The sequence below is a fragment of the Arvicola amphibius genome, chromosome 10 (genome assembly GCF_903992535.2).
Source record: "Arvicola amphibius chromosome 10, mArvAmp1.2, whole genome shotgun sequence".
In the NCBI taxonomy this organism is placed as follows: domain Eukaryota; kingdom Metazoa; phylum Chordata; class Mammalia; order Rodentia; family Cricetidae; genus Arvicola; species Arvicola amphibius.
In genome coordinates, this window is record NC_052056.1 from 74,265,669 (window position 1) to 74,409,847 (window position 144,179).

Here is a 144,179-nt window from a genome sequence, read left to right on the forward strand (position 1 = left end):
GGAATTGAAGATTAAAGTTTTAAACCAGAATTTTAAATGTAACAGTTTGTTGGCTCTGAGGGTAAATCGCAGTCACAACAGGCTGGAATTAATCCCCAGTACCACTTTAGGGAAGGGGAGGATGACCTTTTTCCGTTTTTGTACAGAAACAAAATAGGGCATTTCTCAATAATAGTTTGCTAATTATGTTAAGAAAAATTGGACACGCCCATTCCAACAAGAGTCAAACAAACTCTTTCCATAACACTGTCTCTCACATTACTAAAACTGTATGAATTATTTGGGTCAAAACTATTTTAAATGATTAGTATATGCAGAATTATTGGAGCAGAGTCATTTAAAACTATTTGAATCATCATGATTGTATTTCCTTAGGCAAATCTGAGTAGCTGTTCTGACAGTGATGTGGTGAGAATACGTGAGACCCTTGAAATTTTAAAAACATATAATCTGTATGATACAAAGAAGTAGCTCACATCTTACATCTTAACAAAGAACTATGTGCAAGCCTTACGAGGGAAAAAAACTAGTAACAACATGCACTGCCTGTTTTAGGACTGACACCCTACAAAGGTTAAGAATGTAACATTAAGCAAAAAATGAAAACTATTGTCATTTTACCAAAGTAATAAAACAGAGAACGGAAGAAACGAGTTTGGTATGGATCCCAAAGATTCCATTGATTCTGAACCAAATTTTAATACAAAGGCATCTACATACAACTTCCATGACTGTTTATACTATAAAGATTCAATCTTTCTTGTAAAAGGACCTAAAAGTGAAATAAATTGCCATATGACATAGGAAAAGAGAAAAATAGGAAGTGGCTTGTTGTGAATGCTGGCATTGAATTGTTCATCCTCCGGCATTGTCTTTCCATTGTACTTGTTTTGAAATCCCAACTGAATATTACTTTCTCCTTACTTCTGGCCACAGTTTCAATTCAAAGGTAGTGGCCACATGAATAAGATAGCTAACATATTTTGTATTAGTAACTCCACATGAGCCTGTTGAACAACATATTTGAGTATAGACTCTGTTTCCCCAATGTCTTCTTATATCCTATCCTCTGGAAGACTGTCATTACTGGCCATGCTTCCTCAACTGGTCCTATACTATACATATACCATGTTTCAAAAATAAAACAAGCAAAGAGTAGTTTGAGGCAATTAGTCACATACAGTAACAAATGCATGGCATTTTATGTGCCTATGCTGAGCACAAATACAATTGAAAAGGAGATCTTGTTAAAGAAAAATGGGAGTGAGCTTTTATAGTCATCTAATCAAGAAATACTGATAATGAGAGATACATAGGCAGGAACATGGTGGGTAAACAGGACTACTACTAGTTACACAGGAAAAAAATGAGAAGACAAGCATCCTGTGTATTCTTACTATTTCTTAAATATTTGTGCCTTGACAGATAAATATAAAGCATAAATAGAAATCATCACCACTATAATAACCTCATGCATTCAAAACATATTCCCTGTTTCTAGATTCTTCTATAGATATGATGTAAACAGGTTTTTTGAAGTTCCTTACTCTTAGGTCATTTCTCAGTGGTTCATAAACAGACTGTGAAGACAGTAATATTAGTAATTATTTTGTATCCAAGGTTAGAAACTGTCATTTTGATAGATAATATTATGAAATTGCTATTTTTAAGCAGCCAGGTACCTGGGTCTTAAAGATTTACAATTTCAGAATATGAGTCAAAGCCAAAAATCTTTCATTTATTTCCAGACATCTTCTTTACTGGATTTGTACCTTATTTATCACACCAGAGATATGGGAAGAACCACATTCTTGGGTACATTTCAACTATAAAATCTACCAGTGACTTTACACAGATAGTATGCCCCTAGATTATTCAAAAAGACATAAGGAGTGTAGAGTTGTTTCAAATTTGTCATGAAGAACCCAATTATGCAGGAGTAGAACAAATTCAGAATGCTAGATTAATTTTGCCAAAATTACAGATGTATATACACACAACAGAAATATATTGTTATGAAGAAATCTACAGAGCAGAAGACCAAAGAGGAAATTGTCCATCAGTACCTCTACTTTAAAAACAACCCAGGATACCCACAAACATGAACCTCAATGAGTTGTCTGCATTCAACATACATCAGGCCCTCAAGAAGTGTCAATCTCTTTGTTCCATTTCACATTTTAGCTTTTGAAAAACCTAAATTTCATAAAAATTCACCCAGTTATTTATTATCAAAACTTTCAGAAACAGTACATTGTAGAACTCAAACTCATTTATTTTGTAACCCCTGCATTTTAAGCTCACTTTTTCTTTTCTAATTGATTATGAAAATTCATATTCTCCATTTAGGAGAAAAGAATTCCCCATGACAAGAAAACTATACTAGAACCTCTCATCTGGACTCACCTGGTCCAAAGGCCTTGTATTTGTGTTTGTGAGAGAAAGTTTACATTTACAATGACATTGTTGTCTGATGACAGTCTGTTGTTCCTAAGAAGGCTTCAACACACCTCTCTACTCACATAGACAATCATATATACCACAACATCATCTTTCAGCATAACAGTCCTACCTCAGTCTACAACTTGCTTCTTCTTTTTAGTGTCTACCAAAATCCCTGGAAATAAATTTCCCCAAATTATTTAGTATTCATCTAATTTATGATGAAATCAGAGAGAATTTTATTTCCTTTCCTAGAATAGTCGCACTGCTTGTTACAAATACCTTTATTTAATAATGGTTGGAGTGAAACTCAAGGAAAATGTCACTTACATTTCTCACTTATAATGATGAAAGAGAGAATGGAAAATTCTGTATTTTATATGCAGAATCTTGAATCACCAAACCTTAGATAGTCATCTTTTTCTTCTAATTGATCCCTGATGTGTAAGTCTACAGAGACAATGAATGGCCTTGGCCATTTTCCTTGGCTTAACTGGTCTGAGGTAGCTCAGTTCTGAACTTGAAAACATAAGTAAATGATAGTCACCCTTCCTGCAATAACAAGATGACTAAAGTAGACTAAGGAGAAGTGTGTGTACAGAATTATTTCAGAATATGACTTGTGAGTTGTAGGGATGTTAGGCAATATGTATCATACTCTATCTTTTAAAAAATTTGGACACAAAAGGGTTATGCAATTGATATACTGAAACATTCTTGCAGACAGAAATTGTGTAGTAAATGTCACAGGTTGATGTGAAGGTCTTGTAATTATATGGATATTCAGATTCAATTCAGATTGTCAGATTCATTGCCTAAGAAACCAAGTTTGGCAAATTTCATTACAAATGAAAACTTGTGGACAAATATTTAAATATTCTATTATTTGAGGAACAGCCTCAGAATAAACTAGAACATATGCCCACTGCTTGCATGTGTGTATACAGAAACAGAAATCAGTAGAAGTGAGGATTTTATTATGCTGATCAATCTACATATTGGTAAAATAGATTAGTGAACATTTAAAGCTGTTTGAGATAATTACGTTCAAGTTCATATAGTACTTAAATAGGTGAGAGAATATTATCTAATAGCAATGTACTCAATACATATCACTAACTAATATGACTAAAATATGATATATAATCCTTTACTAATTGGTTTCATATCTAAAGATGTAGTAGGAGGAAAGTTATAAATGCATGTAGGCATTTATTTTTGTTCCTCCATCTGCACTGCATGCTTAGTTTTGGATGTAGTAACAGTATACAACATGATCTGTGGCTGAATCTACCGATTGTACTTTTGCATGGGTCTCTTTCACCCTTGCCTTTTCATTTCTTCTCAATTAGGCCACCCTCCAAACATAAACATTTTTCTTAACTACAATTGTGGAATGAAAGAAAGAGTATCTGGCTTGTGACTATACAGCCTTTTCTATGTATAGAAGTAGAAGCTAACATGTTAAGTTCTAACGGTGGTGGGAGAATTATGAATAAAGAGTTTTGACAGCTGTGATCAACAAGATAATGAAAAAAAATAATTTTCTCTAGCATGGTTTATTTATTATACAACAAACATGGAGTGAGAAAGAAATCCTTTGCAGTGTCTTAGGGACAACTGGATTTTGGTGTTCAGGGTAAAGTGGTCCTTCTGGGAAGACTTTATCAGCACAAGGAGTCTGCACATGTCATATCCTAGTTAAGAGATAAAACTGAGGATATTGGGGTTTAGGGAGAGGGGCAGAGAATTGATGTTGCATAAATGTATAAACAAGATATTTATTTTGAACAGTGACTAGATGATTGTGAATAATATGAAAAAAAACAGAACTAATAATGGTGAGGTTTTGAAATAAGCAAATACATATGAGCTCATTTTAGAATGTGATTGTTTTGCTCCATATTTTCATCATGTAAAATAATTTTTCTTTATTGATACTTACTTTTCTTTTTGTGTATTACTGACTGTTATTTAATTCAGTGAAAGTTTTATTTTTATGTAACCCAGGCTGGTCTTCAATTCTGTGCCTTCTTGTTTCTTCCTCCTAATTGCTCAGGTCCTCAACTTAGATTTATACCTTGGATAATGTTGAAATTATTTGTGATGGTCACGAACAATCAAGTGAAGATTTCTTTTTAGAGAGGTAAAGGCTGAAAAGTTTGACATATTCCCACTAAGATCAAGAACAAAATAAGAAGTGACACTCTCTTCTATCATATTCAACATAGTGCTTAAAATTCTAAATACAGAAAAAGTCCAAACACCCTTATTAGCAGACAACATGATTCTATACAAAGAGACCCTACAGACTCCACCAAAATCTCCTACAACCATAAGCACTTACTTCAAAGTATACCTATACAAAATCAACACACAGAAACCAGTAGTAGTCTTGTGTACTAAATAGTAAATAACAAAAAAGAAAACAGGAAAACAATCCTAAGGTAATAAGTAGACTTACAAAAAAAATTAAAAACATTCACAGTACATCTAACCAAGGAAATGAAAGATCTCTGAACTTAAAATTCTAAGATAGTAAGTAAAGATCTGTGGAGATAACAGAAGGTGGAAATACATCCCATGCTCAAAGATTTGGATAATTAATCTTATAATAATGGCTACCACAACAAAATCAATTTACATATTCAAATGCAATATAAAAATCCTAAAGACTATTCTTCACAAACATATATAAAAATAATTTCAAAATTTACATGGCAACACAAAAAAACAAAGATATGCAAAGCAATATTGAACAAAAAGAATACTTTTAGAACTGCCACACAACCTCACAAAATGTGAAACAGAATCATACTAACAAAACCAGAAAAGTACTCTCTCTCACACACACACACATACACACAAAAAGAGACACAGGAAGTAATGGAGTAGAATAGGAACTTAGACATGAATCATAGTAACTACAGCTATCCAAGTTTTGATAGAGATACACAAAGATATACACCCCAGAATACACCAGAGATATATACCAAAGATATACATCAGAGAAAATATGCTATATTTATTAATGTTTCTGGGAAACCTGGACTTTAATATACAGAAAAGTGAAACTGAACTCTATTTCTCACCCTGCATGGAACAAATTCAAATGTTCTGAATCTGAGCATAAGACATGTTACTGGGAAATTGCTAGAGGCAAAAGTAGGGAGTAGGCTTCAGCTCAAAGGAACAGATAATGATTTCTTTTATTTAAGTAGACATTTTTTACTTAGAGGAGAGAGAGAGAGAGAGAGAGAGAGAGAGAGAGAGAGAGAGAGAGAGAGAGAGAGAGAGAGAGAGAGAACGAGGAGGAGAAGAGAAAGGGGAGAGGGGAGAAGCAGAGAAGTGGGGAGAGAGGCAGAAGCGAAGCTGCCTCTCTGAGAGGAAGATGGGAAAGAGAGCCAGATAATGATTTCGTAAGTAGATTCTTCTAGCACAGGAAGAAAGACAAATAATTGATATATATGATCTCATAAAATTTAAGATTTTATGCATCAGAGAAAACAGTAATGAAGAATGAAGAGATTCACATAGATAGTACAAAATCAACTAGCAATGTTTCAAATATACTATATATAATATAAAGTACTTAATAAAACTAAACTTCAAAGAATCAACTCAATCCAGTTTTAAAATGGGCCATAAAATTGAAAAATTCTCAAAACAAGAAATATAAATGACTTAAAAATATTTTTTGAAAAAAGTTGTAAAAATCCATAATTGCAAGGGAAATATTGACTAAAAAACTTCAAAATACCATAACAGTTTGACAGGGGTGGCACACACCTTTAATTCTAGCACTAAGAAGGCAGAGGCAGGTGGATCTCTGAGTTCGAGAACATTCTGTTTCACAGAATATATTTTAGTACAGCTGGGATTATTACACAGTGAAATCTTGTCTTGAAAAACCAAAAAAAGGTGATGCCATCTCACACTAGCCAAAATGTCATCCATCAGGAAGATGGATGGAACACTAATGGCATGGTCATGAGTGTGGGGGAGGATGAACCATTGTACACTGATGGAAGAAGTACAAACTCTTACAACCCCTCTGAAATTCAGAGTTTTCTTAGACAAAACAAAACAAAAACCTAGAAATAAAACTACCTTGTAACATAGTTATGTCATTCTTAGCTTATACCCAAAAAACTTTATATCTGACTATAGAGATATTTGCACATATAAGTTCATTCACAAATTCTAGGAAATATAAAAAGCATAAATGACCATGAAATCATGTGTGGATAATAAAAACATGGCAAACATACACAATACAATATTACTCAGCTGTGAAGAAAAATAAAATCATGAAAATTTCAGAAGCATTGTATTTGAATGAGTATATATTACTGAATTATGTAAATAATATATATGAAAAATATATGAATATACATATATGACAGAAAAACATCACATTAACTGTCTCAACAGATACTCTAGTTTCAAATATTTTGTTTTGTATGTTTGAATTGTAGCATGTAAGGAAATTAGAAATGGGACAAGGTTGTTGGAGTTATTAAAGAAGGGTAGATAATAAGATATAGGTAAAATGAAAATAGAGAAGGATAAGACTTGGAGCAGAATCATTCAAGCATGAAGGGAGTTGGCAGATGGGAAAATGAGGGGGTAACAGAAGACTTTTCCAATATCAAGTATGCATTAAAAATTTATGAAAAACTGTTTTCTAACTCAAGGGGAAAATTAAGTTTAATATTAAACTAAGTTGATAACAAAAGAGAAGAGAGCACATTCTCAGAGTTAAAGTGAAACTGGAAAATTGTGGAGAGAAGAGTAGACTAATCAAAACTGGATGAATGAAATTTCACAGAAAAACACTACTTTGTAAGGTACTGGCAGTCACTTTAAATAAAAGGAACCAAGTTTGAACTAACAAAGAAACTTTGTCCCTGATGGATATCTTAATTCTGTAAATTTCCATGCAGACTGATGCAGAAGAAAACATATCAGCAGTTTCATCAAACAAAGGGTTCTGCATGCTAAAATACTGACCGGGCATAGAAGACATGTCAACTGTGACCCAGAATTTATGGGGTAGCAACACTTTCTGATTGAATATGAGGCCTATGACAAAGGAGAGATTTCATGCCTGATACTATAAGCCTGGTCAAAATCTCTATACATGACAACAGATTATTGTTTTTCTAAATGGTCTTGTTTTCAATTGGCCTTCTAAATATTTATTCTTAACACATAGTGTTGTTTTGCACCCAACTTGGACAGAGAAATTTCTTCTTTGCAATACATGCAGATACAGCTGGTAAAAATGCAATGTATTACTCTGAGTGCTTAACAGAGGATGGTTCAACAACATCAACTTCACTCATCCCAGGATCAGAGAACATTGTAGAAGAGGTTGCAATTGATGATGGGAACTATGAAATATGAGGTTCTGAAAACGTCATAATAGTTGCATACTTCATCTCATACCAGCTGAATTTACCTGCACAAGACACAGACTAGCACGAGATCAAGCCTGTAAAAATTCTATCATGGTTCAGGAAGTTCCACCAATGCTTCATTGTCCTGGGTAGATTTTATGAATTTGACTCAAGCTAGGGACATTTGAAAAGAGGGAATGTTAATTGAGAAATTCCACCACATTATCAGCCTGTGGACAATCCAGTAGAGCATTTTCTTAGAGATTAATGTAGGAAGACTGCCCAGCCATAGTAGATGGTGACATTCCTTGTTAAGTTGTCCTGGGGTGCATAAGAAAGCAGGCAGGGGGATCTCTGTGAGTTCGAGGCCAGCCTGGTCTACAAGAGCTAGTTCCAGGACAGGCTCTAAAAAAAAAGCTGCAGAGAAACTCTGTCTTGAAAAACCAAATAAAGAAAGAAAGAAAGAAAGAAAGAAAGAAAGAAAGAAAGAAAGAAAGAAAGAAAGAAAGAAAGAAAGCCGAGCAAGCCATGAAGAGCAAGTCAGTAAACAACACTCCTCCATTGACTCTGTGTCAGCTCTTATTTTCAGGTTCTTGGCGTGGGTTCCTGCATTGACTTCCTTTCATGACATGAAATGAAACAAAGCCTTTCCCTCTCAAGGTTTTGTTTTTGGTCATGGTGTTTCACCACAGAAACAAACGTTATCAATATATTCATCACTGGTAAAAGAAATGGTAGTTGGTCAATTCCAGAAATTTGCTCTCTTTTTGGAAACAGGTTCTAGTGGCTTGCCACCTCCCAGGTGGATGATCTTACACAAATACACATATGGGGTTTCATCGCAGTAGTTAATATAGTATGTATCTTTGTCATTCCATGTTACGTTACAATTCTGCCTTAAAATCTGCATGCTTCAGTAATAATTTGAAAACATGCTTAATCTTCTTGAAGACATAAAAAGACATCTTAATCTTTCCAAGTAATCCTAATTAGTTACATTATATCATAATTTCCTTTCACACAATATATTTGGCATAATAACTTGTGTCTGTGTCTCTAGATTTTAATATCTCTCATGTGTTTTGTGACTGTTGAGTATTTGTCATACAATGTGAAAGTTTTCTGTGTTTTAAATATGAGTTCCTAGCTTTTATTTAAAATAAACTTGTTTTATTAGAAATTTGTTTACCAGATTTTATAAATAAAATAAGAAGGGAGGAAACCATCAAGTAGAGAACAATATTATAAAGTAATTTGTACTGTTTGTCTGTGAGATCCGTGGAACCCTGCAATACAACTTTCTCCAATACTGAGGAGACCTAAGAGGTGAGTCAGTGGCCATAGGGCTGGATAGCCAGATGTCCCACTGTCCGAGACCTCCCCAGTGGGGCAAAGCCCAGGGGCCCCTGCCCAATTCCCTCTGATATTCTATACAGCCAGCAGGGAGGTTTCCTGCCTCTGGGCTATCCTCCAACCCATCCCATCCCCAAAACTACCTGTACTCCTAAAATCCGTGGAACCCTGCAACACAGCTTGCTCCAATACTGAGGGAACCTAAAATAAAGCCACAGCAAGGATTGGACTAAGATGCCAAGACACTGTCAGCCTCATCTGAAGAAAGAGATGGGTAGGCACCAATGCAAAAATTCCTCCAACATCCTAAATAGCTACATGATAACACTAGAAGCCAGCGAACACACAATAGGAAGACTTGATCATCCTAACCCAGAAAAAAGTAGAAGAAAATGACTTTAAACATAACTTTTTAAAAATGATGGAAACTTTTAAAGAGAATGTGAAGAAACTTCCTTAAAGAAACGGAAGAGAAGACAAACAAAAAGTTGGAAGAAATTAATAAATCCCCCAAAGAATTCCAAGAAAAAACAATCAAACAGGTGAAGGAAACAGATAAAGACTTGAAGACTGAAATAGAATAATAAAGAAAACACAAACCAAGGGAATTCTGGATATGGAAAATCTGAGTAAATAAATAGGAACTACAGAGACAAGTATAACCAACAGAATACAAGAGATAGAAGAATCTCAGGTGCTGAAGATACTATAGAGAAAATAAATTAATTGGTCAAAGAAATCATTAAATCCAACAAATTCTTAACAAAAAACATTAAGGAAATCAGGGACACCATGAAAAGACCAAACCTAATAATAATAAAGGTAGAAGAAGGTGAAGAACTCCAGCTCAAGGGCACAGAAAATATTCAACAAAATTATAGATAAAAACTTTCCCAATCTAAAGAAGGATATCCCTATGAAGGTACAAGAAGCTTACAGAATACCAGATAGACTGTATAAAAATAATCCCCTTGCAATATAATACTCAAAACACAAAACATACAGAATAAAGAAAGAATATTAAAAACTGCAAAGGAAAAAGTTCAAGTAACATATAAAGGTAAATCTATTAGACTTAAATTTGACTTCTCAATGTAAACCATGAAAGTAAGAAGGTCCCGGATAGATGTGCTGCAGACACTAAGAGTCCATGAATGAAAGCCCAGAGTACTATATCCAGCAAAGCTTTCATTCACCATTTATGGAGAAAACAAGATATTCTATGTAGGTTAAATGATACATATCCACAAACCCAGCCTTACAGAAAGTACTATATGGAAAAACTCAACCTAAATAGGCTACCTACACCCACAATAATACTGATCCACCAGCATAACCCAAAGAAAGGAAACACACAAACACTCCTATCAAAAAATAACCATAGTTAACAACCACTGGTCATTAATATCACTTAATATCAATGGACTCAAGTCACCTATAAAAAGGCACAGGCTAAGAGAATGGATATGAAAACAGGATCCAGACTTCTGCTGCTTACAAAAAACACACCTCAAACTCAAAGATAGACACTACCTCAGAGTAAGGGGTTGGAAAAGGGTTTTCAATCAAATGGACCTAAGAAACAAGTGGGTGTGACTATCCTAATATCTAACAAAATTGATTTCAACCAAACTCAATCAGAAGAAATAAAGAAGGACACTTTATACTCATAGCAGGAACAATTCATCAAGAAGGAGTCTCAATCCTTAATATCTATGCCCCTAATACAAGAGCACCTACATATGTAAAAGAAGCATTACTAAAACTTAAATCTGCTCATTTGTCATAGGGTTGTTTAGGTTACTAATCTCATTTTGGTTTATTTTTTATAGCTTGGGTAAATCTTGGAATTCATCTATTTCTTTTAGATTTTCCAGGTTAATAGAACAGCTGTTTAGAAGTATTCCCTTATAATGCTATACATTTATTTGGTGTTTGTTATTAAGTTGTTCTGTTCATTTCTGATTCAATTGTTTTGGGGTCATATTTTTATTTTCTATTTTTTGCTTAGTTTGACAAAAGGTCTTGTGCTTCTATTTTAATTCTTCTGCCTTAATTCTAATTTCTCCTTGGTTCTTCCTCTCTAGCCTAAAAACTCTAAAAACACTCTTTCTTACAGGAGATTTGAAGAAATAAAAAAAATAACAAGACTTACTTATAGTTGGTCAAAAGAGGTAAACAATAAGGAGATGAGCCATTTACCTTGGCAATACAAAGTTTTCAAGGTTTCAGGAGTAAACTATGATCAGAGTCCAGTAGATCTTTTTATCAGTTAGATTATCAGTTAGATTATCAGTTAGATAACAAGTGTCCATAGATCTTTTTATCAGTTATATTATCAGATTTTTCAATCAAAGAGTTTGCATGCTTTTCTTAGGGTGCTTTGTATAGCAAGTTTGGTAGGACACCTGTGACTCTGACCTTGTGAATACCAGTATAGTCTTAAATTTATGATCTTTTAAAAAGCCTTTAGTCTCGTTTGAACATGCTCTGAGGTAAAAGTGAGCTAATTTTGTTCAGTTAGTCTCAGCAAGAGGGAAAAAAGCAGGTTTTAAAGCATCTACAGTCCTAGTGGGACAAATAGACCTAGTTATGAAGCATGCCTTAGTATATATTTTAGACAATCAATATTATACAGACACATGAAGAGTCATCTTCCTGACCATTCACAGATATATGTGCCCATAAAATTGAAATGTAATCGTGAGATTGCATATACACATCACATGAGATTACATACTACAATGAAGGTTTTGGGGAAACACCAAGCCACTTTAGCAAAAGTCAGCAACAGTTTGCAGAGTCATTGATCATGCTGCCCTCTTATGGACAGGCTTAACCTCCATCAGAGAATCACTACTCTGTTAAGTGGACATCATAATTATTAATTCCCATGTGCTGCATATTTACATGGCCTCTAAAAGAACTCCCACCTCCTCTTTGCTCTTAGAATTAAAACTAAGGTATTTGCTGCTGCTTCTGTCCAGTTAAGATCCAGCCACCTTATCTCTTTGCCTTGCTTAATAAAGGATCTCTTTGTGCTTGGAAATTGGTCTTCAAATGTGGTCTGTTGCAAACCTAGGGTCTATAGGAGAGCACCCTGTAGTACACAGATACCTTACCTCCTTGCTCACCAGTGTGGAAGGTAATTCGACTGTGGTCACAAATTAATCAGTCCCACTTTCTTATATAGTGTCTTTGTGGCTCTTGTCACATAGTGTGACTCACAGCACAGGTCTCATGTTTAGCTTTTTCCCTTATGGTCCAGGGTCTTCTCTACCATATCTTATAGTGATATTTCAAATGTGCTTTAGTAAATAAAACATGCCTGAAGTTCCGAGAGTCAAACAGCAGCATTGATGAGTCAGTCTTACACGCCACATGGTGAAACACCTTTAACCCCAGTGGCCACACTAGTTTGCCATAGAAACCAGGAGGTAGTATTACACACCTTGAATACCAGCACTAGAGAGGAATATGAAGTGAGAGGAGATAGCTCTTAAACACAGTCGGATTCTGTGATTCCTGGAGGCAAGATCACTATATAGGCCTGAGGTAGAGCTATGAGTTAGTGGCTGGCTATTTTGCTTTTCTGACTTTCAGGTTGAACCCCAATTTCTCCTTCAGGGTTTTGATTAATCATGCTACATTAGTCACTTAAAAGTAGTTACCTTGGGTTGTCTGGCTGAAACAATTTCTTTTTCTTCTGACTTTTGATATTCTGCCTGCTGCATTAAGACTTTTACATAGAAGAACAATTTAATTCAATGCCTGTCTCCCAAAGTCCACCTATCACTCCTTCCATAAAAATTTACCATTGTGGCAGATAGATTTACAAAGTAGAGACTTGCTGTTTTTATTTAAAAATCAGCTTCAGACTTAACCTGTGTCCCATTGAAAACACAAATTTTGAAAATAAAAAAAACTATGACAGACAAATGAGGGAGGAAATATCAAAAATGCATCTTCTAAAAAATAAAACAACATATGTAAGGTTATGTTGTTATAGATTAAAGAAAATAGAGTAAGGTGTAGGTAATAAAGTTTATTTATATCTCATACCTATATTTTTGTTAGAGAAGAGTTAGGTGCCCACACCACATGATCTTATGCATAAGTCTGGCATGTACTGCTTGTAAACATCCTCTACTAGGAATGAGACCCATGCTTGTCTTCACTACATATGTCTTGATACATAACATCCTCCTGTATCAGGAGCACCTTTATTCACCTAGAATATTTAAGACATCAGTCTATATAACATCCTATGCCACACAAAAGAATCTGTCTTTCCTTACTGAGACTCAGCTATGATACCTTTTGTGCCAAGATTTCAGAGTTCCCCCCCAAAAAATCAGCAAGAAAACTTCATCCCATATGTAAAAGCAAAAGGTATTTATTCAAACTTGGACTCTCTGTGTGTCCACTTCATTGGCATGATCAGAGGACCTCAAGATAAGTTGGGGTGGGTTTTTTATTACAGTACAGGATGGGTGAAAGATTTCTAAGGTTCAGGACCCCTGATTGACTGACATTTTTCTACAAGTGACCTGGTGAAGAGGAAGGGTGTGTGTTGGGCTAAGGGACATCAGGTGATCCTACCTACAATGGTTAGAATGTTAGGTATCTCCTTTGGAATATTAGATATTTGTCCCTTGGATGGTCCATTCCTAGGTGGTGCACTGGTGGTCTGTATTCAGCCTGTCATAGCTGGGTCCTATATTTCCACTTTCACAAGTACCATGACAGGATATAATCATGGGTCTTGCTTGCCCAGGGGGTTAAGGAGATGGTACTGGGACCTAAGAACCATTTGCTAACATATTTTTCTAGACACACTCTGCGATCAGGCCCTGTTTTATCCCAATAGTAGGCCATAGATGGAAAATGTCTCTTATTAATCTTTGGAAGTTATTGAGAGTGTGTAATTTATGTCCCCTAATTTGCATCTTTGGGGATCTAATATTTGTAAACATACTATCTATCCTAAATAATTAAGAGAATCTTCTCTTTGTATTTTTTCAGGAGCATTTTTTAATACCCAACAAGGCAAATTTTTCTTTACTTCATCAAAAATTTTTCATATAAATATGAAATCAGCTGGAGAATAAGATGTTGTCCATGTAATGATAAACTATGGATTCAGAAAATTGCCTGTGTATCATCTCCAATGGCTACTGTACAAAATATTGGCAGAGGGTGTGACTATTCTATATTGCTGTGGAAGAACCTTCCATTCATATCTCTTAGCAGGCTGAGAATCTTTAAAACTAGGCACTGTGAAGGCAAATTTTCTATCTTTTTCTTGTAAAGATATAATGAATAAGCAATCCTTTAAATGAATAACTACATGAGGCCATCCTTTAGGCAATACAGAAGGCAAAGGAATCCCATGCTGTTGAGAACCCATTGACTAAATCACTGTATTAACAGTTCTTTTTTTAAAAAATATTTATTTATTTATTATGTATACAATATTCTGTCTGTGTGTATGTCTGCGGCCAGAAGAGGGCACCAGAACTCATTACAGATGGTTGTGAGCCACCATGTGGTTGCTGGGAATTGAACTCAGGATCTTTGGAAGAGCAAACAATGCTCTTAACCTCTGAGCCATCTCTCCAGCCCCAACAGTTCTTAAATCTGCTATCATTCTACATTGTCCAGATTTCTTTTTTAAACAAACACAGGAGAATTCCAAGGAGTGGTTGATTTTTCAATATGCTGAGCTTTTATTGGCTCCTGTAGCAGTTGTTCTTTTTTCTTTTTTCTTGTTTTATTGTATTACACATCTTTCTCTGCTCCCCTTCCTTCCTCTCCTCTACGATTCTACACTTTCCCATAATCCCCAAACTCTCAATTTACTCAGGAAATATTTTTCTCCATCCTATGTAGAACCATGCATGTCTCTCTTAGGGTCCTATTTGTTATCTAGGTTCATTGGGGTTGTGAATTGCAGGCTGGTTTTCCTTGCTTATTCTCTAAAAGCCACTTATGAGTGAGTATATATTATATTTGTCTTTCTTAGTCTTGATTACCACACTCAAAATGGATTTTCCTAGATCCATCCATTTACCTTCAAAGTTCAAGGTGTCATTATTTTATATCACTGAGTAGTACTCCATTGTGTAGATGTACCACATTTTCTTTATCTACTTTTTAGTTCAGGAGCATCTAAGTTGTTTCCAGGTTCTGGCTATTATGAATAATGCTGCTATGAACATAGTTCAGCACATGTACTTATGGTATGATTGAACTTCCTTTGGGTATATACCCAAAAGTTGTATTGCTGGGTCTTGAGTTAGTTTGCTTTCCTAATTTTCTGAGAAACTGTCATACTGATTTCTAAACTGACTGTACAAGTTTGCACTTCCACCAGCAGTAGGAGTCTTCCCCTTCCCCCAACATCCTCTCCAGCATAACCTCTCATTAGTGTTTTTGATTTTGTCCATTCTGACAGGTATAAAATAAAATCTCAGAGTTGTTTTAAATTGCATTTCTCTGATGGCTAATGATGTTGAGCATTTTCTTAGGTGTCTTTCAGCTATTTGAGACTCATCTGTTGGGAGGTCTCTGTTTAGTCTGTACCCCATTTTTATTATATTATTTGCTCTTTTGATGTCAAGTTTCTTGATTTCTTTGTATATTTTGGAGATCAGTCCTCTATCCTACATTGGGTTGATGAAGACCTTTTCCCATTCTGTAGGCTGCTGTCTTGTCTTGTTGACCATATCCTTTGTTTTACAAAAGTTTCTCAGTTTCAAAAGGTCCCATTAATTAATTGTTACTTTCAGTGTCTGTGCTAATGGTGTTATATTTAGGAAGTAGTTTCCTGTGGCCATGTATTGAATGCTACTTGCCACTTTCTCTTCTATTAGGTTCAGTGAAGTTGGTTTTATGTTGAGGTCTTTGATCCATTTGGATTTGAGTTTTATGCATGGGGATAGATATGGATCTATTTTCATTTTCTATATGATGACATTCATTTATGCCAGCACTATTTGTTGAAGATACTTTCTTTTTCTCCATTGTATATTTTTAGCATCTTTGTCAAAAATCAGGTATACATAGATGTGTGGATTAAAATTTGGGATTTAATTTTATTGGTCAGCCTCTCTGTTTTTATGCCCATACCCAACTGTTTTCCTTACTGTAGCTCTATAATAAAGCTTGAAGTTAGGGATGGTGATACCTCCAGAAGTTCCTTTATTGTATAGGATTACTTTGTGTGTCTTATTTTGTTTTTGTTTCCATTTTTCTCTTTCCTTGTGAAGTTGAGTATTCTTTCAATGTCTGTGAAGAGTTTTGCTAGATTTTGATGGGTATTTCACTGAATTTGTAGACTGCTTTTGGTAAGATTGCCATTTGTACTATGTTTATTCTACCTACCCAAGACTATAGGAGTTTTTTTCCATTTTCTCATGTCTTCTTCAATTTCTTTCTTTAAAAACTTAAAGTTTTTGTCATACAATTTTCACTTCTTTGGTTAGAGCTACCCCAAGATATTTTATGTTATTTGTGGCTTTTTGTGAAGGGTGATATTTCTCTGATTTCTTTCTCAGCCCATTTATCATCTATATAAAGGAGGGCTACTGATTCTTTTGAGTTAATCTTATATCCTGCTATAATACTGAAGGTGCTTATGTGTTGTTGGCATTCTCTGGTATAATTTTTGGGGTGACATGTGTATGCTATAATAAAATCAGCAAATAGTGAGAGTTTGACTTCTCTGACTTGTGTCCCCTTGATCTCCTATTTTTGTATTATTGTTCTAATTAGAACTTCAAGTACAAAATTAAATAGATATGGAGAGATTGCACAACTTTGTCTTGTTCCTGATTTCAGTGGGATAACTTTGAGTTTCTCTCAGTTTAGTTTGATGTTGGCTGTTGACTTGCTGTATATTGTCTTTATGATGTTCAGGCATGTTCCTTGTATCCCTGATAACTCATAGACTTTTATCATAAAGGGGTGTTGAATATTGTCAAAGGCTATTTCAGCATCTAATGAGATGATCATATTTATTTTTTCTTTCAGTTGGGTGGGTTACATTGACAGATTTTCATACAATCGGGATGTAACCCGATTGGTCATGGTGGGTGATTTTTCTGATTAGTTCTTGGATTGATTTTGCAACTATTATATAGAATATTTTGCATCACTGTTAATGAGTGAGATTGGTCTGTAATTCTCTTTATGTGGTTTGGAAATCAGGATAATACTTGTCTCATAAAAAGAGTTTAGCAATGTTCCTTCTGTTTCTATTGAATAGAAAAATTTGAAGAGTATTGGTATTATTTTTTTCTTCGAAAATCTTGTAGAATTCTGCATGGAAACCATCTTTTCCTGGGCTTTTTGGGGGGAGACTATTGATGACTATTACTATTTCCTTTAGCAGTTATAGGTCTATTTGATTTGTTTATGTGTCCTTGATTTAATTTTGTTAAGGGATTATTTATCCAGAAAATTTTCCATTTCCTTTAGATTTTCCAGTTTTCTGGAGTTCAGATTTTTAAAGTATTGCCTGATGAGCCTCTGGATTTCCTCTATGTCTGTTGCTATGTGCCTCTTTTCATTTCTGATTTTATTATTTTTTATATTCTCTTTCTGCCTTTCGGCTAGTGTGGATGAAGATTTGTCTAATTTGTTGATTTTCTCAAAGAACCAACTTTTTGTCTCATTGATTCTTTGTATTTTTTGTTTCTATTTTGTTGATTTTAGTTCTCAATTTGGCTACTTCCTGTTGTCTAGTCCTCTTGGGTGAGTTTGCTTCTTTTTGTTCTAGAGCTTTCTTGTGTTCGGTTAACTCACTAGTGTAGGATTTTTCCAGCTTCTTTATGTAGGCATTGAGTGCTATGAACTTTCCTCCTAACACTGCTTTCATAGTGTCCCATAAGTTTGTGTATGATGTGCCATCATTTTCATTGAATTTTAGGAAGTCTTTAATTTCTTTATTTCTTCTTTGATCCAGTGGTGATTCTGGTGAGCACTGTTTAATTTCCTTGTATTTGTGAGCTTTCTGAAATTAGTGTTGCTGTTGAATTCTAACTTTAAGTCACGGTGATCTGATAAGATACATGGGATTATTCCAAATTATTTGTCTGTTGAGGTTTGCTTTTTTACTGAGCATGTGTTCAATTTTTGAGAAGGTTTTATGAGGTGCTAAGAAGAAGGTATATTCTTTTATATTTGGAAGGAATGCTTAATAAATGTTTATTACTTTTAAGTCACTATATCTATTAGTTCCCATTTTCTCTATTAATTTTCTGTCTTGTAGATCAGTGGTGAGACTGAAGTGTTGAAGTCTCTCACTTTTAATGTGTATGGTTTAATATGTGATTTAAGCTTTAGCAATGCTTTTTTACATATGTGTGTAACCTTCTATTGTGTTCATAGATGATCAGAATTGAGATTTCCTCTTGATGAATTTTTTCCTGAGACCAATATAAAATGTCCTTCTTTGTCTCTTTTGATTGATTTTAGTTTATTTTTTTTTTTTTCATGATGCAGTGTGGTGTTTTATTTTTTTTTTTTTTGTTTTTTTTTTTTGTTTTGTTTTTTTCTTTTTTTCTCATGGTTTATTTTTTTTTTATATTTAAAAATTTCCATCTCCTTCCCTCCTCCTCCCCCCTCCCTCCCCTCCTTCTCCCCTTTCTCTCCCCTCCTTCTCCCCCTTCCCTCCCCTCCCCTCCACCCATACCTCCCCTCCCTCCCTCTCAAGGCCAAGGAGCCATCAGGGTTCCCCACTCTATGCTAAGACCAAGGTCCTCCCAACTCCCCCCAGGTCCAGGAAGGTGATCGACCAAGCTGAGAAGGCTCCCACAGAGCCCGTCCATGAAGAAGAATCAGAGCCCAGAGCCATTTTCCTTTGTTTCTCAGTCAGCCCCCGCTGTTGGCCACACTCAGAGAGACGGGTTTGGTCGCATGATCCATCAGTCCCATTCCAACTGGAGTTGGTGATCTCCCATTAGTTCTGTCCCACCGTCTCCATGAGTGAACGCACCCCTCTCGTTCCTGACTTTCTCCCTCATGTTCTCGCTCCTTCTGCTCCTCATCGGGACCTTGGGAGCTCAGTCCAGTGCTCCAATGTGGGGCTCAGTCACCTTCCCCATCTGTCGCCAGCTGGAGGTTCCCTCACGGTCCTGACTTTCTTTCTCATGTTCTCTCTCCTTCTGCTCCTCATCAGGACCTTGGGAGCTCAGTCCGGTGCTCCAAGGTGGGGCTCTGTCATTTTCTTCATCTATCGTCAGGTGGAGGTTCTATGGTGATATGCAAGAAATTCATCAGTATGGCTATAGGAACTGGCCTTTTCAGGCTCCCTCTCCTCAGCTGCCCAAGGAACTAACTGGGGGCGTCTCCCTGGAAACCTGGGAACCCCTCTAGGGTCAAGTCTCTTGACAACCCTCAGGTAGCTCCTTAAATTCAGATATATGCTTCACTGCTCTCATATCCACCCTTCCTATATCCCAAGCACCCCATTCCTCCGAGCTCCCCCCGCTCTCCCCTTCACACTTTTCTCTCCCCATCTTCCCTTGGCCCAGTCTTGCCCAACCCTCAAGTTCCCAATTTTGCCTGGCGATCGTGTCTACTTCCAATATCCAGTCTATTTTGTTAGATTTTAGGATACTATACTTGTTTGTTTCTTAGGTCCATTGGATTGAAAAATCTTTTCTGAAACCGTTACTCTGAAGTGATATCTGTCTTTGAGTTTGAGGTGTGTTTTTTGTATGCAGCAGAAGGATAGATTCTGTTTTTATGTCCAATCTGTTCCCCTGTGTCTTTTTATAGCTGAGTTGGATCCATTTATGTTAAGGGATATTAATGTCTGGTAATTGCTAGTTCCTGTAATTGTATTTTTTGTTGTTTGTAATGTTATTGTGTGAGTGTTTCCCTTCTTTGGTGTTTGCTATTGTGAGATCATCTATTATCTATGTTTTTGTGGTGGGTAGATGACTTCATTAGGTTGGAGTTTTTCTTTTAGTACTTTGTGTAGGGGTGAATTTGTGGCTAGGAATTGTTTAAATCTGGTTCTGTTATGAATATCTTATTTTCTCCATCTACAGTGATTGAAACTTTTGCTGTATAGTAGTAGCCTGGGGTGGCATCAGTGGTCTCTTAATATCTGCATAATTCTTGACCAAGGACATCTTGCTTTCATTGTTTCCATTGAGAAGTCTGGTAATTCTGACAAATCTGCCTTTTTATGTTACTTGGCCTTTTTCCTTTGCATCTCTTAATATTCATTCTTTATTTTGTATGTTTAGTATTTTGATTATTGTGTAGTGAGAGGACATTTTTGGATCCAGTCTATTTGGTGTTCTGCAAGCTTCTTGTATTTTCACGGACATATCATTTTTTATGTTGTGAATGTTTTCTTCTACAATTTCGTTGAGTATATTTTTCTATGCCTTTGAGTTAAATTACTTCTCTTTTTTCGATCTCTATTATTCCAAGGTTTGGTTTTTGCATGGTGTCCCAGATTTCCTGGATATTTTATGTTAAACTTTTATTAGATTTTACATTTTCGTTGACTGATGTTTCTAGTTCCTCTATTGTATCTCCAATTCCTGAGATTATCTCTTCAATCTTTTGTTTTCTATTGTTTATGTTTGAATTGTGGTTTTTGGTTATTTACCCATATTTTCCATTTCCAGAATTCCCTCAGTTTGTGTTTTCTTTATTGCCTGTATTTCTGTTTTCAAGTCTTGAATCATTTATTTTACCTGTTTGATTATTTTTTCTTCATTTTTTTAAGGGTTTTGTTGATTTCTTCCAATTTTTTTGTTTGTCTTTTTCTCTACTTCTTTGAGGGACTTTTTCTTTTCCTCTTTAAGGGCCTTAAATATTTTCCTAAAGTTATTTTTAAAGTTTTTTCTCCTCCATCTGTGTTGGGGTTTTTAAGTCTTGCTGTTGTAGAACCTTTATTTTTATTGATACTGTATTGCCTTTTGTGTTGTTGAGTGTATTCTTACATTGTCTACCCATCTTTTCTTCAACTGGTGTAATTGAGGCTGTTTCTGCAGTGATCACTCCTCCCCATGTCAATGGTTCCAAAGGCTCAGATGGTCACTCTTGAGGTGGAGTTGGAGCCACGGTTCCAGTCACTTGGCACTCCTGGAGTTCACACGGGCCTTCCTACAGCTCCTGGAGGTCACTTGGGCCTTCCCGATACTCCTGGCAGTTGCTTGGGCCTTGCTTGCCTGCTCCTGGAAGTCACTCAGGTTGTCCTCTGTATGAGTTGTTTGAAAGCCTCAGTTTCTCTGTTGTTAAAGGCCATTACACAAGCCATACATGTTTGTCTATCAACCATTTTAAAGGTAGGGTTGTTGGTGACTTTAAAAGATCAAAAACTGTTTTGCCCTGTTCTTTTGCAACCTGAAGGGTCAGTGACTGTTCTTTGTAATACATTGTAATGTATGTTTCTATGAAACATACATTAATTTATGGTTAGTTTCTAAGATGAAAAAATGTTAATCTAAGTAGTCCACTGCTCTAACAAATCATAACACCCACAAATTCATTGTTATATTAGCCCCATATGGCTTTAATTTTCCTCTCTGTTCTCCTGGCACTGTACATTTGACCCATTATCTGCCCTGTTTTACCTGAAATAAATTTCCAATCCCCAAAAGCTAAACATTTGCATCCCGAAGAGACCAATTTAGATGCCAGGATTCTAGATAAATTATTGTTACATCTGTACTTGTGGCTACTAGACCTTCAATGACAACATCATATATTCATATTTTTAATTTTGATCTTTGTTCACTTATAGAAGTTTGTCAAAATATTCCTTTTATGGTAATAATAAACACAAAAAGTTACTGGCACAAAAACAGACATACAGATCAGGTGAAAACAGAACCTAGATCTAAATCTACAAAAGTACACCCATTTTATTTTTTAATACTAATTACCACCACTGTATACCTTTTGGTAAAATGGTCTTTTCATGGTATTAATTCTCCCAGGCCATGAGCATCAGTTATCTTTCCCTATTTTTGTATCTTTCTGTAACTTTACTTAATGCTTTAAGTAAAGAGGTCTTTACCTCCTTGTTTCAATTTGTTTTAAGAAATTTATATTTTCCATGTTATTATGAAAGAACATGTCTATAATCTCTTTATCTGAATGTTTGTCCTTAGTATGTAGAAGAACTAATGAATATAGCAAGTTGATTATCTTGTCTCATGGCTAAAATTGTTGATCATTGCTTCAAGCTTTCTTGTAGAATTTTTGGATCCCTTCAGATAAATAAAATTTAGTAGGATATCATCCATATAATGGTAAATTATCAACTGAGGAAACTTTATTTCTAATGGCTGTTATAGAAAATATTGGCACAAGGTGGCACTGTTTAACATCCCCTGTGGAAAAATTTTCCACTAATGTCTTTTAACAGACTGGGAGTTATTATAAACACATACTGTGAAGGCAAATTTTTCTCTATCCTTATCTTTGAAGGTCTAGTAAAAAATAGAATTTAAATCAACTGCTATAATAGGTTACCCTTTAGGTAGGGGAAAAGGGAAGAGAATTTCAGGCTGTAAAGATCCCATTGTATGAGTCACCTTATTTATGACTCTTAAATCTGTTATCATTCCCAATTTCCAAATTTCTTTTTAATGACAAATATAGGAGAATTCTAAAGGCTGGTTGATTCTTCAATATGTTGAACATCTAGCTCCTCCTGTATCCACTGTTCTAGTTGTTATATTTATAAAGACATGTGAGTGACCCAAGGGCAATCTCACGAGAAGCAGTGGCAGCAGGCCACCCAAGGCATCAGTGGGTCCTCTTGGTGGTGGGAGACTGAAGAGGGTGAGAGACAGAGAGATAAGCCATGTAGAGAAAGTTTGATTATAGAGTTTATTTAGTGGGTTCTAGAGGGGAAAGGGAAGGGAAAAGGAAGGAGAGGGAGAAGGGGGAGAAGAGAGAGAGGCAGAGAAAGATGGGGGAAGAAAGAGGGAAAAAGAGAGAGGCAGTAGTTACCCCTTCACCTGTCCTTTGTTGATCTGCATTCATTAGTCTAATGCCAACCTTTGCCATACCTGCATACTCTGGAAGGTTGGGGCTTTCTATTTGGATTATCTCTAGAAAAAAACATTGTTTTGGGGAACATCTTACCTGCAATTCCTTTTCAAATTACTTTCTTACTTCAATTTAAACACCTGACATTTTGATTTTTCTTAAACTTTCTAGGAATTACTTTTTCTATCACAGTACCATCATAAGTATGAGATACAATATTACCTACATTTCTAATCCTTTCGTCTATTGGATCTGATCGTGCCTTTAAAGACCTAAATCATTCTTTTATATTCTGAATTAGCATTTTCAAAAGCCAAAGATTTGATTAATATTTGTTTAACTTCTGGATCTAATATCATTCTACTTACAGCTGAAATCAAAGCTAAAGGCTTTGTAAAAAAATTAGTGAAGGTATCTTTTGGGCCTTGTACAATTTTAATAAATGACTCAGTCCTAATTCTTCAACCCTCCCCCAAGCATTCAAAGCTGCTATAAGGTATAGCTCCAAGGTATGTTCTTAAAATCAGCACACTGGCCTTCACTGAGAAGCTGATCTTGTGGAATTTCCATATCTCTAACCCTCCCTTGTTTTTCTATAACTATACCTTTCTTTTTCTACCATGTTTTTCATTGTTAACTGAGAATAAGCTTCCAATATCACTGTAGCTAAATTTTTCCAGTCTTGTGGCATAATTCTGTTTGAGTTGCCCATGAATTTAATAACTGCTTCACTTAGGGTCAATGTATACCATATGAAATAATTATTTCTTTAAGTCTCTTCAAATCTTAAACTTCTATAGGATTTAAGTCAACCTCTGCATAGCCTTGGGATGCCTATCATTTGCTGATTGTTTTTGCATGGTAGCTGGACAAACTAAAGTTGGTTTCCTAACAAACTTGGGCTGCTCCTCTTCAATTTCATAATGCAATGATGCATTCATTTCTTCTCTAAATTCCTCTGTCTGTGTCTGAATATTTTTCTTTCTTTAGTATGTCTTTCTAAAACTTGTATCTTATCAGTCAAATTTTCATATTTGGCACAATTATCCAACCACTTTTTCTAGTTTAAAATATGAATTAACAATCTGATAGGAATTACAATTGCTATTATGTCAATCCCATCTAAGTGGTTTATCCCCTCATTTGAAAGCCATCAATAGTGGCACTAACATTGGAAAAGTTTCCTCCATTTAAAAATAAAACCTAATTCTACTTTTAAAATTTTCTAGGTATGCAGGACAGTGATAGTACCCACAGTTAGTCCCAGCACTCATGAGGCAGAGGAAGGTAGATCTCTGTGAGTTTCTAGGCCAGCCTGGTCTAAAGAGGTAGTTACACAGAGAAACCATCTTGAAAAACAAACAATGGATGAGTGTTCCCCTTACTCCACATCCTCTCCAGCATAGGGTATCATTGGTGTTTTTGATTTTAGCCATTGTGAGAGGTGTAAGATGGTATCTTAGAGTTGTTTTGATTTGCATTTCCCTAATCGCTAAGGAGGTTGAGCATGACCTTAAGTGTCTTTTGGCCATTTGAACTTCTTCTGTTGAGAATTCTCTGTTCAGTTCAGCGCCCCATTTTTTAATTGGGTTAATTAGCATATTAAAGTCTAGTTTCTTGAGTTCTTTATGTATTTTAGAGATCTGACCTTTGTCTGATGTGGGGTTGGTGAAGATTGTCTCCCAGTCAGTAGGTTGCCTTTTTGTCTTAATGATAGTGTCCTTTGCTTTACAGAAATTTCTCAGTTTCAGGAGGTCCCATTTATTCATTGTTGCTCTTATTGTCTGTGCTACTGGGGTTCTACATAGGAAGTGGTATCCTGTGCCTATGTGTTGTAGACTACTTCCACATTCTCTTCTATCAGATTCAGTGTGGTCAGATTAATATTGAGGTCTTTTGATGGAAGACTCTCATTGGTTAATAAAGAAACCAATAATAAATTTTTTTAATAAATAAAAAAGCCTTGGCTTTTTGATAGGGCAGGATTTATATAGGTGGAGTAGACAGAACAGAATGCTGGGAAGAAGGGAAGTGAGGCAGTCGCCATGCCTCTCCTCTTTGAGAAAGACGCCATAGAGCCAGTTTCCAGGTCATACATGCTGAATCTTTCCTGGTAAGCCACCACCTTGTGGTGCTACACACATTACTAAATATGGGTTAAAGCAAGATGTGAGAATTAGCTAATAAGAGGCTGAAACTAATGGACCAGGCAGTGTTTAAAAGAATACAATTTGTGTGTTGTTATTTTGGGTATAAAGCTAGCCATGCTGGAGCCAGGCAGGATGAAAAGCAGGCCTTCCCACAGCTCCGTCTACAGTCTTTAATCCATTTGGACTTGAGTTTTGGCATGGTAATATAAATGGATCTACTTTCATTCTTCTACAGGTTGGCATCCAGTTATGCCAGCACCATTTTTTAAAGATGTTTTCTTTCTTCCATTGTATACTTTTAGCTTCTTTGTTGAAAATCAGGTGTTCATAGGTTTGTGGATTAATACCTGCATCTTTGATTTGATTCCATTGGTCAACATTCCTGTTTTTGTGCCAATACCAAGCTGTTTTCATTACTGTAGCTCTGTAATAGAGTTTGAAGACAGGGATGGTAATGCCTCCAGAAGTACTTTTATTGTATAGGATTGTTTTGGGTATCCTGGGTTTTTTTTCTATATAAAGTTGATTACTGTTCTCTCAAGGTCTGTGAAGAATTTTGTTGGGATTTTGATGGGGATTGCATTGAATCTAAAGATCTATATATTGCTATTTGTAGAATTGCAATTTTTCCTATATTGATCCTCCCAATCCAAGAGCAAGGGAGATCCTTCCATTTTCTGGTATCCTCTTCAATTTCTTTCTTCAAAGACTTAAAGTTCTTGTCAAATAGATCTTTCACTCCCTTTGTTAGAGTTACCCAAAGATACTTAATACTATTTGTGGCTATCATGAAAGGTGATGTTTCTCTGATTTCTCTCTCTGCTTCTTTATCCTTTGGGTATAGGAGAGCAACTGATTTTTTGGAGTTCATCTTGTATCCTGTCACATTGCTAAAGGTGTTTATCAGCTGTAGGAGCTCTTTGGTAGAGTTTTTGGGGTCGGTTATTAACACTATCATGTCATCTGCAAATAATGAAAGTTTGACTTCTTCCCTTCCAATTCGAATCCCCTTGATCCCCTTTTGCTGTCTTATTGCTATTGGTAGAACTTCAAGCACTATATTGAAGAGGTATGGAGAGAGTGGACAACCTTGTCTTGTTCCTGATTTTAGTGGGATAGTTTTGAGTTTCTCTTCATTTAATTTAATGTTAGCTGTCGGCTTGCTGTATATTGCCTTTATTATATTTAGGAATGAACCTGTATCCCTAATCTCTCCAAGACTTTTTCATAAAGGGATGTTGAATTTTGTCAAATGCTTTTTCAGCATCTAATGAAATGATCATATGGTTTTTTCCCTTTGGTTTATTTATATGATGGATTACATTGATAGATTTTCATATGTTGAACCAGCCCTGCCTCTTTGGGATGAAGCCTACTTCATCATAATACATGATTTCTTGGATGTGTTCTTGGATTCGGTTTGCCAGTATTTTATTGAGAATTTTTGCATCGATGTTCATGAGTGAGATTGGTCTCTAATTCTCTTTCTTGGCTAAGTCTTTGTTTGGTTTTGGTATCAGGGTGACTGTAGCTTCATAAAAAGAGTTTGGCAATGACTCTTCTGTTTCTATTTTGTGAAACACATTAAGGAGTACAAGTATTAGCTCCCGTTGGAAGTTCTGGTAGAATTCTGCATTGAAACCATCTGGTCCAGGGCTTTTTTTTGGTGGGGAGGTTTCTCATGACAGCTTCTAATTCCTTGCAACTTACAGGTCTATTTAAACTGTTCACCTGGTCTTGATTTAATTTTGGTATATTGTACTTATCTAAAAAAGTATTCATTTCTTTCACATTTTCCAATTTTGTGGCATACAGGCTTTTGTAGTAAGATCTAATGATTCTCTGTATTTCCTCAGCGTCTGTTGTTATGTCCCCCTTTTCATTTCTGATCTTATTAATTTGCTTGTTCTCTCTCTGCCGTTTGATTAATTTGAATAGGGGTTTGTCAATCTTGCTCATTTTCTCCAGGAACCAGATTTTTGTTTCATTGATTCTTCGGATTGTTTTCTGTGTTTCTATTTTGTTGATTTTTTTCCCTCAGTTTTATTATTTCCAGACTTGTACTCCTCCTGGGTGAATCTACTTCTTTTTTTATCTAGAACTTTTATGTTTCCTGTTAAGTCTCTAATGTGTGCTTTCTCCATTTTCCTTATGTGGGCACTTAATGCTATGAAGTTTCCTCTTAGCACTGCTTTCATGGTGTCCCATAGGTTTGGGTATGATGTGTCTTTGTTTTCATTGAATTCAAGGAAAACTTTAATTTCTTTCTTTATTTCTTTCTTGACCCAGGGGTGATTCAGAAGTTGACTGTTCAGTTTCCATGAGTTTGTAGGATTTCTGGGGTTAGAATCATTGTTGAATTCTAGCTTTATTCCACGGTGACCCAATAGTACACAGGTGGTTACTACAATTTCTTTGTATCTATGGATGTTTGCTTTGTTACCAATAATGTGATCAATTTTTGAAAAGGTTCCATGTGATGTTGAGAAGAAGGTATATTCTTTTCTATTTGGGTAGAATGTTCTATAGATGTCTGTTAAGTCCATTTGGTTCATTACATCTGATATTCTCTTATTTCTCTGCTAAGTTTCTCTCTGGTTGACCTATCCATTGGTGAGAGTGGAGTATTGAAATCTCTTACTATTAGAGTGTGTGGTTTGATGTATGCTTTGAATTCTAGTAATGTTTCTTTTACATAAGTGGGTACTTTTATATTAGGGGCATAGATATTCAGGATAGAGACTTCCTCTTGATGAATTGTTCCTGTTATGAGTATAAAGTGTCCATCTCTATCTCTTCTGATTGATTTTAGTTTGAAATCAATTTTGTTCGATATTAGTATTGCCACACCCACTTGTTTCTTTGGTCCATTTGATTAGAAAACCTTTTCCCAACCTTTTACTCTGAGGTAGTGTCTATCTTTAAGTTTGAGGTGTGTTTCTTGTAAAAAGCAGAATGTTGGGTCCTGATTTCATATCTATTCTCTTAATCTGTGCCTTTTTATAGGACACTTGAGTTTATTGATATCAAAGACCAGTGGTTGTTAACTCTGGTTATTTTTTCTGGTGGTAGAGTTTGAGTGTTTCCCTTTTTAGAGTTGTGCTGGTGGAGCATTGTCAGATTCTTGTGTTATTATGGGTGTTGTTGGTTTCCTTGGTTTGTGATTTTCTTTCTAATATTTTCTTTAAAGCTGGGTTTGTGGCAATGTATTGCTTAAATCTGTTTTTGTCCTGGAATATCTTGTTTTCTCCATCGATGGTGAATGCAAGCTTTTCTGGATATAGTAGTCTGGGCTTGCATCCATGGTCTCTTAGTGTCTGCAGTACATCTATCCAAGACCTTCTGGCTTTCATGGTTTCCATTGAGAAGTCAGGTGTGATTCTGATAGGTTTCCCTTTATATGTTACTTGACCTTTCCCCTTGCAGCTCTTAATATTTGTTCTTTATTCTGTATGTTTTTTGTTTTGATTATTATATGGTGTGGGGATGCTTTTTTGATCCAGTCTATTTGCTGTTCTGTATGCTTCTTGTACCTTTATAGGAATATCCTTCTTTAGGTTGGGGAAGTTTTCTTCTATAATTTTGTTGAATATATTTTCTGGGCCTTTGAGTTGTAATTCTTCTCCTTCTCCTTCTTCTACTCCTATTATTCTTAGGTTTGGTCTTTTCACAGTGTCCCAGATTTCCTGGATGATTTGTGTTAAGAATTTGTTGGATTCATTTTGTTCTTTAATCAGTGAGTTTATTTCCTCTGTAGTATCTTCACTGTCTGAGATTCTTTCTTCTATCTCTTGTATTCTGTTGGTAATACTTGTCTCTGCAGTTCCTGTTCATTTACCCAGATTTTCCATATCCAGCCTTCCCTCGGTTTGTGTTTTCTTCATTACCTCCATTTCATTTTCCAATGTTTGACTGTTTCCTTAGCCTGTTTGATTGCTTTTTCTTGTTTTTCTTGGGTATCTTTGAGAGAATTTATCTATTTCCTCAACATTTTTGTTTGTCATCTCTATTTCTTTATGGCAATTTTTACCTTCTTTTTAAAGTCTTCTAATATTTTCATAATCTTCCATTTAAATTCGATTTCTTCTATTACTTCTGGAGTAGGGTGTTCAATTCTTGTTTCATGATGCCTGGTTTCTGGTGATGTCATGTTGCCTTTTAGGTTGTTGGAGGAATTCTTGCATTGGTACCTGCCCATCTCTTCCTTCAAATGGAGCCAGGAGAGTCTTGGTGTCTTGGTCCAGTCTGCTGTGACTGACTCTCTGGGTGGATCTCCTCAGTGCAGGAGGAGAAACTGTTCCTGTCTGTCTGGATGAAACTCCTCAGCACTGAAACAGGGATACCTGGTAATTTATGTAGCTGAGATGAGACATATAGATCTCCCGGTGTGAGAAACTTTTTTTATAAAAAGAATCTGTTGTAGTTAGCTTAACAAGAACTCTTAGTTTCTGAACATCCTTACTAATCGGTCAAGAAGTTTATAATTAATTTAAGTCTCTGTGTGCTTCTTTGGGACCAAATGTCTGTGGGACTGTGTGGGACAGAAACCTCAGCCAAAAAATGGCACCCAACAAATGCTGCCAACCTGGAAAACTAAATCCACTTAAAATCTGAGAGAATTTGGGAAGGAATTTTAGACACAAAAACAGAGTTAAGCATAGCTTCTTGGTAAGAGCTTTTTCTCAGAAGGGCTTCGTTTGCTAGAGACAAGCACATCTCATTTAAGAGTGGCTTCCTGATTCAGCTTTAGCTGCAAAAATCTTGTACCTTTTTAAAGAAGCCCCACCATCAAACACTTAAATGGTGTTGATGAATAGCAGATAGCATGCTTCTTTGTGGTGGCAGGGATTTTGAAACTCTATAGAGTTGTAGCAATAAACAAGGCTCTGGACATAACCTTTGTCATGAGGCTAGTCTCTCAGAAAGCTAAAGAATGGAGTGGATTTAGCCAACAAAGCCACAGCTTTAATCTTAGCCATATCACTTAGCAAACTAACGATTCAAGTGACGAGAGAGAGAGAGAGAGAGAGAGAGAGATACAGTAAGGATAGATCCAGATAAAAAAACTCTAAACGGTTTACAGTGTGTTTAAAAATTATATGTAGTCTTAGGAAAGAAAAAATGGATAAAGCCTTAAAATAAAAAATAAAAAAATAGAGTAGTTGGGTATGGTGGCATGTGCCTTTAATCACAACACTTGGGAGGCAGAGGCAGTCAGAACTCTGTGAGTTCAAGGACAACCTGGTCTACAGAGTGCTAGAACAACCAAAGATACACATAGAAACCTAGTCTCAAATAAACGAAAATTAAAAATAAAAATAAAAGAAATAGTGTTTAAAAGAAAGTCATGTAAAGATGAAAACTACACAGAGAGTCTGAATACTGTATGTTATTGTGCTGTCTTTAAATGGCTTGATGGCTGAGGAAGAAACAACAGCTGCTAAAAGTCATTTGATTACAAATGCTGCCAGATCAATATACCATATATATTTTGAAAATGCTTTAACTTCAAAATTTAAGTCAAAATATATGTTACTTTGGAGAAAAGGTTTTGTTATTGTTTCTACAGTAACTGAGAGGATGTGGATTCACTCTGGGTTAAGAAAAATCAGTTTTCATCAAGGATGTTCCCTGAAGAATCTCTGATAGGAATGGATGGTCCAAATGATTCAGCATTTTAGAGGACCTCAGTTGGAGTTTCCTCTGAGTACTATATCCCAAAAGTTTCAAGACTGCTGGCTAAGATGACCAAGCCTCAGAATACTCCAGTCAGGACTTGACCCTAATTCTAAATCTTCTTTTGGTCCCCATAAGTTTATCAGCACCCTCAGTCAGCAGGAAATACTTTAGAATACTATGCCCACATTACCAAAAAATAGATTATGGATATTTGTCTTCATTTAGAGTGTTGGTTACAAGCTGTTATGGTAAAGGTCTGGAAAAAAACAACTAAACAAAAAACATTAGATTGAGAGTTCTTTTGGAAAAACAAAAAGAGGGAAATTGCTGTAGGACAATGTTCTTGTATTGTTTTAATAAAATGGTGATTGGCCAGTAGCCAAGTAGGAAGTATTGGTGGGGCAACAAGAACAGAAGAATTCTGGGAAAAGGAAAGGGTCAGTCTGCAGTTGTAACCTAGACATAGAGGAAGCAAGATGAGAATGCCTCACCGATAAAAGGTACCAAGCCAAGTGGCTAACACAGACGAGAATTATGGGTTAATGTGGGATGTAAGAATTGATAAGAAGGCTGGAGATAATAAGCCAACCCATTTATAATTAATGTAAGCCTCTATGTGCTTCTTTGTGCCTGAATGGCTGTGGGACTGAGTGGGACAGGAATCTCGGTCAACACCCTTTCCCTTTATGCTGGTTAGCCAATGGCATCAGATTGTGAAGCTGAGCTCCCTCCATTTGGAAGAGGTGCAGTCAACACCTGTGTAATGGATAAAAGAAGAAATCTATATCATCAAGTTTTGTTGCTAGTCTGGTTTGGGTTCTGGTTCAAACTCTTGACAAACGACTGGTATTCCTGAGTTACTTTCATGTGTTATCCTTTATGAAGCACCATGATTAATTTGTTGGTTTCTAAAAATTTGTATCTGGAATCACAAATCCATCTGAGAGAACATTCAGATTCCCTTTCTTGGGAGACAGGTTCCCCACTAGGATATGATAGCTGTTTTTTGAAGTAATAATCTTAGGATGGAAAGTTTCCTGGTAATGTGGAAATGGCCAAGAGAAACATGTGGTGATCAAGCAAGTCTATGCACAGACCAGAGGTAACACATACTTTGGGGAAAAGCAATACATTCCTTTGCCTTCAGCCTGGAATTTAAGACATGTCTTTTATGTGAAACATGAGAGTGTAAGAAAGTTTCATAAAAGTAGGTGGATTGGTTGAAATTTTGAAGGACTGGGATGAGAAATAACTACTTAGAATGTAAGAAATCTCTATGGAAAAGAGGAATGGGTGAGTCCAAAGTAGGCCAAGATACAAAATAGCATTGACTGAAACAGCTTAAATACCTTTCTGCCCCAACTAAGGTGAAGGTCAATAATGCAAGAGACCTCTAAAACCTTTGTTTGACTCCTTATCTTGTCTTCCAGATAGCTTCTTTTTCTAACTTGGTAAAAACACCACAGAAAGATACTACTAAGTTTGAAAATTAGAAGGCACTATTTTAACAAGTTGGTCTCCAAAAAACTGTACATTCTAGTCAACATAGAGAGCTAAAGATTCCTTTGATCTCATCCCACACCATGCTTAAGTCAGACAAAATGGTGCCATTTGATTTCTTTTCTAGTAGCATACTATGTCTAGAAGTTGATAGGAGGTCAAAAAGTTGGTGCCCCAAGGTAAGATGTTTTTGTTAAGAAATATCAACTTGTTATCTCCTTGCAACCTCAGTGGAATTGTGAAACACAGCTGACTACCACACAGAAAGTATCCCCTCTTATCCCTCCAAGCCTCAGAGAGGGTAAGGCACATTGCTTTGTGGAAGGTCCAAGTCTCCCTCTACTGTATCTAGGCTGAGCAAGGTATGCATCCAAATAAAATAGGTTCCCAAAAAACTAGTACATGCAGTAGACATGAATCCTGGTGCCACTGGCAGTGAACCCTCAGTCTGCCCCAGCTTGTAACTGTCAACCCCATTCAGAAGGAATAGTTTGGTCCTATGTTTGTTCTTTCCCAGTCTGGTTCGAGTTGGTGAAATCTCATGAGCTCAGGTAGACTGTTTCAGTGGGTGAACCCATCATTGTCTTGATCTCTTTGTTCATATTCTCATTCTTCCCACTCTTCAACTAGACTTTGGCAGCTCAGTCCAGTGCTCAGATGTGGATCTCCACCTCTCTTTCCATCAGTTTCTGGATGAGGGTTCTATGGTGATATTACAATATTCATCAATCTGACTCAGGACAAATCAAGATTGGACCCCCTCTCCTCTGTTGCTTAGGGTCTTAGCTGGAGGCAGCCTTGTGGATTCCTGGGAATTTTTCTAGAGCCACATTTCTGCTAACCTTATAATGGCTCCTTCAATCAAGATATCTCAAGATATCTCTTTCCTTGCTCTCATCTCTGTCATTCCTCCATCTTGACTATCCCATTCCCTTAAGTTCTCCACACCCTCTCCTTCTTCCCTCTTCTTCCCTTTCCATCCTCTGTTCTCCCCACATGCCTGTGCTATCAATTTTGTCAGGCAATCTTGTCTATTTCCAATTTCCAGGTGGATCAATATATATATATATATATATATATATATATATATATATATATATATATATAAATTTGTCTTTGGGTTTACCTTATATTACTTAGCTTCTCTAGGATCATGAACTATAGGCTCAATGCCCTTTGTTTATAGTTAGTATCCACTTATGAGTAAGTGCATATCACATTCATCTTTTGGGGTCTGGGTTACCTTATTCGGGATAGTTTTTTTCTAATTCCATCCATTTGCATGCAAAATTCAATTATGTCATTGTTTTTTATCACTGAATAGTACTCTTATATGCAAATGAACCACATTTTTATTGGTTCTTCAGTTGAGAAGCATCTGGATTATTTTGAGGTCCTGGCTATTACAAATAACGCTGCTATGAACATAGTTGAACAAATACCCTTGTAGTATGATTGAGCATTTTGGGGGTATATGCCTAAGAGTGGTATTGCTAGATACTGAGGTAGGTAGATTCCCAATTTTCTGAAAAGCTGAAATACTAATTTTCAAAGTTGTTGTACAAGTTTGTATTCCCAACAGCAATGGATGAGTGTTCCCCTTACTCCCCATCCTTTTGAGCATAAGCTATCATTGGTGTTTTTGATCTTAGCCATTCTGACAGGTATAAGTTGATATCTCAGACTTGTTTTGATTTGCAATTCCCTGATTACTAGATGTTAAACATTTCCTAAAGTATCTTTTGACTATTTGATATTCATCTTTTGAGAATTCTCTGTTTAGTTCTGTACCCCATTTTAACTGGGTTATTTAGAAATTTGCTGTCTAGTTTCTTGAGTTATTTATATATTTTGGAGATCAGTCCTTTGTCTGATGTGGGGTTGATTTTTGTCTTATTGTCTGTGTTGTTTGTTTTACAAACTTTTCCAAGTTTCAGTAGGTCCCATTTATTTATTTTTGCTCTCAGTGTCTGTGCTACTAGTGTTATATTTAGGAAGTGGTCTCCTGTGCTCATGTACTGAAGACTACTTCCCACTTTCTCTTCTATCAGGTTTGGTATGACCAGATCTATATTGAGGTCTTCAATCCACTAGGGCCAATGGCCCTTATAAAATATTAGCCCCACACACACCCAAACCTGCCTGTCCTGAAACCTTGGTGGAACTCTAAAACACAGCTTGCTCTAATATTATGGGGACTTAAGAGGTGAGTGAACAGCAATGTGGCATGACTCACCACTCTGTAGGACCTTCACAATGGGACAAAACTCCCGGGCCCTCCCCAACTCCCTTGACTTTTCTAGACAGCCAGCAGGAGAGTTTCCTGCATGTAGGCTCCTCTGAAACCCAAACCCATAAATTGGCCCTCCATGTTACTTGCCACACCCTGCCCACAAACTCACCTATTGACCTGCCACATTCATGGAATTGTGAAACACAGCTCCAATACTGAGGGGACTTAAGAGGTAAATGATCAGTCATGCAGTGGGACATCCCATTGTCTATGATCTCAACATTGTGACAAAACCACAGGTCCCTACCCCAACTACCTAGGGTTTTCTAGCCAGCCAGCAGAGAGTTTCCTGTGGGTAGGCTCCTCCAAAACCCAAACCCAGCCAGTGGCCCCTACAAACTATTCACTCCAACTTACCTCCAAACCCACCTATCCTTCTGTAACCTCAGAGGAACTCTGAAATACAGTTTGCTCTAATACTGAGGGGACTTAAGAGGTAAGATAACAGCCACATGGTAGGACACCCCACTCTACAGGACTTCCACAGTGGAACAGATTTTTTTAACAACAAATATCAGAGAATTCCAAGGGCTTGATTCTTCATAATAGTGAACATCTACTTGCTCCTATACCAGAAATTTGGACCAGTTTGTCGTCTGTTAAGGGACAATATTTAATCCATATTGATTGTTCAGTTAAACATTTTAAAGATAGGGCCATTGATACCTCTAAAGGTTTGCTAGTTGCTTTGTGTTCTTGTACAACCTGAATGGCTGGTGACCCTTGTGTATAGTACCTTGTAATATCATTCCCAGAAATATGAGTTACTGGGACTGCAGGAATGCTAATCTTAGTACTCTATTGCTTCAGCAGGTCATTACACCATTAATTCACTGCAATATTAGCCACATACAGTCTCAGCCTTCCTCTCTGTACTTCTTACCCTTTTCATTCAACCCTTCTTGTGCTTTGTTTCACTTGAAATAGGGTTCCACTTCCTAGGAATTGAACATCTACCTCTTGAAGAGACCAATTTGAATGCCAAGATTCTGGAGTAATGATACTTATCCCCATACCCGTGTCTATCAAACTCACAATTACAATGCTATTTATACTCACTCTTAGCTTTGGTCTTTGATCATTTCCTATTTTCTAGTGGAATTTTTGATGATTAATCCACCATATTTATTTCATAATTCAGAGCAGTGACATTTTTTTATTTTTCAGAAGGCTCAGGATTTTTAAATTTTCCTGGTGGGACATGTTCTCCACAGTGACTGGGAATGACTGGATCACTTTTGACTTGGGGGCCTTCCGAGAGGCCTCCCAAGGGTTTTCCCAATGGTATTGGGTTGCCTTGTCTGTCTTTTATTGATTTGCATTCATTTGTCCAATATGACCTCTGACACACCTTCTACATAATCCAGAAGGTTAATACCTCTTATTTTTGCCATTCACAGAGGAGACATTATTTCTAGAAATTTCTTTTCTATAATATCTTCTCAGATGTCATATTTTTACCACAACTAAAGCATTTGACATTTTGATGTCTCCCGATTCCTTTGGAAATTGCTTCTCCTACCCAAGGTTCAATATTATAGTCAAATATCTCAATGTTCATTGTATGCAGTATCCATTCTTCCATTGGTACTGATGTAACCTTTAAAGGCCCAAGTATCTTTTTGCATTCTAAGTGGGCATTTTCAAAAGCCAGAGATTCAATAAGTACTCATCTAGTACCTGGGTCTGTTACTCCTATTTGTACAGCCTTACTCAATCTTAGTAAAAACTAAAGGTTTATCTGTGGCCATGTTAAATCCTGGTATATGATTCAATTTGATTTCCTAGTTCTTGAATCCTGTCCTAAGCATTTAAGGCTGTTTTGTGGAATAGGGACAAGATTTGTTCATTATAAAGTGCTTGAGGCTGTGGGTCAACATAAGTGCCCACACTAAAAATTTGATCTTCAGGAAGTCTCAATTTCTTTCATTTTACCCTGTTGTTATAATTTTTTGCCTCTTCTTGCAAATAACATTTCCACTGCAGTTGGAATACATACAGTACTGCTGAAACTAATTGAAACTAATTGAAGCCAGTCATGTGCAGTGGCCTTATTTCTAGAAGCCCATGCCTTTACCATCTCCCTAAAAATTGCTGATTGCAAGCCATAAGATACTACTAAAAGATAATAATCTCTTAGATTATTCATTTTTATATGCATCTATCTACCTTCTTTGGATCCTTTTGGGCCTGTAGAACTTGATGTTTTGCCAGAGTAGATTACAGGGTAGGGAGCCCAAACCCTGGGTAAGTCACCTCTGACAGGTACTGGTGATGTTAGATTCTGTCCTTATAAATTCTTTCCCTGATCATCAACTTCAATAATTTCCTCAATTGTTTCAATTTTTTTACTACTGTCTTTTGTAAATCCTGAATCTCCTGGCCTGTATATATTTATAGTGATTTCATTGAGGCACCTAGCCTCTGGTCCTCATTTTGCACATGTGATTCCAAGGTCTGAAGTTTTTCATTTGAAGGTAACATCTTATCCTTGGACATTATTTGGATAGCATGCAGATTGCCTTCCTGGAGAGATACTCTATCTGCTAACCTATCTTAACTTTTTGACAGATTTTGATTCTTAAATTCAACAGTATAAATTCTTTCAGATAATTTCTCAGCACCCTTTGATATGGTTTGAATTTTGTCAGTCAAATTACTTTTATCCTTTCCAATAGTATTAATTTTTCAGGTAACTTGATTTTTGATGGTATTAATCCTGTTAGCTAGCTGTTCATTATTAATCTGTAAAGACTGTATCATTTCTAAAAGTGCCTCATTCTTGGCTCTGTTATCAAACCATTTTCTTAGGGATATATTATGAAGAAAAAACTGAGTCCCAATATCCAATAAATGGTTGTATAACAATAACCATATAAGCCTTATAGAATATAATCCATAGTATTAATAAAAAGGTTATTAAAATTTTGCGAGCTAATGTTTTCTGCAATTATATAACTTCAAGTTCTTTTGATGTAGGAATTAATCAAATAGTTTCCTGTGTTATGAGATTCAGTAAATTGTTTTCGGTGTAATAACCTTTATCGTCCAGCAAGTGTCACAGTGGCAGAGTAGCAGCTGTGGCCCAACTGGTGGTGGCATGGATCATCTTCTGCTTTGGTGCTGGTCAAATCAACTCTGTACATGAAGCAGGGAGCCCAGAAATCATGAGCAGGGAGCACAAACTGGAAACTGTTCAAGTCACCGCACTGCAGGAGACATGGCAGTGGGGAGGTAAAATGTGCACGAGCTTGGAAAATTTCCACTGTGCCGGTGGCGTAGGTGAAAGGAACTCAGGTAGGCAGGGTGGGAGACCTTCTGGGCCATGGAATGTTTGGGCCTTTTGGATCAGTCCACCTAGTAGGTGTGAAGTTGTCATCCATGTGGGGTGCCAGAGGAAGAGGGACGCTAAAAAAAAAATCCCACACTGGCTCAAAATTGAGTACAATAAAGAGTTATTTATTTAGGGGTAGACTCACAGATCACAATTCTCTGCTTAAATGGGAAAAAGGCAACCAAATCAAGCAGCAAGAAGAGAGAGGGAGTGTGCTTTACATCGGCATTTATAGTACAAAAGGTCTTCCTCCAACAAGACCACACCTCTTTCCCCTTCCAAAACAGGGTTTCCAAATAGGGACCAAGTGTTCAAATGCCAGAAACTTATGGGGACATCTCATGTAAACCAACACACTCATTGTTGGTTATATTGACAAACTGCATGTTTCATTGTTGTTTTGGATGCATGGATTTGGATAGCCTGGTCTTGTAATTGTTGGCTTAATATAAGTAAAGCATTTGTACAAGAACAATTATGATCGTGTAACTTTTAACAATTTTTCCTACTAAATGGGCTAAAATGTATGTTGTTTCTTTCTTATTTCTTTTCTAGTTATCCAGATTAAGTAAACCCCCAAACAGAAAACTTTTCCATGTTATAATCAAAATAGTGGTTCTTAGCCATAGACAAGTTAAACATGCCAATGAATATAATTTTGTTTTGAGATTAAAAAATGTATTGCCCTGAGTTTCTGCCAAATTGTAACTTCCAGTGGATTCAGCACCTCCTTCTGGCAGCTCAAACAACCTGAGAGTGCCATTCTACTAGGAGTTTGCATAGCTTCTAGATGCTTCAGAATTTCTACTCACATTTAATTCATTCATTTTAGTTGCTACTGAGGAGTCCATTTTCTCTCAAAATAGAGCTGTGAGCATTCAAAGACAAAATGCAGTAAATGGGGTACATATAAATTTTTCTTCTGATAGTTTAAAGACTTGGAGTCAGAGTGAAGCACATCTTTTGTGCAGGAGTGATGGAGGCGGGTCTTCTATCAATCTGTTGATTTCATTGGCTAATTAATAAAGAAAACTGCTTGGCCTAATAGGTTAGAACATAGGTGGGTGGAGTAGACAGAACAGGAAGAAGGAAGTGAGGTAGATGGCTCAGTCAGATGCCACTCCTCTCCTAAGTTAGACAGACCGCCACGCCTCTCCTCAGGGAGAGATGCGATGAAGCCAGCCACCAGGTCAGATGTGTTGAATCTTTCCCTGTAAGACACCGATTGTGGTGCTACACAGATTATTAGATATGGGTTAGTCAAGATGTGAGTAAGAGGCTGAAAATAATGGGCCAGGCAATATTTAAAAGAATACAATTTGTGTGTTGTTATTTCGGGTTTTAAGTTAACCGTGCAGGAGCCTGGCGGAGGAGGGAAGTGGCCCAACAGCTCCTCACTACAGAATGGCGCCCACATGGATAACTGAATCCACAGAAAGCTTGAGAAAGCTTGGGAAAGAATAGAGTAAAACATGGCTTCTTGGTAGCAGCAATTTCTTGGGTCTGAACATGTGCTTTTCGGTTTTCAGCTGTAGCAGGAAAAAAGTTGTGCTGTTTTAAAATGCCGGCTTTCTGAGCCATCCTGCCAGGGCAAACTCTGACTCTTTGAAGCAGGCGGTCCTGACTATGGAGCTTTTGATTGTTGTTTAACACTGTTGCAGCTTTTTTGCTGGCAGGGACCTTGAAATGCCACAGAGTTGTGGTAATAAAAATGGCTCTAGCAAGTACCTCTGCCATGAGGCTGGAAAGCTAAGGAATGGCATGGATCTAGCTGGCAAAGCCACGGCTTGAATCCTACCCATCTTGCTCAGTAATTTAAAGGCTCATGTGGTCAGAAAAAGAGAGAGATACAGTAAAGAAAGATTCAAAGTTGAAGAAAACCTCTAAATGATTTAAAGTGTATTAAAAATATATGCAGGCTAAAGATTAAAGTTCTTATGGTAAAAAAGGAAGAAAGAAAGGAGTTGGGTGTGGTAGTATACACCTTTAATCCCAATGCCTGGGAGGCAGAGACAGACAGATCTCTGTGAGTTCAACGTGTTGTAGCACACACCTTTAATCCCAGGCTAAGACAGTGGATCTTTGTGAGTTCAAGGATAGCATGGTCTAAATAAAAGTAAAAATAAACGAAATAGAGGTTAAAATAAAGTCGTATAAGATGGAAAATACACAGAGAATCTTGATACTGTATACTATTATGCTCTCTTTGAATTGTTTGAATGCTGAGGAAGAAGCAACAGCTGCTAAAAGATATTTGTTTGTAAATGCTGCTGAACTAATCCAAGATAGACATTTTGAAAATACCTTGACTTCAAAATTTGGATCTAAGGATATGATACTTTGGAAAAGAGATTCTTCTTTTGTTTTTATAGAAAATGAGACCTTGTGGATTGTTTCTATCCCAATATGGTATGATAGACCACGCCCTCCTGAAAGGTTGTTGTGAACACTTTAAGAAAATTACTTCACCCAACTGATGACTGAGATGAACCTGGCACACAGGTTACACCATGAAAAATCTGATTAACAGCGTCCCCATTCAGCATGAAGCAGTTTGGAGAGAAATAACTGCACCCATATTCCCAAATATTGTTTATAAGTGTTCTTTTACATTTAAAGGGGAGATGATATAGATATGAATAATCTACATTGGTATAAATTTTGCCTTATTGATAGAAATTTAAGGTCTATTTTGTTATATGTATATGTATTTCTGATCTTGATTAAGGTATTGTGATTGTGTAGTTCATTTTAAAAATGTAATGTATAATTAAGAAATATAGGTTGTTAATGGATAATCATCGATAATAGTAAAGCTTATAGTCATGTTAGTTAGATTTTCTAGATATATAGAGATATATTTCAGTTAGATAGGCATTCCTAATATATTTCAAAGACGACAGAATATTCCACTTAAATGTTTTAATAACTTAGGGCTTTTCATGACAATGAGACACATCTGCTCCTGGCAGCACCAGCTACTTCAAGAGGAAGATGGGCATCGAAGAAGCTACTTATGGAGTTTGATAGCCATTTGGGCAAGAAACTGCTCTTGCCTGGACTATTGCATAAACTGGACACAGAGAACCCTCAGAGAGAGGACTGCTGAACTTGCCTATAGGTGAGATGATCTCTCTGGGTTCCTGATTCATGAAAGAGTCTGTGAGACATTCTGCAGGACACAGCAGATAGTGACTGAACTGTCTTTGAAATTTCCTGCTTCATGGGAAAGTCTGCTGGATACTGTGGGCCTATAGGCCGAAGATAGATGCCCCAACAATACAAAAGAACTTTGGATGACTGTCCAGGCAGCGAGATGTCTCTATCATTTCTAGAGTTTGGAAATTGCATATTTCTTATTTACTTAGGTAATATTGTGTCCTTCTGGGGTCTTTGATGGAGTTGAAGAATAGATAGATAGTTATAGTTTTCCTTAGTTATGATAAAAGATAAAGTAGATATAAATATTGTAATTAATTCTGGCTTGATAACTGTTTTGTTATATGTAATTCTGCTATGTTAAAGTTAAAACCTTCTTTTTTGTTTAAACAGAAAAAGGGGAAATGATGGAGGCGGGTCTTCTATCAATCTGTTGATTTCATTGGCTAATTAATAAAGAAAACTGCTTGGCCTAATAGGTTAGAACATAGGTGGGTGGAGTAGACAGAACAGGAAGAAGGAAGTGAGGTAGATGGCTCAGTCAGATGCCACTCCTCTCCTAAGTTAGACAGACCGCCACGCCTCTCCTCAGGGAGAGATGCGATGAAGCCAGCCACCAGGTCAGATGTGTTGAATCTTTCCCGGTAAGACACCGATTGTGGTGCTACACAGATTATTAGATATGGGTTAGTCAAGATGTGAGTAAGAGGCTGAAAATAATGGGCCAGGCAATATTTAAAAGAATACAATTTGTGTGTTGTTATTTCGGGTTTTAAGTTAACCGTGCAGGAGCCTGGCGGCCAGGAGCTGGGAGGAGGGAAGTGGCCCAACAGTTCCTCACTACACAGGAGTTCCTAGTGGCAGTGCTTTTGCCTTGATAGATCCAGAATAAGACAACATTTATAATTACCAGGATATGTAAAACTTTCATGTATGTACCTTATCAAATCAGGTTTGGTAAGCAACCATTTTATCCTCAAATAATTAATTCCAATGTCTATCAGAGAACTCAAAGTTTGCCCTCAAACTTTAGCTTTATCTTATGCTCTTTGATCTCCTTTCAGAAGGATGGTGACTATACACTAGATATCCAGTTTAGGAAATAAATAGCCTTCATTTCTCAGGAAAGTGGGGGCATGTTCTTAGCAAGTGTTTCTCAGCTGAATGTTGAATAGTAACCACATCAAAAGAATAATCCTGTGAGGTCATTAGTCTCTTATTTTATTTTTCCACTTTAGCCTGCCTTGAGTTTGGGACTGTGTTGACTTGAGGGTCTTAGCCTATTCAACTGACCAAGTCAATAGGAACCAAAATATATCATACTAAAACCTAAAATTTTAATGCATTTGCAATGTACAGATATAACAAATTAGTCATTAAAATGGATATTTTAATAACATTATTATTTATAAAAGTATATTATCTATTTATTCTAAATTAAGGTTAAATACAAAATTCTGTAACAATACAATTTTATCTTATAATTTTAAATAAAAAGTTTCCCTTTGTTAATGTTACTAAATAGATCAAATTAAGAGGCTTTCACTGTTGGAAACAAAAGATCTGAGGTCCATAGCCCAATGTTGTAAATTTTGATCTTCTGAATTTTAGTATTATTCCCCACTTAGTTATACTAATGCTATTATTTTATTATATATAGAATATGTTAATATATAATGTATATATTATGTAATATATATTAACATAAAATATATATGTATATATGTATATGTCAACCCACAGTTTTTTCCTTATCTTTTATTTTTTACTTTAGAAACAGCCTTTACCCTAGGACAGAATTAATTTACACTCTTAAGTTTTTCTATTCTAAAAGCTTTTTTCTTTAGCCTTGTACGAAATCTATATCAGCATATTTATATGTTCCAAACTTTTTAATTTCTCCTACTTACTGAATTGTCTCCATGTTTATAATGTAATGAGACATAGCAACATAAAGTTCTCAACTTATTAAAAACAGATTTTAATTCAAATTACATTTGTAATACAATGTAACAAATTAAATATTATTTACCCACATTTTATTATTATTCTATAGTTTTTTAAAAATTTATTTATTAAAAATTTCTACCTCCTCCCCACCTCTCATTTCCCTCCGCCTCCCCCTCCCTCTCCAGTCCTAAGAGCAGTCAGGGTTCCCTGCCCCGTGGAAGTCCAAGGTCCTCCCCCCTCCATCCAGGTCTAGGAAGGTGAGCATCCAATCAAACCAGGTTCCCACAAAGCCAGTCCGTGCAGTAGAATCAAAACCCCGTGCCATTGTCCTTGGCTTCTCAGTCAGCCCGCATTGACAGCCACATTCAGAAAGTCTGGTTTGATCATATGCTCCATCAGTCCCAGTCCAGCTGGCCTTGATGATCTCCCATTAGATCAGTCCCACCATCTCAGTGGGTGGACGCACCCCTCACGTTCCTGACTTCCTTGGTCATGTTCTCCCTCCTTCTGCTTCTCATTTGGACCTCGGGAGCTCAGTCCAGTGCTCCAATTAGGGTCTCTGTCTCCATTTCCATCCCTGGGGGAATGGGATGGGTGGGATGGAGGAAGGGTGGATATGGGATCAGGGAAGTAGATATCTTAATTAAGGGAGACATTTTAGGGTTGGCAAGAGACTTGACTCTAGAGGGGTTCCCAGGTACAAGGAGATGTCTCCAGCTTGTTCCTTGGGCAGCAGAGGAGAGGGTGCCTGAACTGGCCTTGTCCCATAGCCACACTGATGAATATCTTGCATATTCTATAGTTTTGTCTCCTGCAAGTCCTAAGTATACTTTTGTGTTCCTTGGGATTTTTAAAGCTCTATATATTTTTTTCTTTTTTTCACAAATATCTGAGAGTGGGAATGTTACATTTCAACAAGAACTGGCCAACATTAAAAGTATCCAGTGACCTTTGACAAGGAACTAGCTTGCTTAATTAGATTGTATAAACAGGAAGGCAGAAAGTAGAAACAACACAAAGAAAGACAAAAGTCTTTTTGTGCTAACCCTATAATTGGATACAAAATTCATTTGTTTTCCTAAAACAAACAAACAAATAAGAAAACCTGGTAGAGATACCAAGGGCTCAACAACAGCACCACTCACTGGAGAGGAAATGTTAAAATACTGGAACCTATGATGGAAGTCTCTCTTTCACATCACCACACACCCTTCAACAAAGAAGCTTCACTTCCATCAGACAGAGGTTACCACAGAGAGCTGCAGCTATCTTGGAGCTTTCAGTTGGAGACTGGTTCAGTAGTGAGTACAAAATTTGTAGTGGTTTAAATGAAGTTGTGAAATTTTTCTGTGTATTTTGACTATTAAAAAATAAGTTAAGAAATGTTTCTTATTCCAAAGGAATATGAAAAGATCTGTATCTGAATGTGTAATGATTCTTATAAAGTAAATAGTTGATTACATTCTTTCAGCATATTTATAGGAATCAGAATATTTTTAGCGATATGCGTTTCAGACTAAATTATAGAGAAATGACTTTTTCAAAGGAAAATTTTTTACTTAATATTGGGACTGGATTAATTTGTGATTCGATTAATCTTATTTTGTGGATATGTATTTTGATGAGGAAATTCTTTGAGACAAAGATCTAATATGAATAATCATCCTCAGTTGGATAGTATGTTACTAATATCAGCTAGACAAATCAAGCTTGCATCTGGGGAATTTGGGATAATTTAAATGTTACTTGCTTGTTATGTAATTAGTAATTACTAAATATCAAGCAGAGACTAGTATGTGGATAATTGTTTATTATATTTTACAGAAAGTTAATTTTATTTTTTCATAATTCATTTTTTCTGTTATTACCACAGCAACCATAGAACTTTGGTTTATACAATAAACAGTTCATATCACTCAGTGATAGTGAATTTACTACAATTCCACCAATTTATTAAGGTCCCATATAGAGTGAATTTGCTTCAATTCTACCAATTTATTAACACCCCAATTAACAAGTTGCAAGGGGATAAAATAAAGTTTGCAACTCCTATTAATGAGGTAGCAATTAAACAAAACTCTCATCATGTTCACCTGTGCCAAACAAATTAAAACCTTTGCTACCACAATCCCTAAAGTGTAATTTATTAAACCCCTGAATGCTACGCTCCCAATTAAGACATTAGCATCTCAAGATCCAGTCAGGGACAGTCCTTTGTCTTGGATTAATTCCAAAGTGTTTTTGTTAGTGAACAACTTCATCCTCATGATATGAGATAAAAAAAAAGACCGGATACAAATTTCTGGTTATCTATGTTTCCAGACTGCCATATAAATGTTTCAACTTCTATGTTCCAACTTTACTAATGATCACCTTCTGAGTAAGAGAAAGTTGACATTTTAGGATGAATATAATTTTCAATGCACATTATGTGAAGAAGATGATAAGAGCAACACCTTCAGTAGTACTTGAGACTATATAGCAAACTCTTGAATTTAGAAAGATGGTTGGACATAGTTATTTTGGTTTTTAAGCACAATATCATCCTTTGCTTCTTAGGAATGGGGATAACTATGTAAAATGAGAAAAGAATGTATTAAAATTTTTTAAATAAAAACAATATAAAAACAATATACAAACATGTAAGGAATGAAGGTAGTAACCATTAGATAATCTTTTAGACAAGCATATTTAATTATTTTTATATTTGTGGTAAAATGCATGAGAGATGAAATTGTTTTACCTCTGAGATCTAATTGATCTCTAAATGCTGCAATACCTTTATATATTATAAATGTATATTTTTCCTTTCAGTGGTAGACATTAGAGAGCTAAGACATTGTAGGTGTTCTGAGGACACTGATCAATAACACAGGTCATTTTCTCAGGGAGTTTTCTTTTTTTTTAATTTTTTTTTGTTTTTTTTGTTTTTTTTTTATCATGGTTTATTTTTTTATATTTAAAAATTTCCATCTTCTCCCCTCCTCCTCCCCCTTCCCTCCCCTCCTCCTCCCCCTTCCCTCCCCTCTTCCTCCCCCTTCCCTCACCTCCTCCTCCCCCTTCCCTCCCCTCCTTCTCCCCCTTCCCTCCCCTCCCCTCCACCCATGCCTCACCTCCCTCCCTCTCAAGGCCAAGGAGCCATCAGGGTTCCCTACTCTATGCTAAGACCAAGGTCCTCCCAATTCCCCCCAGGTCCAGGAAGGTGATCGACCAAGCTGAGAAGGCTCCCACAGAGCCCGTCCATGCAGAAGAATCAGAGCCCAGCGCCATTGTCCTTTGCTTCTCAGTCAGCCCCCGCTGTTGGCCACATTCAGAGAGACGGGTTTGGTCGCATGATCCATCAGTCCCATTCCAACTGGAGTTGGTAATCTCCCATTAGTTCTGTCCCACCGTCTCCGTGAGTGAACGCACCCCTCACGTTCCTGACTTTCTTTCTCATGTTCTCTCTCCTTCTGCTCCTCATCAGGACCTTGGGAGCTCAGTCCAGTGCTCCAATGTGGGGCTCAGTCATTTTCTTCATCTATCACCAGATGGAGGTTCCCTCACGGTCCTGACTTTCTTTCTCATGTTCTCTCTCCTTCTGCTCCTCCTCAGGACCTTGGGAGCTCAGTCCGGTGCTCCAATGTGGGGCTCTGTCATTTTCTTCATCTATCGTCAGGTGGAGGTTCTATTGTGATATGCAAGAAATTCATCAGTATGGCTATAGGAACTGGCCTTTTCAGGCTCCCTCTCCTCAGCTGCCCAAGGAACTAACTGGGGGAGTCTCCCTGGAAACCTGGAAACCCCTCTAGGGTCAAGTCTCTTGACAACTCTCAGATGGCTCCTTAAATTAAGATATATGCTTCCCTGGTCCCATATCCACCCTTCCTGTATCCCAAGCATCCCATTCCTCCGAGCTCCCCCCCATTCTCCCCTTCACACTTTTCTCTCCCCATCTTCCCTTGGCCCAGTCTCGCCCAACCCTCAAGTTCCCAATTTTGCCTGGCGATCGTGTCTACTTCCAATATCCAGGAGGATTACTATATCTTTTTTGGGAGTTCACCTTCTTATTATCTTCTCAAGGATCCCAAATTTATAGGCTCGATGTCCTTTAATTATGGCTAGAAACCGATTATGAGTGAGTACATCCCATGTTCATCTTTTTGGGTCTGGGTTACCTCACTCAGAATAGTGTTTTCTATTTCCATCCATTTGCCTGCAAAATTCAAGATGTCATTGTTTTTTACCGCTGAGTAGTATTCTAGCATGTATATATTCCACGGTTTCTTCATCCATTCTTCCACTGAAGGGCATCTAGGTTGTTTCCAGGATCTGGCTATTACAAATAATGCTGCTATGAACATAGATGAGCATATGCTTTTGTAGTATGATTGGGCATCTCTTGGGTAGATTTCCAATAGTGGAATTGCTGGGTCCTGGGGTAGGTTGATCCTGAATTTCCTGAGAAACCGCCACACTGCTTTCCAAAGTGGTTGCACAACTGTGCATTCCCACCAGCAATGGATGAGTGTACCCCTTACCCCACAGCCTCTCCAGCAAAGGTTATTATTGGTGTTTTGGATTGTAGCCAATCTGACAGGTGTAAGATGATATCTCAAAGTTGTTTTGATTTGCATTTCCCTGATAGCTAGGGAGGTTGAGTATGACCTTAAGTGTCTTTTGGCCATTTGGAATTCTTCTGTTGAGAATTCTCTGTTCAGTTCAGCACCCCATTTTTTAATTGGGTTAATTGGCATTTTACCGTCTAGTCTCTTGAGTTCCTTATATATTTTAGAGATCAGACCTTTGTCAGTTGCAGGGTTGGTGAAGATCTTTTCCCAGTCAGTAGGCTGCCTTTGTGTCTTAGTGACAATGTCCTTTGCTTTACAGAAGCTGCTCAACTTCAGGAGGTCCCATTTATTCAATGTTGCCCTTAATGTCTGTGCAGCTGGGGTTATGCATAGGAAACGGTTCCCTGAGCCCATTTGTTGTAGAGTACTTCCCACTTTCTCCTCTATCAAGCTCAGTGTGTTCAGATTAATATTGAGGTCTTTAATCCATTTGGACTTGAGTTTTGTGCATGGTGATAGATATGGATCTACTTTCATTCTTCTACAGGTTGACATCCAGTTATGCCAGCACCATTTGTTGAAGATGCCCTCTTTCTTCCATTGTGTACTTTTGGCTCCTTTATCAAAAATCAGGTGTTCGTAGGTTTGTGGTTTAAGATGCGGGTCTTCTATACGATTCCATTGGTCAACTTCTCTGTTTTTATGCCAATACCAAGCTGTTTTCAATACTGTAGCTCTGTAATAGAGTTTGAAGTCAGGGATGGTAATGCCTCCAGAAGTACCTTTATTGAATAAGATTTTTTTTGGCTATCCTGGGTTTCTTGTTTTTCCATATAAAGTTGATTATTGTCCTCTCAATCTCTGTGAAGAATTTTAATGGGACCTTGATTTGGATTGCATTGAATCTATAGATTGCTTTTGGTAGAATTGCCATTTTTACTATGTTGATCCTCCCAATCCACGAGAAGGGGAGATCCTTCCATTTTCTGGTATCCTCTTCAATTTCTTTCTTCAAAGACTTAAAGTTCTTGTCAAATAAATCCTTCCCAGGACCAGATGGTTTCAATGCGGAATTCTACCAGAACTTCCAAGAAGACCTAATACCTATACTCCTTAAGGTATTTCATAATACAGAAACACAAGAGTCACTGCCAAATTCCTTCTATGAAGCTACAGTTACCCTGATACCTAAACCACACAAAGACTCAACCAAGAAAGAGAATTACAGGCCAATCTCACTCATGAACATTGACACAAAAATTCTCAATAAAATACTGGCAAACCGAATCCAAGAACACATTAGAAAAATTATCCATTACGATCAAGTAGGCTTCATCCCAGAGATGCAGGGCTGGTTCAACATACGGAAATCTATTAATGTAATCCATCATATAAACAAACTGAAGGAAAAAAACCATATGGTCATCTCATTAGATGCTGAAAAAGCATTTGACAAAATTCAGTACCCTTTTATGATAAAGGTCTTGGAGAGATTAGGTATACAAGGGTCATTCCTAAATATAATAAAAGCTATTTACAGCAAGCCGACAGCTAACATCAAATTAAACGGAGAAAAACTCAAGGCTATCCCACTAAATTCAGGAACACGACAAGGCTGTCCACTCTCTCCTTATCTCTTCAATATAGTGCTTGAAGTTCTAGCAATAGCAATAAGACAACATAAGGGAATCAAGGAGATTCAATTTGGAAAGGAAGAAGTTAAACTTTCCTTATTTGCAGATGATATGATAGTATACATAAGCGACCCCAAAAACTCCACCAAAGAACTCCTACAGCTGATAAACTCCTTCAGTAACGTGGCAGGTTACAAGATCAACTCCAAAAAATCAGTCGCCCTCCTATACACAAAGGATAAGGAAGCAGAGAGGGAAATCAGAGAAGTATCACCTTTCACAATAGCCACAAATAGCATAAAATATCTGGGAGTATCTCTAACCAAGGAAGTGAAGGATTTATTTGACAAGAACTCTCAGGGAGTTTTCACAGTCACTTATTTGGATGTTGTCCTTGGAATGACAAACTCTTTTGAATACCATTTTTGGTATTATTTTTTACTTTCTGACTTTTTAATTAGCGTTAAATTTAAAGAGCCCCTACAGAGGTTTTTCTATTAACTTTTCTTAAATTTTTCTACTTTATCAGAATTTATGAAGGCAACTTCATCTCACTCATGTTCCACTTGGGAGAAGTCATTATGTACCAGGAGTCCTCCCATTAAAGAAGAATCAAGAGACTAGCTGCTGCTTACCTGTAGAAACTGGATCCAGACCCTTCATTTGTCTGGAAACATGCTTTTCAATCACCCTGGAGTCATTCAATCATTTTGTCATGTCACACTTTCTTCTTGTAAGAGAATAAGAATAGTGGGAAATAGTGGGAAAATGCCCTCATTTATGTGACCTGATCCCTGAGTTTTTCTAGTGCTTGTAGTTTAGGAGATTCCGAAGGCACTGGCTGAGGGAAAATGAATTTTTTTCTTTTTACCTTTGTCACAGATAACCTGGTTGCCTCATGCATTCAGTCAGGACATTTTCTAAGAATACCCTTTATGCCTATCAATTGTTCTTCTTTGTTTCTTAGAACCAGAATAAACATATTGGCAAGAGAACATGTAAGGTAACTTTGCCTGTTCATGTGTAATGACATTTTCTGGATTCATAGTTCATCCAATTTCTTTATTCTAAACCAATCTGACATGTTAAAGTAGGAAAATCTGAAAATAGCTGTGTAAAGTCTTAATTAAATTGAAGGCCAATCATTATTTCTTTTATTTGTTACATGTCCAATATGTTGTTGGTCATTTACATATCAATCATAATTTTTATGGCTGGATACTTTGACAACACTCTGTATACATTTTGTTGGTTTGTAGAATCACCAGTTACCACAGTTCTTTGGTGTATTAAATCAATGTGATCATATGATAACAAAGGGAAATACTGTGTCTTTGCAGTATAAGGCACTTATGAACAAATCCTGCAGAGAAATCTTTATCTTCCTGGGTCAAGAATATATGAGTTATAACTAAAAAATGAGTTTGGATGTTTGCTCATGATTTTCTTTACAATTTTATTGCAAAGTTTCTAATTACCTTCCAAAACTTATTGTAATTCAGTGCATCCTTTATCAATTATAAGAGCTTTACACTGTCATGTACATTACTTTTAAAGAGTGGTTGCAAGTTAGTAGCTTTTTGTAATTGCTCTTTCATGCCCCATTCATTTTTGGTACTATTCAGTTCCCTGCCCTCTTGTTTCCTCTATTTCCCAATTTCTCCCTACTTAAACATTTCTATCCACCATAGTACATTTTTTGCCTTTCATATCACCTACATTTTACTATCTGTTAGATTTCAAACCTGAAACAAACTTCTGAAGAGTCTATTCAACATATCAAAGTAGACCTGCTCTTCAGGTTCTCCCAGCATCGGTCTCTACATGTTACAGGGTTCTCTTGGCGTACTCCACCCTCTACCCTAAGTTACAGTTCAGGGTTGGGGCTGCCCGTGCCCCCAGATGACATTCCCTGTATAATCCATTCATTTTGGTTACCCCTCTCTTTGGATATCACTTGTTGGCTGTGATACTTGCCTCTCCTTTCTCCCTTCCTCTCCTCCTTCTCTTTACATGGTCCAGCCCAGGGTCATGAAGCTGGACTTTCCCAGATCCCTGGCCTCCAGCTATGTTTTCCCTTTTATCTACAATAACTTTTTTCCTCTATTACACCTAGGAGCAGTCATGTACTTTTATCTTCTTTCTTTCTTTTTTAATTTAATATCTTTTTTATTCAATGAAGATTTTGATTGGGATTGTCTTGAGTCAGTAAATTGATTTAGAAAAGATGGCCATTTTTTCATTAATTCTATGAATTCATGAGAACTGGAATTCTTTCCATCTTCTTGTGTCTTCCTTGATTTTTCCTTCTCCAGAGTTTTAAGTTTTCATACAAGTATGTTTGTCATTTGTCTTTAGAGAAGTTACTGATTTTTTTATGGATAAGTTTGTAGCCTGCAATATTTATGAACTTGTTTATGAACTCAAAGTATTTTGTGGTGGCACTTTTAGGGTCTCTAATTTATAGTACTGTGTTATCTATTAATAGTGATACTTTGACTTCTCTTTCCATTTGTGTCACTTGTATTTCCCTTCCTTGTCATATTTCCCTAGCTATGATTATAAGCATGTATAGTGACTAGGAATAAAGATATGAATAGCTATGTCTTAATTCTGATTTTAATGGAAATTTTAAATTTCCCTCCTCTATTGATATTGTTGGCTATGTGATTTTCATCGGTAGCATTTGACATATGTTCAATAGTATATTGAAGTTTGTTTCTTCCAACTGTATTCTTTACAGAACATTTTAAATTTTTTTTCATGATTTTATATTTTTGAGGATTCTAGACAGTGTTTTGATCATATGCTACCCCCACTCCTCTCAAGAGATGCTAGATGTTGTCAAATGCCTTTTCTGCATCTATTCAAACAATCATGAGTTTTGTCTCTGAGTACATAATAAATCATCTTACTGTTGTGTTAGTTTGCAAGATTTTTTTGGAGAGTTTTTCATCTATGTTAAATAAGAATATTGGTATACAGTTTTCTCTTTCTCGTGTGTGTGTGTGTGTGTGTGTGTGTGTGTGAGAGAGAGAGAGAGACAGAGACAGAGAGAGACAGAGAGACAGACAGAGACAGAAGGAGTTTAAATGGTTTGAAAATACAGTAATATTGATTCTTAAAAAGGAGCTTGGAAATTTTCCTAGTTTGCTTTTTCTGCTACTGTAATAAACACAAGGACCAAACAAAATGTTGGGGAGGGAAAGGTTTCAGCTTATAATTTTTAATAATAGTCCATTACTAAGGGAAGTTATGGTGGGAATTTCAGGCAAGAACCTGGAGGAAAAAACTAAAACAGAGAACATTGAATAACTATTTTTACTGGTTCTCTCTCTCTCTCTCTCTCTCTCTCTCTCTCTCCCTCCTTCCCTCCCTCCCTCTCTCTCTTTCTTTCTCTCTCTCTTCCTTCCTTCCTTCCTTTCTTTCTTTCTTTCTTTCTTTCTTTCTTTCTTTCTTTCTTTCTTTCTTTCTTTCTTTTTCTCTCTCATGTGTATACAATCCACGACCTAGCCCAATGTTAGTACTGCCCACAGTGGGCTGTAGTTTTTGCCACATCAATCAATAATCAGAATAATTTCCCACAGAAAGGGCCATATGCCAATATGATCTGAACAATCCCTTAGTTGAGGCTCCCTCTTTCAAAGTAACTCTTGGTTGAGCTAACAATAAACCAATTAGGACATGTATTCCTTAGATGTACTATTTATGGCTTATTCATTTACATACCAAACAGTACTCCCCTCACCTTTTCTCCCACAGCTTCTGCCCAAACATACCCCATATGTGCTCCTCCAAAAGGGTAAGCCCTGCCATGGGGACTCAACAAAGCCTGGTACATTAAGTTGAGGCAGGATCAAGAACCCCTCCCCCTTCGTATTAAGGCTGAGCAAGGCATCCCATCATAGAGAATGGACTCCAAAAAGCCAGTTCATGAACCAGGGTTAGTCTCACTGCCATGGGTCCCTCAAACAGACCAAGCTACACAGTTCTTGCCCACATGCAGAGGGTCCAGTTCAGTTCCATGCAGTCTCCACAACTGTCAGTCTAGAGTTCATATGTTCCCACAAGCTTGGTCCAGTTGTCTGTGTAGATTTCCCCATCATGATCTTGACCTCCTTTTTGCTCATCTAATCCTTCCTCCCTCTCTTCAATTGGACTCCTGGAGCTTGGTGTGGTGCTTGGCTATGGGCCTCTACATCTGTTTCCATCAGTTACTGGATAAAGGATCTTTGATGACAGTTAGGGTGTTCATCAATCTGATTACAGAGAAGGTTAATTCAGGTATCCTTTCCACTAATGCTAGGGGTCTTAGCTGGGGTTATCCTTGTGGATTCCTGGGAATTTTCCTAGCACCAGTTATCTTCCTAACTCTATAATGGTTCCCTCTATCTCTTTCTTTGGCTCTCCTGCTGTGATCCTCCCCAAACTGGACCATTTTGTTCCTTCATATTATCAACCCCACCCACTTCCCTTTTCTGCCCTACCCCTCAGTTTACCCAGGAGATCTTTTCTATTTTGTCTTCCCATGGCAATCCATGCATCCCTCAGGTTCTACTTGGTACTAGTTTCTCTGGAGCTGTGAATGGTAGCCTGGTTATCCTTTTATTTACAACTAATATCAACTTAAGAGAGAATTCATACTGTCTTTGTCTTTCTGTGTCAGGGTTATTTCATTCATGATGAGTTTTTTCTAGTTCTATCCATTTGCCTGCAAATTTCATGATGTTATTGCTTTTTTTACAGCTCAGAAATACTCAACTGTGAAAATGTAACATATTTTCTTTATCCATTCTTCAGCTGAGAGGCATCTAGGTTTCCAGGTTCTGGCTATTATGAAAAGGCTGCAATCAATATAGTGGGAACAGGTTTCCTTGTGGTATGACTAATCATCCTTTGAGTATATTCACCAGAGTGGTATCACTGAGCCTTGAGGTGAATCAAATTGAAGACCATGATGTAATTCCATACAACTATGAACACCTGAATTTTTTCTCATTTTTTATTAAAATTTCCATCTCCTTCCCTGCTCCTCACCCTTCCCTCCCCTCCACTCCACCCATACCCCCACTTCCTCCCTCTCCAGGCCAAAGAGCCATCAAGGTTCCCTACGCTATGTTAAGTCCAAGGTCCGCCCAACTCCCCCCAGGTCCAGGAAGGTAAGCAACCAAACCAAAAAGGCTCACACAGAGCCCATCCATGCCTTAGAATCCAAGCCCATCGCCATTGTCCTTGGCTTCTCAGTCAGCCTCCACCATCAGCCACATTCAGAGAGTCCAGTTTGGTCGCATGTTCCATCATTCCCATTCCAACTGGTCTTGGTGATCTCCCATTAGATCTGTCCCACCGTCTCGGTGGGTGAACACACCTCTCACGGTCCTGACTTTCTTTCTCATGTTCTCCCTCCTTCTGCTCCTCATCAGGATCTTGGGAGCTCAGTCCAGTGCTCCAATATGGGCCTCTGTCTCTATCTCCATCCATCGCCAGGTGAAGGTTCTAAGGTGATATGCAAGATTTTCATCAGTATGGCTATAGGAACTGGCCTTTTCAGCCTCTCTCTCCTCAGCTGCCCAAGGAAATAGCTGGGGACATCTCCCTGGATACCTGGGAACCCTTCTAGAGTCAAGTCTCTTGACAACTCTAATATGGCTCCCTTAATAAAGATATATGCTTCCCTGCTCCCATATCCATCCTTCCTATATCTCAAGTATCCCATTCCCCCAAGCGCTCCCCATCCTCCTCTTCATGCATTTCTCTCCCCATCTCTCATTGACCCCATCCCACCCCACCCCCAAGTTCCCAATTCTTGCCCGGCAATCTTGTCTACTTCCAATATCCAGGAGGATAACTGTATGTTTTTCTTTGGGTTCACCTTCTTATTATCTTCTCAAGGATCATGAATTATAGGTACAATGTCCTTTATTTATGGCTAGAAACCAATTATGAGTGAGTACATCTTATGTTCATCTTTTTGGGTGTGGGTTACCTCACTCAGAGTAGTGTTTTCTAATTCCATCCATTTGCATGCAAAATTCAAGATGTCATTGTTTTTTATCGCTGAGTAGTATTCTAATATGTGTATATTCCACAGTTTCTTCATCCATTCTTCCACTGAAGGGCATCTAGGTTGTTTCCAGGTTGTGACAATTACAAATAATGCTGCTATGAACATAGTTGAACAAATGCTTTTGTAGTATGATTGGGCACCTCTTGGGTAGATTCCCAATAGTGGAATTGCTGGGTCCTGGGGTAGGTTGATCCGGAATTTCCTGAGAAACCTCCACACTGCTTTCCAAAGTGGTTGCACAAGTTTGCATTCCCACCAGCAATGGATGAGTGTACCCCTTACCCCACAACCACTCGAGCAAAGGCTATCATCGGTGTTTTTGATTTTAGCCAATCTGACAGGTGTAAGATGATATCTCAAAGTTGTTTTGATTTGCATTTCCCTGATAGCTAAGGAGGTTGAACATGACCTTAAGTGTCTTTTGGCCATTTGAACTTCTTTTGTTGGGAATTCTCTATTCAGTTCAGAGCTCCATTTTTAAAATAACTTAATTAGCATTTTAAAGTCTAGTCTCTTGAGTTCCTTATATATTTTAGAGATCAGACCTTTGTCAGTTGCAGGGTTGGTGAAGATCTTTTCCCAGTCAGTAGGCTGCCTTTTTGTCTTAGTGACAGTGTCCTTTTCTTTACAGAAGCTGCTCAGCTTCAGGAGGTCCCATTTATTCAATGTTGCCCTTCATGTCTGTGCTGCTGGGGTTATACGTAGGAAACAGTCTCCTGTGCCCATATGTTGTAGAGTACTTCCCACTTTCTCCTCTATCATGGGCAGTGTGTTCAGATTAATATTGAGGTCTTTAATCCATTTGGACTTGAGTTTTGTGCATGGTGATAGACACGGATCTACTTTCATTCTTCTACAGGTTGACATCCAGTTATGCTAGCACCATTTGTTGAAGATGCCCTCTTTCTTCCATTGTGTACTTTTGGCTCTTTTATCAAAAGTCAGGTGTTCATAGGTTTGTGAGTTAAGATCTGGGTCTTCTATTCGATTCCATTGGTCGACTTCTCTGTTTTTATGCCAATACCAAGCTGTTTTCAATACTGTAGCTCTGTAATAGAGTTTGAAGTCAGGGATGGTAATGCCTCCAGAAGTTCTTTTATTGTATAAGATGATTTTGGCTATCCTTGGTTTCTTGTTTTTCCATATAAAGTTGATTATTGTCCTCACAAGATCTGTGAAGAATTTTGTTGGGATTTTGATGGGAATTGTATTGAATCTATAGATTGCTTTTGGTAGAATTGCCATTTTTACTATGTTGATCCTCCCAATCCACGAGCAAGGGGGAACCTTCCATTTTCTGGTATCCTCTTCAATTTCTTTCTTCAAAGACTTAAAGTTCTTGTCAAATAAATCCCTGCCTCTCTGGGATGAAGCCTACTTGATCATGGTGGATAATTTTTCTAATGTGTTCTTGGATTTGATTTGCCAGTATTTTATTGAGAATTTTTGCATCAATGTTCATGAGTGACATTGGTCTGTAATTCTCTTTTTTGGTTGAGTCTTTGTGTGGTTTGGGTATCAGAGTAACTGTAGCTTCTTAAAAGGAATTTGGCAATGACTGTTCTGTTTCTATATTATGAAATACCTTAAGGAGTATCGGTATTAGGTCTTCTTGGAAGTTCTGGTAGAATTCTGCATTGAAACCATCTGGTCCTGTACTTTTTTTTTTTGGTAGTGAGGTTTCTGATAACAGTTTCTAATTCTTCGTGACTAACAGGACTATTTAGATTGTTCACCTGGTCCTGGTTTAACTTTGGTATGTGGTGCTTATCTAAAAAACTGTCCATTTCTTTTACATTTTCCAATTTTGTGGCATACAGGCTTTTGTAGTAAGATCTAATGATTCTCTGAATTTCCTCTGTGTCTGTGGTTATGTCCCCCTTTTCATTTCTGATCTTATTAATTTGTGTGTTCTCTCTCTGCCATTTGATAAGTTTGGTCAGGGGCTTGTCAATCTTGTTTATTTTCTCCAAGAACCAGCTTCTTGTTTCATTGATTCTTTGGATTGTTTTCTGTGTTTCTATTTTGTTGATTTCTGCCCTCAGTTTGATTATTTACAGTCTTTTACTCCTCCTAGGTGAGTCTGCTTCTTTTTTTCTAGAGCTTTAAGGTGTGCTGTTAAGTCTCCAATGAGTGCTTTCTCCGTTTTCTTTAAGTGGGCACTTAGTGCTATGAACTTTCTCCTTAGCACTGCTTTCATTGTGTACCATAGGTTTGAGTATGTTGTATCTTTGTTTTCATTAAATTCAAGAAAGACTTTAATTTCTTTCTATATTTCTTCCTTGACCCAGCTGTGATTCAGTAGTTGACTGTTCAGTTTCCATGAGTTTGTAGGCTTTCTGGGGGTAGCATTGTTGTTGAATTCTAATATTAATCCATGGTGATCCGATAAGACACAGGTGGTTACTAATATTTTTTTGTAACTGTGGAAGTTTGCTTTGTTACCAAGTATATGGTCAATTTTCAAAAAGGTTCCCTGAGCCGCAGAGAAGAAGGTATATTCTTTCTTATTTGGGTGGAATGTTCTATAAATGGCTGTTAAGTCCATTTGGTTCATTACCTCCATTAAGTCTTTTAATTCTCTGTTAGGTTTCTGTCTGATTGACCTGTCCATTGGTGAGAGAGGAGTGTTGAAGTCTCCTACTCTTAATGTGGGTTAGTTTGATGGCTGCCTTGAGTTCTAGTAATGTTTCTTTTACATAAGTGTGTTTTTTTATATTAGGGGCATAGATATTCAGGATTGAGACTTCATTCTGATGGATTTTTCCTGTTATGAGTATAAAGTGTCCCTTCCATCTCTTTTGATTGATTTTAGTTTGAAGTCAACTTTGTTAGAATTTAGTATGGCCACACCCACTTGTTTCTTAGTTCCATTTGCTTGATAAACCTTTTCCCAACCCTTTACTCTGAGTAGATGTCTGTCTTTGTGGTTGAGGTGTGTTTCTTGTAAACAGCAGAATGATGGATCGTGTTTTCTTATCCAATCTCTTAGCCTGTGCCTTTTTATAGGTGAATTGAGTCCATTGATATTAAGTGATATTAATGACCAGTGGTTGTTAACTCCGGTAATTTTTTTTTGTAGTAGAGTTTGTGTGTTTCCCTTCTTCTATTTGTGCTGGTGAGGGGTTGCTAGATGTCTGAGTTATTGTGGGCATTGTTGGACTCCTTGGTTTGTGCTTTTTCTTCTATTACTTTCTGCAAGGCTGGATTTATGGCTACATATTGTTTAAATCTGTTTTTGTCCTGTAATATCTTGTTTTCTCCATCGATGGTGAATGCAAGCTTTGATGGGTATAGTCGTCTGGGCTTGGATCCATGTTCCCTTAGTGTCTGCAGTATATCTATCCAAGACCTTCTGGCTTTCATGGTTTCCATTGAGAAGTCAGGTATGATTCTCATAGGTTTCCCTTTATATGTTACTTGACTTTTTTCCTTTGCAGCTTTTAATATCTGTTCTTTATTCTGTATGTTTTGTGTTTTGATTATTATATGGCGTGGGAATGCTTTCTTTTGATCCAATCTATTTGCTGTTCTGTATGCTTCTTGTACCTTTATAGGAATCTCCTTCTTTAGGTTGGTGAAATTTTCTTCTATAATTTTGTTGAATATATTTTCTTGGCCTTTGTGTTGTAATTCTTCTCCTTCTTCTACCCCAATTATTCTTAGGTTTGGTCGTTTCATGGTGTCCCAGATTTCCTGGATGTTTTGTATTAAGAATTTGTTGGATTTGTTTTGTTCCTTAATCTGTGAGTTCATTTCCTCTATAGTATCTTCAGAGTCCGAGATTCTTTCTTCCATCTATTGTATTCTGTTGGTAATAATTGTCTCTGAAGTTTCTGTTCATTTACTCAGAATTTCAATTTCCAGTCTTCCCTCGGATTGTGTTTTCTTCATTACCTCCATTTCATTTTTCAGTACTTGTACTGTTTCCCTTACCTGTTAGGTTGCTTTTTCTTGTTTTTCTTGGGTATCTTTGAGAGATTTATTTATTTCATCTACCTTTTTGTTGGTCATCTCCATTTCTTTCTGGCAGTTTTTTACCTCCTGTTTAAGGTCCTCCATTATTTTCAAAAAGTACTGTTTAAAGTTGATTTCTTCTATTTCTTCTGGAGTAGGGTGTTCAATTCTTGTTTCACGATGCCTGGATTCTGGTGATGTCATGTTGCCTTTTGGGTTGTTGGAGGAGTTATTGCATTGGCGCCTGCCCATCTCTTCCTTCAAATGGAGCTAGGAGATACTTGGTATCTTGGTCCAATCTTTGCTGTGACTGAATCTAGATGGATCTCCTCAGTGCTGGAGCAGGAGGTATTCCTTGCAGCACAATCTGAAAAAGCCAGCACTCCTTTGCCGGAATCCTCAGACCTGCCTGGAGGGCAGTCTCTCACCCCTCTGTGTGGATGGCCTTGGTACATTAGCAGGACACTTGAATACACTAGGGAAGGCTTGCGAGAGGCAGTGACGTGTGTACCAAATACACCCCTGCACCAGGTGCTGGGGTTGGGGGGGGGCTGTGCAGGTCACCCCAGGATAGCACACACTCACCTGTCCAGATGGATCTCCACAGCACTGAATCAGGGATTCCTGGTAGCCGAGGGATGCCACAGGGACAAAAGGGCAAAGGTGGGGGCAGGGTGGGGTCGAGTATCACACAGCAAACCTTGCAGCACAATCTGAAAGAGCCTGTACTCCCTTGCCGGAATCTTCAGATCTGCCTGTAGGGCAGCCTCTCACCCTGTTCCCTCCACTGGTTCTTCTGTTTCAGGCTAATGGCTCCTTGCTCAGCAGGTATCTCAGACAAAAGGACTAGCTTGCCACCTGCAAGCTGAGTGAAACAAAGGATCTCCAGCCCCTCACCACTGGCTCCCAGTCCCAATATGGTCTGAGCAGGGCAGTTTTGTGGCCCCTAAGGAGTGGAGTGGTGCTTTAGGGACACTGGGATGGGATAGGAAAAGAAAGGGCAGAAGGCACAGGGAGAAACCCCTACAGAATGACCACACAGATTAGGGGGTCGAGGAATGTCTGCAGAAACACCCTCACCCTCCACTGGGTCTTCTGTTTCAGGCTAATGGCTCCTTGCTGGGCATGTATCTCAGACAAAAGACCCAGGTTACCACCTGCAAGCTGAGTGAAACAAAGGATCTCCTGCCCCTCACCACCGACTCCCAGCCCCAATACAGGCTGAGCAGGGCCGTTTTGTGTCTGAACACCTGATTTTTGACAAAGAATCCAAAACTGTACAACAGTAAAAAGAAAACTTCTTCAACAAATGGTGTTGACATTACTGGATGTTAACATGTAGAAGATTACAAATATATCCATATCAATCACCATGCACAAAACTCAAGTTCAAGTGGATCAAATACCTCAATATAGTTCCAGTTACAATGATTATGAAAGAAAAAAAGTGGGAATTAGCCTTGAATTCATTGGCATGGGTGACCACTTACTAAATATAACATCAGTAGCACAGACACTGAGAGGAACAATCAATAAATGTGACCTCCTGAAACTGACTTCTGTAAGGCAAAAGACATGGTAAATAAGACAAAGTGATAGCCTACAGAATGATAAAAAATCTTCACTAACCCAACATTGGACATAGAACTGATCTTCAAAATATATAAAGAACTCAATAAACTAGACATCAAAATACCAAATAATCAGTAAACCATTATTGAGTTGACTTCATGACATGACTCCACACCACTGAATAATGATATTACAGGTCTTGATCTTTCATAGATATGTCTTTATTGTAGTATTGTAAAGAAATAACACATGTTGTTATATCCATCCTTATCTTATATATTTTTCAGAAAAACTTGTTCTTCATATGACTATCAAATTATACCAAATTAGCCAAAACCAAGGACACAAAATAGTGGATATTAAAAAGAGGAGTAACTTTGTTTCCTTAATCATTTAGTTTCAAAACAATGGGTAGTGTGTAAAAGAAGTCAACAATGTTCATGTGTTCTTTTCACATGTACTTTCATCTGTATCCATTATAGACCTTCCTAATTCAAATCTTACTTTTTTTTCTTCTAGTATTTTTTGTCACTGTACAGGTGACTCTAATATAACACTGAACAATACTTGTTCTACTCAGGCAATTACTAAATATCTCTTTTGTGATTTTTATTGCTTTGGAGGATTCCTCTCACTTTTCTCACCAAAGACTTTTCTTGTATGAGTTTTTGTGTCAGCTACTGTAACTTACACTTTACTTTATCATGATGAGTTATTTGATAAGGGATATTTACATACTCTGTTCTCTGGTATAAGGGTTGTTCTACATAGTGTATAAATGAGAGAAAGTGAAAGATTATCTTAAAAAGAAGAATAATGGAAAATATCTGAGTTGTCTACTTATGTCTTTGCTTGAAGTTGTGATGCTAGTTTTTTTAATTCTAAATATATTTTTTTCAGTTTACTAAGTATTGTATCTGCAGTTGTCTAACCTTATTAATATGTTAATATATAAAAATTATTTAATAAATGACAAATGTGTTTACATGGTCAACTGATGCCCAATAAGAAGGGTTTCTGTATTCCATGACCAAAAAGTTTATAAAGCTTGTTTTTTCAAAGGCATACAGTGGGTTTCCTGAACTTGATAAAGAATCTGAATAAGAAAAAAGTTGCCTTAGCTCTGCCTGAAAATAGTCTTCCCTAGGGAAGAGCCACTTACCCCAATAAAATGTGTTCTCCAAATCCTCAATCCTGAAATCATATATACAAAATATACATTAAGTATTATATGGACTAAGCAGTGTGTGTGTGTGTGTGTGTGTGTGTGTGTGTGTGTGTGTGTGTGTGTGTTATTTACTGCTATGTAAAAACACCATGAAAGAAAGAAAAAGAGACCAGACATTTGGAAAAGAGCAAAGTGGTATGTGGGAGGGGTTAGAGAGAGAAAAAAAGAATGTGGAAATGATGCAAATATATTTTAATATAAAAATAAAAAATAGTTTAGAAAAGAAAAAAGGACTGCTCTAATGAGATAAAAAAGAAAGAGTCTCAAAATCCATACAAAGAAAGTGAAATGATTCCTTAAAAGTGCTAACAAAAAATAGGTGATATGCTGAAAAACAACTTGAAAAATTTTCAGTTATACATTACCATAACAGGGAGGAGAAGAAATAAAAGCCACTTCTAAAAGATGTTCCAGGCAGTAGGTAAGCAAACAGACTCCATAATAGTACAATCCAGTTCTACTGTTTTAGACAGTATTTCTCTGGTTTTTTTTTGTTTGTTTGTTTTGATGATTATCATCATCATCATCATTATTATTACAAATTTTCACCTTCTTACCTCCTCCTATTTCTTTCCCCCTCCCTACATTCCCCCTTCCCCTCCCTCTCCAGTCCAAAAAGCAGTCAGGGTTCCCTGTCCTGTGAGAAGTCCAAGGTTCTCCCCTCTCCATCCAGGCAGGTCTAGGAAGGTGAGCATCCAAATAGTCTAGGTTCCCACAAAGCCAGTACATGGAGTAGAATCAAAACCCTGTGCCAAGCCGGGCGGTAGTGGCGCACGCCTTTAATCCCAGCACTCGGGAGGCAGAGGCAGGCGGATCTCTGTGAGTTCGAGGCCAGCCTGGTCTACAAGAGCTAGTTCCAGGACAGGCTCTAAAAAAGCTGCAGAGAAACCCTGCCTCGAAGAACCAAAAAAAGAAAAAAAAAGAAAAAAAGAAAAAAAAAACCCTGTGCCAATGTCCTTGGCTTCTCAGTCAGTCCTCCATGTAAGCCATGTTCACAGTCAGGTTTGATCACATGCTCCATCAGACCCAGTCCAGCTGCCCTTGGTGAGTTCCCATTTGATCTGTCCCACCATCACAGTGGGTGGGCGCACCCCTCGTGGCCCTGACTTCCTTGCTCATGTTCTCTCTCCTTCTGCTCCTCATTTGGACCTTGGGAGCTCAGTCCAGTGCTCCAATGTGGGTTCTGTCTCTATCTCCATCCATCGCCAGATGAAGGTTCTATGGTGGTATACAAGATATTCATCAGAGTGACTATAGTATAGGGCCCATTCAGGTGCCTTCTCCTCAGCTGCTCAAGGAACAAGCTGAGGACATCTCCTTGGACACCTGGGTACCCCTCTAGAGTCAAGTCTCTTCCTAACTCTAAAATGGCTCCCTTAATTAAGATATATACTTCCCTGCTCCCATATCCACTCCTCCTCCATCCCAACTGTCCCATTCCCCCAAACTTTCCCCATCCTCCCCTTCTCACTTCTCTCTCCCCATCTTCTCTTACCCCCATCCCACCCACACCCCCAAGCTCTCCATTTTTGCCTGGAAATCTCATCTATTTCCAATATCCAGTAGGATAACTACATGTTTTTTTTGGGGGGTTCACCTTCCTATTTAGCTTCTCTAGGATCATGAATTATAGTCTCAATGTCCTTCCTTTATGGCTAGAATCCACTAATGATTGAGTACATACCATATTCATCTTTTTGGGTCTGGGTTACCTCACTCAGAGTAGTGTTTTCTATTTCCATCCATTTGCATGCAAAATTCAAGATGTCATTGTTTTTTATCACTGAGTAGTACTCTAATGTGTATATATTCCACACTTTCTTTATCCATTCTTCCATTGAAGAGCATCTAGGTTGTGTCCAGGTTCTGGCTATTACAAATAATGCTGCTTTGAACATAGTTGAACAAATGCTTTTGTAGTATGATAGGACATCTCTTGGGTATATTCCCAAGAGTGGTATTGCTGGATCCTGGGGTAGGTTGATCCTGAACTTCCTGAGAAACCACCACACTGATTTCCAAAGTGGTTGCACAAGTTTGCATTCCCACCTGCAATGGATGTGTGTTCCCGTTACTCCACATCCTATTCTCCTGAAACCTTGACAGAACTCTGAAACACAGCTTGCTACAATACTGAGGGGGCTAAGAGGAGTGAGAACAGTCATGCTGCATGTCTCTAACTCTATAAGACCTCCACAATGGGACAAATTCTAAAGCCCCTCCCCTAACTCCCTTGGTTTCTCTAGCCAGCAAACAGGAGAGTTTCCTGCAAATAGGCACCCCAATACCCACCCCCATCCACTGGATCCTGCAAGTGACTAGCCCCAACCTACCCCCAATGTAAGAGTTTGTTACAATACTGAGGGTAGCAAAAAGAGTACCAAGAGTGTGAACCAGGAGGGAAGACCAAGAGAGCAATCTTAGACAGACTTCAGAGGATCCCTGAGACACAGACATTGACAGAACAGAACAGAGGAAGAACAATTTCCAAAGACTCAGCCAGTCACTGCAAGGATAGGACCAAGACACAAAGACAATAAAGGCCTCGTTTGAAGGAAGAGATGGCTAGGTGTCAATGCAAGAATTCATCCAAAAACCTAAAAAGCAACATGGTAACACCAGAACTCAGTGGTCACATGACAGGAATATATGATCATCCTATACCAGAAGAAGCAGAAAAAAAAAAAACAACTTTAAATGTGATATTATGAAGATGATGCTTTAAAGAGAAAAACTCCCTTAAAGAAATGGAGGAAAAATCAAACAAAAAATTGGAAGAAATTAGTAAGTCACTCAAACTCAAGAAAACCAAGAAAAAGCAATCAAACAGGTAAAGCAAACAGTTCAACACATGAAGACTGAAATAGAGGTAATAAAGAAAATGCAAACCAAGTGAATTCTGGATATGGAAAATCTGGGTAAACAAATGGAAACAACAAAGCATGCATAACCAACAGAGCACAAAAGATAAAGATAAAGAAGATACTATAGAAGAAACTGGTCAAAGAAAACATTAAATCCAACAAATTCTTCACAAAAACTGTGGTGCACCACACCCATCTGCGTTCTATGTGCCACCATACAGTTCGCAAGCTGGGCAAGGGGCTGGAGATTGAAACACACAAAGACTCCACAGAGACAGACAGACAGAGACACGGGTCATCCTTGATGCCAAAATGCTACAAGAATGCCCCCTTTATTTATTTATTTATATAGGGATAGACACACCCCAACCAAATGTACCAGAAACCATTCCCCTGCCATCAGGAACTGTGGAGCGTCTCATGCTCAGAGCAGCTGTAGGTACTTAGAGCAGGGGAAAAGAAGTTGTTCAGGATCTGGGGATTTACAGTTCCCAATAAAAAAAACATCCAGGAAATCTAGGAAATCATGAAAAGACCAAACCTAATAATAGGGAGAACAGAAGTAATGGAACTCCAGCTCAAACGTACAGAAAATATATTCAACAAAAATCATTGAAAAGGCTTTCCCAACTTAAAGAAGGATATCCCTATGAAGGTAAAAAAGCTTACAGAACACCAAATAGACTAGAAAAAACAATAAAGTCCCCTTGCCATATAATAATCAAAATGCAAAACATAAAAAATAAGGAAAGAACATTAAGAGCTGCAAAGGAAAAAGGTCAAGTAACATATAAAGGTAGACCTATAAGAATTACACCCGACTTCTCAATGGAAAGGATGAAAGAAAGAAGGTCCTGAGCAGATGTGCTGCAGACACTAAAACACTATGGATGGAAGCCCAGACTACTATACCCAGCAATTCTTTCAATCATGTTCAATGGAGAAAACAAGATATTCCATGACAAAACTAGATTTAAACAATACACATCCACAAACACAGCCCTATAGAAAGTACTAAAAGGAAAATCTCAAGCCAAAGAAGCTAACTGTACCCACAAAACACAGACAACATATAACCTTCCACCAACAAAGCTCAAAGAATGGAAACACACAAACACTACTACTGAAAAATAATAGGAATTAACAACAACTAGCTATTAATATTTCTTAATATCAATGGACTCAGTTCACCTATTAAAAGACACAGACTAAGAGATGGAAATGATAACAGGATTCAGTCTTCTGCTGTATACAAGAAACACACTTCATCCTCAAAGACAAACCCTACCTCAGAGTAAAGGGTTAGGGAAAGGTTTTCCAGTAAAATAGACCTAAGAAACAAGCAGGTGTAGCTATCCTAATAACAAACAAAATAGATTTCAAACTAAAATCAGTCAGAAGATATGGATAAGGACACTTTGTAATATAAAAGAAAAATTTATCAAGATGTAGACTGAATCCTGAAAATATATGCCCCTAGTACAAGAGCATCCACATATGTTAAATGATGTTGGATTGCCCTCTGTAAGCTTTGAATACCATTGGTGAATAAAGAAACTGCCTTGGCCTGTTGGTAGAGCAGAACTTAGGTAGGTGGGAAAAACTAAACTGAATGTTGGGAAAAAAGAGTCAGAGTCAGAGAGAAGTCATGTAGCCCTGCCAGAGACAGACACCAGGACTTTACCTGGTATGCCACAGCCATGTGATTATACTCAGATTACTAGAAATGGGTTCAATTAAGATATATGTGTTAGTCACTAAGAAGCTAGAGCCAATGGGCCAAGCAGTATTTTAAATAATATAGTTTCTGTGTGATTGTTTTGGATCTGAGCTGTTGGGCAACCAATAGCTTCCTACTACAGTTAAAGAAACATTACTAAAACTTAATCACAATCATACCTCACACACTAAAATTAGGAAACTTCCATATTCCACTCTTGCCAATGGGCAGTTAACCAGACAGAAACTTAACAGAGAAATAAGAGAACAGAGTCATGAATCAAATATACTTAACAGATATCTATAAAACATTCCACCCAAATATAAAATAATATAATTTCTTCTCTGCAACCCATGGAAAATTCTTTAAAATTGACCACATACTCACTTGTAAGAGGAGGGGCCTGCTCTGTTGTTTGAGTTTCTGTCCTGCCCAGTTCCCACAGTTATTAGGCCCCAAAGAATCACACAGAAGTCTACCTTAGATATAAACTGATTGGCCCATTAGCTCAGGCTTCATATTAGCTCTTGTAGCTTATATTACCCCATTATTCTTATCTTTGTTAGCCACATGACTCAGTGCCTTTTTCAGTGGAGTAGGTCACATCCTGCTTCTTTGGTGCTCTGGGCAGGAATGGGAAAGAGATTCCTTCTTCCCAGAATGCTCCTGTTCTCATTGCCCTACCTCTACTTCCTGTCTGGTTGACCTGCCTATACTTCCTTCCTGGCCAATCAGTGTTTATTTAAAACATAATTGACAGAATACAGACAGTTCTCCCACACCATTTCCTCTTCTTTTTAAAAAAAAAAAAACAAAGGAAAATATCCATAGTCCATTTTTTGGTAATGTGGGCATAGTATTCCAGGCTACTTCCAGCTGGTTGGGGGCACTGATAATCTTATGGGGACCTAAAGAAAATTTAGAGTTATGATCAATTCCTGACTGGAATATCCTGTGAGGCTTGATCATCTCAGGCAGCATCTGGAATCTGTTCTCGATGTAGAACTCAGGCATCTGGGCCATCTGATCCTACTGGAGATTGATCAAACCTGATTTTTTTAAACTCAGAATGAATCCACAGTCTCTCATTTCCTGTGGAAACAAAAGCAAAATCTCTTCTCCAAAGTAACATAGCTTTTGACTTCAATTTTGAAGTCAAGGTATTTTCAAAATACTTATCTTGGATTAATTCAGCAGCATTTATAAGCAAATATCTTTCAGCAGCTGTTGCTCCTTCCTCAGCATTCAAACAATTCAAAGAGAGCATGATAACATACAGTATCCAGATTCTGTGTGTGTTTTCCACCTTTATGTGGCTTTATTTTAATCTCTATTTCTTTTATTTTTAACTTTTAGCTTTTGGGGACATTGTTTTTGTGTATCTTTGTTCTGGACCTCCCTCTGTAGACCAGGATATCCTTGAACTCACAGAGATCCACCTGTCTCTGCCTCCCCAGTACTGGGATTAAAGGTGTATGCCACCACACCCATCTAGTCTCTTTCTTTTTTATTTTAAGGACTTTAACCTTTTTCTTGCATATATATTTAACGCACTGTAAACCATTCATAGGTTTTCTTCATCTTTGAATTTCTCTTTACTGTATATCTCTGTTTTTCTGACTACATGAGTCTTAATTTACCAAGCAATATGGGTAGGATTAAAGCCATGGCTTTGACAGTTGGATCCAGCCCATTTCTTAGCTTTCTAAGCTTTCAGCCTCATGGCAGAAGTACTGGCTATAGCCATGTTTATTGCTACAACTCTATGGTGTTTCAAGGTCCCTGCAAGCAAGCAAGCTGCAGCAGTCTGATCATAAAACTCATTCAAATGCTCTGTAGTTGGACCACCTGCCTGAAACAGTCAGAGTTTGCCCTGGCAGAAAGGCCCAGAAAGCTGGCTTTTTAAAATGGTGCAGCCTTTTTCCTGCTATGGCTGAAAACCAAAAAGCATGCAGTCTGCTTTTTATCAACACTACTTAAGTGTTTCATGGCAGAACCTTTTAAAAGAGATGAAAGGCTTTATAGCTAAAGCTGAGTCAGGAAGCCTTTCTTAGATGAGAGTGCTTGCTTGCCTCTAGCAAACAGAGCAGAGCCAAGAAATTGCTGATACCAAGAAAACATGCTTTACTCTATTCTTTCCCAAGCTTTCTTAGGATTTCTGTGGATACAGTTATCCACGTGGATGGCATTCTGTAACATGAGAGCCAGCTTGTTGGGGTTTCTGTCCTGCCCAGTACCCCACAGCCAGCAAGTCTTATAGAAAAATCAAACAGAGGTATACATAAGTTATAAACTGATTGGCCCATTAGCTCAGGCTTCTTATTAGCTCTTGCAGCTTATATTAACCCATTATTCTTATCTATGTTAGCCACATGGCTCAGTACCTTTTTCATCAGGGCAGGTCACATCCTTCTTCTTTGGTGCTCTGGGCAGGACTGGGAAATAGTTTCCTTCTTCATTGAATTCTGCTGTTCTCATCACCCTGCCCTGCCTATACTTCCTGCCTGGCCAATCAGCATTTATCTAAAACTTGATTGAGAGAATACTGAAAACTCTCCTGCACCACTCAGTAAAAAAGAAAACCTTCACAGATATGAAATATTTGGAGTAAGGCCCTGTGTCTTATAGGATCACATGGATGAAAGTTAGAACTTAACAACACTACTCTCAGAAAGCCTACTAACTCATTGAAATTGAAAAGTGAAATATTGAATCACCCCTGCCTCGAGGAAAAAATAAACAAAGAAATTAAAGACTTCTAATCATTAAATGAAAATGAAGGCACAACATACCCAAAGCCATGGGACACTATAAAAGCAGTGCTAAGAGGAAAGTTTATAGCACTAAGTGTACACATAAAGAAAATGTAGAAAGCTCACACTGGTAACTTAACAGCACACCTGAAATTTCTAGAACAAAAAGAAGCAGACTCACCCAGGAGTAGCAGAGGACATAAAATAATCAAATTGAGAGCTGAAATCAACAAAATAGAAACACAGAAAATAATACAAAGAATCAATGAAACAAAGAGCTGGTTCTTTGAAAAATTAACAAGATAGACAATTCCCTATCCAAACTAATCAAAAAGCAAAGAGAGCAAATATCCAAAATTACAATATCGGGAACAAAAAAGGGGACATAACAACAGATTCTGAGGAAATTCAGAGAATCATTAGGCCATACTCTGAAAAACTGTACTCTATAACATTGGAAAATGTAAAAGAAATAAACAATGTTCTAGATAGATACTGTATACCAAAATTAAATTAAGACCTGGTTAACAATTTAAATTGACATATAAACTGCAAGGAAATAGAAGCTTTAATCAAAAATTTCCAAACAAATAAAAAAAACAGGGCTTGATGGTTTTAGAAGCCAAGGACAATGGCGCTGGGCTTTGATTCTTCTGCATGGATGGGCTCTGTGGGAGCCTTCTCAGCTTGGTTGATCACCTTCCTGGACCTGGGGGGAGTTGGGAGGACCTTGGTCTTAACATAGAGTAGGGAACCCCGATGGCTCCTTGGCCTAGAGAGGGAGGGAAGGGGGGTATGTGTGGAGAGGAAGGGAGGGAAGGGGGAGGAGGAGGGGAGGAGATGGAAATTTTTAAATATAAAAAAATAAACCATATATAAAAAAGAATTCTACCAGAATTTCCTACAGGAGCTAATACAGTTACTTCTCAAAGTGTTCAACATAATAGAAACAGAAGGAACATTTCCAAACTCTTTGTATGTGGCTACAGTTACCCTGATACCAAAACCACATAAAGACTCAACCAAGAAAGAGAATTACAGGCCAATCTCATTTATGAACATGGATGCAAAGTACTCTATAAAATACTGGCAAACAGAATTCAAGAACACAAAAAAATATCCACCAAGATCAAGTTGGCTTTATCCCAGAGATGCAGGGTAGGTCGGCATATAAAAATCTACCAATATATTCCATCATATAAATAAACTTAAAACATATGATCATTTCATTGGATGCTGAAGATCATTTGACAAAATGCAACACTCCTTCATGATAAAGGTCTTGGAGAGATCGGAAATACATGTCTATCAACTTGAAAATACATCACTCTATATCCATCACCTGAAGCTCCTAAACCCAGAACCCACTTGAGCCAATCTTCCATGATGCAGGCTGGCATGATGTGGAGCTGGATATGTACTTCTATCCAAACTACCTGAAAGCCTTCCCTTACTTCATAGTCTGCTAAAAGCACATAGACCATACACATCTCAGCACTGATCCCTACATCATTAGCACCAACAAACAGTCTGTCACCTCAGAGCTTCATTGAGCCAAACCAGTATACTTGACCCAAACAGTCATTGAAAAAGTAAGGCATCCACCTCCGATAAGCTGACTGCCATCTTGTACCTGTAGCCAACAGTGTGGTGGGCTAAAACAATAAAGAAAATGACACAATGGACAACTTACTCTGGTTGCCCAGGTCTCATGGAAAAAAAACAAAGGAAATATAAAAAACAAAACAAAAGAAAACAATACCCTCCCAAATCCTACCAATCCTGTATGTGTTGGTTCCTAAGAATGACTTAGATGAATTTCAAAACATGGGCTTCAAAATAGCAATTATAAACATTTAAAGAGCTCAATGAATTAAAAAGAACACAAACATGTAAATAACCTAAAAGAAGAGGACTAAATTACTTGATGTTTAATAAAATATAAACAGACAAATGAAATAAGAAACTAAATTTAGTATATGGAAATAGAATTCAATAGAGAGCTAGAAATGCTAAAGAAAATTTAAGCTGAAAAGGAACTGGCAATTGAAAATTCACTAAAGCTGTTAAAATTTAAGTAGAAAGCCTCATTAACAGAGCAGAGCTCAAAGAAAAAGTAGAGGATGGTTACTGAGTAAAAGAAAACAAACAAATACATATATATGTGTTTGGAACACCGTGAAAAGACCAAATCTATGAATTATGGGCAGAGGATGAGAATAATTCCAAGTCAAAGGCAAAGAAAAAATTTCAATACAATTATTAAATAAAATTTCCTATGTTTTAAGAAAAAGATGTCCATAGAAGTGCAAGTGGCCAACAGAACACTAAATACACAAGAACAGAAATGAAACTTCCCAAGATACATAATTTAAAAACTGATATCATAAAATGATTAAAGAATATTGGCTAACAGTAAAGGCATATATAAAGGTTGGTATTTACAGAATTATACTTATTTATCTGATTATAAATATTTTATAAAGCAGAAGTAGTTAGAAAGATGCAATCCAAACTTTAAAAGATCCCAACTAATAAACAATAATATAGCTAGCCAAAATCATCTTTTATAAATGAAGGACAAATATCATTCCATGTAAAAAACAAACTGAAGGAATTTAGGAGTATAAATTTCACCAAATTTATAATCACTTCTGGAATGGAAATTTTAAGACACTGAAAACACATCAATAAAACTATTAGAAAATGGAGAAAATTTCCATACTCTCAGATAGAAAAAAATATTTTGAAAATACCCATATTACAAAAGTAATCTACAGATTTGATGTCATTTACTTTAAAATTCAAATGTCATTTTTTTACATAACTAGAAATAAGAACTTTACAAATCTATATGGAAATATTGAAGACTGTGTGTAGACAAAGCAACCCTAAGCAGAATACTACTAGAAAGATCATAATATTTCATATGAAACAATTCTGTAGTAATAGTACCAAAGGTAGCATGTCACTGCATATAAACAGAAATGTGCACTAATGGAGTAAAACAAAAGATTCAGAAACAAGCCTCTACAGATATAGCCATGTAATCAAAATAGTATACTGGGAAAAGAGACGATTCAACAAATGGTGTTGGTAAAACTGGATTTCCATCTACGGAAGAATGAAATCAGATATGCAGCACTCTTTGTGCACAAAATTCATTTAAAATTGGCTCAGATGCCTTAATTTAAAAGAAGAAATGATGAAACTCCTGGAGGAAAACAAATAATACACTTTAAGAGTATTGGCAAAATTTTCTGAAAAAAACACCTATAATATTGGAAATAATATCAAAAATCCATGAATGAGACTATATAGAATTAAGAACTTTCTATTCAACAAAGGAAACCAACAGCATAAACACACACACACACACACACACACTCACAAAACAAACATATAATGGGAGAATTTCACAATTTTTAGTGTTGCTGAAATAACCAAAACCAAATATTACTAAGAAGATATTATATTTATGAAAATGCTTTGAACATCATAGCTCATCTCTTCTGTCATGCTATATTCATCAAACATTTTCCCCAAATGTGCCTATGAATCATTATATCTGCTTTATGTTTGTGCCATTGATTTTGTAGATCTTTCTTAGTAAGATATTATAAATACAAAAAACACAATTAATACTGAGACTTCAAAATTCTGCATCCTGTGCACACAGAGAGTTTAAAGAAGAAGAAATGGAATCTAAAGAGGAAATCCAAGATGTGAGTGGAACAAGGATCACACTTGGAAACACACCAAGATGAACAAGAAAAAGCTCATGAGGCCTCAGTCCTACAGAAAGAACTACAGGATACTGAGTGAAGCTGGACATTGGAGAGGTGATCCTCCACATGAAAGATCAAACCAATTGGTTGTCCAATGTTGAACAGTCAGCCCTAAAAACAGACATACAAGTAACTTACATGGACAAATATATATATATATATTACACACACATATATGTATATATGTATACACATATATGCATACATATATACATATACACATATACATATATATGCACACACATATATGTATACATATATATACACATATACACATATACACATATATGTATATACACATATATATGTATATATAGACATATATACTTATATACATGTATATATACGTATATATATACATATATATATATATGCAATAACAATCGATGAAAATAGTGGCCACGAATTTAAAGGAGAGTTTGGAAGGACATTTGAAAAGGAGGGAGGGAGGGAAGGGAGGGAATAAATATCAAAAATAAATAAAAATGGAAGCAAATGATATTAACGGGAGTAGATAAACATTATCATCACATAGAAATATTAAAAGTCTACTAATATACAGAAAGTCTGTCTAACGACATCATAGTGACTCAGTTTAGCAGTTTGAAAGTGACTGATGGGTCAGGCGGTGGTGGCACATACCTTTAATACCAGCATTGAGGAGGCAGTGGCAGGCAAATCTCTATGAGTTCAAAGCCAGCATGGTCTACAAGAGCTAGTTCCAGAACAGGCTTCAAAGTTACGGAGAAATCCTGTCTTGAGAATAACCAAAAAGAAAGAAGAAAGAACGAAAGAAAGAAAGAAAGAAAGGAAGGAAGGAAGGAAGGAAGGAAGGATGGAAGGAAGAAAGAAAGGAAAAAAGAAAGTGACTGATAAACTTGAATAAATTTCTATTTACAGTAAATAAGGCAAAACACTCAAGAATTTTACCTAATTAGAATGAGAACTCAAATTTCTGCTCATAGTTTGAAAAATATGACATATAAAATATGAATAGTCAAAATGGAGTCTTTAATATGTAAATTACCAAGAGATAAAGGAAACAATGTACAAATTGTATTGTTTAATATTAAAATGAAGCAACTTTTGTTTTGACTTAATAATGCATAATTTTTTTCAAGTTTGAAGCCAAATTATATGAAGACCTAGGAGGAAAGTGGCTGACATCATATAGTGCTGTAATTGAAAGCAAGGGATTTAAGTCCCTGGAGAAATTGTAAAAATAAATCACAGATAGCTTGGCAAAATATGTTATATGGGTTTTGGAAATTTAAAACTCAAGAAATTTAAATATTTTTAGTTACTTTGGAACATTAATTCTTGTTGAGGACAAATGGAAGGTAAGACTGAGAGAGGAATATGTTCCAACCTCCAAGCTATTAGGGAATCCTGATATGATGGACACTCATACAATAGATATTGTAATATGCTAAACTCTTTCAGATATGCTCTTTATGCTGATCTGCTACTCATCACTTTATATTATTTTCAAAAATAGAATAATGTTTCTTATATTTCTTAGTTAAAACATACTTATTATGAAGGCAATAAATGAATGTTATAATTTGCTCACATTTGTACAAAGTGTTATTTGTCATTGTACTGTCTTTCAGTAGATCTGATGAACTAACTCTTTCAGTCTTGCTATGGACTTATGGCTCTCATCACTGCATAAAATGACCATCTTTGGACAAGATCACATAAGAAAATAGCCTGTAGGTTATCACTCAAAAGCAAACATTAAGAAAAACAGATATCAAAATATTAGTTGTTAATATTTATTCATTTATTATTTATTTATATTTATTTTTTTATTTTTTATTATTTTTACATGTTTAGGAAAGTCAAGTGGCAGCTGCAGGCACTGTGCTGCCCTGGCGGTCAAAGTCTCTCCAGTTACTCTGGCATGCAGTTGGAGACCCCATGGCTATTTATTATTTATTTAAAAGACACTAGAATTTAAAGGATAGAAAGGTTAAAAGTGACAAGTAAGCCATGTACAAGTGAGTTTTAAAAGAAACTTATATCATCTTGTAGAGAAACCTATAATAGGTATATAAAATTGCAGTGCCTCTATGAACACCTACACAATGATGATCTGAGGAACAGACGAATGTAGCATTTTTTTTTTTCAGCAAGACTCGTAACTAGTGTTGGCTCAGACTCCGAGAGTCTGACCCGGAATAATTTATTTTATGTATTTAAACACAACACAATTTGATGAAAAAAATTCCTGGTGACAATTAATTCAAGCCTACACACTCAATGAAGCTTAAAATTTGATTACATCAAAATTCTTTGTAAAGTATATAGGACATTTTCCATGAAGATAGGTTAATCTATAGAGTAAATGAAATAAAAAGGGTGAAGACAAGGGTTTCAGGGAAAATCCTGTGTGATCTCTGGTCACACAGATACTAGAAAGACTGCAAGGCTATTAGAGCATGTATGCCCCTAGCCTCCTTGGTAGAAAACATAAAATACATATATTCCCTTGATTAAAAACCCTGTGTGTTTTACATTCCTGGTTCCCTTAGTGCTTATCTGTGAGTATAGCAACCTCTGTGCTTCCCACATCAAAATGAAAGGAAATTATCAGGGGCATATAGCTTGGCTTTTGACACAAGAGTTGATGGTAAAGTAAGCATTTAACTCCTTTTTTGTCTGAAATCAATGTTTCTTAAATGGTATTTTTTTTTAAAAAAAAAAACACTATCAAGGTCACATATCATCGCTGAGTCAGTATATTCAAGAGCTTACTTTTTAAAAATAAAGAAGAATACAGAAATATGCGTAGAGCATGTGTGCTTGATTTTGAGTCTGTTTACATATGAATGCATATTTGTGCATGCAAACTTAGGATTTGTAATTGGAAGGAGATATTAATTATGGAAATAAAAGACTGTAAAACAATGTCACTTTATTGAAAAGAAAAGGATGGAGATATCTAGTTGAACGTTTTTTTTAATAAAAATCTATAAGTAGGCATTCACACAGTATAAATGTAAAACAGAGATCAGGTGACTTAACTAGATCCTTGCAAAAATTTCTGCAGTGTTTCCCTGTCAATGTGAGGAGAATGTTTAACCTGCAGAAATTCTGAGCTATTTGAAATACTGTCTTTTTTGGACAGGAATAATATAATCTATTGGGACTTAGCAAACCTATGAGAAAATATATGATAGAAAAAAAGAGATTAATTTTATCCATTATCTCAGGGATTTCAGGTATCAACATTTTCCCCAGAAATAATCAGGGGACCTCAAAGAAGACATGAGCAATCTTTTCTGTGAGCTATGATTTGAAGTTTCTCTGTAGGCAAATATGTGTGAGTAATTTTGAGGTTTAGGCAATGACAGATTTTTATATCTATAAAGAATTATAGCACATTCTACATTAATTTTGGAAGATTTTTTTTACATATTTTGGATGATTTACATAAATTGGCACATTTAGAGTAGATGCTTGTTTTTACTTATCCCAACTAATTTTTACCGTGGTTTCTTACCTCATTTATCCATTTTTCCTCATTTTACCTTTTCTTTTCTGTGCTCTCACCTTTCAGTTTCTTTTTAGTTCCAATATTTTTTTCTATTGATATTCACTATTTTTCAATAATCTATTGATTTGAAATGTCTTTATTCAACAATATGCCTTTTCTCTCTTCTTCCCAACACATCTCAAACTTCTGATTCCTCAGAATAACTTTATAGTAGTTATTTATTTTATAATTATTTAAACGATGGAGGACAGGCTGGAAAAGTGGTGCTGTAGTTAAAATTGGATACTCATCTACTAGAGAACCCAAGTTCAGTTCCCAGCACCACAATGGGCAGCTCACAACTGCCACTCACTCCATCTAAGGAAAACCTTATATCACCATCTCCTGGATTCCTTAGATACTTCCCCACATATGGCACATACCCACATACATAAATACATAATTAAAAATAAAAATCACTTTTTAATAAGAAAAAGAAACATTATAAGAATTTATTATGCTAACAACCTATTGATAAGATTATCATTAAATTTATAAAGCAATCGTATAATATATTTAAATGGATACCTCTAACATATATGCTAATATTTTATTCTTTTTTAACTAAACATTCTTCCTTGCCCTGCCCTCTTCTTCCTTCTCTACTACCATTCTTAAATGTTGTGTGATGGGCTGGTTTCCATTTGCTTGCAGTTCCCTTTTATATCTCCTATAAAAACAAACTCCAATACAAACCTCAGTTTATATATGCTCACATTCTATGCACATAAGCAAATCATGAATTTATTTAGGTGTAGAAACTGCCTTTAAAAACAGGAGTGTTGGCAGTGGAGCTGATCAAGTCTCAACATTTTCCCTAACTATCATTTAGTGGTACCTTGGTTATTTTGAGTTTAACAAAAAGAACTGTTTTACATTACAGAAATTAGTTATTTATCGGAACAAATATACAAAATCTATAGTGTTGTGAGGAACAAAGTTCAACCTATATATTTCTCTGTTTAGCATATACTTAAAAGGAGGCAAGTAAAGAATAATACCTTTGCTATATGGTACCACTCACTTTCTCCTAAACCAGTCCCTCAAAGTCTCATTTATCATTATATCCTATCACAGAAAGTTAGAGCCAACATTACTTAATTGTAATTAAGGAAAACATTCTGAACTCTGTACAGGCACCCCAGATCAACTCATGGAAGTAATGTTTTAGTGAAAACCAGTTATGTGACACAGTGAAAAGCTAATTTTAAATCTAGAGAATAGTGCAATGATAGTATATTTCCCCAACATATAATTTTTAAATTAACTACATACAAAATATTTCTGAATCCCCATGAGAGATAAATTTTAGGCTTCTACTTGAGCTCCATCAGAATGAATTAGAAAGAAAAATGAATGTTTTAAAAATGAGGTAATTCTCCATATCTGATGTTAGTTGTAAGATATTATTGAAAAGCACTTAGGTAACCTCAGTCATTCACCTGGTATGCTGGGCTCCACTCTTCAATAAAGGAAAATATGCCTTCTAGGTGTACCTGAGCATCTCACAGACTTAAGAAGAGGGGCAGATTTACTCTCTGTTTCATCAGTTAAATGCATTAGAAGACTTTAGTCAACATTTTCTGCCCATGCGAACTGTTAATACTTGTAGCCTTTGAGGAAATTGAATTGGTATATAGGCATTCCTACTTATGTGATACAGTTATGAGTTACTTTTAGAAACTATTTTTAACTGAAAACATATTAGATTTACTTTAAATATACAAATATTATTATATTATTTACAGTACATTATTTTATCTTGCTATAACTTAGTTTCTATTGACCACTCTTCCCTCCCATACTCTCTCCACTTTAGTAACTACACCTCCCTTGAGATCAATTTGCTTCAATCCTGTATATGAGTAAGGTTATCAGGTATTTGATTGGGTGGATCACCTAACATCACTTAATATAATCTCCATATTCATATATTGTTGTAAATCATGATAACTATCATAATATTTCTTGAAGTAATAAATTTGGTCTCAAAGATTACCCTTTACCAAAAGAAAAAATCTTATGTGTGTGTGCTCTGTATGTGAGAATGTGTCTGCATATTTACAATGTTAAATTAAAATTAAATAAAGCAATTAAAAAGAATACATGAAAATTCAAGTGGCCTTAAGAATGTGAACTTATATCTGAGTCCTCAGTTTTATTACAATAATCAGTGTGTATGATTTTAAAGCCAATAGATGGTTTTATTTCTTACTATAGCTCTGTTTTATAACTTAACACCTTAAAAACAGTAGTTCTCTTTTTGTTTAGTTGTACTTATTTCTATTTTCATTTTTTGGTCATCTTGGTGTTTAGATTGTTTTCATTTTTGTGAAGAACTGTGTTGGAATTTTGGTGAGCTCTGCATTTTATCTGAAATAGCTTTTGTGGAAGGTCCATTTCACCATATTAATTTTACCAAATCATGAGCTTAAGAGGTCTTCCCATTTTCTTCAGTTTTCAAGTCCTCAGTTTCTTTTTTCATTTTTTCATGGTTTTTTCTTTCTTTTCGTTCACTTCCTTTCTTTCTTCTTTTCTTTCTCTCTCTCCCTCTTCTCTTTTGTTTTTTCAAGACAGGGATTTTCTGTGCAACTCTTCACTATACTGGATCTTGTTGTCCAGCATGGCTCTTAAACTCAGATATCAGCCTGCCTCTGCTTTCCTGAGTGCTAGGATTAAAGTAGTGCTTCTCTGCCACCTGGCTCTTTCACTTTTTTATCAGTCTTATTCCAAGGCATTGTTTTGAGGCTGTTGTAAATGGAATTCTTTTCATTATTTCTGTGTTTGTCATTATTATATAGCAATGTTACTGTTTTTTTTTGCATGTTAATTTTGTATGATTCTACTTTCTTGGATATATTTATATTTAGTGTTTTCAGGGTTGAAGTATTTAGTAATTTTTATTTATAGAATACTATCATCTGCAAATAAGGATACATTGACTTGTTCTGCTGCTACTGCTCTTGGTAAGATATCAAACACTATACTGAAGAACTAAGAGGTTGGACATCCTTTTCTTCTTCCAGATCTAAGTGAAGATATTGATGACTGGGGTTTTGCTGATTATTGCTTAGTATGTTGAGATATGTCTCCTGTATTCATAGGTTCTCTAGGGCTCTTATTACAAAAGGATGTTGGATTTTGTCAAAGTCTCTTTCTGAAGCTGATGAGAAAATTATGTGATTTCTTTTCCTGAATCTATTTATGTTGTGAAATATATTATAGGTTGACACATGATTAATAATTACTGCATTCTTCTGGCTTAGTTAAATTAATATGGTGTGTAGTCTGTTTGATATTTTATAATTTCATTTTACTATTTTTTGCTGACAATTCTTGCATATATGTTTATTATATGGGATCATTTGTTAGATAATTATTGTTGTTGAATCTTTGTCTAATGTCAGAGTAATTTAGACCTCGTAAAACCATATATGAAACTGTTCCTTTTTGCCTACTTTATGGAATAATTTTTAAGTATTACTTCTGTTGTAAAGCAGCACATGGAGGACTACAGGGGGAGACAGAATACACCATGGAGACAGAGCTTGAGTGTGGAGTTAGAGATAAGAGAATGGGAAGGGAAAGAAAACAGGAGAGACATAGACAAGCACACACAATACACACACAGAGAGAGATAGAAACAAAGAGAAACAAGAGGATAGAGAGGAATGGATGAGAAAGGAAGAAGAGAAGAAAGTGGGCAGTGTTTGTCTCTTAAAGGGACAGGGTATCCTCTGCTATGCTGGCTGGCCTGTTACAGGGCACAGGGTGTCAATCTATGCCAGGATGTGCCTGAATACTAACAAAGTCTATCTCTTTGTTTTTTACAAATATATTTACATAATTATCTCACTGTGATTTAATTTTGGTAATATATGTATATACATTTATATTTATAAATTTATGTGTATCTATAAATTTAGATTTGCCAGTTTAGTGGTGTATAGATATTTTTATTTTTGAGATTACAGTATAATTTTATTTCTCCCATCCTATTCTCCTTTCAAACACTCCCCACGTATACCTTATCACTTTTTGGTAAATTCATGCCCTTTTTCACTACTTATTATTACATGTTACTACATATATATTCCTAAGTACAAGCTTATCAGTGTGTATAAATTATTTTTCTGTATGTTTTCAGACCCAACTGGTTGACCGTGGACAAACTGGTATGCTCTTCCCTGGGGATGATCACCCTCCCTGCTCCCAGATTTACTTATTTCTTTCCTACATGTCATGCGTTGGGGTTGGGTTGTGGCTTTGTGGGCTTTTTCTGGTCCAATGGGCGAGTCCAATGGGGTTGCCCTTGTTTACCTGACATTTGGCAGTCATGTTCATGAGAGTTTATGGGTATAGCCTCTGATATTTGTAGGAGGACAACTTGTCAAGGGATACTCCCCAATTCTCTGCCTTTTATTGTCTTTCTGCCTCCTCTTTCGCAATATTCCCTGAGCCTTAGGTGCAAGAAAGTTTTGGGGATTGCAGCTACTGGGAATGGGCTCTACAACTCTGTTTTTTGATTGTTGTGGTTTTTCTGTAGTAGTCCCATTTGGTTGGAAAAAATAATCTCCTTAATGAAGTGTGAAGACTACACTTGTCTGGTATATTAGACCAATACTTATGGTTGTTGTTAGAATTTATACTGGTTTAGGTTCTCCTTTTATAACTACAACTTCCCGAGCACTGAGAGTAGTTAGCTACAGTTTCAGTACCAATAATTGTTTCTTCTGGTTGAACGGGGTCTTATGTCCAATATTAGAGCTGTTGGTTACTGCCAAGGTATGTGTGCCACTATTACACCTAGAGGATTATTGTCTCAAGCTAGACATTGATGTGATTCATAGGCATTTATAGATGGTTAGGATTGCTGATTCAGTCCTCCTTTGTAAACTTGCACAAATCCCCTTTTGGTACTATGAAAGCTAGACCTCAGAGAGGAGAATTCAGGTCGGTTCCAGCTCAGGAGTTACTGGGCTCTGTTTACTAAAGTATACAGAATTCTCTAAATTTTCTCAACTATGTTATAATGTTTCTTACTTTGGGTATTTTTTCTGTTTCTTTTGATTGATTTGGCTAGTGGTTTATCAATCTTGTTAATATTTCAAAAAGTCGTTTATTCACTGATTCTTTGTATTGTTTTCTAAATTATATTCATTAATTTTATCCTTGACATTTATGGTCTATTTCCCATATACTTTTTTAGGATGTTTTCCATTATTGTTTTAGCAAAGCATTATGGCACATCATTAACTGTTAATATAAATCTTGCCAGCTTTTGTTTTTATGCAATTACTTAGTCCTATAACGTTTTCTCTTTGTAGTGTTATTATTGTATTCCATATATTTGATAAGGTGTGTTGAATTTTCATTCAATTCCTTTTTTTTTTTTTTTTTTTGCTTTGGCTAGGTAGGTTAAAGGCTTTATGGGAAAATCCAACACTGTCATTTTTCTAAATGGAAATGCTACTAAAATTACTCCTTTTTTTAATTTTATTTTTTTGGTTTTTCGAGACAGGGTTTCTCTGTGGCTTTGGAGCCTGTCCTGGAAACTAGCTCTTGTTAGACCAGGCTGTCTCGAACTCACAGAGATCCGCCTGCCTCTGCCTCCCGAGTACTGGGATTAAAGGTGTGCGCCACCACCGCCCGGCCCCTAAAATTACTCTTAATGAATTCTCACAATACTAATACATCAATACATATTTTAAATATCATCAGAAAAGTATCTTATAGTAGGTTAACTTAGAGTCTTTCAATTGGTCACAGTGCATTGAATGAGAGATGATTGAGGAGTTTAGCACCCTAAAATAAGACACAGACACGATCTGTTTCCCAAAGGCTCAGTAATATTCATAGAAAAGGAGATAGGAAGATTAAAAATTTGGAAGGGATATGTACATCAGAAAACCATCGTTTATAGAAATAAAGAGCAGTTGCACATGTAGTTGTGATAGCTTACACATGACTTGTTCAAGGTCCAGATTTGCAAGATCTTTAGGACAGAGTGGGAATGTGCACAGAAATCTCACTACTACATGAGGAGTCAGTTTTCTTTAATAATGTGACCCTTGGTATATCTACTATATGTCGAGCAAGTCCCATTCCTAATATTAATGGGGCAAAGCAAACTGTACTCAGTGAATGAAAAGAGAAGAAGAAAAATGCAGAGTAGGGTGGGAAAAGGAATGTTAGAGAGCGTGGCTATAGGAATAGGTATGGGTTAGAATTTTCTCAAAATACATTTTCTCAAAATCTTAAAGAATTAATTGAAATGTTAAAAAAAAAAACATGGGAGTAGAGAGATGTCTTAGTGTTTAAAAGCATTGACTACTCTTCTCCCTGGACCCGATGGTAGCTCCACAATTATCTGTAACTCAAGTTACAGGGGACTGAAGGCACATTTCTGGGCTCCAAGGATATTAGATGCTTGTGGTATACAGACATACATTGCAAGAAAATAACCATATACATAAAATATAAATAACTTATTTTTTAAATAATAAGAAATAAATATAAAAATGTAACAATTTTTAGGAACAACAAAATGTTTTGAAATGCAAAATAAATATAATGGATTATAGTTTTTTCTAAGTTTATAGATTTTTTTGAGGTGATTAGAAATTTAGGACACAATGAAGTCTCAATCAACAGGAATGGTGTTAAATTCACTAATCTGCTAAATAATGAACAAGTAGCTGATAAAAAATGGTACAATGTAGACAAAAATTTGTTCATATGGTAGTAAGAGAGAAAAATAGGGAAAACTAATGTCTTGATTCTACAAAGAACTACAAAATGAGAAAACAAATATATTAAGGAAATTTTAAAAGATATTAATTTTTTCTTTTTCTTTTTTTGCTTTTGGAGATTTAAGCTAGAGTTTTGAAATGTTAATCTCACCCTCAACCACTTAGCTTGACCCACTCATCTGCAAAACTATGCTCTTAAAAATCTTCAAAAGAATTAGAGAAAAAGCTTTGTTTATGCAGATATTTTGTTTTGTACTGCTTACACAATCATGAAACTTAATAAAAAACTTAAAAGGATTATATAGCTGTGTGAATAATTACTGAAGTTCACACATCTAAAGTAATATGTAGTCAAAATTTAAAATATGTAATATGGTCCGATTTATTGCCTGGTTAGACTCTTTATATAGAGAGACACTTTTACAAATGATAAAATGATGAGAAACATTGTTTTAAACATACTTTCATGATTACCCTCTATGTTTAACCACACTTGAATGTAATATAGTTCTAAATTTGGTGTCTGAATGTATCTGTTTATCTGGTATTAGATTAATTTTATTAAGTTAATAAATTAATTGAATTTAGTAATTTCAATTGAATAATATTCTACATTTTTCCTAAATAGGACTTTTTTGTCAGAATATGACATGGTAATCTCAATGAAAAATGTAATATAAATATGATGGAATTTTCTGGACTCAGAAATCTCTTCATAATGTTAGTAATTATGAAAGGATGAGTGACACTACATGAGTGTTTGACTTCTTCCTGAAACTTGACTGCAAGGCTTTTGATGTTTGTTTTGATGGAATCTTCTATGTCTCTTGCTAAGTAGAATTGAGTTAAAATATAATGATGCCAGGGATATTTGTGTGTCCATATGGTAATCCAACACTTTAGAGATTAGGGCAAGAGACTCATGACGTTCAAATCAGACTTGGATATAGAATAAACTGTGTGTGCCCCACATGTCTTTGTGGGCTTGCCACATGTGTGTGTTATGTATATGTGTGTGTGTTTGTGTTGGTGTATGTATGAGAGAGAGAACACTCAAAAATAAGTTTTAATCTCTATATTACAAATTAAAATATCTGATGCCAAAGAAACAATTTTCTACACTTGCATAACTCTTTGTGATTATTTAGCTTGGGAGGAAATATTGGTCATGTCATTGACATATTATTACCTTTATATATATTCTGTCTCCACAGTGAACATACTTATGTTGCAATGGAACAATTGGACCTTCAACTCTGATTTTATCCTGTGGGTATTTTGATCACAGCCCTCTTCATATTTTTTTCTCTTTTCCCTAATCCTGGGTATCTTCTTCCTGGCCTTCATGGGTAATTCTACTATGGTGTTTATCATCTACCTGGATGCCCAACTCCACACTCCCATGTACATCCTTCTCAGCAACTTACCTCATGGATCTTATGCTCATTTGTACCACAGTGCCCAGATGGCCTTCAACTTCCTCTCTGGGAACAAGTCCATCACCATGGCTGGCTGTGGATGCCAGATATTCTTCTATGTATCTCTGCTTGGAGCCGAATGTTTTCTATTGGCCACAATGGCCTATGACCGTTATGCGGCTATTTGCCATCCATTAAGGTATCTATTCTCATGAGTCATAAAATCTGTGGTATCATGGCTGCCTCCTCATGGATTCTTGGTTCCCTTGATGGCTAATAGAAGTTGCAGCAGCTATTGTCCTTTTCGTATTGTGGTGCAGAGAAATACCTCACTTTTTCGTGATGTTCCAGCTCTTCTCACTCTTTCATGCAGTGATACCTTGACATTTGAAAAGCTGATATTTTTTTTGCTGTGTAATTATGCTTATCTTCCCTGTAACAATCATATTACTTCCTACACTCGGTGTGATTCTGGCTGTCATTCGAATGTCCTCTGCTGAGAGTCGCCACAAGGCTTTTGCAACCTGTTCCTCTCACCTTGTGGTGGTGGGAATGTACTATGGGGCAGCCATGTTCATTTACATGAGACCCTCTTCTGGTCGTTCTCCTAATCAGGACAAAATGGTGTCAGCTTTCTATACCATCCTTACTCCTATGTTGAATCCCCTCATTTATTGTCTCCGCAACAGAGAAGTAGCCAGAGCATTCATGAAAATATTAAGGATGGAAAAGGCTGAAGTGTGAGTTAGCTGATGATTATGCTCTCTTGTTAGCCATGCTTTAAGTAGTTGGCCATACTGACAGAAGATGGAGGAGTGCCAAGATCTCAAGTGCAGCTTGAGAAATATATTTAGTTCGAGATTCGCCTAGGTTCGATAGTAAAACCATATCTCAAAAAGCATACTTTATGTGAAAATACATATGATGAAAGAGTATACTCCAATAGGTAATATTTTTATCATTATAGATTTATAACAACCACATAAAATTAAAACTGTGATAAAAGTTGGTATTGTTGTTTTTTAAATATGTCTTTATTTTTGTAGTCATTTCAATGTATTATTGTCACTAATAACATTTAATAAGCAAAGAGACATTTTCTCTCACAGTGCTCATTCAACAGAACTTTTGAATATATAATTACTATATATAATAATGTATGTATATACATTTCTAATAATAGAAATAAATGCAAGCAACAGTCAACAAAGGAGATACATTACAGTGTATCGAGTCTTAAGCACACCATGTATATTTGAAATGAACATTTTTCTGGCAGAATATTGGGGGGAATGAGGAGTTGTCTCTTTTTTCTTGTGTAGGCATTAATTTTATACACAGCAGAGTGGAATTTAATAGCGAACTCTATGTTTTCTAAAGTCCTGCATTTTTTCTTAAGTGTTATGGCACATAGCAATGGTATTATTATAAAATAATTGTAATTGAAAAGATTCTTTATTATTATTATTAAAAATTTCCACCCTTCCTCCTCTCCTCACATTTCACTCTCTCTACCCCATTCCTCCTCCCTCTCCAGTCCAAAGAGCAAGTACGGGTTCCCCTGCCCTGTGGGAAGTCCAAGGTCTCCCCCCTCTATCCAGGCAGGTCTAGGCAGGTGAGCATCATAACAGGACTAGGGTTCACAAAGACAGTACCTGCAGTAGGATCAAAACCCCAGTGACAATGTCCTTGGCTCTCAGTCAGCCCTCTTTGTCTGCCATGTTCAGAAGTCCCGTTTGATCACATGCTCCATCAGTCCCAGTTCAGCTGGCCTTGATGAGTTCCCATTAGATCAGCCCCACTGTCTCAGTGGGTGGGTGCACTCTTCACAGTCCTCACTTTCTTGCTCATGTTCTCTCTCCTTCTGCTCCTCATTTGGACCTTAAGAGCTCAGTTCAGTGCTCCAATGTGGGTCTCTGTCTCTATCTCCATCCATCGCCAGATGAAGGTTCTATGGTGATATGCAAGATATTCATCAGTATGGCTATAGGATAGGACCATTTCAGGCTCCTTCTCCTCAACTGCCCAAGGAACTAGCTGGGGACAGCTCCTTGGACACCTGGGAACCCCTCTAGAATCAAGTCTCTTGACAACCCTAAAATGGCTCCCTTAATTAAGATATATACTTCCCTGCTCCCATATCCACCCTTCCTCCATCCCAACCGTCCGTTCCCCCAAGCTCTCACCATTCTCCCCTTCTCACTTTTCTTTCCCCATCTCTCCTTACCCCTACCCCACACCCACCCCCAAGGTCCCAATTTTTGACTGGCAATCTTGTCTACTTCCAATATCCAGGAGGGCAACTATATGTTTTTCTTTGGGTTCACCTTCTTATTTAGCTTCTCCAGGATCAAGAATTATAGGCTCAATGTCCTTTATAACTAGAATCCACTTATGAGTGAGTACATACCATATTCATCTTTTCGGGTCTGGGTTACCTCACTCAGGATAGTGTTTTCTATTTCCATCCATTTGCATGCAAAATTCAAGATGTCATTGTTTTTTACCACTGAGTAGTACTCTAATGCGTATATATTCAACACTTTCTTTCAGTTAATTATATTTGTTTTAAATTCCAACTGCAGTTTTCTATATCTCCTCTACTCCTATTCTGTTTCTTCTCCCTCCTCTCCCCAATTCACTTCTCCTTTTTAATTTAAAAGGTGCAGGCCTCCTATTGGTATCAAGATTGGTTGTGGGGGGATGGAGGTAGAGAGTACTTATAGGTTTATGGGAGATACCATTGTACCAAGTTTTTACCTTACCCTGAAATGCTACCATCTTTATAGAATCCCTTTCAGTACAAATGAATTTAAGAACATCACAGCTACCTAACTAGACCAAAAAGAAATTTTCCTGGCATATTACATTTAAAACACTCTACTACCAAACAAAGGAGAAAGAAAATTTTTCTACAATATAAACAGGCTTAAAGAATTTTGTCTACTAAGTTACCCTTACATTTAATTAATAATAATAATAGCAATAATAATAATAATAATAATAATAATAATAATAATAATACTTTAGGTTAAAGACAGAAATAAAACAATCTAAAAGACTCCAGAAAGAAAAGAAAATGTAATTATTGAAACTAAAATGTTATGGAGAACACAAATAGAAGCATACACAGACAGACATACACCACACATACCACACATACCTTACAATAATAACTTACAATGTTTCTTGAGCATTATTTATTTTCATTTTGCTTGCATGGGTATTTTTGTCTCACATGTACATCTGTTCACCACATACATATATTGACTGCTGTGCTGAGTAGAGGGTCTGAAGTTACAGATGATCTGAAATCACAGAGGATTGTTCTTTGCCTCATGCATACGCAGAATTGAATCTGGGTCCTCTGGGTGAGGAGTCAGGTCCTTAGTTATGAGCATCTCTTGAGTCTTAATAACTTTAAATATTAATGGCCTCATGATTGTGCTAATTTCCCTCCATATGCGATTATTACCACTGATTAATAAAGAACTTCTTTGAGCCTATGCGCAGGGCAGAACATAACTAGGCAGGGAAAGCTAGGCTGAATGCTGGGAGAACGGAGGGTTAGAGTAAGAGAGAAGCCATGGAGCCACTGCAGAGACAGACATGCTGATGAAACTTTGCCGGTTAGGCCATGACCTCATGGTGATGCACAGATTTATGGAGATATGTTAAATTAGGATTGTAAGAGTTAGTCAGTAGGGTTCCACATAACCCTGCCCTCCCTCCCCCAAGTTTCCCTTTTGTCTGCAGGGTCCTTGGACTACCAGGCTTCCCTGTTTCTGGGCTGAGGAGCTCATCCAGACAGGTAAGTGTGTTCCATTCCCGAAGTGGACTCTGGAAGGGAGCACAGGGCCCACTCAGCTCCTGCTGCAGGAGCTTCTTTGTTATCCAAGACCCCAGCCCCCACCAAGGCCTGCCCTAATGTCTGCAAGGTCCTTGGCCCAGGAATAGTTCCTGCTCCTGCCACTAAGGCTATCCACCTAGCGGGGTGAGTGTCTGCTGGACCGGCAGGCCAGAAGGTCCCTGCAAAAGATTGCAGGGTACCTTCAGCTTCTGGTGTAGGATCTTTTTGTTCCACATAACCATGCCCTCCCCCCAAGTTAGCCCTTTTGTCTGCGGGGGTCCTGGAATACCAGGAGTCCCCTGTTCATGTGCTGAGGAGATCCACCCAGACTGGTCCTTTGCCCAGGAACAGTTCATGCTCCTGCACTTAGGAGATCTACTCAGAGAGTCAGTCACAGCAAAAGATTGGACCAAGATGCCAAGACTCTCCTGACTGCATTTGAAGGAAGAGATGGGCATGGTGCCAATGCACAGAATTCCTCCAACAACCTGAAAGACAACATGACACCACCAGAATCCAGGATCACGCATAAGAATGAAACACCCTACTCCAGAAAGTAGAAGAAATCGACTTTTAAAAAACATATTTTTAATCCCAGCACTAGGGAGGGAAGAAGTGGAAAGGAACAGAAACTTACTGAAGTAAGGAATCTAAGGACTAATGGAGATATGATCTCATACTTTCAGTCTAAAGATTTTGTAGATGTAAAATCTCTCTAGTGGTTTTAGTTGCTTTTGCTTTTCTGATCTTCAAGTTAAACACCAATATCTGTCTCTAGGTTTTTATTATTCATGCTATACCCAATATACATGGCCCAAACAGGCACTGAAATATAAGGTATCCCCTCCTCCACACAAGCTATTTGCCCTCCTCTACCTCTAGGCAACAGTGTGGTTGGCTAAAAAAATAAATTCAGACCCTATAAGAATTATACCCAACTTCTCAATGGAAAGCAATGAAAGACAGAAGTTCCTAGACAGATTGCTGCAGACATTAAGAGACCAGAAGTGCAAGCCAGAAAAAGCTTCAATCAACTATTGATTGAGAAACAAGATCTTCCATGACAAACACAAATTTAAACAATACTTATTTACAAATGCAGTCTTACAGAAAGTACTGGTAGGAATTCTTTTAACCCATGGAAGCTAACAGCACTCAAAAACACAGGCAACAGATAAACCTCACACTAGGACCACTCCAAAGAAAGGAAACACACCACAAAACTACCACCAAAATAACAGGACATTAACAATCACCTGTCATTAATATCTTTAATATCAGTGGACTCAATTCATCTATCAAAAGATACAGGCTTAAGACAATGGAAATGAAAGCATGATTCTCCTCTTCTGTACACAAGAAGCACACCTCAAACTCAAAGACAGACATAAAAGAGTAAAAGATTTTCTTTAATTATGGCTAGAAACCGATTATGAGTGAGTACATCCCATGTTCATCTTTTTGGGTCTGGATTACCTCACTCAGAATAGTGTTTTCTATTTCCATCCATTTGCATGCAAAATTCAAGATGTCATTGTTTTTTTTTTACCGCTGCTGAGTAGTATTCTAACATGTATATATTCCACAGTTTCTTCATCCATTCTTCCACTGAAGGGCATCTAGGTTGTTTCCAGGATCTGGCTATTACAAATAATGCTGCTATGATGACTGAGCCCCACATTGGAGCACTGGACTGAGCTCCCAAGGTTCTGATGAGGAGCAGAAGGAGAGAGAACATGAGTGAGAAGAAAGTCAGGACCATGAGGGGTGCGTTCACTCATGGAGACGGTGGGACAGAACCTAAACAGGAAACTCACCAACTCCAAGTTGAATTGGGACTGCATGGAACATGAGACCAAACCAGACTCTCTGATGTGGCCAACGGTGGAGGCTGGACTGAGAAGCCAAGGAAAAAGGCGCTGAGCTTGATCTTCTGCATGGACAGGCTCTGTGGGAGCCTCCTCAGCTTGGTTGATCACCTTCCTGGACCTGGGGGGAGTTGGGAGGACCTTGGTCTTAACATAGAGTAGGGAACCCCGGTGGCTCCTTGGCCTGAAGAGGGAGGGAGGTGGTTATGGGTGGAGGGGAGGGGAGGGAAGGGGGAGGAAGATGGCTCTTTGGCCTGGAGAGGGACGGAGTGGGGGTATGGGTTGGAGGGGAGGGGAGGGAAGGGGGAGGAGGAGGGGAGGAGATGGCAATTTTTAATAAAAAATAAATAAACTGGAAAAAAAGAAATCTCACCAGGAAAAAAAAAAACGAAATTTTTAAATATAAAAAATAAACCAAAAAAGTGAACAAAGGAAAAAAAAAGAGTAAAAGATTTTCCAATCAAATTTACCTAAAGAACTAGCAAATATAGCTATCCTATTATCTTGTAAAATAGACATAAATCTAAAATAAATAAGAAGAGATAAAAAAGGACCCTTCATACTCATCACATGAAAAATCTATCAAGATGAAGTTTCAGTCCTGAAGATTTATGCCTCAAATACAAGAGCATGTATATATATATAAAACAAACATTACTATAGCTTAAATTGCATATAAATCTCACACACTAATAGCAAGAGACTTTAACATCAATCTCTCCCCCAAAGGATGGGTCAACCAGACAGAAACTTAACAGTGAAATAAGAGAACTAACAGAAGAACATTCTACCCAAACACAAAGAATATATCTTCTTTTCAGCATGTCATAGAACCTTCTCTAAAATTGAACACATTCTTAGTAACAAAGCAAACTTCAACAGGTACAAAAAAGTAGAATAAACTCCTGTATCTTATTGGATCACCATAGTTTAAACTTAGAATTAAACAACAACACTAATTGCAGAAAACTTACAAACTCATGGAAATAGAACAGTGATCACTTAATTCATCCCTTGGTCAAGAAAGAAATAAAGAATGAAATTAAAGACTTCCTAAAATTCAAGGAAAATGAAGGCACAACACCCAAACATATAAGACACTATGAATGCAGTGCTAAGAGGATATTTCATAGCTCCAGCTGCCTATATAAAGAAAGTGGAGAAATATCACACTAGTGACTTAACAGCACCTCTGAAAGCTCTAGAACAAAAAAAGCAGATTCACCCAGGAGGAGTAGAGATCAGGAAATAATCAAATTTAGGGTCAAAATAAATCAAATAGAAACAAAGAAAACAATACAAAAAATTAATGAGACAAAGAGTTGTTTCTTCAAGAAGACCAATAAGATGGACAAACCCTTATATAAACTAATTAAAGGATAGTGGAGAGAACATCCAAATTACCAGTCAGAAATGAAAAGGGGGGCACAACAAGAGACACTGAAGAAACCCAGAAAATCATTAGGTCATATTACAAAAACCCATACTACACAAAATTATAAAATCTAAAAGAAATGGACAATTTTCAGGACAGATACAAAATACAAAATTAAATCAAGACCAGGTGACTGATTCAAATAGACCTATGAACAGCAGGGAAATAGGAGTTGTCATCAAAAGCCTCACAACCAAGTAAAGCCTAGGGTCAGATCATTTTAGTGCAGAATTCTACCAGAACTTCAAAGAAGAGCTAATAGCTATACTCCTCAAATTGGTTCACATAATAGAATCAGAAAGAAGATTGCCAAACTCTTCCTGTGAGACTAAAGTTACCCTGATACCAAAACAACATAAAGTCTCAACCTAGAAAGAGAATTACAGACCAATCAGCCACATGAATAGTAATGTAAAAATACTCAATAAAATACTGGCAAATCAAATCCAAGAACACATGAAAAAAATATTCACCATAATCAAGTGGGCTTCATTACAGAGATGCAGGGATGGTTCAACATATGAAAATCTATCAATATAGTCTACTATATAAATAAACTAAAAGAAAAAACATGATCATCTCATTAGGTGCTGAAAAAGCACTAACAAAATCCAACACCCCTTCATGATAAAGGTTTTGAAGAGATCAGGGATACAAACAGCATATCTAAACATAATAAAAGCAATAAACAGCAAGCTGACAACTAACATGCAATTAAATGGAGAGCAATTCAAAGTGATTCCACTAAAATCAGGAACAAGATAAGGTTGTTCACTCTCTCAATATGTATTCAACATAGTTCTTGAAGTTCTAGTTAGTGCAATAAGACAACACAAGGAGATCAAGGGAATTCAAATTTGAAAGGAAGAAGTCAAACTTTTGCTATTCACAGATGATATGATAGTATACATAAGTGAACCCAAGAATTCTACCAGATAACTCAGCCAGTTAATAAACACCTTCAGTAATGTGAAATGATACAAGACCAACTCAAAAAAGTCAGTGGCCCTCCTAAATACAAATGATAAAATAGCTGAGAAAGAAATCAGAGAAACATGACTATTCACAATAGCCACAAATAACATAAAATATTTTGGGATAACACCAATCAAACAAATGAAAGACATAGTTGACAAGAACTTTTAGTCTCTGAAGAAAGATAATGAAGAAGATGTTACAAAATGGAAAGATCTCTCATGCTCTTGAATAGGTAGGATTGACATAAAGAATGGAAATCCTACCAAAAGAAATCTATAGTTTCAATGAAATCCTCATCAAAACCTCAACACAATTCTTCACAGACCTTAAAAGAGCAATACTTAACTTCATATGGAAAAAAATCTAGAATAGTCAAAATAATAACAATTGATGAGAAAAGGGGCCACAAATTTAATGGAAAGGGACATATGAAAAAAATAGAGAGAATAAAGGGAATAGAGACAAGTCAAAAATAAACAAAATGGAAGCAAATCGTATTATCTGGAGTAGAAAACATTTAGTCATCAAACAGAAATATTAAAAGCCTACTAATGTATGGAAAGTCAGTCTACTTATATCACAGTGATTCTACTTAGTAGTTTGAAAGTATTTGATGAGCTTGAATAATGTTCTATTTGCAGGTAAATAAAACAAAACACTTGATCCTTTAACCTAATTAAAATGAGAACTTAAATTGCAAATTGCAGCTTTTCACTTATTTTTATGGACTTAATAGTGAGTTTGAAAATATGACATATAAAGTCAGAATAATCAAATATGTAAATGACAGAGACAAAATAAGAATGGTATGTTTTCAATAATAAAATAAAGTAACCTTCCTATTTTCTAAATAAAGCCAAAGTTTTTCTAGTTTAAGTCTAAATTGTTTGAAGACTGAGAAAGAAAAGTAGCTGGAAACATATAGTGTCATAATTGAAGCAAGGGATTGAATTCCCTGGAGAAACTGTAAAATTAAATCACAGATGACTTGGTAATGTGTTGTATGGGTTTTGCTGTAGAAGTTTAAATGTGTTCAGTTACCTTGTGAAGAACAATTCTTGTTGAGGACAAATTGAAGGTAAGACTTGGGGAAGGGTGTTTTCCAACCTCCATGATGTTAGGGAGTCCTTCTGTCATGGAGAGACCCACACATTACTTAACACACATGCGATAGATATTATTTTATGTTAAACTCCTTCAAATGTTGGGATAATCTTCATGATGATTTGCCTTCATATTCTTTCATATTTCACTTTATACTTTTTGTAAAAGTATAATAATATTTCTTATATTTCTTAAGACTTTAAGATTTGAAAATCAATTATGAAGATGTTAAATGAATGTTATGTTTTGCTTACATCTGTCTTAAGTGTGATTTAAGTCACGATAAGGCCTTCCAGTAGATCTGATGAACTTCCCCATTCTTGCAGTCCTGCTGCCGATTTATGACTTTCACCAATACATAAAATGTCCTTCTTTGAATAATATCACAAAAGTGAGAAAGTATGTAGGTTATCAATCAAGAACAAACAATCTCTTAACAAAACTTTATATTATTAAAAATATTAGTAAAATTGAGCTGGTAAATGAGCATATTACAAAGTTACTTGAATTTAAATGATGGCAAGATTAAAAGTGACAGTTAAGTCATGTACTTTGATGAGTGAGTTTTAAGTGAATCTTTTATTTTGGTTTTTTGAGACAGGGTTTCTCTGTAGCTTTGGAACCTGTCCTGGAACTAGCTCTGTAGACTAGGCTGGTCTCGAACTCACAGAGATCCGCCTGCCTCTGCCTCCCGAGTGCTGGGATTAAAGGCGTGCACCACCGCTGCCCGGCGAGACTCTTTTTTAAAAATATTTATTTATTTATTATGTATATAATATTCTGTCTGTATGTATGCCTGCAGGCCAGAAGAGGGCACCAGACCCCTTTACGAATGGTTGTGAGCTGGGATGATGTGGTTGCTGGGAATTGAACTCAGGACCTTTAGAAGAGCAGGCAATGCTCTTAATCTCTGAGCCATCTCTCCAGCCCCTTAAGAGAATCTTATATGACCTTGTAGAGAAACCTGACATAGGTATAAAATCTTCAGGGCGTCTGTGAACAGCACAGCCTGGAAATGATGATCTGAGGGAGACAAAACGGCAGTTTGATTTAACAAGTCTCTCAGCCAGTGTTGGTTCATACTCTGAGAGTCTGACACAGAGGGTTTTTTATGGTATATTTAAATACAACACAATTTTGTGAAAAAAATTCTTGGTGTTAGTAAGCTCAACCCTACATGCACAACAAAGCTGAAGACTTAATTACAGGGAAACACTTTATAAAGTACATCAGACATCTTTCACAAAGATTGGTTCTATCAATTAACTGAAAAAAAAAAAAGCTCAAGACAAGGGTCTCAGGAATGATTCTGTGTGATCTCTGGCTACATAGAAACTACAAAAGTCACAAGGCCATTAGAGCATGTCTGTTCACAGCCTCCTGGGTAGAAAACATAATATACATCTCTCCTCTTGAAAAAAACAAACAATCCTATGTGTTTTACATTCCTGGTTCCCCTAGTGCATATCTGTGCATGAAAGAACTTCTGTGCTTCCTACACCAAGATGATAGAAAATTCTCAGAGGCATGTAGTTTGCCTTTTGACACAAGAGTGGATAGCAGACTAAGCATAAAATACCTTATTGTTTGAAATCAAGGTTTCTTACACATTATTTTTAAAGAACAAAGAACAAGGCCACATATTATCTCTGAACTCAGTATATTGAAGAATTTGATTTCTATGCAATCAAGAAGAATACAAAAATATGTGTAGAGAATGTGCATGTGTTTTCAATTGTATAAATCTGTGTATTTATGAATGTATATGTGTACATGTAAGTCTATGAAGGTGACACAAAGTATAGATGTAAAGTACTGTGAAATAATGAAACTTCATTGAAAAGAAAAAGATGAAGATGCCTTAGTGAATGTTCTTGTATCCCAGATCTGTAAGTAGGCATTCTCAAGGTTCTAATGGAAAATGTATCTCAAAGGACTTAACTGGATTGTTGCAAAATTTCTAAAGTACTTCCCAATGTCAGGTGAAATTTGAATCTGTAGAAATCATGAACAATTTGGATATCAGCTGCTTTCTTAGGACAGTAGTAATACAAAATACAATCTATTGAATCTTTGCAAAAACGTGAGAAAAATATATTGGTTGGATTATAAAACATATTAATTTTATACATAAATTCAGAGTTTTCAGATGTGAAAATTTCCCACAGCAGTACTCACAGGCACTCCTAGAAGAAATGAGCAATCCTTTCTGCGAGGTATGATTTGAAGTTTCTCTCTGTAGGCTCATATTTGTTAGTAATTTTAAGTTTAGGCAATGACAGGTTTTTCATATATATGTATATTTGTGCACTACTATATCTATTCATATACTATATATAGTTCATTGTTTCCATATTAATTTTGAGGCATTTTACATATTTTGAATGACATTACATAGCATAGAACATTGAGGGTAGATGCTTATATTTATTCTAAGCAAATTTCACTATCTTTTTTATTTTTACCTCATTTGCCCCCTTTTCCTCATTTTTTTTGTCTTTTCTGTGCTCCCATCTTTCAGTTTCTTTATAAGTCCAATATTTCTTTTCTGTTGATATTTACTGTCTTTCCATATTCTATTTATTTGCTTTTCCTCTCCTCTTTCCAACACATATCAAATATCTCATTCCTCAAAATAATTTTATAATAGTTATTTATCCATTAATTATTCAAAAGTTGGAAAGGCTGGAAAGATGGCTCAACAGCTAAAATGGACTACTGATCCCAAATTCAGCCCCAGTATCTGTGATGAGCAGCTTACAACTGCCTCTAACTCCATCTCCAGTGCACCTACCATCATCTTCTGGATTCCTAAAATACTTCCTCATATATGACATATACCCACTTACACATTTACATAATCAAAAATAAAAATCAGATTTAAAAAATGGAGGATTATTATAAGATTTTATGATACTATTGATTAAACTATCATAAAATGTATAATGCAATAATATGTTGTATTTAAATGGATATCTCTAACATCTGTACCAATATTCTATTCTTTTTTAACTAAACACTGTTCCTTGTCCTTTTCTTACATCTTCTCTTCCAATTTTACTCTTGAGCTTTATCCTAACCTTCTGTATTGACAATCTAATTTATGTTCTTATACATGTTAGAGGAAATGCACCATCATTAACACTACTCTCTAGATCTAAATTCATTTTTCACAATATTACATAACTGGTTTTTACTAATACACTACTTCCATGGATTTGGTCTGGGTAGCCCAGATAGAGTTCAGTGGTATTTTCTTTAATTACAACAAAGTGTTGTTGGCTTTAACTTTCCGTGATGGAATAATAAAAACAAATGAGACATTGGTGGAGCAGTTTAGGAGTAAGTGGTGAGTGAAATTGTGTAACAAAAGTATTATGTTATACTTGCCCCCTTTGAAGAAAATGGGACACAGAAATATATAGGTTGAACTTTTTTACTCAGAACACTATAAAGTTTGTATATTTGTTCTGATATATAAAAATTAAGTTCTGTAATTGTAAAACAATTTTTAACTCAAAATTATCAAGGTGCCATTCAAGAGAGTTAGGGAAAGTGTTGAGGCTTTGTTTAATATGTGGATATATGCCTCTGTCTTCTTAGGTTCTCTAGAGTTTTATCATGAAGGAATGTTGGGTTTTGTCAAAGCCTCTTTCTGTAGCTAATGAAATGATCTTGTGGTTTCTTTTCCTCAGTCTATTTTTATGGTGATTATAGTCGTTGGTTTTCATATGATGAATAAACTCTGCATCTGTGGGACAGAGCCAAATTAATTACAATGGGTAGTCTTTTGGGTGTATTCATGATTTTAGTTTATAATTATTTTTCTGAAAAATATTTTTGTGTCTGTGTTTATTACAGAGATCATCTGATAGATAAATACTTTTTGTTGAATCTTTCTCTGGTTTTGTATTGGGATAATGCAGACTTCATAAAACACATATGAAAATGTTCCTTCTTTGTTTGTTTTATGTAATAATTAGAGAAGACTGGTTCTTTGTCTTTCATTGCTGGTATGGTAGAAATCTGCAATATAATCAATTGACATCAAGCTTATTTTCATTTAGTTATTTCTTTTTCTTTGTTTTGTTAGAGATCTATTTAAATAACATGCATCACGTTGACTTGATTTTGGCAATTCATATCTAGCTAGAAATTAATTTATTTTAAATTTGTCAGCGTAGCATTGTATAGATATTTTTATTTTTGAGATTATAATAGAATTACATTTCTCTCTTCCCTTTCTCCTTCCAAATGTTTCCATATACCCATTTTCACTCTCCTTTAAATTCATGCTTTTTCTGCTAATTATAATTGCATGGTACTACACACATATTTACAATATATAAGTCTAATGATAAGCTGTTTTGTCTGTATAATATTATTTGTATGTATGTTGTCAGGCTTGGCTGGTTGTCACTGGACAAATTGGTGTGCTCTTCTCTGGGAAAGACCACTTACTTACCCTTCCAGTTTTTTCTGGTTTCCTATAGAGTATTGTGTAGGATGAGGCTCTGTGGGCTTATCCTGCCAAATTTGGCATGTCCATTGGGGTTGCCCTTCTTCAGATGACATTTGGCATCATGCTGATGATAGTTCGTGTGTATAGCTTCAAATATTTGTGGGAGACACAGTCTCATAGGAAACTCCATAATTCTCTGGCTCTTACTATCTTTCTTCATGCTCTTTTATAATGTTTCCTAAGCCTTTGGTTCAGGAGAGTTTTATAGCTATATTCCTTGGAACTTGGCTCTAAACCTACCCATTTTGATTGAGTGTGGTTTTCAGTAGTGACCCTATCTGTTGCAAAATGTAATTTTCTTAATGGGGAGTGAACAGTATAATTCTTTGGGGATATAAGAACAAATGTTTATAGAATTTTGTTTGAAATTATACTGGTTAAGTAAATTAGTGGTTATAGATTCTCCTTCAATAATCATGACTTCCCTAGGACTGAATTGTTAGATAAGTTTCAAGTACTAGACATTGTTCCATTATGGAACAGGTCTTAAATCCAATTTGAGAGCTGTTGGTTATTGGCAAGATATTTGTGCCAGTATAAGACCAGTATTATTAATGTCCATGCTAGTCATTGAAGTGTTTCATAGGCCTAATATTTGGGTTTGACTGTTGATTGCTGCCCTCCATTGGAAGCTGGCATATTCCCTTCTGCTACCATAAAGCTAGTCTGCAGGGAGAGACAATTCAGGTCATTCCTGTATCAGGGATTTATGGGCTCTGTTTCATAACTGCACTGTATATAGATTTTTATGTTATATATTTATGATACTCTGAATTTATTCAATGTGTGTTATAATGTCTCCATTTCATTTTCTGATTTTATTGAGTTTTCTATTTCTTTTAATTAACTTGCCTAGGGTTTTGTTAATCTTGTTAATATTTTTAAAGCATCAATATTTTGATTGAGTGGTTCTTTTTATTATTTTCTATATATTATTTCATTAATTTTTTGGACTTAATGGTCAATTCCCATCTATTCTTTTTGGATGTCATCTATTATTGTTTTAGCAAGACCTTAAGGTACTACATTATTACTATAAAATATCTCCAAACTTTTTTAATGTAGTCACTTAGTCCTTTAAACTTTTTTTTACTTATAATGTATTATTATATTCCATATATTTACTATGATGTATTTTCATTTTTATTCAATTTTAGGAATTTATTTTAAACTTGCCAGGTAGGTTATAGGCTCCATGAGAGATTTCAATAGTACCTTTGCCCTAAATGAACACACTATTAAAATGACTCCTCATGACTTCTTGCAGTATTCATGTACTGGGCCATATCGCAAACCTCATCAGAGATGCATCTTCTTCCAGTTAATTGCAATTAACATAGAGACTTCAACTGAACAAATACACAGAATAAGAGATAGTTAATAGTTTAACCAAAAATGGAATGTACATATAGCATCTGTGTCCCCGAGATTCATGGAACAGAAGGTAGAAAGATTTCAAGAATAGAAGTCAGTATATAATATCTAGGAAATGGCATTTTTAGAAATAACACAGTAGATGCAATATAAACTCACAGTAGATATAACTGTTTACACAAGACTTGTAGAAAGTTAAAACATACAAAATCTTCAGTACAGGATAAGAATGTATGTGGGAAATCTCACCAATACCTGAACAATCAGTTTTGTTCAATAATGTGACATATGATATGTCTACTACATGCCAAAGCAAGCCTCATTCCTAAGATTATTTGGGCAAAACAAACTGGACTCAGTTCATGAAAAAGAAAAGAAAACTCAAAGTGCATAGGAAAGGATTTCCATTATTTCCATCAAAGATTTTATATATATTCCATACATATATATATATATATAATCTTTGATGGAAATAATGGAACCTTTCAATGACACATTGTGAACTTTATTGTTTATTCTGTCTCCACAGTGAACATACTCATAATGCAATGGAACAATTGGACCTTCAGCTATGACTTCATCCTGCTGGGAATTTTTGATCATAGCCCTCTGCATACTTTTTTCTTTTCACTTACACTGGGCATCTTCTTCATGGCCATCTTGGGTAATTCTATCATGGTACTTCTCATCTACTTGGATGTTCAACTTCACACCCCGATGTACATCTTCTTAGCCAACTTTCCCTCATGGATCTCATGCTCATATGTACTACAGTGCCCCAGATGGCCTTCAACTTCCTCTCTGGGAACAAGTCCATCTCCACTGCTAGCTGCGGATGCCAGATATTCTTCTATGTATCTCTACTTGGAGCCGAATGTTTTCTGTTGGCATTAATGGCCTATGACCGTTATGCGGCTATTTGCCATCCATTAAGGTATCCTATTCTCATGAGTCATAAAATCTGTAGTCTCATGGCTGCCTCCTCATGGATTCTTGATTCCCTTGATGGCATAATAGAAGTTGCAGCAGCATTGTCCTTTTCGTATTGTGGTGCCAGAGAAATACCTCACTTTTTCTGTGAGGTTCCAGCCCTGCTCACTCTTTCATGCAGTGATACCTCAATATATGAAATGATGATATTTTTCTGCTGTGTAATTATGCTTATCTTCCCTGTAACAATCATTATTACTTCCTACACTCGTGTGATTCTGGCTGTCATTCGAATGTCCTCTGCTGAGAGTCGCCACAAGGCTTTTGCAACCTGTTCCTCTCACCTTGTGGTGGTGGGAATGTACTATGGGGCAGCCATGTTCATTTACATGAGACCCTCTTCTGGTCGTTCTCCTAATCAGGACAAAATGGTGTCAGCTTTCTATACCATCCTTACTCCTATGTTGAATCCCCTCATTTATTGTCTCCGCAACAGAGAAGTAGCCAGAGCATTCTTAAAAGTGTTACAGATGAACAAGGTTGCAGTGTGAGTTAGTTGATTATTATGCTCTAATTTTAGCTGTATTTTAGGAAGTTGGGCTTAAAAAATTAAAAAAAAAAAGGAATACTATGAGTTCAAGTCCAGCATGATGAACATATTGAGTTCAAGACTTACCTAGGTAAGACAGCAATGTCATATCTACAAAAGCATTTTTATGTGTAAATTGGTGTGATAAAGTAATACATTACAACAGCTTATATTTTTCATCATTGTAGATTTATGGTAACCACCTACAGTTAAATTCATGAAATAAGTTGACTTTTTTATTTTTTAAATATGTCAGTTATTTTTGTAGCCAGGCCATATGTTTTCGTCAGTAATAACATCTAACATACAATAAATATTTTTCCCTCACAGTCCTTGCTCATACAAAAAGCCTTGACAGTTTCTTCTATTGATTTCAGCCTACTTTGAACTTACAATATTCCTAAAAGGAAGGTACTAATGTTCTACTAATTCTTATATGTGTATTCAGGTCTAATACTGAAGATAAATGCAAGCAACAATCAACACACAACAGGGACACAACATATTAAGTCTAAAGCACACCATGTATATTTGTAATAAAATATTTCTCTAAAGTATTGGAGAATGAGGAGCAGGCATTAATATTATACATAGAAGAGTGAATTTTTTTTGTTTTGTTTTTCGAGACAGGGTTTCTCTGCGGCTTTGGAGCCTGTCCTGGAACTAGCTCTTGTAGACCAGGCTGGTCTCGAACTCACAGAGATCCGCCTGTCTCTGCCTCCCTAGTGCTGGGATTAAAGGCGTGCGCCACCACCGCCCGGCTAAGAGTGAATTTTAATAGAGAAGTCTATGTTTTCTAAAGTCTGAATATTTCTTAAGTGCCATGGCACACTGTGATAGTAGTATTTTATCAAAGTAAATGTAATTAAAGTTATTCTTATGTTTCTATTAGAAAAAAACCTGTCAGAAATTAACATGAATATAATTAACTTATATTTTATCAAAAATTGTGTGACAGTGTTTGATGATATCCATTGTAGTCTGAGGAGGATGAAATGTAGACATTTGCTAAGGGTGAAGTCTTATGCAAAGCTCAAAGTTGTTTATACACACATGATTCTTGAAATAACTAAATTTCTTTGCATCTAAATGACTCTCGGGATTATGTTTCTTGAACATGGTATGTGAACTTGCCCTCAGGTAATGTTTTGGTCTTCATGTAAATCCTGACAATTAGCTAGATCAATTCTGGATGAGATGGCATCTATATTTGGATCAGTTGAGGTCAATCAAATTTTTATCTGCATTTCCTTCCAAAGCTCATTTTGTTCTGTTTTGTGTGATGTTGAATTATGTAAGCAATACTAGCAAGTGTATATCATGGGATTCACTGATGTTCCTTTCAGTCTGACAAGGTATCTTACAGAACCACATCCAAAAAGAATTAAAAATACAGTAGCTAAAACAAACTGGCATAAATGTGATGAAATTTTGTTAAGTTCAAATGACTGACTCAATTCAGTCATCAAAACATCCTTTAAAGCCCTATGTTTTCAGTTTTAATGGATTGAAGTATAATTTGGAGATCGATTAAACATTTCTATCTCCAAGACTTTTAGATTAGCTTTAAAAAATAACCTTCAGTGTTCATGGAGTAACTGACCACTTGGTGTTCCAAGGCAGTAGGCCTCCTCATGAGATCATGGCAAATAGATGAGCCTGTGCTCTATAGTGAGTTTCAGTCCAGCTTGGGATATAAAAGAAGATCCTGTCTCAAATGTAACAAAAATAGATCCCTAAGCCACCCCCCAAATTTGTGTGCACATCATTTACTTGCTTCTCAAATAGTGCTGCTTCACTTCCTATCATCCCTAGTCCCCTTCACTTGATACCTGAGAATTGGTGATGAAAGTAAGTTGTATATGCTTCTCTCAAGTACCATTATCACCTTCCTGAGCCTCCATGAGCTCAAGCTCCTCATCTGAGGATCTGCATCTTGAGCCACTTTTGTATCTATGCAGTCCATGTCCCCACCACTGGAGGATCTGTGGGCTGACCAATTTGCACAACTCACCAATCGCACTGTTCCTGAGCCCTTGGTTTACTCCAAATGAGCTGTCCTCTGTCTCTATGGAAGACTCTATGCAGAATACCTGTGCTTCTTACTGATAACAACTACCTCCAGCTCTCTGACAATGCAACCTTGGTTTCTGAGGAATTATATTGAGAAGTTATTAGCTGTACATAGCATTCCACCATGTGGTCAGAAGTGAAACTTAAATGTAGTCGAGCTAGAATCCCTTCTGATAAGACAATAGTGCATCACTGCTGTATGGACCCAAGACTGAAATCAAGCACTATCCAGTCGATCCAAAACATTCCAAGTTGGGATAAGAGCAAATAGAGATTTAAATGGTTATTTAGCAAAGGTTGGAAAGTTGTGCATACCAAAAATTACAACCAACCACTTAACTCTAGATGAATTCCCTTCCCAAAACTATACAAAAATTTTGCATGGCCTCTCCAAAAATTACTACTCACATAGTAATGTTCTTTAATGAAAGCTTTTTAGAAGACATAAAGACAATAAGCTTGAAATAGCAATTTATCAGTGTGTTCAAGGAATTTATGGAAATTTGCTAACAAAGGTAGTAAGTTATTAAATTTGAAAGTTATATTATTGCAAATAATAGTACCATTCAGGAATTGAATAACCATTTTCCCATACTGTGTATGGTATTTTGCAATGCTTATGTGATTTTTCTTATACATCCATTTATCTGATTTTGGGAGTTAGCTTTGTTTGTCATAGTATATCCTTAAAAATGGTTTGATAACAGAGCCAAGAATGAGTCACTTACAGACTAATAATAAACAAATAGCTAACAGGATTAATACCATTGAAAATCAAAAGTGAGTTGAAAAGATTAATATAATTGAAAAGAATAACGTTAATTTGACAGACAAAATTCAATCCAGGTCAAGTGGTGTTGAGAAATTATCTGAAAAATTTCATAATATTGAATTTAACAGCTGAAATCTGTTAAAAATTATGCTAGATTAACAGATAGGGTATCTCTGCAGGAAGGTAATATGCATGATATCCAAATAAAGTCCATAGAAGAGATGCTGTCTTTACTGGAAAAGTTTTACACCTTGGATCTGATCCCCTATGTGTCTGCCAGATCTTCTAGCACAAGGTAATGCAGAAACTGTTCAATTACTGATTGGAAATATGGTGAAGGCCTCAGAATTTTGTATAAAATATTATGTCAATAACAGAAGTTTATAGAAAGAGTTTTCTATTACATGGCAACAAGCTAATGAAATTACAAGGAGCTGTTCTGCTTGCTCTTTCTATAACCAAACAGCACTACCTACAGGTAATAACCCAAATTATACTCAAAGGAATTAGATCTGGCAAATGGATGTATCTAATTTACAGAATTAGGAAAATTAAAATATTACACCACTCCATTGACATTTATTCATGTTTTCAATGTGCAACCACCTTGGGCTGATTCCATAATTACACATTTATTAGAAGTTATGACCATCATGGGTATACCTGTAAAAATAAAGATAGATATGTCTCTAAGAAAATGAAAATATTTTGCTTGTTATAATATAAAACATATTACAGATATACCAAATAGTCCAACAGGCCAGTAAGTTATAAAAAGATCAAATCAACCTATAAAGGATATCTTAAACAAATGGAAAGGGATGGAAAATACCCTCAGAAATATATTGCATAATGTTTTATAAATCTTTAATTTTCTTAATGCTAATAAGAAAGAAACAATGGTAGTAGCGAGACATTGGATAATAGGAAAAAAAACTTCTGAATTAAATCAACTGGTGCATTTCAAGGATATGTTGACCTCAGAACAGAAAACAGATGTTCTACATTGAGGAAGGGGTTTTGCTCTGGTTTCCACAAGAAGAAAAGCTATGGATGCCATCAAAATTAATAAAGATTCAGTTTGAAAAGGAGAAATTTCTTGAGAAAGAGATATGACAGCTCATCCACAGAGGTGACAATCATACAGGTGGTAAAAAAAGACCTCATAAGGATTCGGGCAGGGTTCTGTTATTGCCTTTGCAAGAAAATAGTTATCTTCAAAAAGTCAAGAAACTCTAGACATCTAGATGCCTAAAGAGGAAATGATAGCTATCTAGAAAGGGTTACTGAGCAAAAAGGAACATAACTTATGAGGACAGGTCATCTGCAGGGTAAAATCTCTGAGCATATATATTTTTCTCTACTACCCAGTAGAATAATAGATTCACTTAAAAATGAAAGCTATCACTCTTTATATCCAAGCATGTTCTTAAAAGAAAAAAATCAGATATTCTGTCTCTTGTGAGGAGCCATCTGGTATGGGACAGAAAGAAGTAAGAATTTAGGAAAAAATTACTTTTTTCCATATCTATTTTTGTCTATATTATACCTTTCATTGAATATATATCTGTATGAATAATGTTTAAGTTTTCTACAATGAACAATACATTTTTCTGCAGTAATCTTTGAAGTTTCCAGGAAGAAGATAGGGCCCCACAACAATGAATCCACTGTGTTGATATAATGTCTGGATCCTGATAGTGCTACTTTAAGACCAATTTTTAGTACCAGCTCCTCAAGGTGATTCCAACTTATGTTGCTGAAATGATGCACCTTCTTGCAACTTTCTGGCCAGAACTCCAAATTAGAACTTCAGAAAAAACCCTATAAACTATTCAGAGACTATTTGCAATTATACCAGACAATAATCTTGAAACTTAATAATCATTTCAGTTTTATAACATCATAGAAAGAACTTAGCTCCCATGACAGCTAGAAGTAATTCTAGATTATGACAGCCCTTCTCCTAACAAAGTTTGTCCTCAGGATTAGTGTCATCAATTAGGGGTTGATTATAATGAGCATAGGATTGGAAGTTGGGTGAAAGTTTTGTAGGCTCAGGGATCTCACATAAAAAGGAAATTGAATGAGACAATAGGTAGAATAGTGTGAGATTACTAACACTCATAATAATAGTGAGTAATATATTTTGTATATTAATATAATTTTAAGATATAACAACCATATTGCACTAAACATTTCTACCTTTAATCAAGATACTTCTACATTTCTTACATTTTGAGGTCATTGTCCTTATTTGCTGCACAGTTGTTTAAAGATTGTTTAATATTCTAATATGACATATTAGTCTAGGCTATATAGGATATATAGGTCAAATATATATATATATATATATATATATATACACATATATGCAGGAAGCCAATTTGCTGGCCGCCATTACAAGATGGCGCCGAACCCCTGCACCACTGAGTAAACAACTCCATATTAGGCAAGGCTGTAGACAGAACCTCTTGCATGCACAGTAATGCACAGTAATCATGGCCAATCCCGTGGCCGGGGGCATCAAAAGACGAGCGAGTAGCCAATATAGGCACAACCCGTGTCCGCTCTCCCTATTTAAGCAGCTGCCGTTTAGTCCTTGGGGCCCCTCGCTTCCTGCTCTCCCTTCAACCAAGAGGCTCCAATAAAGCTTGATTTGAGAAGAATCCTTGACTGGTGGTTGTTCTTCCCTGCTGGTCAGGGGGGTTCGCAGCAACTGGTGCCGAAACCCAGGATGCTGGGACATCTTTCGGTCGCTGGGTGAGGGGTCGAAGAGGATTCATAACTCGACATGTGGAGCGGCAACATTGGTAAGCAAGTCTCCCAAGTATGATGATTGCTGGAGTTGAGCCTGGAGTGTTCTGCCTCACTTTCGTGGTGATAGTGATCTGTGTGTTCCTGTGTTGCTTTTGGTTGCGCTGCCATAAGCCTGGTCAAGAGTGCCTCTGTTGTTGTGATCGTGCCTAGTCAAAAATCGGAAGTAAGACTGCTGTAGATTAAGCAGCTCCCTGGTAGGGCACCAATACATAAGACCGCATTATGGGCAACACTTTTGGGGCCGGTCCTGGTACCATCGACCTGATTAGCCCCTTGTAGGCACTGCTTAAACAATGTGCCCTGAAGGTTTCTCAGAGCACTATCGATACAGTCCTGAAGGACATTGACCAAAACACACCATGGTTCGCGGTCTCTGGGGATTTCACCTTACCCTCATGGGAAAAATTAGGATGGGACTTGGAAAGAGCTAAACATGAGGACAAAATAGGCCGCGGCACTATGCCGCTATGGTGACTAGTGAGGAACTGCTTACGAGGGGGTAATAATACAGATCTTGTTAGAAAAGGTAGAGAGGCATTAATGGCACACCAGGACAGCTTATCAGAATCGGAGTCAAAGGGGGGAGACTTGGATAGGCCTAAAAGAAAAAAGGAAAAGGAAAAGGATCCAAAAGCTAAGCCCAGGGAAAAGGGCCAAAGAGAGCCCTTGGGCAGAGAAAAGGAGGAAAAGAACCGGCTTTATCTGGTTCTTGAGGAGTTCGCTGACCTAGACTTGTCGGATGATGATCTGAGTCCTCAGGAAAAGGGGGACTTAGAGGAGGAAGCTGCCAGATATGAGTAGGAGCGGAGTGGGCGGAGAAGCCTGCCATGGATTTCTGCAGTTGGAGGCGGGGCCAGAGGAGGGCCTGATTGGCTGCTGGGTGAGTCTCCACCCTCAGCACTGCCACCTTATACATAGGCAGCACAGCCTGATGAAGGCTATCATTTTATTAGCAGTAATACTTGGGCTCATTTGGCCTCAGCCTTTCCAGTGTTTGAGGATGCTGATACACATCATAGGTGGTATGATCTGGTGCCCTATAAACAGCTGAAAGACATAGTGGCCGCGGCTAGGGACTTTGGGCCCACCGCAGACTATACCATTGTGTTGTTGTGCAGGCTCTGTACCCAGGTCCTAACACCCACAGACTGGACAGAGATTGCTAGGGCATGCCTGTCCCGAGGACAGTTTTTGGAGTTTAAATCCCTGGCCGCTGACAAGGCACAGGTTCAGGCTCGGCTTAATGCACGAAATGGCCACCCAGATTGAACTGCCGAGATGCTTTTGGGACAAGGGCAGTTTGCTGGAAACCAAGTTAATCATCCCCTTGAGGTGTACCAGCAAATTAGTGATATTTACTACCATGCTTGGAAGGTCCTACCCAATAAAGGGGAAGTGATAAGCAATTTGACCAAGATCATCCAAGGATCCACAGAGCCATTCGCGGATTTTGTGGCCAGGATGACTGAGGTCTCTGAAAAGATCTTTGGAAATTCAGATGTGACCCTGCCGTTTGTGCAACAGATAATTTTTGAACAAAGCACTAAAGAATGTCAGTGAGCTATTAGACCGGTGAGGCATAAAGGACTGGATGCTTGGTTGAAGGCCTATAGGGAAATTGGAGGCCCTTTAACAAATACAGGCTCAGCAGTGGCAGTGCTTTCGGCCACTAGATCATCCCGGGATATAAAAAACAAAGGATACTTTCGATGTGGCCAGATGGCACACTTAAAAAGAAATTGTCCTAATGGCAGCAGACCAACCGAACCACCTACAAGGCCTGGTCCGCGTATGCCAGGCACTTGCCCCCCCCCCCCCCCCGCTGTAAGAAGGGAAAGCATTGGGCCAATGAATGTCGCTCAGTTAAGGATATCAATGGCCAGCCTATTCCACAAGCCTCTAGCTCTGAGACAAAAAAGAATGGGATGAGGGGCTCCAGTCCCCAGGGCCTGAAAATATTTGGGGCACTTCAAGCTTCAACCCCACCTCGGAGTCACCAGAGGCATGCCCACCAATCTGGAGAGCCACCATCGGTTCTGCAGGGTTGGACTTCTGTGCCACCTCTGGAATGGTATTTTTTTTCTTGGTTTTTTTTTTAATATTTAAAAATTTCCATCTCCTCTCTTCCTCCTCCCCCTTCCCTCCCCTCTTCCTCCCCCTTCCCTCCCCTCCCCTCCACCCATACCTCACCTCCCTCCCTCTCCAGGCCAAGGAGCCATCAGGGTTCCCTACTCTATGTTAAGACCAAGGTCCTCCCAACTCCCCCCAGGTCCAGGAAGGTGATCGACCAAGCTGAGAAGGCTCCCACAGAGCCCGTCCATGCAGAAGAATCAGAGCCCAGCACCATTGACCTTTGCTTCTCAGTCAGCCCCCACTGTTGGCCACATTCAGAGAGACGGGTTTGGTCGCATGATCCATCAGTCCCATTCCAACTGGAGTTGGTGATCTCCCATTAGTTCTGTCCCACTGTCTCCATGAGTGAACGCACCCCTCATGTTCCTGTATTTATTTCTCATGTTTTCTCTCCTTCTGCTCCTCATCAGGACCTTGGGAGCTCAGTCCAGTGCTCCAATGTGGGGCTCAGTCATTTTCTTCATCTATCGCCAGGTGGAGGTTCTATGGTGATATGCAAGAAATTCATCAGTATGGCTATAGGAATTGGTTTTTTCAGGCTCCCTCTCCTCAGCTGCCCAAGGAACTAACTGGCGGCATCTCTCTAGAAACCTGGGAACCCCTCTAGGGTCAGGTCTCTTGACAACCCTCAGATGGCTCCCTAAATTAAGATATATGCTTCCCTGGTCCCATATCCACCCTTCCTGTATCCCAAGCATCCCATTCCTCCGAGCTCCCCACATTCTCCCCTTCAAGCTTTTCTCTCAGCATCTTCCCTTGGCCGCGTCTCGCCCCACCCTCAAGTTCCCAATTTTTGCCTGGCAATTGTGCCTACTTCCAATATCCAGGAGGATTACTATATCTTTTTGGGGGGGGTTCAACTTATTATTATCTTCTCAAAGATCCCAAATTATAGGCTCAATGTCCTTTAATTATGGCTAGAAACCGATTATGAGTGAGTACATCCCATGTTCATCTTTTTGGGTCTGGGTTACCTCACTCAGAATAGTGTTTTCTATTTCCATCCATTTGCATGCAAAATTCAAGATGTCATTGTTTTTTACCGCTGAGTAGTATTCTAGCATGTATATATTCCACAGTTTCTTCATCCATTCTTCCACTGAAGGGCATCTAGGTTGTTTCCAGGATCTGGCTATTACAAATAATGCTGCTATGAACATAGTTGAGCAAATGCTTTTGTAGTAAGATTGGGCATCTCTTGGGTAGATTCCCAATAGTGGAATTGCTGGGTCCTGGGTAGGTTGATCTCGAATTTCCTGAGAAACCACCACACTGCTTTCCAAAGTGGTTGTACAAGTGTGCATTCCCACCAGCAATGGATGAGTGTACCCTTTACCCCACAACCTCTCCAGCAAAGGTTATCGTTGGTGTTTTGGATTTTAGCCAATCTGACAGGTGTAAGATGGTATCTCAAAGTTGTTTTGATTTGCATTTCCCTGATAGCTAAGGAGGTTAAGCATGACCTTAAGTGTCTTTTGGCCATTTGGAATCCTTCTGTTGAAAATTCTCTATTCAGTTCAGCGCCCCATTTTTTAATTGGGTTAATTAGCATTTTAAAGTCTAGTCTCTGGAGTTCCTTATATATTTTAGAGATCAGACCATTGTCAGTTGCAGGGTTGGTGAAGATCTTCTCCCTGTCAGTAGGCTGCCTTTGTGTCTTAGTGACAATGTCCTTTGCTTTACAGAAGCTGCTCAGCTTCAGGAGGTCCCAATTATTCAATGTTGCCCTTAATGTCTGTGCAGCTGGGGTTATGCGTAGGAAATGGTATCCTGTGCCCTTTTGTTGTAGAGTACTTCCCACTTTCTCCTCTATCAAGCTCAGTGTGTTCAGATTGGTATTGAGGTCTTTAATCCATTTGGACTTGAGTTTTGTGCATGGTTATAGATATAGATCTACTTTCATTCTTCTACAGGTTGACATCCAGTTATGCCAGCACCATTTGTTGAAGATGCCCTCATTCTTCCATTGTGGACTTTTGGCTCCTTTATCAAAAATCAGGTTGTTCGTAGGTTTGTGGTTTAAGATACAGGTCTTCTATATGATTCCATAGGTCAACTTCTCTGTTTTTATGCCAATACCAAGCTGTTTTCAATATTGTAGCTCTGTAATAGAGTTTGAAGTCAGTGATGGTAATTCCTCCAGAAGTACCTTTATTGTATAAGATTTTTTTGGCTATCCTGGGTTACTTGTTTTTCCATATAAACTTGATTATTGTCCTCTCAAGATTTGTGAAGAATTTTGATGGGATCTTGATGGGGATTGCATTGAATCTATAGATTGCTTTTGGTAAAATTGCCATTTTTACTATGTTGATCCTCCCAATCCACGAGCAGGGGAGATCCTTCCATTTTCTGGTATCCTCTTCAATTTCTTTCTTCAAAGACTTAAAGTTCTTGTCAAATAAATCCTTCACTTCCTTGGTTAGAGTTACTCCCAGATATCTTATGCTATTTGTGGCTATTGTGAAATGTGATACTTCTCTGATTTCCTTCTCTGCTTCCTTATCCTTTGTGTAAAGGAGGGCAACTGATTTTTTGGAGTTGATCTTGTAGCCTGCCAAGTTACTGAAGGAGTTTATCAGCTGTAGGAGTTCTTTGGTGGAGTTCTTGGGGGCGCTTATATACACTATCATATCATCTGCAAATAACGAAAGTTTAACTTCTTCCTTTCCAAATCGAATCCCCTTGATTCCCTTATGTTGTCTTATTGCTATTGCTAGAACTTCAAGTACTATATTGAAGAGATAAGCAGCGAGTGGACAGCATTGTCGTGTTCCTGAATTTAGTGGGATAGCCTTGAGTTTCTCTCCGTTTAAGTTGATGTTAGCTGTCGGTTTGCTGTAAATAGCTTTTATTATATTTAGGAATGACCCTTATATCCCTAATCTCTCCAAGACCTTTATCATAAAAGGGTACTGAATTTTGTCAAATGCTTTTTCAGCATCTAATGAGATGACCATATGGTATTTTTCTTTCAGTTTTTTTATCTCATGGATTACATTGATAGATTTTCGTATGTTGAACCAGCCCTGCATCTCTGGGATGAAGCCTACTTGATCGTAGTGGATAATTTTTCTAATGTGTTCTTGGATTCGGTTTGCCAGTATTTTATTGAGAATTTTTGCGTCAATGTTCATGAGTGAGATTGGCCTGTAATTCTCTTTCTTGGTTGAGTCTTTGTGTGGTTTAGGTATCAGGGTAACTGTAGCTTCATAGAAGGAATTTGGCAGTGACTCTTGTGTTTCTATATTATGAAATACCTTAAGGAGTATAGGTATTATGTCTTCTTGGAAGTTCTGGTAGAATTCCGCATTGAAACCATCTGGTCCTGGTCTCTTTTTGGTAGAGAGGTTTCTGATAACAGTTTCTAATTCTTCGTGACTAACAGGACTATTTAGAGCATTTACCTGGTCCTGGTTTAACTTTGGTATATGGTATTTATCTATAAAACTGTCCATTTCTTTTACATTTTCCAATTTTGTGGCATACAGGCTTTTGTAGTAAGATGTAATGATTCTCTGAATTTCCTCTGTGTCTGTGGTTATGTCCCCCTTTTCATTTCTGATCTTATTAATTTGCATATTCTCCCTTTGCCATTTGATTAGTTTAGCTAAGGGTTTGTCAATCTTGTTGATTTTCTCCAAGAACGAGCTTTTTGTTTCATTGATTCTTTGGATTGTTTTCTGTGTTTCTATTTTGTTGATTTCTGCCCTCAGTTTGATTATTTCCAGTCTTCTACTTCTCCTAGGTGAGTCTGCTTCTTTTTTTTCCAGAGCTTTCAGGTGTGCTGTTAAGTCACCAATGAGCACTTTCTCTGTTTTCTTTAAGTGGGCACTTAGTGCTATGAACTTTCCTCTTAGCACTGCTTTCATTGTGTCCCATAGGTTTGAGTATGTTTTGTCTTGGTTTTCATTAAATTCAAGAATGATTTTAATTTCTTTCTTTATTTCTTCCTTGACCCAGGTGTGGTTCAGTAGTTGACTGTTCAGTTTCCATGAGTTTGTGGGCTTTCTGGGGGTAGCATTGTTGTTGAATTCTAATTTTAATCCATGGTGATCCGATAAGACACAGGTGGTTACTAATATTTTTTGTAACTGTGGAAGTTTGCTTTGTTACCAAGTATATGGTCAATTTTCGAAAAGGTTCCATGAGCTGCAGAGAAGAAGGTATATTCTTTCCTATTTGGTTGGAGTGTTCTATAGATGTCTGTTAAGTCCATTTGGTTCATTACCTCCATTAAGTCTTTCAATTCTCTGTTAGGTTTCTGTCTGATTGACCTGTCCATTGGTGAGAGAGGAGTGTTGAAGTCTCCAACTATTAGTGTGTGTGGTTTGATGGCTGCCTTGAGTTCTAGAAGTGTTTCTTTTACATAAGTGGGAGCTTTTATATTAGGGGCATAGATATTCAGGATTGAGACTTCATTCTGATGGATTTTTCCTGTTATGAGTATAAAGTGTCCCTTTCCATCTCTTCTGATTGATTTTAGTTTGAAGTCAACTTTGTTAGAAATTAGTATGGCCACACCGGCTTGTTTCTTAGGTCCATTTGCTTGATAAACATTTTCCCAACCCTTTACTCTGAGTAGGTGTCTGTCTTTGTGGTTGAGGTGTGTTTCTTGAAAACAGCAGAATGTTGGATCCTGTTTTTGTATCCAATCTCTTAGCCTGTGCCTTTTTATAGGTGAATTGAGTCCATTGATATTAAGTGATATTAATGACCAGTGGTTGTTAACTTCAGTCATTTTTTTGTAGTAGAGTTTGTGTGTTTCCCTTCTTCTAGTTGTGCTGGTGAAGGGTTGCTAGATGCCTGAGTTATTGTGGGCGTTGTTGGACTCCTTGGTTTGTGATTTTCCTTCTATTACTTTCTGTAAGGCTGGATTTGTGGCTACCTATTGTTTAAATCTGTTTTTGTCCTGGAATATCTTGTTTTCTCCATCAATGGTGAATGCAAGCTTTGCTGGGTATATTAGTCTAGGCTTGCTTCCATGTTCCCTTAGTGTCTGTAGCACATCTATCCAAGCTCTTCTGGCTTTCATGGTTTCCATTGAGAAATCAGGTGTAATTCTGATAGGTTTCCCTTTATATGTTACTTCTTCTTTTCCTTTGCAGCACTTAATATCTGTTCTTTATTTTGTATGTTTTGTGTTTTGATTATTATATGGTGTGGGGATGCTTTCTTTTGATCCAGTCTATTTGGTGTTCTGTGGGCTTCTTGTACCTTCATAGGAACATCCTTCTTTAGGTTGGGGAAGTTTTCTTCTATGATTTTGTTGAATATGTTTCCTGGGTCTTTGATTTGTAATTCTTCTCCTTCTTCTACCGCAATTATTCTTAGGTTTGGTCTTTTCATGGTGTGCAGATTTCCTGGATGTTTTGTGTTAAGAATTTGTTAGATTTGTTTAGTTCTTTAATCTGTGAATTTATTTCCTCTATAGTATCTTCAGAGTCCGAGATTCTTTCTTCCATCTCTTGTATTCGGTTGGAAATACGTGTCTCTGAAGTTTCTGTTAGTTTACTCAGAGTTTTCATTTCCAGTCTTCCCTCAGATTGTGTTTTCTTCATTACCTCCATTTCATTTATCAGGTCTTGAACTGTTTCCCTTACTTGTTTGATTGCTTTTTCTTGTTTTTCTTGTTTTTCTTGGATATCTTTGAGAGATTTATTTATTTCGTCTACTTTTTTGTTTGTCATCTCCATTTCTTTATGGCAGTTTTTTACCTCCTGTTTAAGGTCCTCTATTATTTTCATAAAGTACTGTTTAAGGTCGGTTTCTTCTATATCTTCTGGGGTAGGGTGTTCAATTCTTGTTGTTTCGAGATGTCTGGATTCTGGTGATGTCATATTGCCTTTCATGTTGTTGGAGGAGCTCCTGCATTGGTGCCTGCCCATCTCTCCCTTCAAATAGAGCTGGGAGGCGCTTGGTGTCCTAGACCAATTTTTGCTGTGACTGAATCTGGTTGGATCTCCCCAGTGCCAGAGGAGGACCTATTCCTTGTGTCAAAATCTGAAAAAAAAACCACACTCCCTTGCAGGAATCCTCAGACCTGCCTGGAGGCCAGAGTCTGACCCCTTTGGGTGGATGGCCTTAGTACAGGAGCAGGACACCTGAAAACACTAGGGAAGGCTTGGGAGAGGCAGGGTCATGATAAACAAAGACAAGCCTGCAGAGGGAGCTGGGGAGGCGGGGATCTGTGCTCTCTTCCTGGGCAGGTTGCCCCACGGTCCGCATTCACTCACCAGTCCAGATGGAATTCCAGGGCACCCTCTGGAATGGTATTAACCCCAGACACGGAAGTTCAGATTATGGGAACTGACATGTGGGGACCCTTGAAGAAGGGGCATGTAGGGATTGTTTTGGGGAGCTCCTCATCTACTATGAAAGGACTGATAGTTAACCCAGGTGTTATTGACCCTGATTATATGGGGCAGATTAAGATTCTTTGTCACGTTCTCCATGGCGTAATTTCTGTCACTCCTGGTGACCGGGTTGCTCAATTGCTAGTCTTACCCTCCACAGACAGAGTAAGGGGAATGAGGGCTTGTGGTCTACAGGAGTTGACTTTGCCTGTTTGTCCATGGCCCTTAATGATAGGCCGATCTTAGAATTGACTATTGAGGGGAAAGTTTTTTCAGGCTTGGTGGACACTGGCATGGATGGAAGCATTATTAGAACCCAGTCCTGGCCTAAGCAATGGCCCCTACAACAGTCCTCTCAATCTTTGCAGGGGCTAGGGTATGCACATATACCGTACATCTGTTCAAAGGAATTGACTTGGAGGATGGAGGATCAGCATGGGAATATACAGCCTTTTGTAGTAGACCTTCCCATTAACCTCTGGGGGAGGGATGTTCAGCAGCAATTACAGCTCAGGTTGACCAACGAATTTTCAGATAAAAGCAAAGATATGGTGAGGTTACAAGGATTTGTTCCTTCTCGAGGCCTGGGAAAAAATCTCCAAGGCATACCCGACCCGATAATACCAGTCAATAAGACAGACCACAAAGAATTGGGTTTTTCTTAGGGGTCACTGATATATCGGCTTCCACAACGGGCTCCATACACATACCATGGACAACAAGTAAGGCTGTATGGATCCCCCAGTTGCCCCTTTCCCAAGAGAAATTGGAAGCCGCCAAGCAATTAATTGAGGAACAACTATATTTAGGTCATATTGAGCCTTCTGTATCACCATGGAATACCCCGATCTTTGTTATCAAAAAGGCATCAGGAAAATGGAGGTTATTACATGACTTGTGGGCTGTAAACAGTCAGATACAAGTAATGGGGGCAGCCCAAAAGGGCCTTCCATTACGCTCTGCCCTGCCAAAGGATTGGCCAATTATGGTATTGGACATCAAGGATTGCTTCTTTTCCATTCCGCTGTGTTCCCAGGATAGGGAAAGTTTCGCCTTTACTTTGCCTTCTGTAAATCATGAGCAGCCTGATGCCCATTATCAGTGGAGAACCCTCCCACAAGGGATGGCCGATAGCCCTACTATGTGCCAGCTGTTTGTAGACTCTGCCCTGCTGGCTATTAGGAGGCAGTTTCTGACTGTAAGGATCATTCACTATATGGATGATATCCTGCTGGCAGCTTCATCCCAACAAGTGCTTAGGGAAGCTTTTCAAAATACAGTTCAGACCTTGGAAAAGCAAGGGCTAATTGTAGCCCCTGAAAAGGTACAGTGCTCTACACCCGCACAGTTTCTGGGTTCCATTATCTCCCCAGATACAATCAGACCCCAAAAGGTCCTTATTCATACCCAAAACTTAAGGACCCTTAATGATTTCCAGCAGTTACTAGGAGATATTAATTGGATCCGAGGGTATCTACATATACCAAGGTTGGAGCTACTGCCCCTATTTTCTATCTTAGAGGGTGATCCTGACATTACTTCCCCCCCAACATTGACACCTGCCACTATGCAATCTTTACACAAGGTTGAGGGGGCTATATCCAAAGCACAGCTGTGCCGCCATGACCCAACTTTGCCAATTTCTCTTTGTATATTAAAAACAAAAAATATCCCAACAGGGGTTTTATGGCAAGAGGGACCTCTATGGTGGCTGCATGGTAATTCAGTTGGGGCAAGAATGCTTAGATACTATCCTGACTTGGTGGCTAATCAAGTCTTAATGGGAATAAAATTTTGCTTGACCTGTTTTGCAAAGATGCCTGATAACCTGATTATACCCTATACTAAAGATCAAGTGGAGGTCTTGGCCGCTACTGTGGACAATTGGGCTATTTTGCTTTGCACCTTTTCTAATACTATTGATAATCATTTTCCTAAGCATCCAATTTTGAGTTTTGTGGAAAAGAATTTGGTGTACTTTCCACGAGTTACCTCCCCTAAGCCCTTATTGGGAGCTGTAACCATATCTACTGATGTCTCAAAAACAGGAATAGGGGCTATGGTGGTGGAAAATCAGCCACCGGTGGTATTTAATTTTCAACCCGATGCCCCTCAGACTACCGAATGCTTGGTGGTATTGGAGATTTTTAAGAAATGTCTTAGCTGGGCGGTGGTGGTGCACACCTTTAATCCCAGCACTCGGGAGGCAGAGGCAGGCGGATCTCTGTGAGTTCGAGGCCAGCCTGGTCTACAAGAGCTAGTTCCAGGACAGGCTCTAAAAAAAAAAAGCTGCAGAGAAACCCTGTCTCGAAAAACCAAAAAAAAAAAAAAAAGAAGAAATGTCTTGAGCCCTTTAATTTGTTTTCAGACTCACAATATGTAGTTAATGCAGTGTCCTCTCTCGAGGTGGCCACTTCCATTCGCCAGTCAAGTCTGGTTTCCAATGTTCTAATACAGATTCAACAACATATACTTCAAAGGAGTAATCCATTCTATATTGGCCATATTAGAGCCCATACCCTACTTCCTGGTTCTATGTCTGAGGCTAATGCAAGGGCTGATCAGGCAACCAGAACTATGGCCTTGGTTGCTGCGGACCCAGTGGAGCTTGCTCGAGAGTTCCACAGGCTCTATCATGTATCCGCTGATACCCTTTGTAGAAAATTTGCCCTGTCCAGAAATAATGCAAGAGATATTGTGAAGGCCTGTTCCTCTTGTGTGACTTTTCTTCACCCTCCTCATACAGGGGTTAATCCCTGGGGCCTGCGCCCGACTGATCTATGGCAGATGGACGTGACTCATGTCTCTGAATTTGGGAGGCTGAAATATTTACATGTGTCCGTTGATACCTGCTCGGGCATTGTCCATGCCACCCCCTTGGAAGGGGAAAAGGTTGCCCATGTTAAAACTCATTGCCTGGAAGCCTGGGTGGCCTGGGGTAAACCGCTGCATTTGCAAACGGATAATGGCCCAGCGTACTCCTCCCAAGGCTTTTGCTCCTTTTGCACACAGCTTCAAGTTGAACATACCTTTGGCTTGCCATATAACCCCCAAGGCCAGGGGGTCGTTGAAAGGGCTAACAGAAGCCTTAAAGATATTCTAACAAAATAAAAAGGGGGAATAGCAGAAGCAGCGTCCCCCAGGGATAGAATCGTCCTGGCACTCTTTACGCTCAATTTTCTAATCTCTGATGGCCATGGAAAAATGGCGGCTGATAGACATGCTAACATGACCCCCTAAGATAAGGGCGTGTCTGTTATGTGGAAGGATGTGTTGGATAATAAATGGAATGGACCGGATCCAGTCATTGCGAGATCCAGGGGAGCTGTTTGTGTTTTCCCACAGAGTCAAGAAGTTCCTCATTGGGTACCGACATGGCTGACAAGAAGCCTGAGACCAACAGCTGAAGATGAGGGCCGCAACATGGATGCTGATCCTGGCAATGGAGACAACCCTACTGAACGCGAGTCCAATGATGTTCTTGGTGGTAACGAGGGCCTGGCCCATGCCGATGCCTGTTCATGCTAACTCTTCCTTATTGCCCACATTGTTTTCCACCTCCTGTAATCTGGAGGCACCCTGTCTGCCTAACTCGGACGCTAAACAGGAGTTGTTTAATGCTACAAAGATAGCCCTAAATGTGACTATGTGTTTCTCCCTTGAGGGGAAGGGACCCTGCATAAGGCTTTTACGCAAAAACTTGACCAATTGGATGGATCCCCTGATGCAGAGTAAAGTTGGGACAGGGTTCCTGGGTGCAGCATTAGCCCAGGTGACTCAGGGTGCCACCTCAGGGTCAGGAGGGCCCAGTAATGCTACATCCATTAATGCTACCACCTTGGCCATGAGAGTGGAGTCCATGGTACCATTGGGAGGTGCATCCACCCCTAAAAATGCCACTCGTTTTAGGGCGTCACCACACTGTGTTCCAGATTTTTCATTTCCACCCACATTCACGGCCTGCCAAGCTAAGACTTGGGAAAAGGCACAGGTTGCCTATGGGTTCTCCCTATCCCCATCCATGAGGAGATACTTTTATAACCAGTCTAATCAAAATTCTACTATCGGATCAGTTAATTGCCACTTGTCTTGTAGTGAGGAGCTGTGGGCCGGCTTCCCGCCACCTGCTCCCAGCCACCAGCTAGCTTATGCCCCGAAATCACAACTCACAAATTGTATTCTTTTAAATACTGCCTGGCCCATTATTTTCAGCCTCTTACTCACATCATATCTAATAATCTGTGTAGCACCACAAAGTGGTGCCTTACCAGGTAGATTCTAGCGTACGTCCATCTTGGGCTGGAGCTTCATCGCGTCTGGCTTCTCTCTCTGAGGAGAGGCACAGCTGTCTGTCTAACTTAGGAGAGGTGTAGCATCTGACTGAGCCATCTACCTCACTTCCTTCTTCCTGTTCTGTATACTCCACCCACCTAAGGGCTGGCCAATCAAATGGGCCAGGCAGTTTCTTTATTAGCCAATGAAATCAACTCAAACAGAAGACTCTCCCACAGCATTTCCCCTTTTTCAGTTTAAGCAATAAAAGAAAGGCTTTAACTTTAACATAGTAAAATTACATATAACAAAATAGTTATCAAGTAAGAATTAGTTACAATACTTATATCCATTTTATCTTTTATCATAACAAAGGAAAACTTTAACTATCTATCCATTCTTCAACTCCATCAAAGACTCCAGAAGGATATAATATTACCTAAATAAGAAGTAAGCAACTTACAAAATTCTAGAAATGAAGAGTCATCTCGCTGCCTGTACAGTCACCCAAAGTTCCTCTGTACCGTTGGGGCATCCATCTTCGGCCTTCAAGCCCATAGTTTCCAGCAGACATTTCCATGATGCAGGAAATTTCAAAGGCAGTTCAGTCAGTATCTGCTGTGTCCTGCAGAATGTCTCGCGGACTCTTTCATGAATCAGGAATCCCAAAGAATCATCTCACCTTTAGGCAAGTTCAGCAGTCCTCTCTCTGTGGGTTCTTTGTGTCCAGTTTCGGCAACAGTCCAGGCAAGAGCAGTTTCTTGCCCAAATGGCTGTCAAACTCCATAAGGATCCTCTTCGATGCCCATTTTCCTCTTGAAGTAGCTAGTGTTGCCAGGAGCAGATATGTCTCATTGTCATGAAAAGCCTTAAGTTATTAAAACATCTAAAATGCGATATTCTGTAGTCTTTGAAAGATATGAAGAATGCCTATGTAACTTAAATATATCTCTATATAGCTAGAAAATCTAACTAACATAACTACAAGTTTTACTAATATTGATAACTATCCATTAACAACCTATATACATTACATTTTTAAATGAACTACACAATCACAATACATTAATCAGTATCAGAAATACATATACATATAACAAAATTGACCTTAAATCCATACCAATGCAAATTATTCATATCTATATCATATCCCCCTTTAAATGTAAAAGAACATTTATAAACAATATTTGGGAACATGGGCGCAGTTATTTCTCTCCAAACTGCTTCCTGCTGAATGGGGACACTGTTAATCAGATCTTTCATGGTGTAACCTGTGTGCCAGGTTCATCTCAGTCATCAGTTGAGCGAAGTAATTTTTTGAGGGTGTTCACAGCAACCTTTCAGGAGGGCGTGGTCTATCATACCATATTGGGATAGAAGCAATCCAACGGGTCTCATTTTCTGTAAAAATAAAAGAAGAATCTCTTTTCCAAAGTATCATATCCTTAGATCCAAATTCTAAAGTCAAGGTATTTTCAAGATATCTTTCTTGGATTAGTTCAGCAGCATTTGTAAACAAATATCTTTTAGGAGCTGTTGCTCCTTCCTCAGCATTCAAACAATTCAAAAAGAGCATAATAGCATACAGTATCAAGATTCTCTGTGTATTTTCCATCTTTGTGCGGCTTTATTTTAACCTCTATTTCGTTTATTTTTACTTTTATTTTTTGAGACAGGTTCTCTGTATATCTTTGTCCAGGAATAACTCTGTAGACCAGGCTGTCCTTGAACTCTCAGAAATCCGTCTGTCTCTGCCCCCCCAGTGCTGGGATTAAAGGTGTGTGCTACAACACCTTGAACTCACAGAGATCTTTCTGTCTCTGCCTCCCAGGCATTCGGATTAAAGGCGTGTGTTACCACACCTTGAAGTCACAGAGGTCAATCCACTTCTGCCCCTTGAAATCACAGAGGCCAATCTACCTTTGCCTCTCAAGTGTTGGGATTAAAGGTGTGTACTACCACACCCAACTGCTTCCTTTTTTTTTTTTTCTTAAGAACTTTAACTTTTAGCCTGCATATATTTCCAACACATTGTAAACCATTTTGACGTTTTCTTCGACTTTGAATCTTTCTTTTACTGTATATCTCTCTTTTTCTGACTATATGAGTCTTTAATTTACCAAACAATATCAGTAGGACTAAAGTCGTGACTTTGGCGGCTGGATCCAGCCCATTCCTTAGCTTTCCAGCCTAATGGCAGAGGTACTTGCTAGAGCCATTCTTATTACCACAACTCTGTGGAGTTTCAAGGTCCCTGCCAGCAAGCAAGCTGCAACATTCTTCTCAAAGACCACATTCAAATGCTCTGTACGTAGTCGGACCGCCTGCCTGAAAGAGTCAGAGTTTGCCCTGGCAGTACAGACCAGAACGCCAGCATTTTAAAACAGCACAACTTTTTTCCTGCTGTGGCTGAAAACCGAAAAGCACACGTTCAGCTTTTCATCAACACCGTTTAAGTGTTTCGTGGCAGGACCTCTTAAAAGGGCTGCAGGTTTTTGCAGCTAAAGCTGAGTCAGGAAGCCTCTCTCAGATGAGAGTGTTTGCTTGCCTTTTGAAAACAGAGCCAGACAGCTTTCTCAAGCTTTCTGTGGATTCAGTTATCCATGTTGGGTGCCATTCTGAAGTGAGGAGCAGACGGGCTGCGTTCCTGCCGCCCTGGCTCCTGCACGGCTAGCTTTACACCCGAAATAATTACACGGAAACTGTATTCTTTTAAATACTGCCTGGCCCATTATTTTCAGCCTCTTACTCACATCTTGACTAACCCATATCTAATAATCTGTGTAGCACCACAAAGTGGTGCCTTACCAGGTAGATTCTAGCGTACGTCCATCTTGGGCTGGAGCTTCATCGCGTCTGGCTTCTCTCTCTGAGGAGAGGCACAGCTGTCTGTCTAACTTAGGAGAGGTGTAGCATCTGACTGAGCCATCTACCTCACTTCCTTCTTCCTGTTCTGTATACTCCACCCACCTAAGGGCTGGCCAATCAAATGGGCCAGGCAGTTTCTTTATTAGCCAATGAAATCAACTCAAACAGAAGACTCTCCCACAGCACTTGTCTGAATGTTGGAATGGCACCCAAAAGCTGGCTATAATGGTCCCAACCTTTGTACCCCTCCCAGTCCAGTCTGACCCGGACCAATTTCCCATCACAATGCTTTTGCATGAACGCTGTGACTTTGGTATTACTGCAGCCATTGTCACCGCTATAGCAGTGTTGGCAGTGGCTGCCGTCATGGCTGGGATAGCCATGGCTAATCAGGTGCAAACGGCGACCACAATTAATGACATGGTTTCAAAAACAGCTGATGCATTAGAAACCCAGAATAAAATTAACAATCATATCCTGTCTGGCATAATAGCTGCCAATCAGAGGATAGATTATGTGCAGACCCAGGTGGATGAATTGACCCGTCTGGTCCAGACCGTATGTGTCTCCTATCAAAAACATGTGTGTATTACTTCTCTTGACTTTAACAATTCCAGGAATGAGTCACGAAGAATTGGGGAGTATCTGGCAGGGAACTGGTCGTGCGAAGCAGAGCTGTTTCTCCAGAATCAATTGTTTCAGATCACTATCCTGAATAATATTCGTGTCCAGCCCATCACCCTTAAACAGTTTTCTGATTGGCTATATTCCGCTTTCTCCTTTCTTAAGGAATGGGTGGGGGTTGGGATATTTCTGGCTTGCTGTCTGGGAGGATGCATGGTCTGCTTGTGGCTGATTTGCTGTCTTCGAGCCCAAACAAATAGAGATAAGATTGCTGTCCGATTGCTGTCCTACAGGCCCTAGTCGCTTTGGAGTGTGGTGACTCTCCCCAAATATGGTTATGGGTTCTTAAGAACCAGTAGGCATTTGTCCTGCATAGCCTTTGCACCCATGTAGGGCTAGTTCCCATTGCACCAGGGAAGGTGTGCTGAGACAACACTTGAGATACTGCCTTTGCACCTCCTAGGGGTTTGGCCCATTGCACAGGAGAAGGAGTACCACAAACCTGGGCCTCCCTTGATCAGCCCCCACATCATGAGGTGGGAGCCAGAATGGGAATAAGACCCCTTGTTGCCTATCCTGCTATAAAAACAAAAAGGGGGAACTGCAGGAAGCCGATTTGCCGGCCGCCATTACAAGATGGTGCCAAACCCCTGCACCACTGAGTAAACAACTCCATATTAGGCAAGGCTGTAGACAGAACCTCTCGCATGCGCAGTAGTGCACAGTAATCATGGCCAATCTCGTGGCTGGGGGGCATCAAAAGACGAGCGAGTAGCCAATATAGGCACAACCCGTGTCCGCTCTCCCTATTTAAGTGGCTGCCGTTTAGTCCTTGGGGCCCCTTGCTTCCTGCTCTCCCTTCAACCAAGAGGCTCCAATAAAGCGTGATTTGAGAAGAATCCTCGACTAGTGGTTGTTCTTCCCTGCTGCACACACACACACACACACATATTAGTTTAGGCTATATATACGTCAATTATATAATTGAATTATACGTCAATAGTCATTCATGTCTGCCACACTTATAGGTAGACTAATCAGGTTCTTTAGATACATAGAGACTGAATTCTTCATAGATAGGTTAATATTCAACCATTTCAAAGAACTGAAGAATATAGCATTTAAATAATTTATGGTTCTGTTGACTTGAGACACGATTGCTCCTGGCAGGACTGATCTATTCCAAAAAGAATTTTGAACATTGAAGATACTCCACTTGGATTTTGTTTTCTTTTTGCAGAACCGGCCTTTGGGCAAGGAACTGTCCATATATTTACCACAGACAAAATACACAGTGTCTGGGACTGGACAATCAGGATAAAAGAAATAAACTGCCAAACCTTGCCAAGACAGGATAAGATGGTTTTGAAAATTTTCCTTCCTCTGAAAATTGTCTACCAGTTACTTTAGGCCTTAGCCAAAGTTGGTTGTTCTAATGTTGCAAATGAGACTTTGGGTGATTGCCCAGTTAGTCAGTTGTCTCTGTCATTTATAATACATTTTGTAAGCTGCTTGATTGCACTTCCTGCCTGCTCAAGTAATATTATCTCCCTTCTCAGGTCTTTGATGTGGTTGAAGACTAGATAGTTGTAGTTACTTTCCTGTTTTGATTTAGCCTAGTCATTTCTAGTACAAATGTTAGATCGCTTAGAATAGAATAATTATTGAAATATTGAGCATATGCTTCTTGCTTAATATTGTTTATGCTGGTTGTAATTCTAATATTTATAATTGATATCTGTTTTTATTGTATATAGTTTTGTATTGATTTTGGAACTCTCTTATTTAGAGACAAAATGGGACGTGATGGGGAACCTCCTTTATCTAATGGCCTTTGAGTGACTGGACCAGGTTGGGCATGGCCATGGGTACCAAAATAATACACTCTCTCTCTCTCTCTCTCTCTCTCTCTCTCTCTCTCTCTCTCTCTCTCTCTCCTCTCACACCTGGATGTTGGATTCAATTCCTCTTCCCCATTCATACAGAGGATTGTGAGTCTCCCCTTTAAATAAAGAACCCCTTATTTTACCCAATCCAGAGCTAGTGTAGTATTACTTTATGTGCATAAGAGAAAGTTATTGAATGTATGTCAGACTGAGATATATAGTGTTGATATGGTAAGATTAGTTGATAGTTATTTGTTAAATGAATGAAAACATACCCCTAAGGATAATGAGGCCACCAGAGGGTGCTCTGATCCAACTCAGAAGTCTTAAGAGATGTCAAATTAATTGGTAACTACACATTGCTCACTGGTCCATTACAATCTCAGTGCAACTGCTTCTTCCCATGGGGTAAATCCTTTGCACAATCTGATGATGGGTCTGTCTGCCAATAAACCTATTCTCAGAGCAGAGTACTGCGTTCAGAGCAGAGTACCGTGTAACAGGAGGTGAATTGTAATAGTTCATGTTTACATGATTCACCACAGAAAAAGTTCACATAGAAGAGAACCTCTGAATGCGAGAAAATATGAATTATACCCTCCATTTAAGAAGGAGACTTTGGATGTTTGAACAGTGATCAAGTGTAAAATGAACTAGCCTCATTGATACCTTGGTCATGTTGACTATGTGACTTATAACCAGCAGGGGGCACTATGAGACGGTCTGTTGATAAACTCAAGAACCATTCACTCAAAGCAACCTTGGCTTAGGAGAGTCACCATTTGCTCACTGATTAGAAATCAGTTGCTGCGTCTTCTGCAGAATGGAAGACTCCCTTATTCACACCTTCACTTTGCTCAGCAGGCACTTCTTCCTGAAGGGTCCCCATACATAAACAAACCTCCATTCTCCTAAGTTAGTATTAGCTGAGTATCAGCAGTAAGTTTGAGGGAAGATCAGAGGCAATCATGAATGAAAACACATTTGCAGAAAAGGCTCTATGTCTGGTATGAGGAAGGGATATAATGAAACCCGAGGTAGTTTTGCCCCATTGTAAGGGTCAGGAATTGTGTCCTTTATGCTGTGGACTGTGCCTTTTCTCCTGTTCTTCCTTCAAGTCCTAGATAGAAATGTGCAACACCAGGTCTCAATTCCTACTCAGCCTTGTCCATTTGGGTTTGCAGTCCATGGGAACATCTACTCTGGTCACTACTGCATTTATTCTCATAATGTTTGCAGATTCCCTTTGCCAAGCTTTTCTGACTCAATCGCTCTCATTATGCATCCTCTGGTGCATCTGCTCCACTCACCTACAGCCAGAACAGTGACTTCAGTGGGGAAGCTCTGCTTCTCTGCTTCCAAAAGAATACATGGAGATGTCCCCCAAATCTCATGACTTCCCATGCAGACTCTAAGGTCTCTAGTCAATCTTTGGCTCCAAAGTGTCCTCAGAATATACAGGGATGTTTCCTATTCCTGGAATACAGTCTGGGGATTATTACTGTGCTTTATGTCATGCTAATATGGTAAGTTTTAATTTTAGTTAATGGAAAAAATAAGAAAAAAGTCTTAGGTTTACAAACCCAGTGCTTCTTGACAACCGGGTACTGATTAACTCGTAGTGGACTATATAGTAGTGTAAAAAGCCTAAAAGTAAGGAAAATAAAATTATTTTCATATAACAAAAGATACAATATAGAGATTCCTAGGAAGGCATGGAGAGATGTGATCCTTAAGTCCAAGGTCACATGTCATTTTGTATGAAGCCTTTTACTAGACTCTCTACTGTTGCTACCACTATTACATAGAAAGCTGGAAACAGGATCAGGGCCTATCTGTGTGTCCACACCAAAGTCACATCGAATTCTCAAAATCATGGTTGTTCTGAAGTTTGTCTTCTTCGCCTCTGTTGTTCATATATAGTCCAATTCTTTTTAAATTTTCAGTAAGCCAACTTCCTTCTCATTTAAATTTTGAGTTTTCCACCTATGTCTAGATTTTATTCCTTAGTAAAGGTAATCTGGCCTTTTAGGAAGAGCCCCTTGTGGAATTTCCTGGAAACAGTCAGAGCTTTTCTGTGTACTGTGTCTACTCCCAGATCCAATATCAAACCTCCAGACTCCAACTTCAAACATGGTCTTAGTAACAGATCATATATCACACATGGGACAAGAAGCAGAAGCCAAGAGATTTGCATTATTTTTTCCAATTTTATATCCATATGTCTTTTTATGAAATAACACCATATTTTTAAAGCATAGGATTGATGTTATTATCATTATGAAAATTACAATATTCTCAATTAGGAAAAATCTGTAACAAAACTTGGGCTACCAAGTCCTGGGTAATATTGTAGAAAAGAAGGTAGAAAAAAAACTCCTAAGAACCAGAGGATAACATTGCTATATAAAGGGATCCTGAAGCTCCTTCCTTAACAGAGGAACTATTGAGACTGACAGGCCTTGCAAACAAGGTAGAAGAAAAGAAAGTTCAATTAAGAGAAAGAAAAGAAAATCTAAGAATAAATCTTGTAATAAAAAGTCCAGTACACTACAAAAAGGCAAAAATTTATAAATACTAGATATAAAGAAGATGAAGTCCAGTTAAAGGCACAAAAACTATTTTTAACTACATCATAGGAAAAAAAAGACCCTTTTATTAATCTAAAGAAAGTGATGTCTATTGAGGTACATGAGGCACAGAGAACATCAAATAGATAGGGCCAGGAAAGAAAGCCACCATCAGATATAACCAAGGATGTTAAAAGCTGAAAGAGAAAAAGACAAATCACATATAAAGGCAGGTCCACTGGATAACACTCAACTTTTCTTTTGTATTTTTTACTAAGCACTTAATTTTAATCAATTAGCACATAGACATTGAACATTTATGGGATTTATAAAGGTACAATGCTGGTTACATTTAAAAATGAGTTAGACCTACAACTACTACTTACATTGTAAATAATAGCATAATAAAAGTATATAGATGAGATATAATCAAGAAGAAATCTGAAGTGAGCATGGCACTGAAGGGAAATGAAGTGATACCAAAACCTAAATGAATATAATTTAGGGTGTGTGTATATGTATCGTGTGTATTTTGTGTGTCTTTGTGCGTATATATGCACATACATGTATGGGTGCAGTGGTATGAGCTCATATATATGCAGGTGGGGACCATATGGTGGCAAAGTATGTCTTCCCCTATCATTTTCACCTTATTTTTATTATATTTTTATTATTTAAAGCAATTTTTAAAACTTAAGTATATTTGATTCCATTCTTCCCCTCTACCAAGTCATTCAAAATCATCTTCCCTCCCTATCCAACCAACACAAAGTTCTTTGTCAAAAAGTGCACAAGTCTAATTCAACATGGCCCCTTTTCACAAGCAAAAAATACATAATAAAACCACACTCAAAAAGAAAAAAAAAACAAAACACAAAATTGTAATCAAATAAAAGCATACAAAAAGGCATGAAATTCATTATATGTTGGTCAGCTATTTCTCATCATGAGGCCTGTTCTGGAATGGCTAATTTACCCAGTGTCACCAAATTAAAGAAACTGATTTCCCATTTCCCAGCACGTATGAGTGACTGTTCAGTTGTTAATTTTAGCCTAATGACTAGGTTTTCATTTGTCCACTAAAAATATAAGAAGATAAAACAAACATCAAAGTTGTACAAAAGAAGCCAACAGAAGGAAAAGAGCCAAAAAAAAAAAGGCAGAAGAATCAGAGATTTGCTCATAAACACATGCAGGAATCCCGTAAAAATATTAGTTATAAAGCCCTAGTATATATGCAGAGGACCTGATACAGACCCATTAAGGCCCTGTGCATGCTACTTCTGTTTTGGTGAGTTCATACTAGCTTTGTTTATGTTGATTTAGACGTCCTTGTTTTCTTGGTGTCCTTTTCCTTTCTGGCACTTACATTCTTTCTGCCTCCTTTCTACCAGAAAGGAACATATTATCATGTTGTTTCACGAGTTCTGAGGGGAGGAATTTGCTGGAGACATCTCATTTAAGGCTGAGTGTTGCAAAGTCTCTTTCACTATGTAATGTCTGTCTATTCATCTCTGTATTTCTTCCCATCTACTGTAGGAGGAAGTTTCTCTGGTAATGGCTGAACAAAGCAATGTTCTATGAGTATAGCAGAATATCATTAGAAGTTGGTTTATTACTATATTTTTCTCTTTTATAGACCAGTATTATATGATTTAACACCAGGTCCTTGGGCTATCTTGTTTCAGGTTCTCAATCACACAAACAGTATTGGGTATGGAATTTATCTCATTGAGTGGGCCTTAAGTCAAATCAGTTATTGTTTGGGTACTTAAAAAAGCTTTATATCACCATTATTCTAGCATATCTTGCAGGTACTGTACCATTGTAGATAATGGTATTGTAGATGACTTGATGTTTATATTTCTCTTTTGAAAGCACACAGAGTAATTTCCTGTACAAAAGATGCTGGAATGTAGGGGTTGACACTCTATGCATCACCAACTTGACATTTCCATATTTAATGAGTTGGATGGATGTTGTCTTTAGGAATCAGGCCCTGTTGTTAGTTTCTAGAGAACAACTTATTGTCTTGGCAACAGCTTGGGTTGTTTGGTTATTCCTGTTTGGCCCCTTTGGCCAACAACTCTAGATGTAACCTAGTAACATTGCTAGATGTTTCATTTGGTAACAAACGATGCATGATTGGGACTCTGTTTCCCTCATTATTTGTTGACTTGCTTTAGATAAACTTCATATATGAATATATTTTAGGACGTTTCTACCGTATTGGGTTTCTATACTACTTCTCAAATGCCTCTTAATTTTAGCTATCTTTTTTTGGTATTTTCCCCTACAACCCCATCATTCCTTCCCCTCCACACTTGGTCCTCCTCTCTATTAGATCTCCCTTTCATAAATAGACCTGTCTGTTACCTCTGGTCTCTTACTATATACCTAACTTCTGTGGTTCTATGAATTATAGTTTGGTTATCATTGACTTAACAGATAATATCCATATATAAATTGAATACATACAATATTCCTTTTCTTCATCTGAGATACCTCCACCAGTAAAATTTTTTCTAGTTCCAACCATTCATCTGCTGCAAATTTCTTTTTTAATTTATTTTATTCATTTTTTTATTAAAAATTTCCATCTCCTCCCCTCCTTCTACTTCCCTCCCCTCCCCTCCACCCATATCCCGACTCCCTCCCTCTTCAGGCCAGAGAGTCATCAGGGTTCCCTACACTATGTTAAATCCAAGGTCCTCCCAACTCCCCCCAGGTCCAGGAAGGTGAGCATCCAAACTGACAAGGCTCACACAGAGCCCGTCCATGCCATAGAATCAAAGCCCATCGCCATTGTCCTTGGCTTCTCAGTCAGCCTCCATCATCAGACACATTCAAAGAGTCTGGTTTGATGGCATGTTCCATCAGTCCCATTCCAATTGGTCTTGGTGATCTCCTGTTAGATCTGTCCCACCGTCTCAGTGGGTGAACGCACCCTTCACGGTCCTGACTTTCTTGCTCATTTTCTCCCTCCTTCTGGTCCTCATCAGGACCTTGGGAGCTCAGTCCAGTGCTCCAATGTGAGTCTCTGTCTCTATCTCCATCCATCACCAGATGAAGGTTCTATGGTAATATGGAAGATAATAATCAGTGTAGCTATAGGACAAGGCCAGTTCAGGCACCCTTTCCTCTGCTGCCCAATAAACAAGCTGGGGATATCTCCGTATAGACCTGGAAACCCGTCTAGAGTCCAGCCTCTTGCCAACCCTAAAATGGCTCCCGTAATTAAGATATATACTTCCCTGATCCCCCAACCACCCCTAATCCATCCCAACCAATTCATTTCTTCAAGCAGTCCCCATCCTCTCCTTCTCTGTTCTCTCCCCACATCTCCCCATATCCCCACCTCACCCCCACCCCTGTGCTCCCAACCCCTGCCCAGCAATTTTGTCCATTTCCAATATGCAGGATGATAACAATATGTTTTTTTGGGGGGGTTCACCTTCTTATTTAGCTTCTCTAGGCTCACGAATTATAGGCTATGTCCTTTATTTATGGCCAGAATCCACTTATGAGTAAGTACATACCATATTCCTCTTTTTGGGTTTGGGTTCTCACTCAGGATAGTGTTTTCTATTTCCATCCATTTGCATGCAAAATTCAAGATGTCATTTTTTTTACTGCTGAGTAGAACTCTAAAGTGTATATGTGCCACAACTTCTTTATCCATTCTTCTATTGAGGACCACCTAGGTTGTTTCCAGGTTCTGGCTATTACAAATAATGCTGCTATGAACATTGTTGAACAAATACTTTTGTAGTATGATTGGGCATCTCTTGGGTATATTCCCAAGGGTAGAATTGCTGGGTCATGAGGTAGGTTGACTCCCAGTTTCCTGAGAAACTGCCACACTGATCTCCAAAGTGGTTGCATAAGTTTGCATTCTCACCAACAATGGATAAGTGTTCCTCTTACTCCAAATCTTCTCCAGCATAGGGTATCATTGGTGTTTTTGATTTTAGCCATTCTGCGAGGTGTAAGATGGTATCTTAGAGTTGTTTTTATTTGCATTTCCCTTATCGCTAAGGAGGTTGAGCATGGCCTTAAGTGTTTTTTGGCCATTTGAACTTCTTCTGTTGAGAATTCTCTGTTCAGTTCAATGCCCCATTTTTAATTGGGTTAATTAGCATTTTAAAGCCTAATTTCTTGAGTTCTTTATATATTTTGGAGATCATACCTTTGGCTGATGTGGGGTTGGTGAAGATCTTCTCCCAGTCAGTAGGTTGCCTATTTATCTTAATGACAGTATCCTTTGCTTTACAGAAGCTTTTCAGTTTCAGGAGGTCCCATTTATTCATTGTTGCTCTTATTGTCTGTGCTACTGGGGTTCTACATAGGAAGTGATCTCCTGTGCCCATGTGTTGTAGACTACTTCCCATTTTCTCTTCTATCTGATTCAATGTGGTCAGATTAACATTGAGGTCTTTAATCCATTTGGACTTGAGTTTTGTGCGTGGTGATAGAAATGGATCTACTTTCATTCTTTTACAGGTTGACATCCAGTTATGCCAGCACCATTTGTTAAAGATGCTTTCTTTCTTCCATTGTATACTTTTAACTCCTTTGATGAAAATCAGGTGTTCATATGTTTGTGGGTTAATATCTGGGTCTTCGATTCAATTCCATTGGTCAAAAACCTTGTTTTTGTGCCAATACCAAGCTGATTTCATTACTGTGGCTCTGTAATAGAGTTTGAAGACAGGGATAGTAATGCCTCTGGAAGTACTTTTATTGTATAGGGTTGTTTTGGCTATCTTGGGTTTTTCGTTTTTCCATAAAAAGTTGATTACTGTTCTCTCAAGTTCTGTGAAGAATTTTGTTGGGATTTTGATGGGGATTGTACTGAATCTATAGATTGCTTTTGGTAGAATTGCCATTTTTACTATATTGATCCTCCCAATCCACGAGCAAGGGAGATCCTTCCATTTTCTGGTATCCTCTTCAATTTCTTTCTTCAAAGACTTAAAGTTCTTGTCAAATACATATTTCACTTCCTTGGTTAGAGTTACCCCCAAGATACTTTATATTATTTGTGGCTATCGTGAAAGGTGATGTTTCTCTGATTTCTCTCTCTGCTTCTTTATCCTGTGTGTATAGTATGGCAACTGATTTTTTGGAGTTTATCTGGTATTCTGCCACATTACTAAAGGTGTTTATTAGCTGTAGGAGTTCTTTGGTAGAGTTTTTGGGGTTGCTTATGTATACTATCATGTCATCTGCAAAAATGAAAGTTTGACTTCTTCCTTTCCAATTTGAATCCCCTTGATCTCCTTATGCTGTCTTATTGTTAGTGCTAGAACTTCAAGTACTATATTGATGAGTTATGGAGAGAGTAGACAGCCTTGTCTTGTTCCTGATTTTAGTGGGATGGCTTTCAGTTTCTCTCCATTTAATTTAATGTTAGCTGTCGGCTTGCTGTATATTACTTTTATTATATTTAGGAATGAACCTTGTATTCCTAGTCTCTCCAAGACCTTTATCATAAAGGGGTGTTGAATTTTGTTAAATGCTTTTTTCAGCATCTAATGAAATGATCATATGGTTTTTTTTTTCCTTCAGTTTATTTATATGATGGATTACATTGATAGATGTTAGTATGTTGAACCAGCCCTGCCTCTTTGGGATGAAGCCTACTTGATCATAATGTATGATTTTTTGGATGTGTTCTTGGATTCGGTTTGCCAGTATTTTATTGAGAATTTTGCATTGATGTTCATGAGGGAGATTGGTCTGTAATTATCTTTCTTGGTTAAGTCTTTGTGTGGTTTCGGTATCAAGGTGACTGTAGCTTCATAAAAGGAGTTTGGCAATGACTCATCAGTTTCTATTTTGGGAAACACATTAAGGAGTATAGGTATTCACTCCTCTTGGAAGTTCTGGTAGAATTCTGTATTGAAACCATCTGGTCCAGGGCTTTTTTTTGTAGGGAGGTTTCTGATGACAGCTTCAAATTCCTCGTGACTTACAGGTCTATATAAACTGTTCACCTGATCTTGATTTAATTTTGGTATATTGTACTTATCTAAAAAAGTGTTCATTTTTTTCACATTTTCCAATTTTGTGGCATAGAGGCTTTTGTAGGAAGATCTAATGATTCTCTGAATTTCCTCTGTGTTATGTCCCCCTTTTCATTTCTGATCTTATTAATTTGCTTGTTCTTTCTCTGCCGTTTGATTAATTTGAATAGGGGTTTGTCAATCTTGCTGATTTTCTCCAGGAACCAGCTTTTTTTCATTGATTCTTTGGATTGTTTTCTGTATTTCTATTTTGTTGATTTCAGCCCTCAGTTTTATTATTTCCAGTCTTCTACTCCTCCTTGGTGAATCTGATTCTTTTTTTTCTAGAGCTTTCAGCTGTGCTGTTAAGCCTCTAATGTGTGCTTTCTCCATTTTCTTTATGTGGGCACTTAGTGCTATGAACTTTTCTCTTAGCACTGCTTTCATAGTGTCCCATTGGTTTGGATATGATGTGTCTTTGTTTTCCTTGAATTCAAGGAAAACTTGAATTTCTTTCTTAATTACTTCTTTGACCAAAGGGTGGTTCAGTAGTTGACTGTTCAGTTTCCATGAGTTTGTAGGCTTTCTGGGGTTAGAATTATTGTTGAATTCTAGCTTTATTCCACGGTGATCTGATAGTACACAGGTGGTTACTACAATTTCTTTGTATCTATGGATGTTTGCTTTGTTACCAATTATGTGATCAATTTTTGGGAAGGTTCCATGCGATGCTGAGAAGAAGGTATATTCTTTTCTGTTTGGGTGGAATGTTCTATAGATGTCTGTCAGGTCCATTTGGTTCATTACATCTGATAGTTCTCTTATTTCTCTGTTGAGTTTCTGTTTGGTTGACCTATCCATTGATGAGGGTGGAGTGTTGAAATCTCCTAATATTAGAGTGTGTGGTTTGATGTATGCTTTGAATTCTAGTAATGTTTCTTTTACATAAGTGGGTGCTTTTATATTAGGGGCATAGATATTCAGAATAGAGACTTCTTCCTGATGAATTGTTCCTGTTTTGAGTATAAAGTGTCCATCTCCATCTCTTCTGATTGATTTTAGTTTGAAATCAATTTTGTTAGATATTAATATCGCCACACCGGCTTGTTTCTTTGGTCCATTTGATTGGAAAACCATTTCCCAACCCTTTACTCTGAGTAAATGTCTGTCTTTAAGTTTGAGGTGTGTTTCTTGTAAACAGCAGAATGTTGGATCCTGATTTCGTATCCATTCTCTTAGCCTGTGCCTTTTTATAGGTAAGTTGAGCCCCTTGATATTAAGTGATATCAAAGACCAGTGGTTGTTAACTCCGGTTATTTTTTATGGTGGTAGAGTTTATGTGTTTCCCTTTTTAGAGTTGTGCTGGTGGAGTGTTTTTAGATGTTCCTGTTATTATGGGTGTTGTTGGTTTCCTTGGTTTGTGATTTTCCTTATAGTATTTTCTTTAAGGCTGGGTTTGTGGCAACGTATTGTTTTAATCTGTTTTGTCCTGGAATTTCTCCATCGATGGTGAATGCAGGCTTTGATGGGTATAGTAGTCTGGGCTTACATCCATGGTCTCTTAGTGTCTGCAGTACATCTATCCAAGACCTTGTGGCTTTCATGGTTTCCATAGAGAAGTCAGGTGTGATTCTGATAGGTTTCCTTTTATATGTTACTCGACCTTTTTCCCTTGCAGCTTTTAATATTTGTTCTTTTTTCTGTATGTTTTATGTTTTGATTATTATATGACGAGGGGATGCTTTTTTTGATCCAGTCTATTTGGTGTTCTGTCTGCTTCTTTTACCTTCATAGGAATATCCTTCTTTAGGTTGGGGAAGTTTTCTTGTATAATTTTGTTGAATATATTTTCTGGGCCTTTGAGTTGTAATTCTTCTCCTTCTTCTACTCCTATTATTCTTAGGTTTGGTCTTTTCATAGTATCCCAGATTTCCTGGATGTTTTGTGTTAAGAATTTGTTGGATTTCTTTTGTTATTTAATCAGTGAGTTTATTTCCTCTGTAGTATCTTCTGTGTCTGAGATTCTTTCTTCTATATCTTGTATTCTGTTGGTAATACTTGTCTCTGCAGTTCCTGTTCATTTACACAGATTTTCCATATCCAGCCTTCCCTTGGTTTGTGCTTTCTTCATTACCTCCATTTCATTTTTCAAATCTTGAACTGTTTCCTTAACCTGTTTGATTGTTTTTCTTGTTTTTTTTGGGTATCTTTGAGAGATTTATCCATTTTTCAATCTTTTTGTCTGTCAACTCTATTTCTTTATGCCAGTTTTTACCTCCTGTTTAAGGTCCTCTAATATTTTCATAATGTTCCTTTTAAAGACGATTTCTTCTATTTCTTCTGGAGTAGGGTGTTCAATTCTTTTTGTTTCGTGATCCCTTGTTTCTGGTGATGTCATGTTGTCTTTCAGGTTGTTGGAGGAATTCTTGCATTGGTGCCTGCCCATCTCTTCCTTCAAATGGAGCCAGGAGAGTCTTGGTGTCTTGGTCTAGTCTGCTGTGACTGACTCTCTGGGTGGATCTCCTCAGTGCAGATCTGGAACTATTCATGTCTCTCTGGATGAAACCCCTCAGCACTGAAACAGGGATACCTGGTATTCCAAGGCCATCTCAGACACATGGCCAGATGTGGGGTAGGGCAGGGTCAAGTGGTACAGAGAAATCCTGCAGCAGGAGCTGGGGTGGGGGGCTGTGCTTTCTTCCGGGACAGTCTGCCCTGGGATAGCACACACTCACCTGCCTGGATGAAACTCCTCAGCCACTGAAACAGGGATACCTGGTATTCCAGGACCATCTCAGACACACAGGCAGACGTGGGGGCAGGGCAGGCCTGGGTCAATTCTGCAAATTTCTTGATATCACCTTTTTAAAGAGATGAGCAATACTGCATTGTGTAAATATAACCTATTTTATCAATCCATTCTTTTTAAATATATTTCATTTTATTTTAAATTTATTTTAAACTTGGTTCCCCCTTTTCCTTTCCTCTGCCTTCTTCCAACTTCCCTCAAACTCACCCCCATACACTCTTGAGAAAGGGTAAAGCTTCCTATGGGAATTCAACAAAGCCTGGTATAGTCAATTGAAACAGGACAAAGCCCTCCCTGTATCAAGACTGAGCAAGCCACCCTACACTATGGAATGGGCTTTAAAAATCCAAGTGATGTACTAAGGATAGATCCTGATACCATTACCAGGGATCCCACAAACATACCAGGCCACAAAACCATCACCCATGTACAGCTGGCATTTTTTGGTCCCATCTCTAGCTATAAGTCTAGAGTTTGTGAGTTCCATTAAGTACAGGTCACTGTCTCTGTGGGTTTGCACATCATGATCTTGCCACCCCTTGGTCATATAATCACTCCTCCCTCTCTTCAACTGGACTTCTATTACTCAGCCTGGTGCTTGTATGTAGAACTCTGCATCTGCTTCCATTAATTACTGAATTAAGGTTCAATGATGACAGTTAGATGACCAATCTGATTAGTTAAGGTTCCATGATGACAGTTAGATGACCAACCTGATTACAAGGGAAAGCCAAATTAGGCACCATATACAATACTGCTAGTAATATTAGCTGAGGTCATTCTTATGGATTCCAGGGAATTTTCTAACAACAGTTTTCTCTTTAGCCCCATAATTGCTCCCTTTATTGAGACAAATCTTTCTTTGTTCTCCATCCCATTCCCTGATGTTCTTATTCCAGATGCCCTCTCCTTTACCCAGGAGATCTTATCTCTCTTCCCTTCCTATGGTGATCCATGTTTCCATCTAAGGATCCTCATTATTCCTTAGTTTCTCTGGAGCTGTGTGTTGTGGTCTGATACTTTGCTTTGCATCTAGTATCCACTTAGGAGTGGATACATACAATGTTTGTCATTCTGAATCTGGGTTACCTAACTCAGAATGATTTTTTTCTAGTTCCATCCATTTGTCTGCAAATTTCATGATGTTATTGTTCTTAATGGCCGACTACTACTTTATTGTATAAATGTAACACATTGTCTTCAACCGTTCTTCAGTTAAGGGGCATTTAGCTTGTTTCCAGGTTCTGGCTATTATTAATATTGCCACTGTTACTAATTCATAATTCACTTTTATGTTAAGGGACATCTAGGTTGTTTCCAGTATCTGGCTTTTATCAGTAGAGCAGAAAAAAAAAAAAACATGGTTGAATAAGTGTCTCTGTGGTAGGATGCAGCATTCTTTGGTATATGCCCAAGGGTAATATAGCTAGATCTTGAGGTAGATCAATTTCCTTCAACCAGAGGAACCACTACACCGATTTCACAGCAGCTGTATGTGTTTGCACTCCCATCAGGAATATATGACTTCTTCTCTTACTCCACATCCTCACCAACATGAGTTGTCAGTTGTTTTGGTGATCTTACCCATTATAGTAGGTGTAAGATGAAATCTCAAAATAGTTTTGATTGTCATTTACCTGATTGATGTGGGATTACTCTCTATATGCTGTGAATACCATTAGTTAATTAATAAACTGCTTTGTACATAAAGAAGAGCCATAGGGTAACAGAGCTAGGTGGGGAAAACTAAACTGAATGCCTGGAGAAAGAAGGAAGGTGGAGTCAGAGAGAAGCCAAGTAGCCCTGCCAGAGACAGATGCCACTGGGAACATCACCGGGTAAGCCACAGCCACATGGCAATACACAGATTAATAGAAATGTGTTAAATTAATATGTAAGAGTTAGCCATTAAGAAGCTAGAGCTAGGTCGGCAAGCTACCTGGCCAGCAAGGAGACCTGATTCTTTACTAGAAGATCCATCAGTGGCGTGAGTGATGCCTGACCCACAGCAGCAGCCTGGCAACAGAGCACAGACATTCCTCAACCCCCTATACTTCCTGGTCTTCCTGCGGGGGCTATTCTCCCTGGTTACTGCCTCTCTCTTCCTATCCCATCCCATCTTGCACCCAGAAACCCCCTTCATCCTCCCCTCTTTGGGGCCATAAAATCCCCCAGCTCAGCCTGATTGGGTGCTGGGACCAGGGAGTGAGCGCAACTAGGCTGGCGGGAGTTCCTTTGTTTCAATAGCCTACCTGCAGCAAGTTAGGCCTTTTGTCTGAGAGCTCCCTGACCAGCAAGGAGAACTGAACCTGTAAAAGAAGATCCATAGGGGAGTAGTTGGAGGAAGAGATGGACAGACGCCAATGCAAGAATTCCTCCAACAATTTGAAAAACAACATGAAAGCACCAGAAGCCAGCGAACTTACAACAGGAGGACTTGAATACCTTAATCAAGAAGAAGTAGAAAAAAATTGACTTTATGAAAGTGATAGAGTCCCTTAAACAGAAGATGAAAAACTCCATTAAAGAAAAGGATGAGAATAACAAAAAGTTTGAAGAATTGAGTGAATCCGTAAATGATATCCTAGGAAACCAAGGAAAAACAATCAAACAGATAATGGAAACAGTGCAAGATTTGAAAACTGAAATGGAGGCAAGGAAGAAAACACTGAGGGCTGGCTGGATATGGAAAATCTAGGTAAATGAATAGAGACTACAGACACAAGCATAACCAAGAGAATACAAGAGATAGGAGAAAGAATCTCAGATTCTGAAGATACCATAGAGAAAATAAATGCACTGATCAAAGAAAACAGCAAATCAAACAAATTTTCATCACAAAACATTCAGGAAATCTGGGACACAATAAAAAGACCAAACCTAAGAATAATAGGGGTAGATGAAGGAGAAGAATTACAGCTTAATGATCCAGAAAATATATTTAATAAAACTGTAGAAGAAAACTTTCCCAATCTAAAGAAAGCTATTCCCATGAAGGTTCAAGAAGTATACAGAACACCGAATAGACTGGATCAAAAAAAAATCCCCTCACCATATAATAATCAAAACACAAAACATGCAGAATAAAGAAAGAATATTAAGCGCTGCAAAGGAAAAAGGTTAAGTAACTTATAAACCTATCAGACTTACACCTGACTTCTCTATGGAAACCATGAAAGCCAGAAGGTCCTGGATAGATGTACTGCAGAAACCAAGAGACCATGGATGCAATCTCAGACTACTATACCCAGCCAAGTTTTCTTTCACTACCAGTGGAGAAAACAAAATACTCCAGGATAAAAACAAATTTAAACAATACGTAGCCACAAATCCAGCCTTACAGAAAGTAATAGAAGGAAAATCACAAACCAAGGAGTCCAACAATGCCGACAATAACTCAGACATCTAGCGACCCTTCAGCAGCACAACTCAAAGAAGGGAAACACACAAACTCTACTACAAAAAAATGATGACCGGAGTTAACAACCACTGGTCATTAATATCACTTAACATCAATGGACTCAATTCACCTATAAAAGCACAGGCTAAGAGATGGGATACAAAAACAGAATCCAACATTCTGCTGTTTACAAGAAACACACCTCAACCACAAAGACAGACATCTACTCAGAGTAAAGGGTTGGGAAAAGATTTATCAAGCAAATGGACCTAAGAAACAAGTGGGTGTGGCCATACTAATTTCTAACAAAGTTGACTTCAGACTAAAATGAATCAGAAGAGATGTATAGGGACAGTTCATATTCATAACAGGAAAAACTCATCAGGATGAAGTCTCTATCCTGAATATCTATGCCCCTAATATAAAAGCACCCACTTATGTAAAAGAAACATTACTAGAACTTAAGGCAGCCATCAAACAACACACACTAATAATAGGAGACTTCAACACTCCTCTCTTACCAATGGACAGGTCAATCAGACAAAAACCTAACAGAGAAATAAGAGAATTAATGGAAGTTATGAATCCAATGGACTTAACAGATATCTATAGAACATTCCACTCAAATAGGAAAAAAATATACCTTCTTCTCTGCAGCTCATGGAACATTCTTGAAAATTGACCATATACTCGGTAACAAAGCAAACTTCCACAGATACAAAAAATATTAGTAACTACCTGTGTCTTATCAGATCACCATGGAATAAAGTTAGAATTCAACAATAATTCTACTCTCAGAAAGCCTACAAACTCTTGGAAATTGAACAGTCTGATGGAGGAGTGTCTATGTGTTACTTTCATTGATTAATAAAAAAACTGACTTGGCCCTTTAAGAGAACAGAAAATTATGTAGGCAGAGTAGACAGAACAGAATTGTGGGAGAAAGGAAGCAGAGTTGGGGAGAAGCTTCAGGCAGTCGGCATATGCAGTCGCCATGCCTCTCCTCTCCGAGATGGATGCAGGTTAAGATCCTTCCTGGTAAGCGACCACCTTGTGGTGCTACACAGATTACTAAATATGGGTTAAAGCAAGATGTGAGAAGTTATCCAATAAGAGGCCGAAACTAATGAGCTAGGCAGTGTTTAAAAGAATACAGTTTCCGTGTAATTATTTTGGGTAAAGCTAGCCGGTTGGCTAGACGCAGCCCCGCCATTCCTTCTACAGATTGGTGCTCCAATGTGATGGACTAAATCCACTTAAAAACCTGAAAAATCTTTAAATAAATGTGAGAGAGAGTTTAACACAGCTTTTTGCTCTTTGCTAGTATGTGCCATAGAGAGATTTCCTGTTTCGGCAATAGCGGCAGAGAAAAAGCTGAGTCATTTTAAAACGCAGCTTCCTGAGGCTGTGCTACCAGTGCAAACTCTGGCTTTAAAACATTTCAATGGCTTTTATGGGAATGGATGTTTGTGTGCCCGCTCGGGATCAGAAAGAAAGTACTCTGAGACCATGCCAATGGCTCACTGCTCCCTGCCTGCACCTGCGCAGATGGCGGAATCAGGCTTAGGCGAGCGGAGAGCATGGCCAATTTCTGCCACCATACAGAGAGATGTTTTCAGACTGCGCAGTGCTCTGCGTGTCAGATCTGGTTGTAACTTGGATGAAAAGAGTTTCTGTGCTGCACGCTCAGTCTCAGAATTAAACTGCTGAGTGCGGCTCCAATGTGGACTGCTGTGTGCCTGGAACTGTGTGCAGCTCAGGGGCACTAAATGACTGAGGCAGGAGCAGCTCGGCAGGAGCAGCTCTAGCTCTGCTCCGCCATGCTGAACTGTGCTGATCTCAGGCAGGATCTATTGTAATTACCATGATAACAGTGCAGTTAAGGTTTAGACTGGGCAGGAAACAGGCGGTACAGTATTACCTCTACATGGTGCGACTTAAGTTTTTAAGAAGTGCTTCTGGATAGTAAAGAATTACAGATTCACAATAGGACAGATTCAGACATAAAGACTTTTAAATGAGTCACAATGTTGGATAAATGTACGTAGGCTTGAGAGAGAGAAGAAAAAATATAGAAAATAAAGTTAATGCATTTAAAAAAGGGTAAAGTCTTTAAAGAGACAGAATAAAGTAAAATGATAGAGTAAAAATAAGCCACGTAAAAATGGAAAATTCACAGAGAGTCTGGATTGTGTATTTTATTGTGTTTTCTTTGAAATTTTTGACTGTAAAGGAGCTAAATACAGAGAGACATTTCATTATATGGGCTGCCAGGCTATACCAGAATGGACATCTTAATGGTATGATTTCAGAATTTGGATCTAAGAATATGATGCTTTGGAAAAGAGGGTCTTCTTTTGTTATCACAGAGGATGACACCCTGTGGATTGCTTCTATCCTAATATGGTATGATAGACCATGCTCTCCTGAAAGGTTGCTATGAACATCTTCAAAAAATTACTTCACTCAACTGCCGACTGAGATAAACCTGGCACACAGGTTACACCATGAAAGATCTGATTAACAGCGCCCCCATTCAGCAGGAAGCAGTTTGGAGAGAAAAAACTGCGCCAATTTTCCCAAATATTGTTTATAAATGTTCTTTTACATTTAAAGGGGGATATGATATAGATATGAATAATTTGCATTGGTATAGATTTTAAGGTCAGTTTTGTTATATGTATATGTATTTCTGATATTGATGAAGGTATTTTGATGTGTAGTTCATTTTAAAAACTGTAATGTATAGTTAGGGAATATAGGTTGTTACTGGATAATCATTGATAATAGTAAAGCTTGTAGTTATGTTAGATTTTCTAGATATATAGAGATATATTTCAGTTAGGCATTCTTCATATCTTTCAAAGGCTACAGAATATGGCATTTTAAATGTTTTAATAATTTAGGATTTTCATGACAATGAGACATGTCTGCTCCTGGCAGCACCAATCTACTTCAAGAGGAAGATGGGCATCGAAGAGGCTCCTTATGGAGTTGGTTAGCCATTTGCGCAAGAAACTGCTTTTGCCTGGACTGTTGCATAAACTGGACACAAAGAACCCACAGAAAGAGGACTGCTGAACTTACCTAAAGGTGAGATGGTCTTTTGGGGTTCCTGATTCCTGAAAGAGTCTGCGAGACGTTCTGCAGGACACAGCAGAAGGTGACTGAACTGTCTTTGGAATTTACTGCTTCATGGAAATGTCTGCTGGAAACTATGGGCCTGAAGGCCGAAGATGGATGCCCAATGGTACAGAGGGACTTTGGGTGACTGTCCAGGCAGCGAGTTGTCTCTGTCATTTCTAGAGTTTGAAAGTTGCATATTTCTTGCTTACTTAGGTAGTATTATATCCTTTTGGAGTCTTTGATGGAGTTGAAGAATGGTTCAATAGTTATAGTTTTCCTTAGTTATGATAAAAGATAACAGAGATTTAAATATTGTAACTGTAATTCTTGCTTGATAACTGTTTTGTTATATGTAATTTTACTATGTTAAAGTTAAAACCTTTCTTTTTTGTTTAAACAGAAAAAGGGGAAATGATGGAGGAGTGTCTATGTGTTACTTTCATTGATTAATAAAAAAACTGACTTGGCCCTTTAAGAGAACAGAAAATTAGGTAGTTGGAGTAGACAGAACAGAATTGTGGGAGAAAGGAAGCAGAGTTGGGGAGAAGCTTCAGGCAGTCGGCATATGCAGTCGCCATGCCTCTCCTCTCCAAGATGGACGCAGGTTAAGATCTCTCCTGGTAAGCGACCACCTTGTGGTGCTACACAGATTACTAAATATGGGTTAAAGCAAGATGT

At 37.6% G+C, this 144,179-nt stretch overlaps 1 protein-coding gene, 1 non-coding gene and 1 pseudogene across 2 annotated transcripts; 2 read left to right on the plus strand and 1 right to left on the minus strand.

The window, feature by feature from the left end:
• The first annotated feature begins 21,238 nt into the window (after positions 1-21,238).
• LOC119824299 lies at positions 21,239-85,878 on the plus strand (annotated as a pseudogene).
• Positions 75,255-75,389, minus strand: LOC119825823. Its single transcript, XR_005287290.1, has one exon. It is a non-coding gene; the product is annotated as a small nucleolar RNA SNORA44 (small nucleolar RNA).
• A 14,927-nt stretch (positions 85,879-100,805) lies between the features above and the next one.
• Positions 100,806-101,746, plus strand: LOC119824300 (olfactory receptor 2M3-like). The gene is given in 2 exon segments (XM_038344435.1): positions 100,806-100,986; positions 100,989-101,746. Coding segments are annotated over 2 exon segments (936 nt in total). The 5' UTR covers positions 100,806-100,808.
• The last annotated feature ends 42,433 nt before the right edge of the window (positions 101,747-144,179 follow it).